This window comes from Mus caroli, unplaced genomic scaffold, assembly GCF_978045245.1.
Source record: "Mus caroli unplaced genomic scaffold, Mus_caroli_1 scaffold_13, whole genome shotgun sequence".
In the NCBI taxonomy this organism is placed as follows: Eukaryota; Metazoa; Chordata; class Mammalia; order Rodentia; family Muridae; genus Mus; species Mus caroli.
This window is the reverse complement of record NW_028227268.1, coordinates 90,826,571-90,970,749: the sequence shown is the minus strand read 5'-3', so window position 1 is coordinate 90,970,749 and position 144,179 is coordinate 90,826,571. Positions and strand designations below refer to the sequence as shown.

Genomic DNA, 144,179 nt, shown 5'->3' with positions numbered 1-144,179 from the left:
GTGGCGCACGCCTTTAATCCCAGCACTCGGGAGGCAGAGGCAGGTGGATTTCTGAGTTCAAGGCCAGCCTGGTCTACAAAGTGAGTTCCAGAACAGCCAGGACTATACAGAGAAACCCTGTCTCAAAAAAAAAAAATTAAGTTTGAAAGAGACTACCAATAGGTGATCATTCTTCAATAATGACCTGTTATTGACACAGCAAAGTCAAGAGAAAGTTCTGGAAGTAGGTGCATCAAATGGGGTGGAATGGTCACCTTTCTGATGTCTGGGAAGATGCCCAGAGTACAAACTAGAGAAAGACAGACCAGAAGTTTGAAGAGGGGACCAGTTTAACCCTTCACACTGTCACCACAGGCTGCATCCTACAGGCCGTGTCCCCAGGGCTTAGAAGTTTCCTAGAAGCCGGAGGCATTCTGGGAAAAGATCTTTTCCCTTAGCACTTGGGTGAAGAGAGGAGCAGCACACTGGTATATTTGTATATTTTATTTATATATTTTATTAGTATTTTTATCCCATGGCTGTAATTTATGAATCTGATAAACACTGGGGGGAGGGACAGGGCCTGGCTTCTGAGAGGAGGCCAGGGCAAAGAAACCATGTGACATTTTTAAAAGTATCATGTGTCTTGCATTTTAGTGACACACAAGTATATATAAAATGATTACCCTATCAGATTAGAGGAAACTGGAAGGTCACCCCAAGTCTATTCCATCCAGCCTCTCTAGAAGGTGACATCTTAGCCCCCCTGCCAGAACTTATCCAGACCTTGATAATGTTTATGGACCTACCGAATCAGAGACCCATGGTTTACCTTTTGTTTTGTTTGTGTATCTTGTGGGGGTGGGAGAAGATACACATAGGTGTGTTGGTCACATGCATGCATGTGTGTGCTTGTGTGTTTGTACTTACATATGTAGAAGCCAGAGGACAGACCTGGGTGTCGTTCCTCAGACACCACCTCTTTTTGTTTTAACATAGTCTCACTGAGCAGGCTGTCTGTCTGAGCTCCAGGGATCTTCCAGTCTCTGTTTCCCCAGTTCTGAGAGTATCACCACCTGGCGCCACCATGCCTGACTTTGGACAGGAATTCTAGGGGTTTAAATACCTGCTGTATAAAGTACATGTGTCTACAATTTGCTTTTCTTTTACCAACATAATCCCCTAGCTCAAACAAAACAGGAGACTTCTGTCACTTACAAAGGAAAGCAGTCTGAAGTAATAATTTACAAACCTTATAAGCCTGTATAAAAGAGAGACAATCAGATATTTTATTTATGGGCCGTGTGCCCAGACTGGGCAGAGTTAGGGCTATACTAGCTCATTCCCCAGCTGTAATGCCCTGTTACTGGATCTTTCTCCTGGCCACTTGGTTCTGGACCATGGCATCTTCCTCCTCCTCCTCCTCCTCCTCCTCCTCCTCCTCCTCCTCCTTCTTCTTCTTCTTCTTCTTCTTCTTCTTCTTCTTCTTCTTCTTCTCTCTCTCTCTCTCTCTCTCTCTCTCTCTCTCTCTCTCTCTCTCTCTCTCTCTCCCTGCAACCCTCTCTCTCAAACCTCCAGTCCCACCTTTCTCCCTCCCCTGCTGCCCAATCACAGGCTCTAGCCTTTTATTGACCAGTTAAACTGGGGAGAAGGCTCACATGGCATCACTTGAGTACATGAGGATCTGTTCCTCACAACTCCCCTTATCAACATCCCTGCCCCAGTTTCCCCACTAATGGCATGGAGGCATCGCCTAATTGACAAGGACGGGTGCTGGTGTGCCTAGGCAGACCTCTGCTGCTCCACCTCCAAAGCCCTCCCTGACCCTTTGTGACTCACCTGCTCCCCGCTTCCCTGTGGTCTGCTCTGCTGCCCCAGGGCTGTGAAAAAGAACTCAGTGGCTGTCTTAAAATAGCAGACCATCTCTCTCCTGTGTGCCCCTAAAGCAGCTGTGTTTGGTTTTGTCTGGAACTGTCTGGAAACTGAGACAATGGACCCAGGACACTGTCACCAATCCTTAGATGGAGCAAGCTGTCAATCAACTCTCAGACTAGGAGCTCATGCAGGAAACAGGTGATCTGCACCAGACATTCCTTCACAGGCACCGGTTAGAAGCCTAAGCTGGGGACGGCCAGTCCTCCCCTATCCACACTGCCCTGCCCTGTGGGAAAGGGCACTCGTCCTTAACTCTGCCAAGCTCTGCTTCCCATATGTGACAACACCAGGCAATCTCAAGCAAGCACTTCCCATCCATGAGACCAGTTAACCACAAAGCACCTTTCTTCACTTTCTTGGTGCGCATTCTGTCACTACAGAGTTCCTGAGTCTGGGAGATGGATGAGCAGTAGACTTGAATCGGCTCACAGTGCTGGAGGGTGGGAGGGTTGAAGGCCTCTGCTGAGAGCCTCGGGCCATACCGCAACATTGTGGAGGACCTAGAATATAAAAAAAGCAGTAAGCTCAGCTCCCCCTTATTAGAAAGCCAGTGATGCCACCTTGGGGCCCACTCTCAGCTGTTTATGACTACCGGGCAGGAGGTCTCTGGGACGCCCTCTGCAGGTCACTATAAGTAGGTGCAAGGCTTTTCCAGTATCGTCACCACCTCCAGCATCACCTTGCCTTTGCACAACCAAATACTTGTTAAATATCTATTTGTAGGACCGCACTCAGACCTGTGGGATGTAGGAGACGGTTTTGCTCTTGATGTCACCCGTGTAATTGCTGGAGGTCAGTTCAGACACAGTGGCACTCTGGTGGGACTAGAAGGCACCTCACTGCCCTTGGGTAGCTTCTTGAGTGCCAGGGGAGATTCTTACACCACATAAGGACAAAGATGTGGCAAAGCTGAACTGGAGCCGTGAGCAGTCCTGGATCTGATGGGAGAGCCATGGTGAATGTGGGCTGAACGATTCCATGGGCTGGAGTCCTGGACTACATAAACAGAAAAGTGGCTGAGTGCAAGCTCTCTCTGCTCCCAGGATGTCTACGATGTGACAACCTCTGCTTCTGTCACCGTACCTTCCCACCATGACGGACTGTAGCCCTTAGAATTGTGAGCCACAGTAAACCCTTCCTTAAATTGGTTGTGCCCAGTCGTTACAGCAGCCGGGAAAGTGACTAATATTGAAAATTGGTACCTGGAATGGGATGGGGAGTGGGTATGAGAAACCCGACCAAGTGGTTCTTAAATCTTTTAGACTGGTTTGTGGGAGGCATATGGAAGAGCTTAGAATTTAGTCCTGGCTGCCCTGGAACTCACTCTGTAGACCAGGCTGACCTCGAACTCAGAAATTCTCCTGCCTCTGCCTCCCAAGTGCTGAGATTAAAGGCATGTGCCACCATGCCCGGCTTCTAAAAATTAATTTTTTATTATTTTATTGCACTGGTGTTTTCCTGCTTATATTTATCTATGTGAGGATGTTGGAACCTCTGGAGCTTGAGTTACAGACAATTGTGAGCTGCCATGTGCTGCTTGGAGTTGAACCCAGGTCCTCTGGAAAAACAGGCAATGCTCTTAAATCATGGAGCCATCTCTCTAGCACCCACTGTGACGTTTCTAATTGTTTTCGTGTGACATTTTTCATGGTGATTTTAAAATCTCTGCAAACAAGTTTCTGGGGAAAAAAAGTACTCTAATTTCCTTGTGTCGTAGATGAAGCTGGCAAAAACTCAAGAGATGTTAGATCGCTGCTCTGTAAGATTACACTGTCTGCTTGGCCTTCAGGTTTCAAACACAGGTCAGGGTGAATTCAGAGTCTAGATTCTCCACAACAGCAAGTCATGTCCTTACAACCCACAAGATAACGTCTAGCTGTGAAAATATCCGAAAACAAGACAGAGATTCATGGAGTCAAATGTCTGCCCCGCGACAGTGCGGGGGACTCTACTGACAGAGCGAGGAAGTTTATTCTTGTAGTTTTTTGTAGTTTGGGGAAAGAGAAAGCTTGCTGCTCTTTCCACATCCTGTCTTTCAGTATTGAGGCCAAGTGGAAAGCGTCTGGCAGTCCTCCTGCATCAGAGCACAGGAGGAACTCTGGCTGGACACGGAGTCTCTCCCTCCCCCTTCTTCCCCTCTTCCCACAGCCCCACAAAACTGTACCCTCCTAGACCCATCACTGTCCTGTCCGCTTGAGGACCCTGGAACAAGGTGGCTGTGTGGGTCGGGTGTAGAGGACACTGCAGCTACTGGAGATATAAGAAGGCGGCGAGCACCCCCGTGTGGCGGGACCCGGAACTTCGCAGCTCCAAAGAGAAGAGCGATGTAACAGGCACCCAGCATGCACTTGGCTCTTTGCCCACGAACTCTTCGAAATTTTAGTTCAGGTTCTGGGGGTCTTTTCATCTTTGATGTGTGTCCTGCTAAGATATAACTGCCACAACCGTACGGATGCTTCTCTCCATAATTTCACAGTCAAGCTACGCTCTTCCCATGTATTCAAGTTTGAGGTTTATTTGTTGTTTTTTGTTTATCTTATTTTGTATGGTATTGGGACCTTGCCATGCTGGGCCAGAGCTCTACCAAGCTACTGAGCCACACCCCAGCCCTGGCTTCCTTATGACACAACAAGCAAGTTTTGGTATCAAAATCAAAACTGTGAAACCTATAGATTCCACCTTCTTGTTTCCATTCCATCCTATGTCAGCTGTTTGATGTGTGTAGTCTATGTGTGTAGTCCACGGTGCACTCCTACCTTTTTAAAAAAGGAAACAATGTTACTTTGTAAACAATATATTTTCGAAGCTACTCTACTGGGATTGTAGGAAGCCTCCCCCTTGGGTTGGGTTGTTCTTTTGTTTTATTTATTACTAATGTATATTCATTGTACATAGTTCTGAGTTTCCTTAAGATAATCTCAAAAATGTCAGGTGCTTTAGCCAAATTCACCCTCCCTCTCAGTCTCCCACATCCCGGTCCTACCTCACTCTCTTAAAGAGTCTCCTTCTAACCTTCCCACTGGTCTCCCTCCTCTTCCCCAACTCTCCTTTCTGCTTGACATACAGTCAGTGTGTGTGTGTGTGTGTGTGTGTGTGGTGTGTGTGTGTGTGTGTGTGTGTGTGTGTGTGTGTGTGTAGATATAGGTGGTTTTCTGATAAATCTGGTCAGTGACTGGAGATGAAAGTCAGCAACATAAACTAAAAGAAAAATCACCAAAATGTATGAGAAAAATCAACAATATGGATTTTAAAACTTGGCAACATCAAAGAAATTTTCAGCAAGAAAATAGAGACTTAGAAAGAAAGAAAAACAAACAAAACATAGAAAGGTTGTAATGAAAACTCGGTAAATCAGATAAAAAGCACAGTGAAAAATGTCACAAAAGGCCACCAAGCAGGGGGAGGATATAGGGATGAGGCCACCAAGCAGGGAGAACATGGGGATGAGGACAAGGCTGACAAGAAGCTGAATTTAAATATCAATGATGAAAAGAATTAAAGAGTTTGTTCATGACATCTGAGCCCTCTGAGATGTCATCAGAGGACAAAACACGAAGGTGTGGACAAGAGGAGGACTTGAAGTAACACTGAAGGCCATTTAATGAACCATAGTCCATACTTCCCAAACACAGAGAGAGAAATAGACATGCAAGGTGAAGTGCAATTTATAACCCAGATAGACACAGGCAAAGAAGTCTCTCTCTATTACAGATTATAGCCAGGATGCTAAATGACAGAGCCAAGATGGATGGCACCCAGAAAAGCATCGGGGTGGATAACAGCTATCAGAAGACCCTCCAGGGAATCCTACCCAGGGAAGAAAAACAAACACTTCCAGGAGGTCACAGGAAATAATAAACCACATTAGAACAGTAAATAAGAAATGAGAATTTGGAAAGCATCAGACATTACAAAAATCAAAATGGTAGGATTTAATATATAATTTTCATTAAAATTTCTGAATGTTGATGGTCTCAATTCTCCAATCAAAAGATACAGATTAGAACATTGAATGTATAAAATATGGCCCATCTGTTTGCTGCCTGCAAGAAGGACTGCCCTATTGGCAGATGGTATGATTCCATATCAAAGAGACCCTGAAGACTCCACCACAAAAGCAGAGTTGAAGAGCACTCTCATCAAAATGACAGAGTATACAAAACAAACATAAAAATTAGTAGCTATAGGAGCGTCTTCTGTCATGCTGGCTTAGTGGTTCTCCCCTTCTTACATTGAGAAGGGTGCTTTAACAGCGTTAGCAACCCAGGATGACTGCTACCGTCTCTCTCACAGTTTGAAATATGTCAGTCTGTCCTCTACTGACTTAAAGTTCCTATTGAGAAACTTGCTGTTACTCTGACAGCTTCGCTGTTATATGTGTGGCAGAGTGCTTCTGGGTTCATGACCTTGACCAGCATAAAAACAATTTAGTGAGCATTTCAATGCAATTTTCCATAGACGAGTTATACTGGAACATTATGGGAAAGATTTAAAATTATTTTTGTAACAACATTGTAATCCTGACGGAACTCAGTAAATGTGGTATAGCAGCAATTACTCTCAGCAATGGGAGACCAATTTCCTTAGCCAAATGAACTATTTAACAGTAGACCGTGTGACCTTTCTTTATCATCTCCTTGCTTAACCTTTGACCATTCTATTTTATGGTGTCAACTTCTGAGAATTTCTAGGAAAATACAAAAGGGAGCACTCCAGGGAGATGGAGGGTAAGACTGTGTAAGATCCATCAGGAGGAGGAATCTCAGTTGTTCTTCACAGGCGGAAAAGTATCCGGTTAACTAAGAGCGCAGCCTACTCTCTCCGGATCCAGGCTAGATCTTTAATCATAGTAATTGGGAGGCAGAGTCAGGTGGATCTCTTTCCAGCCTGGTCTGCATAGTGAGTTCTAGAACAGACAAAGCTACACAGAAATACTTTGTCTCAAAAACCAAAACCAAAACCAACCAAACAAACAAAAAACACCTGTATAGATATACTGCTGGCCTTGCCAACTAAAAGCAAATTGCTTCTGATGGTCCATACCTGATAGGTACTGAGAAAAAGGCATTTGCCAGATCAATAGCTGCATACCATGTTCCAGGAGCTGTGTTGATCTGCTCAAGTAAGGACATCACATTTGGTAGAGCAGCTGCAATTAGAGTCACTACCTGAGTGAGTTTTCAGTAGTCACCTGTCATCCTCCACAATCCATCTGTTTTCTGCACTGGCCAGATAGTAGAGTTAAAGGGAGATGTGATGGGAACCACCACCCCTGCATCTTTCAAGTCCTTAATGGTGGCACTAATTTCTGTAATTCCTCCAGGAATATGATACTGTTTTTTTCCTCACTATTTCCCTGGCAGAGGCAACTCCAAAGGTTTCCATTCAGCCTTTCCAACCATAACAGCCCTCCCTCCACAGGCCAGAGAACCAATGTGAGAATTCTGCCAACTTCTAAGTATATCTATCCCAATTATACATTCTCGGACTGGGGAAATAGCCACGGGATGAGTGTGAGGACCCACTGGACCTACTGTGAGTCAGACTTCAGTCAAAATGTCATTAATCACTCCTTTAACAGGAGGGTCACAGTGTTTCTTGGGATCTCCTGGAATTAGTGTCAATCCAGTCTCCAATAGACCCTGGGACTCTGGTTGTTTCCCTTCCCTAGTGTGCAGTTCCCCTTGTAAAGAGGCAGAGGCCCCCCTGGGGAAGGACTGCGGAAAGACTAACAGTAAAACTCTTAGGTATTTTAATCAAGGTCCTTCCTCAGGGGAACATGGCCATCCCTTCATTCAAGAGATGTCTGGGTCTGCAAACTGGCTCACCCGGAAATTGGTTCACAGGCTGAGATTCTCTGCTGCCATGCTATGCTTTTCTCCCGTTTGCTTGAGAATGTTTCTGCTTATACGAATCAAACAAAAGTTCAGTGGGATTCTTCTCTGTTTCATGCCTGGAGACACCACGATTGGCTAGCCGGTACCAAAGGTCCATACGAGTCCTGCCACCATCAAATTCACTTTGCATGTGCTGCCTACTATGATCACTATGGCCATCTTGCCTTTGGTGACTCAGTGCTGCCAACTGGTCCCTGTTACCTCTGACATACACACATTATGGTGAACACAAACACACACAATGTGAAAAAAACACTTTAAGGTGGAGAGCAAAAATGACATCTAACAAAGACCCTTGGCCTCCACATATACATATTCACATGTGCACACAACACACACACACACAGGGGGGCGGGAACGACACACAAACATATAACGCAAACAGTTGAGAAGGAGAGTCAATGGATGAGTTAGCCTATATGTGGTCTCCTATCAGAACTCTTGTATTAGTCTGCATCCAGGTATTTTCAGATGGTCCCATCTCTGGGCAGTCTTTGGAGGGGCACAGATACAGGGTCCCACCTCTGGGCAGTACTTTGCAGTCAAGAGAACCGCAGGAGCCTCCATCTGTGTGCTCCTTCCAGACAATAGCTCCATTAGATTGCCTTCTTGCTGTCACTGTGAATGTCTCACTCACAGTTCTCCAACATCCGCCCCCCAACACACACCATCTAGAAGTTTCAGAGTAACCCTCTGATTCATGGTCTGAATTTCCATAGTGTGCACGCCAGGGAGGGACTATGCCTCCCGAGTCACCAAGTTTCAGATGGAGCAGGAATCTTCTTAAGTGGCTTTGGTACAGAGAAGAGAGAATGCCCTACTTGTGACGCCCTCCCACACTATCCTCCCAACCTCCCATACTGTCCCCCCTCCCACACTATCCACCACCCTCCCACACTGTCCCCCCACCCTCTCACACTATCCTCCCACCCTCCCATACTGTCCCCCCTCCCACACTATCCTCCCACCCTCCCACACTATCCCCCACCCTCCCACACTGTCCCACACCCTCCCACACTATCCCCCACCCTCCCACACTGTCCCACACCCTCCCACACTATCCCCCCCCCACACACACACTATCCCCCACACCCTCCCGCACTATCCCCACTGTGTGTACCTCTGCAGTACAGCCACTACACAGACATCCTCAGCCCCACCCACCCTTTGAAATGGACACATTTCAGAGTCCATGAGGTTATCCTGGCTCTTCTCATCCACATCCTACCCTAACCTTCTCTAGCTCATGGGCTCCCCTCCCCACGCTACTCATTCTCCTTATGACCCTGGTATTTCAGCCATGCCTTGTCGTCTTCCTCTCTGTCTCTCTGTCCTCTCTTTCTCTGTCTCTCTATCCTCTCTCTATATGCTCTTCCTTGCCCCTTTGCCTTCATCTTTCACTCTTGTACCCTCTCTCTCCTCTCATGGCCTGGTCCAGTCTGCTGGGCTACTTTCTCTCTGCTCTGGACTCTTCTAGGTGCCCCTGGCTACAATAAAAATGTAGTACAATGAATTTAAACTTATCCCTGACTAGCTTACAAATACATGAGACTTGGACTGTGGTTATTTTGTTTGGCTTTGACTGGGGGGGGGGGTCACCCCAATCTACTCTTCTAACTGCTGTCCTGGCCACCTTCCCAGCAGTGTACCCCAGTTCCTTGCTGTTTCTCCTGGCCAATTGCTCATGGGTCATCTCCCCTGATGGAAGCTTCCTCCTTCTCCTCCTTGTCTCTCCTATCTACACTCTCTTCTCCACCCCCAACCAGGTAACTCAAAACCCACCTACCTCTAGCTCCTCCAGTGATTGGCTGTAGCCAATAGTTTTAAATCAAAGAACAAAGCTTGCACAACACAAGCCTGTAAACATGAGAATTCAGTCATAGGCCTAGACCTTTGGGTAAAGAACTTCGCCTTACATCACAACAGACCAAACCTCGACCTAAAAACCTCCCACATAACCATTCCTTGGAGGGGTCATATCATCAGTTTGCACAGCAAGAAGGATAGCACTCACTAGTCTAGACGGGTCTAGGTCTAGACCAAGCCCTACACAGCAGACCCACGACTCTCCTCTGTTTGGCTGTCAGTTTCCCTTTGAAATTTGCTCTCCTACCATCGTTCACCTCTTAGAGAAGCTGCTTTAAACTGTCCCAGGTTGTTCCCTGTGTGTGGGTGTCACCCACTGCCCTAGTTTGCTTCTGTTGCTGTGATAGACGTTCTTACCAAAAGCAACAGGTTTGTGGCAGTGCCTTGAAGCCATGGAAGAATGCTGCGCACTGCCTTGCTCTCCATGGCTTGCTTTCTGTCTGCTTTCTTGATTGGATTACTCCAACCACCTCCTCTGGATGTTGTGAGCTTCTAATTTGCTGACGTTTTACTCTCTATCTTCTCCATATCTGCTGCTCACTGTTTATTCATCTACTTTTGCTTGTTACAGACTTAATAAACATACTGGGGCACAACCAGAAGCCTGGCTATCATTCATCACTCTCCAGCGCATACAGAACACCATTTGTGTCCAAAGCCCAGCACTGTGTTCATGTATTCACTCTACTCTGGGAATAATATAGGGCGTATATCCTGTCTGTTAGTCAGGGGAAAGCCTTGGCCTCAGTATCAGAGCAGGAGGTAGTTGTGTGGCCATGTATGCCTTTGGGGAATGAGGACCCTAGGTCACCATTGGCTATAGCCCTCTGTGGGCCCCTTGACAGTCATGAGTTACATCCCTCCTATGTCCTGGACCCTGGGCAGATGCCACACATGGAGTAGAGGACTAACAGGTGTAGCCTGCTGGTCAATCTGAATGCAATTATGAAGAGTAAGAGTGGGATAGTCATATGACAGACAGGCCGTGTGGGTGGATCCCAGCTTCCTGATCTTGTTGATCCTATCTTTCTTTATTAATTTGTCAATTTGCTGGTCATTGGTTTTGTTGTTGTTGTTGTTTGTTTGTTTGTTTTTTGTAGGTTTTTTTTGCATTAACTTTTTTTTTTTTTTTTTTTTTTGGTTTTTCGAGACAGGGTTTCTCTGTATAGCTCTGGCTGTCCTGGAACTCACTTTGTAGACCAGGCTGGCCTCGAACTCAGAAATCTGCCTGCCTCTGCCTCCCGAGTGCTGGGATTAAAGGCGCGCGCCACCACGCCCGGCTCTAACTTTTTTTTTTAAGTGCTATATGTATGTGTTACTTATCTTAATTTCTAAGGTTTTTTGGAACCTACTTTAAATGTTGCATCTGAGACTCCGTTCCACTCATGCTGCCCCCATCCTGGCTTTATGTGATTATTTCATTCCTTCACAGGTTGCAGAAGGAAATAACGGAGCTAATACAGGTGAGAAGCTCAGTCATAGTTAGCGCTCTTCGGTTGACCATTCCAGAAGCACAAGGCGTAGCCATCAACATCAGCTGACTAAGGGAGGCCGTCATAGCTGCGCTAATACTCAGCTCAGCCTCTCTATGAAGTCTTCACACCGGCGGAGCTCTCTGTGTTAGACATGCATTCGCTGCTCTGAACACATGGTTTGCGTCTAATGGAATAGCATCACCCCCTTCAGGAACACTCACAGTTCTTACCACCCAGCCCATCACCATGCCTTCCCTGGCCTCCTGCAGGTTCTGCTTTTCAGGATCCCCACCTGGACCAGAGGAATGAAAGCACCTCTGTCACCTCTCATCTCTGCAATCACGCCTGTCTGCCTCCCACACAGCCCACTGATCCGTGAATGACATTCACAGATCTGCGGAGAGCAACTCGCACATGTCATCCCAACACTTGGGAAACTGAGGCAGTAGTGCCTTGAGTTTGAAGCTACCCTGGGGCTGCACAGTGAGCTCCTGACCAGCCTGGGCTGTAGAGTGTCTTGGGAGAAAATAAAACCAAAGACATTTACCCAAGCATTCTTCCAGAAACATCTTTTGTCAGTGCAAGAATGCAAGGAGTTTCCCCACCCTGCACATTACTGATAGAGGCTTTTAACTCCTAGCCATCCATCTTCTAAGAATCATTGGATTTGCTCAGGCACTTCCTGAGCTAGCTTGCTTTTAAAAACTCAGCAACCAGTTTCTCCAATTGAATTACTCTTTTGCTTTCTTTCTCCGCAACCCATCCCCTGACCCAACTTCCTGAATGACTTCTGCTTGTTTCGGTTCTGCATCTTGGTTTTCTGTGGCTCCTGGACTGTTTAGTTCAAAAACAACAGATATTGATTTCCATTTCCGCTTAGGACTTCCCGGTCATCTCTAGTTCCCTTTAATGGCTCCTCTGTAAAGCCTCCGGCTTCCTGAACCCATTTTCTTATGATTGACTTCACAATGAGGGCCCATTGCCACTGTCAGCAGCTCAGTCAGTCTTGGCTTCAATCCCAGGCAGCTGTTCCACTCTGTTCTTTGTCAGAGCCCCCTGCTCATCTCAGAGCCCACAGGAAACTCTAAGTTTGTCCTCAGCTCATCTGAGAAGGGAAGAGGGCCCTGGGACTGGCTACACATAAGAAAAACCAAGAACCCTGGACTCTGAGACACACTGAAAGAGGTGTTGAATTAAACTGAAAAAAAAAATTTTTTTTTTTCGAGACAAGGTTTTTCTGTATAGCCCTGGCTGTCCTGGAACTCACTCTGTAGACCAGGCTGGCCTCGAACTCAGAAATCTGCCTGCCTCTGCCTCCCAAGTGCTGGGATTAAAGGCATGTGCCACCACTGCCCGGCTAAAATGAAATATTTTAAACTATTTATTATTTGTGTGTGTGCATGCACATGCACATGCACATGTGCCTTGCCAGCCCACACGTATCATGGACACTTTGTGTGTGTGTGTGTGTGTGTGTGTGTGTGTGTGTGTGTGTGTGTGTGTGTGTGTTACACAAGCCGATGCTTGCCATGGGTAACTTTCAGAAGACTGTTCTCCTACCTGGCAAGGAAAAACCGTTTTTATGTTCTGAGAAATTAATCCGGGAATCTCCACTTGAGTTAACAAATCCACCTTCAAAGAACTGAGAGCAGCTGGTCAACAAAGATCAGACCCAGCGTTCACAGTGGGGCTATTCACACTGCCCCACACCTGGAGACCAGCCAGATCCCAACGGAGCACTCACTGGGGGGTTGGCTGTACAGTGGAATGTTACAATATGCCAATCAGAACAGCTGGACTTGAAAACAGTGAAAATACCAACTGTTGATAAGGAGAGAGAAAGTTTGGGTTCCTTACCTGCTGCTGCGGATTGGAATGAGAAACAGTGTAGCAGAGTGCAGTTAAATGGTGCACAGGAATGAGAAACAGTGTTGCAGGGTGTGGTTAAAGGGAGCACACCTTGAATCTCCTGCATCTGAAAGGTGGAGGAGGTGGATCTCTATGAATTCAAGGACCAGCCTGGACTACTTAGTGAGTTCCAGACCAGCCAGTGCTACACAGTGAGACCTTGTCTTGAAATTAACAAAATAGTAACATCACCACTCCGGACAATAGTTGGGAAATTCTTACACAAGATTATTAACATCTGAGGATATTTCAATCATCCCATGTTTGTGATCACAAGTAAAGAAAATGGACATAAGGGCTGAAGAGATGGCTCAGCCATTAAAGGCTAGGCTCACAACCAAAAATATAAGAAAATGGACATAAATAAAAAATAAAATTTCATTGACTTTTAAAAATCATGTTAATTGTAAATAACACAGATGTTGTTCCTCAGACCACATCCTTCTTTTATTTGTTTTTAAATTTTAATTTTGAGACATGGTCTTTCACTGGCCTGGAATTTTCTCAGTAGTCAAAGCTGGACAGCCAGAAAGCACCAGTTGACCTGCCCATCTCTGCCTCCTCAGAGATGTGACTGTAGTGAGCATGCACCACCATGCCTAGCCTCATTCTTGAAAATAGTTGCTTACAAATCATGACATCAAGTGATGGCATGAGTAAGGCATGCGGGAAGTGAGGGATGTTTGGGCACTGGAAGATAGGACCTATGTTGAGTGTCAACTTGACAAGATCTAAATCAGTAGTTCCCACCCTTCTTAATGCTGCAACCCCTTAATACACCTCCTCATGTTGTACTAACCCCAAGCCATAAAATTATTTCATTGCTACATCAAAACTGTGATTTTTCTGCTGTTATGAATTGTAATGTAAATATCTGATATGCAGGGTATCTGATATACAACCCCAAAGGGGTCGTGACACATAAATTGAGAATCTCTGATCTAGACTCACCTTAGAAGCCAAAATCCTAAGTATTCCTTGGAAGGATGGTATAAATTAGGTTAAATCCCAGTCTTACCTGTGAAGTGATATCTAGTTTAGGTTGAGGTGGGAAGAGCTACCCTGAGTGTGGGAGGCACCACCCTGTGCCCCGGTGTCCTGGACTGAGTAAGCCACCTAAGTGCCCTCATTTATCTCTGCTTCCTGACCTCATACACTGTGAGCTCTCAGGCTTCTGTTGCCATGACTTCCCTGCTGGGACAGATGGCACCCTCAAACTGGGAACAGAAACAGACCTTCCCTCCTGTAAGTTGCTTTTGTGGGATGTTTCATTGCAGCAATGACTTTAGTAACTAACGCAGACCTATGCAAGTCCAGCAAAGAGATGCCATCAAACTTTTCTTCTAGCTGAATGTCAGATTGCAGCTGTATATATGCCTCTGAAAACTGTAAAGTAACATATTTTTCTTGGTGGAAGCGAAGTCCCAGATATACAAAGCTATTGATTATCTTCTTGGAAATCCTGAACAATGTTTTTAAATTCTTATATTAAGTTGAAAAGCTATATTAACATTTATTTCCTGTTTAGTGGGGGTGTTTACCCAATATGCCAAAATGCATAAAACTGTTTTCTTTGATTTAATTTGTATGCTTGATTTGAATGAGGTTTGGACTTCCCATAATTGTAGTCTCTTTTGGTTATATACCAATCTTCTGTAATTTCAGTCATGGTTAAGATTTGAAACATTGTGTTGATAAATCGGTTTCACCTTGAAGACACTTATTTAGCTCACACAAATAGATGTTTAGAGCCTGAAGAGGGGCTCACAGGGAAGGTAAGGATTTGAGTTAAGATCACCAACATCCTAGGGGAAAAGTAAACATGACAACATCTGTGTGTGCAATCCAAGAACTGGGAGATAGAGACAGGAGGATTCCAGGCTTCTTGTCAATCAGTGAGCTCCAGATTCAGGCTGCAGAGATGACTGAGCAGTTAAGAGAGCTTACTGTTCTGCCAGAGGACCTGGATTTGGATCCCAGCACCCACATAGTGGTTCACAATCACCTGTAACTCCAGTTCTGGGTGTGTCAGCGCCCTCTTGTGGACTCCACAAGCACTGCACTCACATTCACAGACACACAGGCACACAGGCACAGACAGGCAGACACACACACACACACACACATACACACAAATCAGTAATAAAGTAAAACTTTAAAATTAGATAGAGGGGCTGGAGAGATGGCTCAGCAATTAAGAGAGCTGGCTGCTCTTCCAAAGGACTACCACCCACATTGTAGCTTACAGCTATCTATAACCACAGTACCAGGGAATCCGACACCTTCACATAGACATACATGCAGATAAAACAGTAATGTACATAAAATATTTTTTAATTATATAGATAAGTATATAAATAGATAGATAATAGATAGATAAATAGATAAAAGATAGATGATAGAGAGATAGAATCCAATAAAAAGGCTAAGTCTGTAAGATGGTTTGGTTTTGATTTTCAAATTCTAGATGGATTTTGGTTTGATACCATAAATGACTTGATAACCATCACATGTCAGAAATCATAAAATCTTTCCAACACTGGGTCCCAACTTAGCCATCCTAATGCTGAAAAGCAAATGTGGCTGTAGTCAATGTGAACTCCTCTAAGGGATCCTGAGCTGGGTATGAGTTAACCCCTCAGGCCTGCTAAAGTTCTCGGCCTTGATGCGGTTTGCATAATGGTTGCCTTTTAAAGACATTTGTGCATGAGCTTTCTGGGAGAGCTACCCAGTGACAATTAAACAAGATTTTGGAGTGCTGATCGTGTCATCTCCTACTGATTTTACAAGTCTTTCTCCTACACTTACCATCACCAGGTCCCACCAGAAACTGTACATCTATATATGATATATAATATATAATAAATATATAAGATATGAGATATAAGATGTAATATAAGATATATATTGTTCTGGTATAGAGATCTCTTGATCTAGTTGCATTCTTATTAGAATTCATTTATTTATTTTTTTGTCTTCTATATATGAGTGTCTTGACTGCATGTAGTCTGGGTGCTGCGTTCACACTGGGTGCCCTTAGAAGTAATCAAGTCCCCTGGAACTGGAGTTACAAAAAGCCATGTGCAGTCATGAGAGTGCTAGGAATTGAACCTGGGTCATCTGAGAAAGCAAGTCCTGTTGGACACTGATCCATCTCTTCTCTGGTTGTATCTTTCCATGGCTCTAGAGAAGCCATTTCTTCAATGACATCACACCTGCCATTGATGCTTCTGGTAAAGATAGTGGGATGAGCCATATGTGCAGTGTTCATAGCTAGTGCTGCCATTCATAGCTAGAGCGTGAAATTTAAAATTAGCAATTCTTTGCACCAAACACATGTTGAGAAATACCCCAGTTTCTCCGGTTCATCTGGTTATAGAGTAATGCACATAATATTGGTAACAGTCCTGTGTTGTCTTGACTCACTGATTCTGGAAACAAGGTTCACACACACACACACACAAGTTCACACACACACACTCAGGTCCAGGCATGTGTATGCTTAATGTCCTCCCAAGCCCCTATCCTTAGGCAGATCCCTGGCTCTGTAGCTGGAAGAAGGAAGACAGCAAACAGCCCAAATGAAAACCACGGTTCCTTGAGAACAGCTTCAAGGTAAACTGCTTCCAGCAGGCAGACAGGGTGTGACATAGGGGGAGACTTGCTGGGAAGGAAGGACTTGTCAGGAGGGGGAAGAAGGGGGCAAGAAAGTTTAGTAGGGGAGGGTGTGATTAAAGTATATTATATACATATTTAAAGTGGGGCTGGAGAGTGAAGGTGACTAAGGGTCAGTGCTAGGGAAGGAGGTGACTAAGGCTCAGGGCTGGGAAAGAAACCAAATGGGGAAGTGCTGTTTACTCTCCTGAGTCCTTGCCTCCTGGCTCCACTCTACTATGCTGCTTTTAAAACAAAAAACAAAAACAAACAAAAAAAACATATATTATTTCATCATCTGGGGGACTTAAACAGATGCCTACTATCAGGGCTGTTATTTTGATTTTTCAAACCCTACTTTTAATAAGGGTTCTTAATAAATGCTTTAACTTCCTTTCTAGCCCACCTCCATCATAGGTAGTAGAAAAGAAAGGTTAGTAGGATACGGGGGAAGTGGACCTGTTTAGAGATTGTTCTTTGGAGCAAATCTCATCTGCTATGTCAGGAAATCAGTAGTTCAGTTCACAAGAATCAGCAGCAGCAGCTCGACCCACTCACAAACACTTCACAGATATGCCAGCAGTCTAGTTCAGTAGTGTCAGGATCGCAAACACAAATCGACACCAATGGCAAGACCTAGCAGAAACAGACAGGCCTCAGCCAAACCAGCATGAGTCAGCAGGAGGGATTAAGACCAGCAGGGATGCCAGGAGAAGTTCTCTTCCACGTCTCTCTCAATAACTGGAGACCAAGAAGTGTTGCACAGTTGGCTCTCCAAGCAAGCCCCACCACTGTGCGTTGAGTCCTATTTTTACTCCCTCCAAACATCACGTGTCCTCACTACGTGTTTTGCCTCAGCACATGAGTCTGTCTTAGCAAAACTCCATGTGAGTCTGTAGCAGCTGCCATCCCTCTGCCAACTGGCCCTAGTTCACAGAAGCGGCAAGAAGCCACCAGCACACCACCGGAAGTTTTCTGGCGCATTTCTCTCTATGGAATCACAACAAATGAAGCTCAGCTACTCAGTGTAAGGTGAACCAATGCATGCCTTTGGTTAACAAAGAATCCTTTATCACGCATCCTTTCACGTGCTTGCTTTAGCAAAACATGGTTTCACCTGTGTCTGCTTCAGTGAAAATGTTCCTTCACGTGTCTGCCCCAGCAAAGCGCCAATACAACTGGCTTTCCAGAGAAACCATAAGTTTCTACTTCAGGGGGCCAGACAAGAGAGGGCTGTCCCACGTGACCCCTGTGGAGGTTTAACCCTAGGGATAAAGTGGGGGATCAGGAAGAACTAAGTCTGGAGGAAAGAGAAGCCCCACTTTGGGAAGCCCCTCACTCTCTCCCTATAGCTGGGCTGTGTGGATCTAAATCCTGCCACACCCAGGGCAGAGACATAACAACCTTCAACCACCTGGGCACCAGGCTGTTACCTCTGACACCAAAGTGGACATGACCTTTGAGGAGGAAAAGCAGCTACTACATCTGAAGTGTCCCCTGCAGACCTGCAGTCAGGTGTTTTTTGTTTGTTTGGTTGGTTGGTTAGGGTTTTTTTTTTTTTTTTTTTTTTTAGGTTGTTTGTTTGCACCAAAGAGTTCTCCAGTTTCTCAATTTCACTTGGCTATAGGGTAATGTGTGTGTGTGTGTGTGCATGTGTGCGCGTGCGAGTGTGTATGTGTTCAGGTTTTGTCTTTTATTCTAATGCTAAGTGCTGGCCCCCAAGACCTGGAGTCTGCATATAGCCCCTGTGACCCACCCCAAGTTAATTCTGATTGGTGAATAAAGATGTCAACAGTCAATAGTTGGACAGGAGAGATATAGGTGGGGTTTTAGGTTTCGTGGGCTTGAGGAGAGAAGGACCATGAGGAAAATGAACATGCAGGAGGGGAGGAAGGAAAAGCCGCCATGGGCTGAGGGTCAAGAGAGAGTGGTCTTGAAGGCTGCCCGATTGGAGTTAAGAACATCCCAGATGGAACATAGTAAATGATAGGTAATAACTCGGGGTTACCAATAGGAAAGTGGATTCTATCAGCATGAAGGGTAATTATGCTGATTAAGGCTTATTATACATGTAAAGGCTATGGGTGTGTCTTTCATCTGGGAACTCATTAACCAAGATGGAGTTGAAACTCTGGGCCAGGATTTAAATAATGTTCTACTACATGTGAGCAATAGGCTCAAAGAACTAGACCCAGGTTCCATATTTCTGAGAGGCATGGGTTAGAACCAGATCAAACCCTCATGATATTTTTTTGCAAGGGTGGGTGCTGGCCAACCAGAGCATAAAGCTCAGCTTCCCCAGCTGGAATTGTTCAGTGAGATGCTCAGAGCAATCAAACATGAGGAAGAAGTTCAGCTCCACAGAGTGTAGACAGGAAAGTGATGGCTTAATGGTCCTGTGATGGGAAGGCAGCCTAAGTCCTCTGCTGGTCTGATGATTTGTGATGGGAGGGCAGCCTAAGTCCTCTGCTTGTTTTTGGCTTTGCCACGCTTCAGATTCTGGTTTGGTTGGAACAAGCATTCTGAGGAGTCAGGCCTGCTTCCCTGAGGCCCTTAGCTGAGTCAGTAGTAGGCAAGGCTGCCCGTCCACGTGGGTGAGGAGGACACTGAGGACCAAGACCTGGACATCACAGTCACCCAGCATGAACTTCAACCCAAGCTCCTTCTACATCCCTGTCTCTGTGTCATTCACTGAACTTAACACATCATTTGAGACTCTTAGTCTCAGGGTCATGGATTCGAGCCCACAGTGGGCACCAAATACCACTAGACTGTCTCTGTCTGACTCACCAGCTCTCAAATAACGACACGCAGAGTCTTACATTTGCTTATGAATGCTAGGCCTTATAGTGTAGGCTGTTTCGCAACTAGCTCGTATAACTTAATTAGCCTGTTTATTCTAATCTACCATCTGCCATGTGGCCCATTACCTCTCCTTCAGTCCTGGCACCTGTTCCTTCCTCTGTGTCTGGCTTGTGAATCCCCCATGCCTGATTCTTTCCAAGAGTATCTACCTCTGCCCAGATTTCCCACCTTTCATCTCCTGCCCTGCTATACACATTCAGCTCTCTATTAAACCAGTCAGAAGAATGTTTACAAAATACTAAGGCAGGTGATGTTTCATAAGAATAACAGTACAACGTCCGGATAGTCCTCAGCTCTCTGCTGGTACAGAAAGCAACATCTGAATGATACCAAGATAACCTTGACACCATGCATACGAAGATTACCCCAACAAGTCTCCAGCAACAGCAACAGCACAGTTGCACAGTGACCACCCAGCTCTTAGCAGGGTAACATGAGACAGACCCAGGACCACGGTTTCTTCAACAGTCCCTTTCCTTCCTCAGGATATCCACCCACACTTCCAGAGCTGGGCTGTCTCGGGGTCAGGCTGTCTGCTGCCAGAACTCTTGGGCCAGAGCCCAACTCCACCTCCTAGTCTCTCTTCCCTATGATACTGCTCCTACGTGGGGATCTCCTGAATCTTCAGTGCTTGCTTGCTCAGCCACCATCCATCCTCTTCCTCTTTCCAACAGCAGATCCTCAGGAGGCGAACCTATTGAACGGCAGTCTTAAAGAGCTGCGGCCAAGGTTCCAGATTACTGAGGGTCATGACTTGGCCATCTGGCTCAGAGACACATGCTGGGGTTCAGTGTCACCCTGGCCACCTACAACATGGCTTGTCCACTTTTATTTTGTCTCTAATGGTGACTCTCTATGGGTGAGACATGTCCTCTGTTTGTCACTTGTTACTAATTGACTGCCTTCCCTGTTAGAATATGAAAGAAAAAATCCCTACTTGTTGTGCTTGTTTCTCTCTCCCAAGCATCCTGTTCAGTGCTTGACAGGTATTAAGTTCTCAAGTATTATGTTGTCAAGTGAATGATGAATAAATGGCTCAAATGAATGAATGAATGGGCTCCCAGAGCCACCTGCACTTTTAAACCATGCTCTTCTGCAGTGTAGCTGAGTAGACAGGGCTGAACCATAGCATGCATAGCCCATGGAGCAACCACAGGGTTAGGTTGTCCTGGGAATGTCTAGAGTGGGAGGCACTGAGGAACAATTACCAAACAGTAACAGTTGCTCCTTGGGGGACTGTTTCATGGACCACCTGGAGAGGTGGCCATCTTGTCTGCAGGAGAGCCACTCAATGGCAGGGTGATGCTCACCATTAAACAGTTACATTTTGCTGCAGTGTCTCCCACTTCTGTAAAGGAGACACTGGTCACCAGGTTTAGCCTCTCAGTGGCCTTTGGAGTATGTGTTCATTGAACTGAAATGTAACTCAAAATGCTTTTTGCTAACAATACGATCTTTACCTGTCCACATCTGTATCTATCCACTCATTTGGTAAATTATCTACCAATCAGCTGCCATGGCTGACCACTCTGAGAAAACCCCTGTTCTCCACAGGAAAGGCAGTGCCCATTTATTCAAAGTTCTTTTCTATGGCCTGTGGGACTGGGCTGAACTGGGGATAATAGCAAGGGGGATGCCTGACCATCTTCATGTAGGTACATTTTGCTGGAGAGTCATATATGAAGAGATGGCGGCAATGCCAAGAGCTCTGAAGAAAATGCGTGTGGGAGGTGACGGAGGCTGCATTAGGAAAGTCTGCAGAAGGAGAAGACTAAAGCTTTAAAGACAGGAAAAGCATTTCCGAGCAGTGAACAGCATGTATAAAGGGATCCATTTCATGAAACAGAGAGAAGCCAGAGCGGGTGTAGGAAGGTGTGACAGAGGAGGGGACTAGATGAGGTCAGCAGATCTCTGAAACCAGATTCTGCTAATCCCTAAACGGCTGCTCTAAGAATCTTGGTGACTTTATCCTACGTGCAGCAGGAAATCACTGGGACATTTAAGCAATGGGAGAATGGGGGTGAGGAATGCAATCTGATTTTCATTGGCTAAACACGCTCCTGACTGAGAATAGAGAACAGGCTCTGAAACCACTGGTCAGTGGAGGGAGGGAGATAACGATATCAGGAAGACTCCCACGCCTGTCCTCAAAGGGAGCTTTGTTTCTTTTCAGAGGCAGCCAGAGATGTTTGAGTTCACATCTCAGCAAAGCATGCTCCTGTGTTGTGACCCTAGGCACCATCTCTTAGCTCCTGTTTTCTCACTGAAAGGAGAAAATTAATGCGCTGAAGATGTGCTGGGCTCACTGTGGCTTGGATAGGTCTGTGAACTGGAAGCATGACTCCCACAAGGCGGTGTCCATAAGAGAGTGAGTCGCGCGGAAGGGCGCCACCTGCAGGAGAGATTAATGTAGTGCTCCAACCTGGTTCTCTCCAGGGCAACTTATCCTATACAAAAGCATGATGCTCATCCCAAGTCTTTCTGGATGCCCATCTCATCAACAATCTGTTCTGCGTACTTCCACTATTGTAATGCTGCTCATCACAATGTCCCCACCAGACGTCACAGGGGGCCCCCTGACCTTGGACCTTTCACTTTCCAAACTGTGAACCAAACCAACCTCATTTCTTTATACCGCACCTAGCCTCTAACTTCCTGTTGTATATGGACCAGTATAGGGATGTTAGAAACACAGTTGACTACAGAATTTATATTGTTATAGATGACAGCTAGCTGGTGCACAGTAACAGTTACGTCTCTTTATAAAGCAGGGGGAAGGTGGACAACGTGAGATGGGAAGACAAGAAAGCAACACAGAGGGGGTTAGTCATGGCATCCTTGGACACCAATCACACTGAAGAACATCTGTGGGTAGGGGCATCCCGGGAAGACTTCTGGGCATGAGAAGATTGTAAACAGCGCTCCCTTTAAGGAAATAAAACTTGGCCACAGGAAAGATGGAGATGATGGAAGAGAAGCTTCAGGGTCTCTCCCTGTTGCTCAGACCACATAGCCTCCTGTCATCCCAGGAGGCTCTCCCTGCATGGGGATTCTACTTAAGCCAGCTTCCTCTAGGCATGGTTTGCTTGTACGAGGACCACAAGCCTTCATGGGTGTTGTTCTTGCGATGAGCATCCCTACGAACACAAGCATACAGACAGCACCTCAGAGAGATCCTCTCTGAACCCTCTCCATCCAACCGTGTCCTAGAAAAGACCTCAGTTCCCTCCCCGAAGCTGCTGATGAAAAGGCAACAAAAAACAGGCTTCAGCCTCCCTGGCCTGTTTGTCTTCAGTCTAGGGACTGGGAGAAGTGCAGCCTGCCAGCTTTACAGACATCAGAATCTCGGAAGGACCAGGAGCTCATTCAAGCTTGAAGAGATTCCCCTCCAGAACGTGCTCCTTCCTGTACGATCCTGCCGTGTGGAACACAGCACTCCATCAGCTCCAGCAGGGCTGTTCTGTGCTCTGCAGCACTTGAGTTTGCAAAATGCCTTCTGGACCAGGGATCTGGAATAGTGCTAGCTAAAGCTGGAGTCTAAGCTCTATCCCTGGCTTCTGCAGACCTAAATCAAAGGCAATACTTTACTCCCAAATGCCTCTGTGAGACAGAAAAGCAGAGAAGTCCACCTAGAGGCTGGTTTGTCGCTAGCAAGGACACATTGGTCAAGCATCCAGTCTTGCCTATCACAGAAGCATCTCTCAGAAACGCTCTGCGAGTCTGTGCATGGAGCTGGAAATTTTTAAACAAGTAAAGTCAATCTGGCTCCTAGGAAGCTTTGAGCCTGGTGTGTGTGTGTGTGTGTGTGTGTGTGTGTGTAATATGTGAATGCATGGGAATGTGCACACACCCATGTAGAGGCAGTCTGCATCCCTCAGGTCTGAGTCTAGTCCTATAAACAGACACTTAGTAGATGATGGTGATGATGATGATGATGATGGAGATGATGGAGATAACCATGGTGCTGATAAGCAGTTCACTACCACACCAGCCTGCAGAGGGCACCCTCAGTGCATGCTTACACCAGCCTGCAGGGAGCACCATGGAGACTGTGTGCCAATCAGCAAACCACAGATGGCTATGAAATAGGGCAACTGTCTAGGTATAGCCTTTCCCTAAAGAAGATCTTTCTCCTTTTCTGTTAAGATATATTGTGTGTGTGTGTGAATGGAGGTGCCTACAGTGGACAGAAGAGGGTGCCAGATCCTCTGGAGCTGGAGTTTCAGTTATGAGCCATCCCTGATGACTACAGGGAACCAGACTCGTGTTGTCTGCAAGAGAAACAAGAGGGAAGAAAGAAGGAAAGAAAGAAAGAAAGAGAGAGAGAGAGAGAGAGAGGGAGGGAGGGGAGGGGAGGGGAGGGGAGGGGAGGGGAGGGGAGGGGAGGGGAGGGGAGGGGAGGGGAGGGGAGGGGAGGGGAGGGGAGGGAGAGAACATTTTTAAGAAGAAAACTGAGGAGTTGGCTGCACAGTAAGAACAGGTTTATTTCAGAGAAAACCTGAGAAGGCCTTTTTGATGGTACGTATATGCTCAGCCCAGGTAGTGGCTCTATTAGAAGGTGTGGAGTAGATGTGGCCTTGTTGGAGTAGGTGTGTCACTCTGGGTGTGGGCTATAAGACACTCCTCCTAGCTGCTTAGAAGCCAGTATTCTTCTAGCAGCCTTCAGATGAAGATGTAGAACTCTCAGCTCCTCCTGCACCATGCCTGCCTGATTGCTGCCATGCTCCCACCGTGATGATAATACACTGAACTTCTGAACCTGTAAGCCAGCCCCAATTAAATGTCCTTTATAAGAGTTGCCTTGGTCATGGTGTCTGTTCACAACAGTAAAACCCTAAGACAGACCCCATAAGAGAAGGTGGGATAATAAACCTCTCTCACAGGCTAAGTATTATGCCAGAACGGGAAGGGTCCGAAGTCCAGTTGGCCAGTGGTGTTAAGGGTTAAACTGGGATGTGCAGGAATGGTGTTAAGGGTGCTGGCTTGGTAAACTGAAAGCTTAAGTTTGGGAGGGTGTTGCCTCCCAGAGCTTCTTGTTGGCTCAACGTTCATTGGTTTCTGTGCATATGTACACTAGTGCAGGCGTGTCACAACCCGTGTATGGAGGGCAGAGGACAGCTTCAGAGAATTCTCTCCTTCCACCACAGGATTTCCAGAGATCAAACGCAGGTCATCAGTCTTGGCATTAAACATCTTTACCCTCTGAGCTTCCTCGCCGACCTTTCCTTCCCTTTTATTTTTGTATGTTGTTCTAAGTAGTTTTCTGTTTCTATGATAAAACACCATGACCAAATCCAAACTGGAGTGGAAGGGATTTGTTTCATCTTCCAACTCACAGGTTAACCATCACTGAGAGAAGTCAGGCAGACTAAAGCAGAGCCATGAAGGAACACTGGTTACTGGCTAGCTCCCTTGGCTTGCCTTTCTTATGTAACCAAGGCCCATCTGCCTAGGGAATGGCACTGCCCACAGTGGGCTGGGTCCTCTTTATCCATTAGCTGTTAAGAAACTGTGCTACAGCCATGTGCACAGGCCAATCTGATGGAGGTAATTCTTTGGTTGAGATCCTCTCTTCCTAGGTGTCTAGGTTTTGAGTCAACTTTAATCTTGGTGTTGCCCAAACTCCATCCATGTTTTTTCTTACTCTGAACCTCTTTTAGCTTCTGATCACATGTTCAGGATCTCATTCCCGACAAGTCACCTCTCTCTTTTGGTGCTGGGGAGATGGCTGAGGGGTAGAGCACTTATTGAGCAAGCATAAAAACCTAAGTTTGGATCTCTAATCATCATATATAAAACTGAGTGCAGTGGCTCATATCTGTCAGCTTTCCACTGAGGTAGGGGACATGAGACAGACAGGTCCTAGTGGCTTGCTAGTCTGCCAGTTTAGCAAGTATGTGAGCTTCAGATTCAGTGAGAGAACCGGTTTCAAAAAATAATGGAGAGAGGAACAGAAGAACCTCTGGACTCCAATGTTCACACAGGCAAGAGCACTCTCACACATTTAGACATACAGGGAGACACCACACATGTCATAGTTAGAGTGTGTCAACTTGACTCAAAAGTCTGGAGTTAGACTCTCTGCAAATGCCATGTCATCTCAGCAACATCATCACAGGGAAATACCTGTCTGTTTACACCTCCTCAACCTCCCCTTTGGCAAACAGGAAGGACGGCTTGTAACTCCCAGGGCTATGAGACCCTAGTAAGACAAGGCCCTAGAAAGTAAAGTGCCAGGCCAGCCCCAAGCTCACAGACAGACCTCAACAAATACTGTTAGGCTGAGAGCTGAGCTGGAGCAAGTTTAGGACTAAGCGGGATTTCCCTCCCACTTGATTCACAACAGCAAGAGAAAAGCACTAACCCCCTTGTAAAATTCAGCAGAGTTTAAACAGCAGAGGTTTTTTTTTTTTTCCTGTCATTAATCATTGGGGAAATGCAAATAAAAGCTACAGTGAGTCACTCCTGACACCATTGAGATGGTGTGGTCAAGAACAATAGAAGAAGCAGAAAGTAAGGGGCCAGGGGGAGTGTTTGGAAAAAGCTGGGCCTCTTGTGCACTGCTGATAGACAGGAGAGATGGCTGAGTGGTTAAGAGCATTGACTGCTCTTCCAGAGGTCCTAAGTTCAATTCCCAGCAACCACATGGTGACTCATGACCATCTGTAATGGGATCTAATGCTTGCTTCTAGCACACAGGTGTACATGAGATAGAGCCTTCCTATAGCCACCAGGAAGACAGGAGTGAGGCGCCACAAAAGAATGAGCAAATCCAGGTAGAATTACCATGCAATCCAGAACATACTCTAAAGAACTACTGAGTAAGGACTTTGAACAGACATCTGTATGTCAACATTCCCAGCAGCCTTAGTCACAATAGCCCAAGGGTGGCAACAGCCAAAGTGACCACAGATATACGAATAAAGAAAAGGAAGAGCTAGGAAACACACAATGAAGAAGTATTCAGCCACAAAAAGGAAGGAGGTCCTGAAGCAGGGAGCAAGGACGCAGATGCACCTTGTGGGTGCGAACTAAAATGAGGCGGACACCCAAGGACAAAAGCTGCAAGGCTGAACTGTTGTGAGCGACCCAGAGTGATCCGACTCACACTCAGAAATCAGCCAGCAAGGGTGGGGGGTGGAGGATGGGGGCAAGGATGAGGGGACAGGGGAGATGATGGCATTACTACAGCTACAGGCAGAGCTGGGGAACTGGGAAGGGGGAGGAGCTGGCTGATTCAGGTACATCCAACGTCTACAGCCTGTGCTTCTGCTTTGTGCAGGAGATGAGAGAAACCAACGGGTGCTTTGGGTGGCAGCTCTGCTGGGGAAGCACCTTAGCATCTGGTGCACTGGAGGGAATTACTGGGCCAGGGAGGGTCCTGGTTCCAAATGGATGCCGCTCTCCACACTCTCCGCGTGGGTCAGCGAGAACAGCTTAATCAATAGCGCCAAGAAGATAGTCCTGTGCCTGGGGCAGCACAAAACCATCTTTGGTACAAAAGTGACTTTGGTAAAGATAGTCCTCCTCCTGCCATGGCCTGGTACCAGTCAAGTAACCCAAACACAGGTGTTCTATTAGTGAAGCCCATCCAGACCAGCCTTCAAGGCCAGAACAGCAGAAAGCATGGACAAAGAAGCCAAAAAGGCAATAGAGGAGTTTCCAGTGGGATTCAAAATAGTCTGTAAGGCCTGCCTGGACTGACGAGAACTCTCCCTTAAGAAATTCCTCGACTGATCTATGGGTGGGAAGGTGCCTGAAGGGGAACCCCTGCTTCGTGGCTGAGAAACCACTACCTGCAGTCTGAACTTCCTATCCATGGTGTTATGTGTGTCCATCCATTCATCCATTCATTCATTCAGCCAGCATCTGATAGTTACTGAGCGCCCAGCCAATGCTAGGGTGAGCTAGAGAAAAGAGATGTGGAGCCACTTGTAGCTTTGCTTTGCTTAGTGTGGGGCAACCATGGGTTGGACCCACCTGCTCCATGAATCTAGAGGCTGTCCTCAGGTCCTCTGTAAAAGGCGATTAACCATCCCCTCCTGACCCACGACTCCCAGGTGTTGTGAGATTTTAAGTGAGCATCCGTGATAATGACAGGGCACAAGGCCAGGTGTGGACTCAGTCCCCCACGGGGTCAGGGGCTTGCTACCCACCCGGCATCCCTGCCCTCTTTCACCTTCGCCGCCCTGTGCAGAGCTGCCAGGCCATTTTTGCAGTTTTTCCTCTCCCTGTCACAGACAGTAAACCCAAGAGACCTAGTGACCACCTTTCCCTGAACCCCCCAGCACTGGGGGCAAGCGATCGGATTTATAGCGACTGGCACGTCAGCGGTTCTCAGACACCGAGGGGGATGGACAACCTCCCTGAGCCCAAATCGGGAATGGAGAGCTCGAGCAGGCTGCTTGGGTGCCTGGGGTTAGAGTCGCCAGGCCCGGGCGCGGGGGGCGGAGCGCGCCGTCCCGCCGGGCGCGGGGACAAAGGCCCGCGGGCGGACGTGGCCGGGCCGGGCCGGGAGGGCCCTTTAAGCAGGGTGGGCGGGCGGCGTGGGGGCGGGCAGGGGCGGGGCGCGGAGGGCGGTGGCAGCGGCGGCGGCAAGTGCTCGGCGGCAAGGATCGCTTTGGCCCGGCCCGGCCCGCACGGCGCTGGGCGCGGAGAACGGCCATGCCGCCGCGGCGCAGTATCGTGGAGGTGAAGGTGCTGGACGTGCAGAAGCGGCGCGTGCCCAACAAGCATTATGTGAGTCGGCGTCCGCGCCACGCGGCGATCCCAGCCCCGCGCAGAACTTGTGCCCCGCGCCCTCACCGCCGTCTCCCCACGCGCCCCGGGTCCCCGCGCCCTCCCTGCTGTCTGTCTCCCCACGCGCCCCTGGTCCCTGTGCCTTCCCCGCCATCTCCCCGCTCGCCCCTTGGTCCCCGCCATCTCCTCGCGAGCTCTCGCCTTGCCTACCCGTGCAAAAGTCTGGCCCCAGCCGCTGCTGCAGACTAAGACAGAAACCAGGAGAGAAACCCACGGAGGCGTGGGTCTCAGACCACCCTCCTACCCAGAGGCGCCCAGCCTCGTAGGATTAGCGAACCAAGCCCTTCATCCTCTGTGCATGGGTCATTTGAGCGCCCCTTCCCTGTAACTTCCGCTTAACAATGTGGGAAAGTTTCCCCAGGAGTAACCCCCCTCTGTGACAGGAGAATTTTGTTTGGAGCTGCTAAGGTGTGGAGGAAATGGGTCCCTGGCATCATTTTGCAGATGGGAACGCTGAGGCTCAAAGGCTGAGGGTTCTCAAACGTGGACGATGGGCCTGGGGCCCACGGTGACCCTCAAGTGGGAAGTGGCCTCTCAGGCTGCTTGGGGACCTTGTTGGAGGTTGAGGTGGCCTTGGTTCCACCGCAGAGGTTCTGGGTAGTAGGACAGTGGATTTAGAGCAGGCCCTGGGGACTTCACTCCAGGTGTGAGGGGGGACTGGCTTCCCTGGGGCTGTGCCAGTCCTGAAGAAGTTAACCAGGAAGGAAAAAAGCAAGAGGGAGGGAAAAAAATCCTAACAAAGAAGTGAGGAACAATGACTAGAGAGGGCGTTGGCTGGAGAAAGGCTGGCCAGGGGCCTCCCTGGAAGCCCCTTTTGGATCTATTTGTTTAAGAGAGCCATTCTTACAAAGCAGACAGCTATACATGCCTTCCCTGAGTCGCCCATAAAATTCTGGAAGGAGATGGCCGGGTATCCACTGTACTCTACAAGAAAGGGTGTGCTGTGTTCCAGTGTATTGTTATTGTCTAGGCCTTCAGTAACTCAGCCCTGGGCCAGCCAGCGGGGGCTGCTTCCTGGACCTGTGGTATCTTTAAATAGAGCTAAGTTTTCCCTGCTTCAGAGCTCAGCTAAATTGTCTTGGTTTCCCCACACCCCACCCCCTTTTTCCCCCCTTAACTATTTCAAATGCTGCCAAGTCTTGGTTTCTTGTTGAAGCCTGTTGAGTTGTCTCTTGGGTATGGGACAGTTTTCAGTAACACACCAACTGGAGGAAGTCTGAAATTCTCCTCCATGCTGCCTTCCACCAGATCTGCCAAACCAGAATAGATAGAGCCACTAAGGACTGGGTGTCACCTTCCACTCCCTTGTGGTGTCACACATGTTTATTGGTGGTCTTCTCAAGTCTGTTTCAAGGATGGGGCAGCTAACAGTAAGGAGCAGAGCAGGCCTGTTGGACCAAAGACGTTGGCCCGTCAGACCACGCCCCTTTCCACATCCCACACACCCACAGAGGCCCTGGACAGAATGCTCCCAAAGCCTGGGAATCTGCTCAGACTTTTGTGACTTTGAGGGGTACCCCTGAGGTTCTAGCCAGTTGTTCGGGGCTCCCTGAGCCAGGTATGTGTAGCCCCCTAGCTTGGGCAAGCTCAGCTCTTGGACTCCCAGGCTGCTAAATATTACTTCTTTCAGTCTCTGTGTCCTTTTTTGTAAGATGTGGTGTTGATGTCTCCTCCCGGGGAAAGGGGGGGGGGCAATCACGTGACTGACATGGGGTTTCTTAACTGCAGCCCTGTGGCGTCTATGTCTCTCTGATTGAAATCATGCGAGAGCTTGTTCTTCTGTTTTCGGGCTTAGTCACCACTGTGACGAGGGGCCTTCTCCCTGCCATCCAGTCTTTGGTTCCCCAAATGGGTGTTGGAGTATAGATGAATGCAGCCAGAGCCATCCAGAGGAGCAGATAATTTGGTTCTATAGTAACATCTCCCCAAATGCAGCAGCAGCAGACTGGACTATGGAGCCTGCCCCCAAGCTCCACACACAATAAGGAGGCAGATGATGGAGGCCTGGCTGATGTTACCTTGCTTCTGGCCTCTACACAGCAGCTTCCCTTTCCTCAGTTGTAAGAACAAAAATACAGCCAGATATTGAGTGTGGCATGTCCCCTTGGGGACCATCTTAGTCTGGTTTCATTGTATAGCCTAGTACCTGAGGCTGGGTACTTTGTAAAAAGAAAATAACAGCCATCTGGGAAGCTGGAAGTCCAAGATTGGACTGTCCCATCAGTTTGGCCTCTGGGAAGGGCTTCTTGTCCACGTCAGAGTTGTAGGTGACATCATGGTGGGAGTTCATGTAGAGGGAGAGGTTATGTAAGGGGAGCCTAGAAGCCAGAAAGGTGGGGGAGGGGCCACCTTGCTCTTTTGTAGTATGAACCTTTGGGAACAATTGTCCTAGGAGAGCTACCCAAATCTCTTTTAAACCACATAACCAATGACCTAACTACCTTTCCCTAGGCTCCACCCCTTAAGTCCTGCCACTTTTCCTGGCATGACACTGGGGACCAAGCTTCCAGCACATAACTCTTGGGTGTGAACAGACCATATGCAGACCTTACCAGGGGTGACAGCATGTACTTCTGTCCCAGTCAGAGCATCACAGTGCAGTACGCACACCCGTTTGGAGTGTCCTGGCTGCTGTGTCCCCCTGATGCCATGCCTGGAAGGGAACAAGTCACAGCTTCTGAGGCTGCAGTTAGACAGTAGTGCCTGGGGCTCAGGGCTGGGTCCCCTGCTCCACCTCCATGTCTGGTTAGCAATCTCTTCACAACGGCCATCTTCTCCTGTGGACAAGGCCAGTGTTGTCACTATGCAGCCTCTGCCGTGCCTGTCCCACTCAGAGTCTGGGAATGAGAATGAGTGTGAAGGGAGTCCCTCAGAGGGATATGCCAGGGCCACCCTCCCTAACTGGAGTGTTTTCTAGAAACCTGTCAGCTCCGGGAGTCTTGTCAGGTTGCCCTCCCTACACTACAAAAGAAGAATATCCTGAAGAGGACCTGATGAGGCAGATGTCAGGGTCAAGGGCACGTTTTATTTTGTTTATAGAGGCAGGGTTTCTCTGTGTAATACTTCTAGCTGTTCTATGTAGACCAGTATGTCCTCGAACTCACAGAGATTTGCTCGCCTCTGCCTCCCCATTACTGAGATTAAAGGCATGCTCTGCCACGTCCTGGCTGTACTGACAGCTCTTTAAGGATGGTAGATTCCTGTTATGTGACACCAGTGTTGCAGAGGGACAGAGAGAATAAAGCCCATCCCTGCCCATCGACTTCTGCCTCTGTCAGGTTCTGTTTCTGTCTGTGTTTCAGATCGTTTCTGTCTTTATATTTAAAATAAATCACGGTCACAGAGCGCCCTGTGTCCCCTCCCAGTCATAACTTTCCCCAAGCCGCTACTCTACATTTGTTATTTACCATTTACACAAGCTTGTTTTGTTCTTGGAGTCAAGCTCTCACTACGGAGCCCAGGCTGACCTTGAACTCACAGAGATCTGCCTTTACTTCCAGAGTGCTGGAGTAAAGACTGCCATGCCTGGCCCCCACTTACTTTTAAAATACAGGTTCACAGGCTGGAGAGATGGCTCAGTGGTTAAGAGCCTTGCTGCTCTTGGAGAGGACTGGGATTGGATCCCCAGCACCCACACCACACTTCACAACCATCTCTAACACAGTTCCAGGGGATCTGATGCACTCTTCTGGCCTCCACAGGCACCAGGCACATGTGATGCACATACATTCAAGCAAAACATCTATACACGTAAAATTAAATATGGGTTAGTAGGATTTTTTTTTTTTAGCTGCTTTTCCCGGGTATCATTTACACATCACCACAGTGACCCATTATGACCTCAGAGGTCACTGGTGTTTGTAGTAACTGAATAAGGCTGAATAGCCATCACCCCAGTCCAGTTTTATAACCCTTCTATCACCCCGTTTGCCATCAGTATCCCCCTCCTTGACCTTTACATGTTTTACCTGATAACCCGCCCCCCTCAGTCTTGTCTTCAATGTTTTGAAACTATAAAAATCTTGCCTTGTTCATTTTAACTGCTGCATAGCATTCTGTTTGTGACTATTTCCCTCTGTCATCTGTAAAGTTCTCTCCTACTGGGGACTCAGGGATGCTCTTCCCAGTAGTTAGCCTGGTGGAAACTGTTCCCATGTATAGACTCAGAACAGGAACTATGCTGGGTCTTGGAGGATGTGTTCAGCTATGCATGTCAGCCTACGATCTGTGTCCCTGGGCTCTGTCTGCTCTCAACCAGTCTCTTTATTGTCAGCCTTTCTAGTTGATGTCAGTCTGCGTGCTTCACGGCAGTGTCCTCTGACGGTGCTTGTCAGCCCTTCCTGCTTGCTAAGGTAGTCGGTCAAGTGGCCTTTTGTGCCTTCGTTGGCCAGCTGAGATTCCTCCTCTGAATTGCCTGTGTGTCCTTTGCTGCTGGCTCAGTGTGCTTTGCCTTTCATCTTCTCTTGATGTGAAAGGTTTATCCATGTGGGATAGTAATCTTTCAGGTGGTTAGATTAGTGTCCTCAGTTACCCCTTGAGGAGACTGTAGGCTCAGAGAATTTCAGGTATGTGTGTGAGGTCACATGTGCTAGGAGACAACACATGGAAACTGAGATAGCCATGTTTGTCCAGGCGATACAGGCTGCCTTGTGATCCCACCGCGAAGCTGGGTGACCTTAAGTGGCTTACTGATGTCCTTCCCCTTCTCTGAGATGCCAGGCTCATTCTAGGCCCTTCTTAGCCCTCTGTCCATTCAGTTGGCGGATATCAAGATATCAACCCTTGCCACTTACTCCAAAGAAGCTCTAAGTGGATTGTCCTTAGAAGTGAGAGATTGGCCAGACCTCCCTCTTGAACTGACCATGTGCCAGGAGCCTGGGAGCGATGGTGCCCGCTGAGTCAGTGTGGATTGTGCCCATATCCGGTGAAGCTAGAGCTGTCCTCTGTGTTGCATGGTGGTTACTAAGCCACTGAGCTGTGTGGACTGGAGATCCATGTACATCCAGACACATCCCTCCTCCGGCACCCCTGGCAGCCCTTTAATGGAAATTCTCAGAGCAGGGCAGCCGGTGTGTATGTTAGAAACAAGCCAGCCTGAATGTGAGCTATGTGTGGCAGTCGGCCACCCTGCCCCACATTGGCTTCTAGCTTTGTGAGTGAGGTGGCTCCTTCTGAGAAAGATAGTGTGAGAATTTGTAGGTGCTAGAATTCTGCTGGAGGAAACCGCCAGCGACTAGCACATTTCTTACCGACTTATCTCTGCCTTTGTGGAGGCAAAGCCTGGCTTTGAAGCTCATCACTGCTGAGCCAGGAGGCTTGGCGGTGGCACTTCCCGTGGCATCTGAGTGACACGGGCTTAAGTCCTGACCCTCGGTTCTGAGCCTGATGTCAGTGGTGGCCGTGAAGACCCACATCGTGTGGTTTGGATCCACTGTCGCTCTAAGGATGTGCTGTGCCTGCCTTAACTCTTCTACTCTGTCCTGTGGCACCTGGGTGCCAGGCTTCAGCATGCAGAGTCACTCCAGTCTCCTCTCCTGACACTTCACCATGTCTTCACCATGCACTTCACCATGTCTGTCACACAGCAGTGTGACAGGATTTTTTTAAAAAGATATTTCTTTTTATCTATTTTCTGTTTCTGTTTTTATCTATGTGTGCAAGTCTATGTGAGCGAATGTACTGGTCCCCTTGGAGTCCAGAAGAGGACATTCTGGCCTCTGGAACTGGAATTACTGACAGTTTTGAATCTGGGTGCTGAGAACTGAACTTGGATCATCTAGAAGGGCAACAAATGCTCTTAAATACTGAACCATGTCTCCAGTCCCTGAGTAAAATGTCTGTTGATCTCTTGAGGCCAAAAGAAAAATGTAACTGCCATGCCCGTCACAGAAGCAAGCTGTGGGGGCTGGTGAGGTTGCTCAGTGGGTAAGAGCACTGACTGCTCTTTCGAAGGTCCTGAGTTCAGATCCCAGCAACCACATGGTGGCTCACAACCACCCATAATGAGATCTGATGCCCTCTTCGTGCACGTCTGAAGAACAGCTACAGTAATAATAAACATATCTTTAATAAAGAAGAAGAGGAGGAGGAGGAGGAAGCAGCAGCAAGCTGTGCCGAGGAGGTGACACGTAAGAGGGCTTCAGGATGCTCTGCTGGTGAGCTTGACAGCTGTGCTCACCATTCCAATTCCCTCACCTCTAGGAGCAGGCACCAGGCCCTCCCCTCATGGGCAGGCCTGCTCCAAGGGAAGTGTCTTAGCTGCTACTCTTACACTCTGCATCCTTCAGGAGGCAGGAGACTGCATTAGCATAGCTCCAAACGATTTCAACACTGATTGGGTGCAGACTTTGAATCTGTGGCCTCCTATGCCCTTAGTGTGTGGAGAAAGCCCACCAGGCAGGTGGGTTCAGATTTCTTCTGTGTCACGTTCCCTCTCTGTGCTCAGTGCCCTTGTCTATAAATGGGGTTGTTGTGGCTTCAGTTTGAGGAGGCCAGGATGAGGATTATAGAGGACTCAGGCTCTGGTCCAGGCCTGACAATACCGAGCCTTACTAGAAACATCCATGTATACTGTCACCATAGTTGTAGGTTAGGGGCTCCTGAATGCCCATCATTAGAGAGCAGGGTCCAGGTGATGGGCACATGCAGAATTCCAGAACGGTGATACGAGCCCGGCCTCTGCCAGGGCATCACAGTCAAGCTGGCTATAAGCATGTGCTCAGGCCTTTCTCAGCAGATTGCCAGGGAAGGGTGGAAGTGGCCATCCAAAGAGACCCAGAAATAGAGCTGATAAAATATGTTGCACTTTTTTTTTTTGCTTGCCGTGCTTTTTTCTGTTTTCCAAATGTTCTGCGGTGTACACATAGCACTGATTTTAGTGAAAATAAAAACCAGCGACTGCTCGTTTTATAAAAAGAGGCTGTGCCAAGCTGAAATTGCTCCAGCAGGGTCCCCACATCCTACTGTCGGCCTGTGAAGTCACCATGGATTTCTCTGAGAGCAAGGCCTTCTAAGATGAGATTCTGTTGGCCACAGACACCCCCTTCCATTCCTGCCACACAAGAAGGGCTCCCATGTGGCTTTGCAGCCATGAGCTGAGGAAGCAGTAGCTATGAGTGTAGCATCCTACGGGGTGGTCAGGGCTGTGCTTTCCTGGCTATGGTGTGCCTTGCCCAGGGAGTCCAGCCCTTCATGGTGTCTACAGCTAAGGAGGGTCACAGAGCCATGTAGCCCAGAGTCCTGCAGACCCTCTGGTGTGATCCCTGAGGTCACAGGGTACTGAAAAAGCCCCTCAGCCAAAGGTGTGCCCGGATCCCCGCTCCTGAGGTGTTTTATATATCTGAGGGCTCCTCACCCCAGGAGCCCACAGTAAGTGCCACAGTTACTGCACTACAGGGACCAACTGGGGACTCTGCTGTTGAGCTGTGTATCCCATTCATGATGCTTGGACTTGGCTTGCAAATTATTCACCTGTCTTAGTTAGGGTTATTATTGCTGTGATGAAACATCATGACCAAAGCAGCTTGGGGGAGGAAATGGTGTATTTGGCCCACATATCCTGAGTCACAGTTCCGCTGAGGGAAGCCAAGGCAGGAACCAAACAGGGCAAGAACCTGGAGGCAGGAACTGATACAGAGGCAATGGAAGGGTGCTGCTTACTAGCCTGATCCCATGGCTTGCTCAGCCTGCTTTCTTGTTGAACTCAGGACCACCAGCCCAAGGATGGCCCCACCCACAATGAACTGGACCCTCCCCATCAATCACTAATTAATAAAATGAATTATAGCCAGATCTTATAGAGGCATTTTCTCAATTGAAGTTCCTTCCTTTCTGATGACTTCAGCTTGTGTCAAGCTCAGTGGTTATAAACAGTACAGCATCCTTTTTCATTTGAGGAAAACTGGTGACTGATCTTTCTTCTCATGACTCAGTTGTCCTCTTTTCTTCCCTTTTACAGTCCCTGGGTCTGATGCTGTCCTTTGCTAACCATAAGATATCTCTTCTCCAAAGCTGGTGGCTTTGCCAGGATTCAAAAGCATTTGTACAGAATCCCTTGGAACACAAGATGCTGGGATGTTTGTCCTTGGAGTTTTTCTATCCTTGGAGTAGTGTCCCCAAACCCAGGCTATGGCTGCCCCCACCCCCGTCCCCTAGGACTCTGTCCCTTCCAGGCTCATGCAGGCTGAGTTTCACTAGAAGCTGTGGTCCCTCTGCACCATACTTAGGCTGCGAGGCTCTTCCCTCTCTTTTGCTGGCCTAAGCCTTCTTCACGTGTTACAGGAAGAGGGGGCTGGAGGGAGGGGATTCCACCATCAGCCCCTGCATCCCTGTCTTGGCCCATCCTGACTAAGCAAATGAAAATCCAGCATACCCAGTCCAATGTGAATTCCAATAAATACGCAGTATCTGGGGCTGTACCATGATTCATCACCTAGATGAAATTAAGTTTTACTGAAAACTGTGCTTCATACACAGTTGCCAGAAATACAGCTTTGAAAACACAGCACTCTAGAACCTTCCTACTGGGAAGTCCAGTGTGTCTTGAGAATTTATGGACACCCAGGGGCCAGGCACTCTAAAACTCAGGAACAAGGTCCAGATAAGCACAGGGGCCCCAGGAAAGAGGGCAGGCAGACAGGTCACCTTGGGCTACCTCTGAAACCTGGCCCTGGACTTCAAGGAGGCCAGCATTGAGGAGGTAATCTGAGCATCCAGCACGATGAGGGTGATGCCCAGAGAACAAGGGTAAGAGAGGGTAGGCAGAGAAGAGGGGCAGCGACTGGCCAAGCAGAAGAGCTGTGCAGGGTGGAGATGATAGGAGCCATGGAGAGGAGGAAACCAGGAGACCTGGGCTTCTGGGACCACCGATGTGGCTAGGACCAGGGCTTTGCATGGATCATGTGTACAGTGAAAGCCATTGAACAGAGAGAAGCTGATGCAAGGAGAGAAGCTGATCTTTGGGTCTCCAGCTTACATCCCCGGAGCAGGAAGAGAGTAAAGTCCATGTGGACAGAGGAGCCAAGGCTTGTTCTTCAGGGGACAGTGTGCAAGCCACTGGGATGCTGACATTTGAGCTGTGTGCTAATAACTGAGCCTGCTTTGCTTTCAGAGTTTAACAATATTTTTGTCGCCGATTATTATAATATCAGACACTAGCTGTCGTTGATCTGAGTGTTTTCTCATGTGCTCATGAGTCTCATGCCTAATGCCACTGAAGCTGTGCAACACTGTTCCAGAATTAAAACCTGACCCTCTGGGTTATTGGGTTGTAAGTGATGTGGGGGAAAAAAACCTGACCAACTTGAACCAAAGAGAAATCCACAGAACCAGATGGACCTCATTTCTCCCCATCTCTGACTGAATAGGAAGTGACATTAGCACCCCGAGAAGCATCTGTTTCCACGGCTTTAAGCAGGACTCCAATTGGCCAGATCACCTATCTGCCGGGTGGAGGTGGGATATCCTGCATAACAGTCCCACTCTTATTTCAAGTGCAGCAAAGGCCAAAGGTGCTGGGGTTGGAAGGAGGAGGCATGGACTGGGGAGCCAACACAATGTATGTGTGACATGTGGGTACTGTCCTAAGCCACTTCACACATGTGGAAACTGAGGCAGAAACTATGGGTACCAACAGCTCTCCACCCTCGCTGGAGGGAGCTGCCTTAAAGCACAGCAGGTTGGCGTATCCAGTTCTGCTTAATTAAGCAGAATCGCATGGACCTCCGCCCACAGTGCTGGCCCACCAGCCAGAACCCACGAGGTGGCGTCACTGTTTCCTCCTCTCCGGCCAAGGTGTGAATCAGCAGCTGTGGCTTTGGGCCACCCTTGGCTTCCAGTCAGTTCCACAGATGTGGCTTAATGTCTGCCCTGGGCCAGCTGTGGCTCAGGGCCAGAGAGAGAGAGAGAGCGATGAGCGGACCCAGAGCTGTCCTGAAAGAGGTCACCTCTGCGGAAGAGCATCCGTGATGCAGAGGGGGACAGGGCTGGGATCAGAGCTCTGGGCATTCGGTTCCCTGTGAGGGAGGCCAGATGGGGATGGGCGTGTGGGGATGGGTGAGCCAGTGCTATCAGTGAGGGGCCTCAGCATGGTCTTAGATCTCCGTCACCACACGTAAGATAGTCTTCCATTCTGTTACGGTGTAACTGTATTTCCAGAGAAATTCACTATATTTCTATCATATTTTAATATATCCCTGCTCTTCATTTTTGCTTAAAATCATGACCTATTGATAATTTTTTTTTAAATTATAAACATGTCTATTCACAATTTTGCTTTTTATTTTAATAAATGACATTTAACTTAGTTTATCTGCAATTGTATGTATTTTGTTGATTTTTAAAAAAAATCTTCTCAAGATGCAGTTGTACATTTTATGAGCTTGCCAAATGAGCTCCCCAAAAGGATGAGCCTCCGATGAACCTCAGCTCCCCTGGATAGAATCCTCAGAGGCTGCGAGCCAGGTGGCGTGGACTTATCCTAGTGACCCAGAGTTAGTGGCTTAGCCTCTCTGTTCCTGTTCCCTCTTCTGGGAAATAAGGGTAGGATAATGTCTGAGGTGGCTTAGTCACGCAAAGGGTTTAGGTCACTTCCTGGCATATAGAAGTGCTGAAGAAACGGTTCCCTGTTTTCTTTTTAAGGATAAACAGTTTGAGTACACAATGTGAGTGGAGAGAGTCCCGCCTGCAGCCAGTTCCTTTTATATCTTTACCAACATGACCAGCTTCCTAAGCAGGGACATGTTGTTCTTTCTTTTCTTTTCTTTTCTTTTCTTTTCTTTTCTTTTCTTTTCTTTTCTTTTCTTTTCTTTCCTTTTTTTTCTTTCTTTCTTTCTTTCTTTCTTTCTTTCTTTCTTTCTTTCTTTCTTTCTTTCTTTCTCTTTAGACAGGGTCTCACTCTGTAGCCTGGCTATCTGCCTCCCAAGTGCTGGGATTAAAGGCTTGGGGTTTTTAGCCAGCAACCCCAAGTACACAGCCAGTCTGGAAAGACCACACAGGAGTCCACGCTCTAGATAGAGAGCAAGAGTGCAGTTCACTGAAGTTGAGTCTGTGAAGACTGGCAGGTTCAGATATTCACCACTAAAATGGTTCAAAATAGCTTAAATATCTGCCATGATATACCAAGTCGCTGTGGACTAAGGAGCTTTTAAAAGTGGTTTGTTCAGAGCGTGTTTAATGAGACGGAATGATGCTAGACCTAATACATGGCTTTTAATGCAAATTAAAACATAAATTGCCCAGTTGGTTTCTGTGCCATAGTTTTGTTCACAAGCTGGAACCAACCATGGTTTGAAGATATTGAGGCAGGGGAGGGAGGGAAGGAGGGAGGAAGGGAGGGAAGGAGGGAGGGAGGGAGGGAAAGAGAGAGAATGAGAATATTGGTGGGGGAGGGATGGGGTGCCGCTGAGTGTTCTGTGTGGTTGGTGGTTGCATCTGTATTGACCTTGTATGGCAACTGTTTATACATAGTGTGCATGTCGGATTAGGTGTCTATGTCACCTAGAGATGCTCTGAAGAGGACAGGAGGATCCAGAGGGACCCCAGAGCTGCACTTTGAGGACACTGAGGGATGGCCACGTACGGTGTGATCTTTAGCAAAGCATTTTGGGCAGGAATAGGACCTGGGAGTGTGCCAAAAGTGTTGTCTCAGTGGGTGGGAATGTGATGGTTTTAAGGCCACAGACTCTGCAGTTACTAGGCAAGAGGGTGGCCAGAGGGCAGGATTTGTACTTCCATGGTGAGGAGGCTGTCTAGTGTAGAATTCTGGTGTCTTAAACACAGCCATGTTAACTGAGTAGTCTCTATAGCTCAGGTTGGCCTGAAACTCATTGCCTAGCGTCGTCTGGCCTTTAATTAATTATCCTCCTGCATCAGCCTCCCAGATGCTGGAATTAGAGGCACATGCCAACATGGCCCGCTCTGAGAAGTCACTTTTGACGGTAAAGATGGTCAGACCGTGGCTGGCTTGTTTTCTCTGAACATTGATCCTGCAGGCCATGTCTGTTCACCAGCGCTGTGATCAAGGTGATATTGTTCTCCTCTTCCTATCATTCCACACCATCTGGCCACACGTGTTTATGGGGTACACACTGACACCTGAACATGCATGCGTGTGATGACCACCAAATCAGGGTGCCACTATGCCCATCCCCTCAGACAGTCATCATTGCTGTGTGGGAATGTTCCAAATCCTTCCTTGTAACTTCTTCGAAGTATACAATGAACTGTCACCCACCAAGGTTGCCCTGTGGCATTGTAGAACATTTAGACACTTCCCTCCTGTCCAGTCTTATCTCCAGTAACCATCCTGACTCCGCCCATCCCAGCCTCTGAGAAGCAGGAACCTCAACTGAGAAAAAACCTCCATAAAGTCTGGCTGTAGACAACCCTGTGGGTCATTTTCTTAATTAGTGATTAACAGGGGAGGGCCCAGACCATTGTGGGTGGGGGCATCCCTGGGTTCTATAAAAATGCAAGCCATAGGGAGTAAGCCAGTAAGCAGCAGCACTCCTCCATGGCCTCTGCTTCAGCTCCTGCCTCCAGGTTCCTGCAGAAGTGTAAGCTGAAATAAGCCCTCTCATTCTCAAGTTGCTTTTGTCATGGTGACTCATCACAGCAATGGTGACCCTAACCAAGACACCGTGCCAGTGAAATCATGGCGTAATTGTCTGTGCCTGACGCAGTTCACACGACATGATGTCATCCGTCAAGGCTGTCATGGTCTCTAGGTTCCAGTGTGCACAGCCCCATTTTCTTACCCATTTGTGTGTCTGTCTGCTGTTTCCTGGCTGCCCTGTATAGTGCTGGTGAATGGACACCCACTGTTTCTTCGACACTCTGATCTCACTTCCGGAGACATTTCCAGGAGCAGGCTTCTGGATCATAGGGTAGTTCTATTTCTGGAGCTTGGGGGAACCTCTGTAGTATTTTCCACTATCTTACACTAATTTATATCCCCACAAGCCATACAGGAGGCTTCTTCTTCTGCATCTTGCCAGCGTTTGTTATCTCTTCATGGTCGCCGGTGAGATGGTACCTCATTGTGGTATGACTCTGCTTTTCTGTTTTGAAGGAATCCAGACCCTTCAAAAAAAGCCTCTGATGCTTCCCTAGTCAGTTCCTGTGTGACTTTGGACAAGTGGTGCTGTCGTCTCTCTGAATGCCATTTCTGTCTGCTATGAAATGGAGCAGGTCACATGTACCGCCCCATAGGGTTGCTTTCCTAGAAGAAGGGGTCATTAGTGTGGTCACCAGATCGAAGACCCCCATCACCCCTTAAGACCTAGAGCAATTGTTTCTGACCTGGATAGGGTCCCCAGGTGCCACTAGGAGAACTAGCTCCCTGTGTTCTACAGAGTACCCAAATAGCCTGTGGCCTGTGAAGGAGCCTTACTAAGGTCTTCTCTGCTAGACAACTGTTGGGTGCTGGAGACTGTGCTAGGCTCTTTATGTGTCTACCACTACTATGGGTATTGTTTCCTGTGTTACACAGGCTGAGTACCATCCCCAGGTCTGTCACAAATGATTGTGTGACTGTGGGCAAACTATTTACCCTCTCTGAGTCCAAAGCCAGTGGCATATCGTAAAGGAAGTAATTGTGTGGTGCACTTAGTGGGTGTTGTCATCAGTTCCATTGCCCTGGGCAACCCTGTCAACACGGGGCAGCCCCAACTGTCTTCAACCCCTCTCACATTGCCCAGTCACCTGGGCAGTCTTCAAGATGTCAGCAAGTCGAGTGCCTGCCCTGGAGTTGTTCCTAGAAAGCCAGCCTGCAGGTTGGTGTTTTGAGCCTGGGCTTTGACGCCAGGACCGCCGCTTGCCATTGGAAAGTTCCTATGTTGTGCGGGCCAGATGTGTGCAGAGATCTGTGAGCTGGCAGCTCAGGCCCAGCTGGAGCCACAGGGCCAGGCCAGCAGTGTTGAGTGCTTTGCCTGGCCAGTCCAGTAGCAGCTCCAGCCCTTGACTATGAATGTCCCCTGGAAACGAAGGGACATGCACCCAAGTGTGAGTAGTCCCAGGTGTGTCCATCCATGCACAAAGACCTGTGGGCTGGCTTCCTGGCTTACTAGTACTCCAACTTCTCCTCCTAGAATGGCTTTCACCACAGGGTCCAAGGGAAGGGACAGGTCAAACCTTGAGTTGTTATTACCAGGCCTGGGCACTGACTGTGGCCAAACAGAGGATAGGTACTTCTAACCCTCAGCAGGCCTGAATCTTCAATCCTAGTACTCAAGAGTAGAGGAAGGAGGGAGGATCAGGAGTTGAAAGCCAGCCTGGGCTAAAGAGATCCCCATCTCAAAACAACACAAAACAGAACAGGTAACGTTTTTTTAATCAATGTTCCTTTTGAGATAGGGTCTATCCGTATATCCTTGAGCAGCCTAAAACTGGCTACATAGACCATACTGGGCTCGAACTCACAGGGATCCACTTGACCCTGCCTCCTGAGTGCTGGGATCAAAGTGCACCACCACACCTGATTGGTCTAATGTTCTGTGACCACGGTTCTCAACCTGTGAGTTGTAACCCCTTTGGGGGTTGAATGATCCTTTCACAGGGATCACTGAAGACTATGAGAAAACACGTTGTGATTCATAACAGCAGCAAAGTTATAGTTATGAAAGTAGCAACACAATAATTCTATGGTTGGGCGTCACCAAAACATGAGGAACTGTGTTAAAGGATCGCCGAGTCAGGAAGGTTGGTCTGCGAGTTCTAATAATGGCTGCCAGTCAGGGCACCAGATAGTTGAGTTTTCCCAAAGAATGCCCAAGTCCTCTCAGACAGCACTGGGATGAAGCTGCTGTGCAGTCTCTATGTCTCGGGATGTTGTGCTTCCATTACTGCCCAGAGCAGCCATTAGAGTGAGGCTCTCCACCAGGCTCAGCCAGGGCTGCAGTCTTCTTACTGATTGCCCTTGGCAGCTGAGCTATTCATTTGACCATTTCAGGAGCCTTGTGACTGTCCAGGCACAGAGTCTGAGAAAGGCCACTGTGATCTTTGACCATGGAGCCATTTGGCCTTTTCCTCTCTCCTCTATTGAATGTCTCCACTGTTCCCAGGCCCTGGCAGGGTGGTAAGACAGACTGGACCCTGCTGCTGGAGGGTCCTGTGAGAGTGAGTTGACAGACATTCACATGGCTTGGGGGTCTCTGATGCTGTGCTGAGATGGTGGCCCTGACACCTAGGGAAACCAGAGAATTGAGGCCGACACAGGCTATCTGTTGAGGCTCCAATGGGAGGGGACTTAGTGACTAAGCAAGAGAGGGCAGAGAAATTATCCCCAGGAGAGACAGTCACATGTGCTCCCGGGGAGGAGGGCTGGTTGGCTGAGGCCCCTACCATCATGTGACATTCTCTGGTCTTCACGGCCACGTCCCCAGTCGCCACATAGCAGGTCTGTGTGTATCTGCCTTGTGACCAGATGAAGCTAAGTAGCATGTTGGGCAAAAGGCTGAACTTTCCCTTTAGAGTCCTCTCCACCTCCTGCATGCAGGTGTAACCACAGCCCTCAGCCATCAGCCCCTGCCTTACAGTCAGCTGAGCAGACAAAGAGCAGCCGGGAGGGACCTAGCCTCAAACTGGAGCATCCTAACTGGTGCAGGGCACTGTGGGCTCTTGTGTCTGGGCCCCGTGCCAGCCATTCACTTAACTGAAAAAAAAATGGAAAAGATCGAGAGAGGGGGAGAGAGAGAATGAGAGAATGGCTGCCTGCCATTTCCAGCATCTCTATGCAGGATGTCACCAAGAGTCTGGGGATTCCTGCTACTGACTTCAGGACAGGAATGCTCTGGCCTGCAGAACTGGGAGCCAGGACTTCAGAGCCAGGTGGGCTGGGGTGGAACTAATCTGCCCTCCTCACTGGTTGACCTCAAGTATGTGTGGTTTCCTCCCTACCCTGTCTCACCCCAAGGTGACCCCACTTTCCTGCCAGGTGAACTGTGAGGGCTGGGCCTGGTGGTTCATGACAGTAAACAGGCCCAGATGCAGGGCAGCTCTTCCTGCATGCACCTCAGCTTGCCTATCTCCACTTCTTCTTAGCACCCAGCCTCCCCTCTGAGCACTCAGAGTTTTCTCCTAGCACTCAGTACTTTTCTGGTAGTACTCAGTACTCCCTCCTAGCACCCAGAACTGCCCTCTAGCACCCAGCACTCCCTCCTAGCACCCAGCACTACCCTATAGTACCCAGTGTTCCCTCCTAGAATCATGAAACGTGGCAGCATTCCTATCCAGGAGTAAACTGAACGTGTTTTTATTTAAGAGAAACCCACATTTTTCGGCACTTCCTGTGGCAGTCCCACCGTGGGGTGCTGGGAAATCAAACAAACTGCATCGTGTTGCAATTTCAGAAAGAGGCCGGAGGTGCTGACCTACATAGGCCAGATGTTGGGCAGACAGCTGGAGAAAGCTGGCAGATCGGAACCAAAGGGAACCCAGGGTCTCCAGGAATCATGTTTCCTATTAGCTCAGGCCCAAATGGGGCCAGCTGCAGCTACCTCACCCCGCTAGTCCTCCATCTGCACTCCACTGGTGCTGCACCCAGGCTTCTCCCAACCCCACTCTCTTCCTCCTTGCCATCTCTCTCCCTCTCTTTTCCCCCCTCTATCCCCACCCCTCCCGTTTCCTCTCTCTCCCACCCTTTCTTTCCACCTGTCACCCCGACTCTGTTGTTCATGTTGGGCCTCTTGACAAGGGTAGCACACGGCCAGATGAAGGAGCCCAAACTGGCTCCTCCCTGGATCTCTCAACTTGGAAACACAGCCAGGGTGGGAGCTTTAAGGGGAATTCACCTCCATTTTAGAGATGTTTTTGAGACAGGATTTCTGTGTATAGCCCTGACTATCTTGAAACTTGTAGACCAGGCTGGCATCAAACTCAGAGATCCACCTATCTCTGTCTTCCATATTAAAGTGCTGGGATTAAAGGTGTGGGCTACATCTAAGCCTGGCTGGAAATGATGTTTGATGGCTGAGGTCTGTAAACTCCTTAAACACATCACTAGATGCTCCTAACAGAAAATGGGCTTATTTGGGTCACTTTAAGCTACTTTTTCACATATTATGGAGTACAGCGTGGTGTTTGTGTACATGTTTTACAGTTGAATTGGTCAGTGGGATGTCCATTGCCTTAAATGGTTATCCTTTCCATTTTCACTCATAGCCCTTCCTCTTGCTGTTTTTTGTTTTGTTTTGTTTTGTTTGTTTGTTATTGTTGTTGTTGTTGTTTGGGTTTTGGGGTTTTTTGTTTGTTTGTTTTTCAAAACAAGGTTTCTCTGTGTAGCCCTGGCTGTCCGGTGCTGAAACTCACTGTCCTGTCCTGAAACTCACTCTGTAGACCAGGCTGAAATAAGAAATCTGCCTGCTTCTGCCTCCCAAGTGCTGGAATTAAAGGCGTGCACCACCACTGCCTGGCTCACTGTTTTAAAATACATGACAACTTACTATTAAGCACAGCCATCCTACCACACAGTAGAAACCCAGACTTCCTCCTCCCGTCTTTCTGTTCTACTGACCCTGTGCTTCCTTCCCTCTGCCTGGGATGGCTGGTGGCTCCCTGGACTAACCATGGTCCATGAGCAGAAGCCATAGCCTCTCAATGATGCTCTTCATGCCCTCTGCACTGCCCCTTCCCGGGGCACCGCATTCTAGAGGGAAGACTCCAGCCCCAGCCCCTCCCAAGGGGAGCCCTGGCTTCCCCTCTCCATAGACTACGTGGCCTTGGACAGATCCTTTCAACTTTACCTAACCATAAAATAAAGGGTAGCCTAAAGCAGGGATTTCCTGTATTAAGTCTTGGAAGCCCCTACAGTCTGCCAAGAGCTCGGGCCTTGGCTGCAGGTTCCAGGATGGTTACCCATGGCACCATGGACCCACAGTGCTTAACAGTTTAGTCTGCGGGCTGCTGGCTACACCCTTCCTACATATAGAAGAGCTAAAAGCAGCATGTACTATGGAAACCACAGTAGACAGTCCAGAGGCCCACCCACTTGGCATCTGCAGGATCTTGGGGCTTCTTGAAGGCCAGTTTCACAGCTGGCTTAAGAGTTCTCTAGATTTACACTTCTCTGAGCAAGCCATTGTGTGGAAAGCCCAAAGGTTATCACAAGAGAGCTTGTAAGAAAATTCCATGTCATGGAAGTAGAAAGAGCCCACAGCTGAAGTGTAAACCTGAAGACATTGATCTCTGCATTAGTGTGAGGGCTGGGTCTGCCGACAGAGTCTGGATTGCAGCATACATTTCACTGTTCAGCTTACCCTCGTGGCAGACATTGCTAGTGAATACCAGCACCATCTCTTTGGTGTGTCTTTCTCAAGCCTCCTGTAGGGAAACTGCCTCGGTTCCACTTGGGCCTCTTCTTTAGATTTCTTTTTCAGTCACCCCAGGTCACTGCAGACCACCCACTGGCACAGAAAAGGCAGGGCTGTGCTTCTAACTTTAGAAATGCCATCCACTGCAATATGGACCACAGAATTCCAGCTGCGGAGAGAATGGCAGGGAACTCTGGGAACTCAGAGCCAACCTCATTCTCAGCTCTCCGGACACCATCAGAGTTTTTCTGTGTCTACAGATTGCCTTGCTGTATATTCTTAACCCAGCCTGGCTCCTCAAGTGCACTCACTTAGACAATTGGGCTGCTTTTAAAGGGAAACTGTAGCCGTCTACCATAAATGGAAAAACAGTTACACTTGCTAGAAATAGGACTAAGAAACGCCTGACCAGTGTGGCCTGCTCTGAGATTGCTGGTTCTTCCTGATAGGAGACCAGAAAGTGCTGGAAAAGAATCTGAGGAAGGTCAATAAGCTTCCACCTCTGGCCCTCCTGAGACCAGCATGGTGGCCTCACCCAGTCATTGCTGTCAGCCTGGAGTTTGAGCCAGGCCCAGAACCTCCTAGAAAATTCAGCAACAGATCTGCTATTGGAAGCTGCCCCTGAGCCTCCAAAGAAAAACTCCACATGTTTGCCGTTCAGTTGATGAAACTCTGAGAGCACATCACTGTGTGGGCCAAGCAGCAGCTGCCAGCCATCGGGCTGCTCTGGGGAACAGCCCGTCCATGTGCTGCAGCTAAGTGCAGGACTGTAAGCTGATGGGCAAGCATGTCTGTTCATGACCCCAGCCTCTGGGGCCCCACAGGAGATGGCTTGACTTGGGGCTCACAGCCCAGGTGTAGACTTGGCAAGGGTGGTAAGGGCAAAGAATTGAACAGCATTCAGAGAACATTTCCTACAAATCCGATCCCTGGGCTGAGATTTTATTCAGCATGTGTTTCATTTCTGGAACTTTCCATTGGCTCAGGAGGTAAGAATGACCAGCATCCTTGGCCGGTTTTGCAGAGAACACAAAGGTTCCAGAACAGATGTCACACCTGACCTCATACACTAAGTTCTGGATGCAGACTGCACAGCTGAATCTACCGAGGTCAATGCTAGAACCTGCCTTCCTGTACTTGGCATCCCTGTGGCACTGGCCTCACTTGGACACAGTGGCCTTGGGGACCAATCGAGAAGATGCTAGCCTAGGGCTCAAAGCAGAGAGTGTTTGTCAGCCTTCCCAGGAAGTGATGTCTCCCCACCCCCCCAGCCCCCTACACACACCCCACCCCCAGGCAACATGGGAGTCTCTGCCTTGTAGCCATTTAACTTGTGACTTTAAAGCACACTTTGGTTTTGAGTTGTCTCTTTTGTTTGTATTTTGTTTGTATTTGTTTGGTCAAATACTCTTGTGATGTCACATTGCTATGAAGAAGCCACGGCTGCTGGCCAATCACAGGACTGAGGGAAAGAGCTGACATCATAGAGTGGCTGAGTGTTGTGTTGGGGAGGTTAGGTGGACACAGTGCATTTTCTGCTTACGGTGTTCAACTTAGGGGATTATCAAGATACAACCGATCGTAAATTGGGGAGCATTTGTACAGCATAAAGTATCTGAGAATATGAGAAGGCATTATAAGCAGAATTCTTAGAAATCCCCCATATTCCTAGCTCAGAATAACCATTGGTGTGCGTGTTTACATGAACATACACACATTTATGTGTAGGTCTGATTCTTTTTTTTGTTTGTTTGTTTTTGTTTGTTTTTTTCGAGACAGGGTTTCTCTGTATAGTCCTGGCTGTCCTGGAACTCACTTTGTAGACCAGGCTGGCCTCGAACTCAGAAATCCGCCTGCCTCTGCCTCCCGAGTGCTGGGATTAAAGGCGTGCGCCACCACGCCCGGCTCTGATTCTTTTTTATATTTATGATTCTGTACACTTGATGACATTTATCTGTGGCCCTGATCATCACTGGAGACTGTTGGAGATATTTACAGACATGGGCTTGCCCCAGTGTCAAATTTACAGCATCCAGGAATACATGACATTCTTGGCTAGGGTTGAGCAGGGTGACATTTAGCTCTTATTTTTGCTTTTATGTCTGGAACATGTGTCCTTTCCACACCTCTTTTACATTTTGTGCTTTTTGTTGGTGGTTTTACGATTCTAAATGGACCCAGGTCTGGGGCTGAGGTACAGCCTGGGACCCTGGGGTAGAAGGCTTACTGGGCCTCATATGTGCCCATGGGTTAGAAAGCTTTGTTTAGGCTTTAAGATGGAGCTCCTGGCCACTGAGTTCAGGGTAAATGAACTGACTATCCATATAAATACAGTGTCTTTAAACATAAGCATAGACAATGAAGTTATATAGTGATCTTATGCTAAAATACTTGAAAACATGAAGGACCATCCCTAACAGTTCCTCCAAGGAGTAAACTTTATGTATTGACTAAGTCACTGTTGTGTGTGTGTACATGCATGTGTGATGCATACATGTATATACATTTTTAGGTACTGTGTATAGCCATCCGTTGGTATTCATGAGGGCTTGGTTACAGCCCCTCCACCCCCACAGGTATCAAACTCTGCAGATGCTTATGTAAAATAGCACAGGCAGTGCTGTATTTGACCAGGTGTGGGAAACACACTTCCCTATAGCAAGACAGTAAGAAAGGCGGAAGGGTAATTCTCCAAGAGAAACTGGTACTGAAGCCAAAGTGGGGGAAGGGTATCAGATGGGAGCATGGGGTGACCACAGCATGGGGGGAGCTGAGCACTCCTAATGTGCACCAGGAGCCAGACAAAGCCTATAGCTGTGGGCTGTCATGCATGATCCTCAAGAAGACTGCTGTCCCCATTGCAGAGTAAGGGTGCCATAGCCAGAGAAGCCAGCACCTCGTGAATGTCCCGTAGCCACAGAGATGGTGTGTGCCATCTTCCAACCCTGAGCCCTCAGGACCGAGCATAGGACAATCCTGTGATGAGTGTGTGACAGAGTCTGGCCTGTGCCTACAAGCACTGCATCAGATTTGCTCAGGGGTTCATGCCCACAAAGCAGGTTGGCCTGCTGCAGTCCAACACCTTCAGAGTGGGAGCAGGCGGCCAGGAGTGAGTTGTACCTGAAGAGGCTTTTCATGTGTGGGAAGCTGCTCTGTGTTGATTTTAAGAAAACAAAATATTTGGCGGTCTTTCTTAATATCTTTTATTTTTATATTAAACTTCAGTGGCCATGTCTTTAGCATCTAGCCAAACTTTGCTTGTGCATCTCCAGGGACAGGGACCTTTGATAGCGTGGTTGCTCTTTCTAGACCTCAGTTTACCCAACTAGAAGGTCAGGTCATTAGCTTAGCTGAGTTCTACAGTTTCTTTCAGCTTAAACTTCTTCAATTTCCAACCCCAACACCATTATGTGTGTGTGTGCATATGCACATGTATTTATCATGTGTCTATCATATATGTCAATCACACACACTCGGATTTATCACTACACATGGTATGCATACATCAGATGATCATACCATGCCCCATAAATGTGCAGAAGTAAAAATGATAATTAAGCTATTTTATTATAATTATACAGATTTATTATAATTATACATAGCTCTCTGTGGACCACATGGTAATTACTGGCCCAGAAAACAGGTGTCTGTAGACTTAGCTTCAAGCTGAAATAGACATGGTCAAATTGTAATTTTAGTCTCCTGACGTGAAGAATGAAGTCCCATGACTGACACTTACTGACTCCAGTTGGTCCAGCTCGGGGCACATCTGTCACCCCCTCCGGATCACCATGGATAGTGTCTCCTCTGTTTCTAAGGGGCTGAGCAAGATGGAGAAGAGGTTCCCTGGAGAAAAGTTGAGGTGCTGTGGTAATCAATGCTAACCAAAGCCAGCAGGGTAGACTGTTGTCTCCACTGAGGCACATGCCTGCCTGCCAGCAGGTACCTCAGTTTCCTCCACACTTGTTATCAGCATATTGTGGATGCTGTGATGTGTGGTCAAGGTGAAAGACATGACTTTGATTTTTTTTTTTTTGTCAGATGCTCATACAGCTTGGGAATCAGAGGTCACAGGTTCTGTTAGCCCAGTTCAAAGATGAAGAAACTGAGGCTCAAGGGAACATCTGAATTAGCCTGAGTCCTCACTGGCAGTGGCAGAAACATCAGGATGGTTCAACACTCAGAATGTAGAAGTGGTTGAGGATTCAGCCACCCTGACTTGTATGGATAAGTGGGAAGGTTTTAAGAATTGCTCTGGCAGAAGAGCCACATGGGAAGCAGACAGTGCTGAGAGTAGCAGTGGCCCAAGCTGCCCTGTCCCATCCTGACACAGTTCTGCAGGCAAGAGCTGTTATTCCCCTTCTATTGAGGCGGGAGGAAGCTACGGCTTAGAGACAGCAAGGGACTGACTGGCCCAGCTGATCCTTGGCCAAACTGAGATTGAAACACACGGGTTTTCTGGCTCAAACTCCTCAGTCTCGGAGATGAAAGATTCCCTTAGTCTGCTTTGTGTTGTTGCAATTGAATGGCACAGGTGAGTAATTGGTAAAGAATAGAGGTTTATTTCTTAGAAGCTTGGAAGTCTGAGATCAAGGGGCTAGCATCTGGCAGTGGCCTTTAGGATGCTTAACTCAGCACAAGAAGGAAGGTGAATGAGGGTGCAGGAGGATGGCTGAACTAAACTTGCTTTTCTAACAAGCCCACTGGGCATTAGGACCCACCCCTGCCTTTAACCCACTTGACACCCCTCAAAGGTTTACCTCCCTGCTCTGTCCCACAGGGATGAAATTCCTGGAACCTGGACTGGAGAGAGAGTGTTCCAACCATGTTGTCCCCTTGTGGTTAATGCTTGTCTCCTTGGTCCCTCCCTGCAGGTCTACATCATCCGAGTCACGTGGTCCAGTGGCGCCACGGAGGCCATCTACCGGCGCTACAGCAAGTTCTTTGACCTCCAGGTAGGTATCTGTGGTGGGAGAGGTTAATTGGACGTCCATACACTGTGACTTTAGAGCCTCATCTTTTCATGATCTAGACTCTAAATTGACATCCGTGACTTAAGGCATAAGTAAGGTCCTGACTGCCTTGTGCTTTGACCCATTTAACTAAATAAGAGAAGATGTATTTGTTGGCTGCCCTGAAGGGGACCAGTCTGGAGGCCACACGTGCCTCTGGAACCATGTTCAACTGCATTTTGTACAGTGAGCATGTGGTGAGCCAGGACGCTGAAGTCTGTCTGGGCACCTTGCACACACGTTTCCTCAGCCCCACCTGCTGGTTTTTACACTACTGCCCCTCACCTGGGCTTGGACCCTGTGCTCTCCTACCTGGCTCATTGGCTGGATAATTCTCTACCACCATGGTTCCCAGCTTCTGGAAGCCTTATGTGACTTTGTTCTCTGCTCAGAACAGGAGCCATCGGTTCTGCCCATCAGGAGCCATCACCCAGTGCTGTGAGCTTCTCTATACTGATGTTGTCAGCTTTTCTTTCCCTTCCAGACTGTGATGGTCATGGGTAGGGACCATGTCCTCCTTGTCCTTTCTTTCCTTATTGTTTTTATTCAAGGCCTGGGACATAGCATGTGTTCATTTAGTGACTGGTACATGACTGCATGCATGAGTATATGTATGTATGTATGTATGTATGTATGTATGTATGGATGGATGGATGGATGGATGGATGGATACATTAAAGAATGGATGGATGGATGGATGGATGGGTGGACGGATGGACGGACGGACAGACGGATGGACGGACGGACGGACGGACGGATGGATGGATGGACAGATGGATGAGTGAAAGAATGCATGAACCAATGAACAACCATGCACTGCCAGTCTCACTGTTAGCTCTGGGTAACTCAGTAGGAGCTTACAGCACTGTAGGAACCATCTCCATTAGCTAACCCTGGGCTGGAATTTTTACATCAGTGTCTCCAAAAGCAGGCAACTCCAAGGAGTCAGTGTCCTTCAGGAGATGACATGGCAAAGTTCTCTAGACAACATCTGCCACAGACACAAAGGGATGTTCCTGGCTTTCTGAATTCCCTACTGTGTGGTGAGGTCCAATGTGAGCCTCCATCCATGGTGGATGAATGGTATCTGCCCTACTAGTGACAGGACCAACTCAGATTTCCTTCATTGAGTATCCCAGGAGGAGAAGGCTCCCAGGCTTCAGGCACAACTCAGTGCAAGGTTTTCATTCTGCCATCTGACCTGACGTCTCCTTCTATGTCCCCATAAGTGGTCTTGGCTACATCCTCAGTCACACTTGATTGCAAATGGCTCTAGCAACTCTGGGCTCCCACTCTGTAGGCGAGAGTAACAGTGACTTCTGTCTTAGTTAGAGTTTTATTGCTGTGAAGAGCCACCGTGACCATAGCAACTTTTACAAAGGAAAACATTTCATTGGGGCTGGCTTACAGTTTCAGAGATTTAGTCCATTATGGTTATGGCAAGAAACACGGCAGTGTGCAGACAGGCATGGTGCAGGAGGAGCTGAAAATTCTACATCTTGAATTCTACACAGGAGACTGTGCCACACTGGGTGTAGCTTGACCATAAGAGACCTGAAAACACAGTCACACAGTGACACTCTTCCTCCAACAAGGCCACACCCTCTAATAGTGCAACTCCCTATGGGCCAAGCATTCAAATTACGAGTCTATGGGGGCCAAACCTATTCACACCACCACAACTTCTCATGTATCCTGGCAACCACTTTGCATGTCATAGGCTTAGCTCTATGCCAATCACTATGACAGACAATGAAAGGGCTTTCCTGAGTTGCTGTTCCAGTATGGCATCAAGGGCATAGCCTGGGTTGGGAGGGAGAATCTCAGGTTCTTCCAGGGTCTGGGTAATATTAACGTCAGGCTTCCCTGACTGCATAAACCCAAGCTTTTCCTGCCAGTGTGGACTGGAGAATATCCAGAGCCCGTGCCCCACTGCTGTAAAGGAGGAGGGCAGACAGCAATAGGCTCCTAACTGATTTCTCTTGTGCAGTTTAAACAGTCTCTCACACCTTAATGACACGCAGCCAGGAGTCGCTGCTTCATGTAAAGCGATTGAGATACCAGTCACTTAATTATTTAAAACCTAATGAGCTCATCTGTGATGCTTTGTGTTCAACAACAGCATGCAGCCGCATCTAGCAGTGTCACGTACACCTATAATTTTCTGCTGCTCCGCTGCAAACGAGCCGAGTATAAATAAACAGCAGGGCTATCTGTAAAATGTGCTATGGGGTGGGATGCTGAAAAGTGGGGAAGTGCATGCCTCGAGGCCAGGAGGTTGAGCTTAGCCCGCAGCCCCGCAATAAATAAGCTAACCACCATGTATAATGAGCAGATGGGGGAGAAGAAAGCATGGAGGGAAAGGTGATACAGGGCAGCGGTGATAATACAGATGACCTAGAGTTTTTGCCCATTGCTAGGCTGATGCTGTTCTAGGCAGTGGTGTCTACCTTGAGAGCTCTGCCTTGGCATGTGTTCAGGGGCTTCTTGCCAGCCTGGCACCTCCAACAAGGAACAGTGGGGCTAAGGATAAAGAACAACATGAATATCATCCCAGGGGTTATTCACATCTGCAGAGCAGAGCCCACTTGACTAGCTGGCACATGAAGAGAGGAGTGGGGTGGATGCCCAGATAGAGCAGACTGTTGCCTAGAACCCAGAGCAAACACTGCTCTGGCCTTGAAAGGACCCAGTATCCACTGGCAGTTCCTGCCCATCCGTCTTGTGGCCTCAGAACCCTCTGACCAACCTGCTTTATTTTCCCACTGACGGGTTTAGAACAGCCTCTTGGACAGCCCATTGGCCAACGCCCTAAGCATCCTCAAGTCAGCAACTTTAGTCTCTGTCAGCTCTCTTTCCCTGCTGTTAGCAACCTGAAGACTCTCGGGGGGGGGGGGAGCAGGGGGAGAATCTGGTGGTCTCCAGGATCCTGGGTCAGTCGCCACAGCAGCCTGTCAGCTGTGGTGGGAAGCAGGTGATACTGTCCCAGAGAGTGCCAGCTGGAGGATGAGATGCAAGAGAGAGGGTGAATGTGTCTAATGCCTGGCATGTTGAAGCATGTGGCCCAAGAATAAAGGCAAACCCAAGTTCAAGGCTCAGCCTTCTCTTTTCAGGCCTCACCTGGTGTTTCCTCTCTGAGCCTCCATTTCTTCTGTGCCTCTCAACCTTGGGACTTGTTATGGCTGTGAAATGAGATGTATCTGGCTCAGTGTGTTAAGGGTGAGCTGTCCCTCTCCGCTGATGTTACAACCATGGTGACCTCCTTTATGAGGTCCGGTCACAAGTCTTTTCAGCCCAAATCCTGTGCTTATTATGCCATGTTCTTACTGACCTTGCTTTTACCACAACTTAAGTCAGGTTTTCTTCCCAGCTCAGTGTAGTACTGGGGCTTCACTAGGACAGAATGGTCTGCCCCCGGTGGCCACCCCTGACATGGTGAAGCTGTTCAGAAGCCTGGCTTCATCCAGTTCTAAGGAGTCCCAGATGGCGTGGCGACAGAGTGGGAAAGCCATATGGTTCCAGGCATCTGGCTCAAGCTAGAAGCAGCCTTCTCTCCCTCATATCAACCCCAGATGGGTAGGAGAGGTTGGCTACTCAACTCAGCTGAACTGAGGACTAGGCAAGAAGACCAGCCCACGTGGGACCATGACTCCACATTAGATCATTTCATGATTTCCATGACCCAATTGGCACATGGCCTTGAATTTTTTTTTAAGTGACTTGACTCTGAGTGTGAGGGGAGAGCTCAGGCTTGGAGGAGGAGCTGGTGTAGTGTAACATAGAAGGCAGAGAGCTCAGAAGACCTGGGCCCAGCCACAATCAGCTGTATGTTCTTGGGCACAGTCCTTTAGTCTTCTTTGTCTGAGCATTCTCATTGATTGATATGGGATAATATCAGTAAAAAAACAGCCAGCATTTCTGAGGCTCTGCTCATGGGTTCAGTCCATTCATTTAATCATCAAAAGCACTTTATCTGATAACACAGGTCAAACAGCCTAGGCTCAGAGAAGTTCGCTCATTTGTCCAAGTCACACAGCTAGTCAGATTACCAGCACTCAGATTGGAGGCTGTGGGATACCAGAGCCCGTGCTCTCTGATGCTGCTTTTGCTGCCAGCTTCAAGTTAAAATGGTGTTTGTATTCAGAGGGAGCAATCCCATAGTGCTTAGGGAAGTGGACAATGGGCAGATGCTGGTTGTAGGTGTTGGGTTTCTTTTGGGAGTAATGAAAAGGTTCTAGAACTGGGTTAGTGGTCATGGTTGCTGACTGTGTAAATACACAGAAAACTGCGGAGTGGGGTACATTTTAAAGAGTGAATTTTGTGGTATGTGAGGTATAGCTCTCTCTCTCTCTCTCTCTCTCTCTCTCTCTCTCTCTCTCTCTCTCTCTCTCTCTCTCTCTCTCTCTCTCTCTCTCTCTCTCAAGTGTAAACTGTAAGAACAGCCCCGGGCTGCTGAATAGGAATGGGTTCTGGCTGGTAGAGTGACTGACAAGCCCAATTGCTTGGAATCAAGAAGGACAGACACAGTATCAGTTTCTCAGGGTTCCAGACTTTGGGATCTGACAGGTTGGATTCAATTTATTTCTCCACTTTCTGGCTCAGGGTCTAGTTTCTGTCATAATGCAGGTAGAACTCCAGCTAGGTTGGATTTTCCCAGATTGTGTTCATCAGCTGAATGGAGCTGAGAAGACAAAGGACTTTGGCTCTGGATGCAGCTGAACCTAGGGCTGCCAAGTCAAAGACTTGTCTCTTCATGTCTGGGCCCCATGGTGAGGTACATGGCAGCAGCTACTGCTCCAGCCTGTGTCTAGCTCACCAGAACCATTACTTTGGAGGAAAAAGAAAAGAATTTCCTCTGTGGCTATCTTAGTTAGAGTTTTACTGCTGTGAACAGACACCATGACCAAGGTAGAAAGGACCACATTTAATCAGGGCTGGCTTACAGGTACAGAGGTTCAGTCCATTATCATCAAGGTGGGAACATGGTAGCATCCAAGCAGGCATGGTGTTGGAAGACTAAGAGTTCCACATCTTCTTCTGATGGCAAACAGGAAAAGACAGGCCCTTCTGCACTGGGCAGAGCTTCAAAGGCCACTCCCACAGGGACACACTTACTCCAGCAAGGCCACAGTAGCACTCCCTATGGGCCAAGCGTATTCAAACCACCACATTGACTTAATCTCATCTTAGACCATAGGATGAGGTGTTCAAGGCATACAGAGACAAAAGCAGGATCAACAACCAGCTAATGTACCTGGACACCAACTGCTGGGTGTTCTAGAGGGCATCAAGGAAGCCAGAACCGTGGGTACCTCCTCTTCTTCTTAGGCAGGAAATTTAAGCAAAGGAAACAAAGTAAAAAGAGGATTATCAGGGTAGAGGCAGCACTCCACAGGCTGCTTCATAGGGAAGGACATTGTCACCAGCCAGCAAAAATATCCCCATATTCCTGACGTCTTAGAAAAGTCTGAGTCCTTTGGTTATCTCTGCCACAATGATGTAAGATCTGGCTTAGCCTGAACTAGTGCTGTAGAGTCAATCAGGATGTCATGGAGGGAGTGGACATCCAGGCAAAGGCCTGGGAATGAGTGACTGGGGTGCCCACAATGCTCACAGCAACACCCAGCAGAGCAATCTATTAATACCAACTACTCTTTGCTAGAACTTTGATGTGTCTTTCTTCAATGCCACCTCACTGAATCCTCCTTTACCAGTATGAGGTCGGTATCATGGGCATTTCACAAGTAGAAACATTCAAGTTTAGAGAGGCAGTTATGTGCCCCAAACGGCAGGGATCCAACTACTACCTCCCTAGGAGCCAGGTGTGTCTGAAAAGATGAACTTGCCCTCAACTTCCAGTTCATGGGTTCATGACCACATTTCCACCCTACAGTTTGAGTACCACTTGAGTCCTTGACAAATAAGCCTCAGACATGGGTCCACCTCACACTGTGTTCTGCAGCTGTCATACTCTAAATCCCCAGGTTCAGTATGTCCCCCTGGAGGAGGGTCACAGCTGTCACTAGAGCTACCCAGAGACACCCTATCTCACAAAAACAAAACAAAACAAAACAAACAGTTCTGATACTGGCTATCATATGATTGACTTGAACACTGTGCTCTGAGCAGAGTAAGGCCAGAGAGAAAGAGATAAATGTTTCACTCTACTTGCACACGGTGCCCAGAGTAATCAACTGAATTGAAAGTACATTCACCAGGGAGGGTGGATGAAGAGCCATTTGGTGCTCTGACTGAGGCAAAGCTCTGAAGATGGTGGAGGAGATGGCTGTCTGCATAGTGGATGTCCAATTAGGCCATGGAACTGTGTACCCAGATATTGTTGAAAGATTTATTGTATATGTGTAACACAGTTAAAAACATAGCAAAAACAACAAACAAACAAAAAACCAGTCTCCCATGATACTAAGTTACTCGCAAATCAGTTTCAAAGTAGCATTATTCATAGTCCCAGACAGACTGTCCCTCATTCCTAGATGGCCATGCAGGTGGATGGAAGGATGCCTCTAGTGAGGCTGTATGTCCCAAGGGGACTTATCTGAGGTTAGACAAGTGGTGTATAAACCAGTGTGAACATTTGTTAGCCAGGGGAAACATTCATTAGCCGATATGGACACACTGTTAGCTATGTGGATACTCATTAGCCAGTGTGGACACTGACTAGGCTATAAGGACACTCCTTAGCCCATGTGGATACTCACCAGCCAGTAGGGATACTTGCTAGCCAGTGTGGACATCCAGAGAGGGTCTCCGAAAGCATCAAGGGAAGGGAAGTAGCCTTGTCACTGTGCATTCTTTACAACATGCTTCCCCTTGGTAGTGTTTCAACTTTGTCTTAATATTGAGAAGGCAAAAGGAGATAGTGCTAGGCAAATCTATAAATTTCAGAGCCTCTGCAGCTAAGACTGATGAGTTGCTTTGGGAAATGTAATGTGCTATATTCCTGCGTGCACAGAATATTAAGCCTGCCTTGTCTCAAGCTGGCTTCCCATATCCACTTAACCCTGAACCCAGCTAAAGAGCAATATTAGAACATGAATGGACAAAGGTGTTGGGACTGGTCATGCCCCTGCTCTGCTGTGTGGCTTAAGGCAAGTTGATTGCCCTCTCTGCTCCCAAGTTTCCTCATCTGAGACTTGGAACTTGTAATGTTTATTTCACAGAGTTACTGTAAAGATCAGATGAAACTGGATGAGAAGACTGTTAACTGTCAACTGCTGAGCACTGTAACCATTATTACTGTTGCTATTATTATTTTATGTTACTAGTGTGACTGCTATTCATTGGAAATTCTAACTGTCCTTTGAAGAGATTCCCCTTCGGGGGGTTGCGTTCTCTCTGTTGAACCCATTGATTCTTTTCATTAAACTTCTGTGTTTTCGGTAGTTTTAGGTTCAACATAAAATGTCTTGGAGAGTCCTGAGCACTCTTGGGTACCCTGCAGTCCCCTGACTCCCCCCACTGTTAGCAGTCATTTTGTCAGTGTTTATTGAAAGCCTGCTATGTGCTGGTATAGAAGAACTCTTCAGAAATGAATCCGTCTTCTCAAGGAGGACCACAGTGGCCTTGGCAGTCAGGGAAGGACACTGGACCAAGTTTCACTGTCCCCATGCAGGATTGAGTAGGGGCCAATGATGAACAGCCACAAATAACACCACAGATAATGGAACCCAGGGTATCCCAGTGGTTATAATTAATAGTAGCTCTCTTAACTAGCATGTACAAAGCTCTTGGTTCCATCCCTAGTACTGCACATAATAATAAAGAAAATCCATGAATAAAGCCTCTTCCCAGGCTTCTGGAAGCTTGCATACCCCAGCTGCCCTTTTGAGCCCAGCCACCCTGAAGCTGTGCCCCTCCCTAGGGTATTGTGTAAACTAGCACAGAAGAAGCCAGAAACTGCAGCCTGATGTACATGCCCCCCACCCTCTCTGATCTTCATGGCATCACAGATAAGAGATCTTGCAATGACAAAGCTCCACTGAGCTTCAGGCTCTGGCCTTGCCACACTGTGGGCTGCAGGCACTGGGCTGATTCCTTTGCCTCTGGGACCTTGAGTGCTAGTGTCTACAGTAAAGGCCGGGTGGGGGCTGGGGGTGGGTGGGTCCTGCCGAGATGCAGTGCCTGACAGCCTGGAGCTATGTAGTTAGCTTCAGGATAGCCAGAACTTACATAGTGAGACTGTCTCAAAAACAACAACAGCAGCAGCAAAACAACCTACCAGATAAAAGGGTAGCCTGATCAACTAGGCCAAGAGCTGGACCATTGGCAGGGTTGCAAAGGCTCTGTGCCCTCCCTCCAGGACTGCAGATGGCAGAGAAGTCACTGTCAGGGAATATGTCCTTCACAAGAGAGAAGGAAATAGACAACAGCAAACTCAGATCCAGCTGTCAGCCCCAACCCTGAAGTGACAAATGTTGCTGGTCATTAGATGTGGCCCACTTCAAAGGATTGGGAAAGTACAATTCAAACCTGGGTTGAGAAACATGAACATATCTGCAGACAGCTTTGGTATTGCTAGGCTCTCGAGCTTAGAGCTTGTTATAGCAGCATATCCTGACCCATCCTGATTCACATGTAGCCAGCAAGCCAGAAAGGAGTCCTGAACCCAGCCTAGTTTGAGCTGTAGTACAAGTTACTACAGGGACCTAAAGCAAAGACCCTTAAAGTTACATCAGAGCATACAAGAATTGAGTGGCAGATTCGTGTGATTTTTTTTTTTGAGTACCGAACCAGAGATTTCACATTAGTTTCTTTCTTTTTCTAAAAGTAATACTTTTTACAAGTCTCACTCTGTACCCCTGGCCAGCCTGGAACTCATTATATAGACCAGACTGGCCTTGAGCTAGATTCACCTGCCCCTGGGAATAAAGGTGTGTGTCACTGTGCTCAGCTTCACTTCCTTTCTTAAGCTGTCAGAGTCACAGTCTGGTTATAGTCTGCCCCCAGCTCCGTCCTCAACCCCGTCCAGTTTTGTGGTATCTCACACACTACTTCCCAATCACCAGACTGTTTTCCAGGCTCTTTGCAAGACTGCATGTTCTCATGGTGGCATGCATACAGCATAGGACCAGGCACCAGCTAGGCCTAGCAGGTTTGGGGTTTCAGGGTGGGTCAGGAATGATGCTAAAAGCCTAGGTTTAAAGGTGAAGGGCATTTTAACACACCTGTCACTTCCCAGAATACAGAGTGACATGTTGTCTGTGAAACAGAAGTCCTTAGGCTATTGTTTACATTTTAAGTCCCATGGCTTAAACTCTAAGAGAATCAAAAATGGTGGCCTGGAGGGATGGCTCTATGGTAAGAGCACACACAACCCTTGCTTGCAGAAGAGCCATGTTTGGTTTCTATGACCATCATTGGCGAGTTACAACAGCCTGTAAATCCAGTTCCATGTACCCTGACATTTCTGGTCTCCTAGGACACCAGCGTGTATGTCGAACAGATGCATACACATGGACACATAATTTTAAATAAATCTTTTTTTAAAAAACCAAACAACTAAGAATGGTCTCTTGCAGCTTTTGAGCTTTCACAGTTTAGAAACTGTGGATATAAACAGTTGCTTTCCCCACGTAAGGTCTCAGATCCAGACCCCATCCCCGTAGCCTCAGGTTTCTAAAAAGCTTGGTGTGAACTTCTAATTCGTCAAATCACAAATTTAAGATGTCAGAGAATGTGTGTTTTGTTTTGTAAAAGGTTCTCACTTCTATTCCCTCCCATTTAGATGCAGATGTTGGACAAGTTCCCCATGGAAGGAGGACAGAAAGACCCCAAGCAGAGGATCATTCCATTTCTGCCAGGTGGGTAAGGGGTACACTCTTGGGCAGGGCAAGCCTCGTCACTTGAAGAACAGTTCCTGGTCCCCAGAAGAGCACACGAGCTCCTCCCCACATCACTGTTGGGGGAGGGGCATTGTTTCTCTCCTAGTTTACTTCTGTTGCTATGATTAACACCACTACCAAAAAACTACTTGGGGAGGAAGGTGTTTACTTCACCTTCCATTTCTCTGTCACTAACGTAGGGAAAGGTAAAAAGCAAGAGCTGAAGCTGAGACCAAGAAGGAAGCTGGCTCACTCACCATGGCTTGCTCAGCTTGCTTTCTTACATAGTCCAGGGCATCCTGCTCAGAGGTGGCACCACCCACAGTGGGCTGAGCTCTTCCACAACAATTAGTAATTAATGACATGCCCCACCACACACACACACACACACACACACACACACACACACACACACACTCCCACAGGCCAGTCTGATGGAGGCATTTTCTGACACTTCAGATCCTTCTAACCTCCTTGTGAGAGAATGCTGTCTGCTTAGAAGGGTTCCTGTAGTTTCCAGGCTGATCCACGATGATGTAAGGCATGGACTAGCCCATCATTTTCCTCCTTTCTTGGATCCCTATAAATGTAATTTTTTATTCATCTGATATAATTGTTATCTCTGAGGCTTACTACCTCAGTCTGCTAACCTAGGCCTAGTCCTGGAAGCTTCTAGCCTCTGTACAATCTAATCTATGCCTAAGATGTTTCCAGCCTCTGAGACTTACTGCTGAATAAGCTCACCCCTTCTAGTTCTTTCTGTGCTCTGGCTGGCAGGTTCAACCTTGCTGTTCTGGCTCCAACTTCTCTCCAAGCTGACTGATTTAATCTGACTTCTCTCTCTTGGTTGGTCTCTACTGAATTGTTCTGCTTGGCCTCATACTAACTTTGGCAGTATGTTTCTAATCTTCTGGCTCCTTCTCATTCTCTGGCTTACTCTGTCTTCACCTGTGTCTAGCTTGTTCTCTCTCTCTCTCTCTGCAACCTGTCTCTGTACAACTGTCCCAGTAAACTACCCCCTCCTTCCCTCTCTGCCCTGCCCTCTTCCTCTCTCTTCCCCTGGGAGTTGGACATAACCTAGTCAGTCAAATCTTTCTCTGATTAGTCTCTTTGTCTGCCCCTCAATTAGACATCACTTTGAAACATGAGTGCTTCCTTCTACAAAATAACTTTACCTCCATTGTTTGGGATTAAAGGTGTGTCATCCCAAGGGCTGAGCCATACTACAACTAGAAACAGGTTGTTTTTGTTGTTGTCGTCCAGTAAATAACACAATCTTGGGTTTCACAGTGTGACCAAATATCCTGCAACAGGTCTCTCTATTCACACCAGTGCTCGTTCAATAGGTTCTCAGGCACTATCAGCCTGGCTGGGTTGAGCAAGTGTTTTCTAGGCCCCCTCTGCTGAGAGAATCCTTAGGGGAAAAAAAAAAAACAAAGACAAAACCAAAACCAAACCAAAACAAAACAAAACAAAAAACTAAAGTTTTTAAGTCTCTCCACTGGGAAAACATCAACTACACTGGAATTTTTTCCCCAGTGGAGAGAACCCCACGTGCCAGATACAATAGCCAAAACTCAGGGCTACAAAGCACACACTTTGGAGTCATTTTTCTTCAGCCCCGTGATTTTAACCACCATCCCCAGCCTCCCCCCTCCCCTGCCCCTCTATTTCCACATCTGCTAAATAAGACAGCGACTCTGCTTCCCAAAGCTCAATTCCTGGCACAGAATAGGCTCTTAGCAAAGGCAGTAAGAAAGGAGAGTTGGGGGGCCTTCCTTTGGGGGTTCTCAGTTTTGTATTTTGGAGTCATTCTGGAATGAGCAGAATGTTTAAGTTCAGCCTAAAAAACAGCCTTTCTTCGAGAAAGAGAAAGGCAGCAGTAAGATGTAGCTTTTTTCTGGATGAAAGAAAGTCAGCTCTGGAAAACTTCCCAAGGCAGAAAACTTGAGCCCGACCCTCTCCCCGGCTCTTAAAAGCCTTTGTGGTTACGTAATACTTTTCCAGCAAGAATTCATGAAAATGCTGCTCACAAGATCTAACCCCTTTGTCTCTGTGCCCAGTTCCAGCTTAGGATTCCCAGGGGCCCCAAGACCTTCTGAACCCACCCCCCCACACACACTCAGCTATTCGCCAGGCCAACACTGTGGGCAGGAAATGGGTCTCCTCTCCTGAGGTCAATTCTTTAGCCAAACTGCCTTGTCAGCAAGACAAAGGCAAGTTTCACGTTAGCACAAAGGCGGGGGAGAGGGCCCAGCCTGTGCGGACTTTCCATCCCAGCAAGGGCTGGGGAGGCCAACTTGGCAGAGGAGGTGACCTGAAAACTAAGAATTACAGTTTGGCCTTCTTCCACTGTGGAAAACAAAAGCCACCCATTCCCACCAAAGCTGTCTCTCTCCTGAACACCCTTTCCACTCCAGTATGGAGGTAGCCCACCATCCTTTCTTCCTCACCCTCCCATCCGCCCCAGACTCACCAAACCCACAGGTACCACCAACAAGAAGGAACCACTGTGAGCATTGGCCAGGCTGCCTGGAGACTGGCCTGAGCATAACCTGGCTCAGACATGGTTGACTGGCCCCAGAGAGCTCACATAGGAGAAAGAATTAGCATGTCCTTATCTAGACTGTCACACACATGCTCATGCTTTGGGGGGCACACAGTAATTACTCCTTTGTAACGAAGACAACAAAACAAAGCCTATTCTCCCCATTCACAGGCTCCAGAGGTGATTGGCTCCTAGGCACTAGGTGTAGAAGGGATTGGCTGTAACTACCTAATGAGCCTCACTAGGCTCAAAGTCCCTGCCTCAGTATCCCCAAAGTCCCTACAAACCCAGGGAGGAGTTTCACACTACTGAGCTCCTTCTGGGTGAAGCTTTGGCATTGGTTTCTGGCTCCCTTTGCTTTCTATTGCTTTGATAAAACTCCACCACCAAACACAAGTAGGAGAATAAAGGGTTTGTTTGGCTTGTATGTCCATGTCACAGTCTACTACTGAGGGAAGTCAAGGCAGAGCCATGAGGAGTGATGCTCTTTGGCTTGCCCCTGGATCATTCAGCCACCTGTGACACTACCCACAGTTGATTGGACCCTCCCAAATCAATCCTTAACCAAGACAATACTCTATAGGTTTGTCTACAGGCCTGTCTTATGGAGACATTTTCTTTTCTTTTCTTTTCTTTTCTTTTCTTTTCTTTTCTTTTCTTTTCTTTTCTTTTCCTTTCCTTTCTCTTCTCTTCTCTTCTTTCTTTTTCTTTTTCTTTTTCTTTTTCTTTTTTGTAAAAGATACAAGAAGCTGTGTTTGGTGGGTAAGCATCAGATTTCTTACTGCACCTAGAACAGCCAGGGATGGAAATGTTTTCTCTAGACACTTAGCCAATTTAAAACTTTCTTAAATATGAAATATATTCACTCACCCTTACCAAGCCCAAGCTCACCAAGCCTACCTTCATCAGGACCACCCTTACCATACCAACCCTTCCCACCACTTTATCACATCCAACCTCACCATGCCTACCTATCCTTACCACACCCACCTTTACTAGCACCACCACCACCCTTACCACATCCAACCTCACCATGCCTACCCTTACCACACCCACCCTTACCATGCCCACCCTTACTACCACCATCATCCTCTTGTGTACCACCACTACTGAGACCAACATCACATTCTTATTTATAGATCCCACTTTTTAAAAAAGTATAAAATGTAACTATTCATACAAAATAACTGAATTTCTTATCATCAGTAGAAATGACATAATGACATAGCAATAATCCTGAGAATTACAGAGTTATAACTTTGATAAACTTAATGATAAACTTCCTGATACATAGCAGGAACTTAAATATCGGCTGGGTGGAAATCTGTTGATTTTCTTAAAAGACAAATTTTTATTAGATATTTTCTTTATTTACATTTCAAATGCTATCCCAAAAGTCCCCTATACCCTACCTCTGCCCTGCTCCCCAACCCACCCACTCCCACTTCCTGGCCCCGGCATTCCCCTGTACTGGGGCATATAATCTTTGCAAGACCAAGGGCCTCTCCACCCAATGATGGCTAACTAGGTCATCCTCTGCTACATATGCAGCTAGAGACACAAGCTCTGGGGGTACTGGTTACTTCATATTATTGTTCCTCCTATAGGGTTACAGCTCATTGGGTACTTTCTCTAGCTCCACCGTTGGGGGCCCTGTGTTCCATCCAATGGAGACATTTTCTTATGTGAGGTTTCCTTTTAGATAACTCTAGCTTGTATCAATGTGACCAAACAACAACAACAACAATAACAATTGTAGTAAATTAACCAAAACAGACTCTGGTTGTGTGGTGGCTTTGAGACAAGTCTGTTCCTTGCAGTGCAGGTTGGCAATAGCCTCATTCTAGTTGTAAATCCTTTGAGCCCACTTATTACCTTTACAGTGAGAGGCCTGTACACTGCTCTCCTCCCTGATGTACAGAAGGGAACTGCCACCAAGTGGGAGCGCATCAGTTCTGGGGTTGGGAGTGGGGGAGTCTTCTCCTACTTTGAGAAATGGATGAAGAGCAGAAAGCATTTGCTACCTAGGGCTGCTCCGTAGGCTCATATTTATTCTTAGTCATGAAGGTTCAGAGATTTTCAAACAGCCTTATTGCAGAGGCCTGCAAGAATGGGAAGTGTGGCCATTTGACTGTCACAGTGGCTAGGGCTGGAGAGGCCACCAGCTTGAAATGGATTTGAATTGGAGATGCTCAGCACCTTGCAGGGTTGGGGACAGTCCTCCCCTGGGAAGGATGCCACACCCAGATTCTCAGCAGTATTGCTCCATGTTGAGGCAAATAGGAGAACCTGTTGTCTCCGACCCTTCCAGGTTCCCATTGAAGAAAATAGGTTCTCACACTGTCCCCCTTTTCTTTGGGAGGATGTTTTTATGTCTCTGAAAGCAATAAATACGGGAAAGCTTAGAGAAATAAAAAAAAAAAAGACCTGTGTTCTGTTTCTCAGAAGACAACACTCTTCAAACCCTTTGATGCACTACCTGCTAGATCTTTCTTTTCAGCAAGCACGGGTAGATCAGAGAGGCCCAGAATCATTAGACAAATAGCACAAAAGTTTAGCAGACCCTTAGACAGGAGCAAGGAGACTTGAACAAGGGGAGGGAGGGAGGCTGTGTTTCTCCTCAGAGATGCCCAGGAGCCTGTGGGTCTTGGGCTGCCCAGGCTGAGCTTGGAGGCACTCTTCCTGCAGGGCTCTTCTGTGGGATTTCACATAGATGCAGAACCTAGAAAAGGGACCTCATGGGAGGAACACATAAAAGTGTGGTCACCAGAGCCTGATGGAAAGTGTTGCAAGAGGATGGGGATGGATAGCAGCAGGCGAGGGAATGGCTGTCAACCCTACAGCATGGTATGGCACTGTGTCTGGCCGCTGCTAACTGGCTATTTCAGAATAACCGGAAGAGAGGTGTCTTAGGGTTTTACTGCTGTGAACAGACACCATGACCAAGGCAACTCTTATAAGGACAACATTTAATTGGGGCTGGCTTACAGGTTCAGAGGTTCAGTCCATCATCATCAAGGTATGAACATAGCAGCATCCAGGCAGGCATGGTGCAGGAGGAGCTGAGAGTTCTACATCTTCATCTGAAAGCTGCTAGCTGAATACTGGCTTCCAGGCAGCTAGGATGAAGATCTTAAAGACCACACCCACAGTGACACATCTACCCCAACGGGGCCACACCTTCTAACAGTGCCACTCCCTGGGCCAGGCATATACAAACTATCACAAGAGGCTTATGCCTATTTATGCATATTCTCAGCAGGAATGAGAAATGCTGGAAGTCATGCCAGTCATCCCACTCATCGGCATTAATTGCACATATTATAGTTACACAGTGCAGGCCATAAGTATGTATAGTGACTGTGCTAGCTTAACCTACTCCTGGACTGGCTGGAGTGTAATTCCATTACAGAGCATGTGCTTAGCATTAACAAGGCTCTGAGTTCAATCCTCATAAAACTTAAAAAAACAAAAACAAAAACAAAAACTCTTCTCCATTAGGCTCATTCTCCCCAGCTATCTCGCTAGAGCAGTGGGGCTTTGAGAGGTTTAGCCTGGGTGTGGCTACCCACATACACAGGTACAGCCTGGAATACTGAGGGCAGCCAGGAACTTTGGTACTAATCAGGTCCACCCTCAGACAGCACTGTGAGTGGTGGTCAAGTGGGCCACTGCTATATTGAGTGTGTTCTCATCTCCTGCAGGCAAAATCCTCTTCCGCCGCAGCCACATCCGGGACGTAGCCGTCAAACGCCTGATACCAATTGATGAATATTGTAAGGTAAGCTGAGATGCCAACACCATCTCTCTTGTGGGTGTTCTGTTTTATTTTCCTTTCTGAGTGCCAAATGTTCACTCAAGGGTAGGAGACAAAACAGAACAAAACATACCCTCCTCCCCCACCCCCATTCGACTGTGGAATCAACCTGAATCCACTTTCAGTGGCTGTGTGGTGTTGCCCTGGGTGTGAATGGTCCAGTTAGCATTCAGTCCCTGTTATTGCTGGAGCAGCTGGCCTCTCTCCCCTTGAATGTTCCAACAGAGGAAGGCCTGCCTGTTCTTGCAGTTGGATGGGATCGGTTGGGAAGGAAGCATGCTGTCACTTCTGTTATTGTCTCTTATTAATTGAGTGTAGTAAGACTACAGGATGCAGGTGCCACATGCAGTCACCAGTTGTCTCTGTATCCAGAGGTGAAATTAAGAACTTCCACTTGTGCTGGGGAGATGACCTGATCAGTAAAGAGCTTGCTGTACAAACATGAAGGCCTGGCTTTGGCCCAGCACCTATGTAAAATACTGAACACTAAGTGCCTGTGATCCTAGAGTCTAGGAGTAGACACAGGAAGGTCTTGGCAGCCCACTGCCTGGCCAGTCCAGATTCTGTAAGAGATCCTGTCTCAAAGCACAGTTGAGAAAGGCACCCAATACCAACTGCTGGCTTTTATCTGTGTCCATACTCATGTGCACCTTGCATATACCACCAAGATAGAGACACACATGCACAGAGAGACAGAGATAGAAAGACAGACACAGAGAGAAGAGTTCTACTCATACCAGCTCCAAAAGAGAGTAAAACTCTTAAAAATGTACTTAACTAAAAGTGCAGGATTTATACACTGACCCACAAAGCATGGTCAAGAGAAGTTCAGAGAGCTCTGAATAGGGCCGGATGAGGCCGTGATTGCCTTCATTCAGATACTCTGGGGCAGACGCACAACTCTGTGAGTTTGAGGTGAACTCCATCTACTCAATGAGTTCTAGGTAGCCAGGGTTACATATAAGGTGAAACCCTATCTCAAAAACTAACTAACTAACTAACTAAACTCTAAATAACTAGGCGTTGCAAAAACAGCATTTTTCTAAAACAGGAAAAAAATTCTTTCTATCTGGATTTAATCCTATAGAAATCCAGTAGGTTTCTTAGAGGTGCTGATAAGATCAACCATGTGTGTGTGTGTGTGTGTGTGTGTGTGTGTGTGTGTGTGTGTGTGTGTCTGTGTCTGTGTCTGTGTCTGTGTGTCTGTCTGGTTCTGTGTCTGTGTCTGTGTCTGTGTCTATGTGTGTAAATTCAAAGGACCTTGAAAGATAAGTCACACTGATCATTTCCTGGAGCCCACAAGGCTCCTTACTCCCTATGGTGATTCAGACTCCGTGGTACTATCCTGGGATCTCTGCACAGGTCAGTGGACAGGAGCCAGGGATCTCTGCACAGGTCAGTGGACAGGAACCAGGGATCTCTGCACAGGTCTATGAACAGGAGCCAGGAATCTCTGCACAGGTCCACGAACAGGAGCCAGGGATCTCTGCACAGGTCCATGGACAGGAGCCAGGGATCTCTGCACAGGTCCATGGACAGGAGCCAGGGATCTCTGCACAGGTCCGTGGACAGGAGCCAGGAGTAAATGCTTTCACAAGCCAGGCTAACTGATACTCAGGGAGGTGCCGAACAGTCCAGTGAGGAAAGTTGGGTTTTGGTTTTTGATCTTTGGTTTTGTTTTGTTGTTTTTTTTTTTAAATAAACAGGTAGGACAGCTAGCTACTGCCTAGTTCATCAGGGCCACAAATTGTCACAGATTTGGTGATTTCCACAGCAGGACTTTTGTTTTCTGTCACTTCAGAAAGCTAAAATGCAAGCCGCAGGGTCTCAGGCCTTGTCTGTGGCTTTCTGCTAGCTGTCTGTGAGTGTACAAGACATGTTGTCTGTATGTGTCCGTACCCTAGTCCAAAGGATGCCGTTTATGTTGGTCAAGGCTCACTCCTGGTGATTTTGTTTAATCTTCAATTACTTCTGCAAAGACCCTTCTCAGCTACATATGCCCTGAGGGGTTAGAGCTGAACCATGCTCTCCTTTCATCTCAGACACAGCCCCCGGTATCTGTACACATGCAAAAATACAATGGACTAGAGCCCTTATTTCACACTTTGTACGAAAATCAACTCTAAAGGGGTCACAAGAGCTGCAGAAATGGCTCGGTGAGGAACATGATTTCGTCTGGACCTGAGTTTGGATCCTCAGCACCCATACATAAGGCCAGATGTGACAGACAACATCTGTAATCCCTGTGCAGGGGACCTCAGAGGCTCAGTGACCATGGAGTTTATCTGACTTGCTGATCTCTAGAGTCACTAAAACATCTCAGAAAATAAGGTAAATGGTGACAGTGTAGGCGTCTCACTTCCACAATGCGCGCACATCCGCACACACACAAAACTGGGCCCTAAATGAAAGAGACAAAACTGGAAAGCTTTCAAAAGAATATGTGGAGGAAACTTTCATGACCCTAGTTTAAGCTATGAATTTTTTACTGTGATACCAAAAGTAACAGTCCTTAAAAATATTTGGTCAAGATCTACTTAAAAACCTCTCTGCTAAAAAAACAACAACAAACAAAACCACTAGGAAATGGAAAAGATCGGTCACAGAGATAGGTCACAGATGGGGCGAAATATTTGTAAATAACATTTTAAAGGACTTTCTAAGAATACATGAAGAACTTGTGCCAGGTGGTGGAATACCCCTTTAGTCCCAGCACTCAGGAGGCAGAGGCAGGTGAGTTCGGGGCCAGCCTGGTATACAGAGTGAGTTCCAGAACAGCCAGAACTACATAGTGAAACCTTGTCCTGAAAAAAAACAAAAACAAAAACAAAAACAAAAAAAAAACAAAAAAACAAACAAGAAGAAGACTATCAACAACAACCTATACAACTCCAGATTAAAAGACTTTAAGACAAGGGAAAAACTCCAATAGCACTCTCATCCAAGAGGAGACCAAGTTTATAATAAGCATGTGAGCAAGGCATGGTGGTGCACACTTTAATCCCAACACTCAGGAGATAGAGACAGGAGGAACTCTGTAATTTCAAGGCCAGCCTGGTCTACAAATGAGTTCAAGGCCAGCCAGGATTACACAATGAGAGCTTTTTTTTTTTTTCAAAAAGTAAAATAAATTTCTAAAATAAACATGTGAAGCAATGCTTATCATTGTGAGCCACTGGGGTCATGCAGACAGGGACTGAAGAATGACATTAATCATGGGACAGTTGTGCTACATGGTAGTGAGGATCTGGCAAATAATGGGGCAGTTTCTGGGAGGCCGAGACACAAAGATCACAAAATTCCAGTCCAGCCTGGGTACATAACAAAAACCTGTTTCAACACACCCGGTGAAGATCATCACCCAGCCAGCCCTGGGGCTGTACATAAGATAAAACTTACGTCCGCACAGAGGCTTGTCTGCTAACCTTCCTAGCAACAGGAAGTCGTAATAGCCAAATGTAAGGGGCACTCTGTAACTTGATGATATCGAGTGGTTAAATTTGGGTAAATTCTACGACCCAGCTGAATCACAGAGACACGATGCTAAGTGAAAGAAACCAGATGCAGGAGATGACTGACCTGTGAAATGTGCAGACAGAGAGTTTACGAGCACAGAGCACAGATGAGCCGTCTCCTGGGCCCCGGGAGGATGGGCGGGAAGAGGGACTGAAAATTGGATGTTTGGATGATGGAAAAGTTCTAAAACTGAATTGTGGGGATGAGGATAGAACTCTATAATTTACTAAATACTGAACTGGGTACTTGCATGTAAATTATACTGTAATCTGAAATTTTTTATACAAAAAGGGGCAGTGTTGGGACAGATGACTCCTCTTGGTCAGGAGGCATCTAGGAAGGGCTGAAAATCACTCTTGGTGGAGTAGTTTGCTCCTGGTCAGACATGACCTCCTTGCATCCCTCCAGTGACTCTGTAAGGTGGATTTCCATACTCCCACTGTGTGGATGAGGAAACGAAGCCCCACATCAGAACTGTCCAGACCTGGGCTACGCATAACAACCACATCAGAGGGCTTGCAAGTTGAGCCCAGACTCAACACCCTGTGTACCATCTACTGCCTCTATAGAAATAAAAATGCAAGGGTTGCAGCGATCGGGCCTGCGCTGTGTCACAGTGCTGTGGTCTGAATATGGGTTGAGACTGTCTCTCAAGAGGATTTTTATGTTGGTTGTTTGACCTTCGGTGCAGCAGTGTTCAGTTTGCAGAACTGTTCAGACCTGGGCTTAATGCTGGCCTCAAGTGAATTAGTTTTCCTGAGAACTTGCTGATATGAAAACCAAGACTATTGGATACTCTTGGTCTCGTCTGTATTTCTTCACCATGTTGTGACAGAGTCATGAGCTCTAGCCAGCCCCACAGTTGTGAGCCAAACAGACCTTTATCTCATACAGGCCTCAGCCTCAGTTTGCTTTGGTCTAGCAACAGACAATAGATTAACATAGGCAGACAAACTCTTCCCTCCTACAATCTGCAGAAGGGGGCGGGGACAGGAACAAGCTCTTTGCTATACCTTCCGACTCCCAGAGGAGAGTTCTATGTCTCCCATGTCCCTTTTTAAAAACTAAAAAGCCTGAAATTGGCATTCCAAAGGCAGGTCCTGCTGGCAAGACCATTAGGTTGTTAGGGTCACCTTGCCCCACTGGACAATTCCTGCCTGTATATTCCTCTGCCCACGTCATCCTGCCCTGTTTTCTCCTCAGCACATCCAATTCTCTCCAGGTCCAGCTGCATTCATGTCGAGGGATTCCTCAACCTCTGGACATTTATTCTGAAAAGGAGATTTTTAGAACTTGGAGCTGTGAGAGACACCAGCTGCCTGCAGCTGCCTGCAATGTAGGATGTCAGAGATTATGAATTAACCACAAGGAAGAAACTGCTTAGGTTATACATGCATAAGCGATTCCTAACATTTAGACATCTGTTCAGAACATTGTGAATGGACTTAAGGCAATGGGATCCATCATACTGACTTTAATTTTAGTAGAAAGTGGTAATCCCCAACAGGTAGAAATAGCCAACGACTATTGGTACCCAAACCTGACTGCCAGGTGTGTAGTAAGAAGCAAGAAAGGGCTCTGCCAGACCTAGAGTAAAATTACCAATCGGTACCACACAGAAAAGCTACTAACAGCCCTGAAGTAGACCCACTCGTGCATGTTGGGCAGGTTGACACTGACAGAAGTAACCTTGCAGATCATCTGGATGACTGGATTCCTGGTCTTCATATGAGGAGGAGGTATGGGAGGTGGGTAACCTCAGCCTCACAGCACAGTGGGATCATTTCCAGGAACTTAAAAGTCATCACTATGAGAGGCAGTGTATAGAGATTTTAGAAAATAAAAACTTCCTGTCTCTAGGAATAGAGGGACTATTAAAGACACAAAAGATACTGACCACAAAGATGTGTTTATTTGGCCACATTACATCTAAGAACTTCTGTTTATAGAAAGACACAACGAGACACACGTGACTCCTGGGCTGCCACCAAGACGAGTGTCTATTGTCACACAGCCTTGTAAACAGCTACTCAGCTTGCTGTGGGGCTGCTAGGACACCAGCTGTCTTTTTGGCAGCCCTTGGCATGAGCACTGCCCGAGATGCAACATCTTCTGAGGGAAGCCCAGCTAAGCCTAGCCATAAAGCTCTCCAGGAGAGGCCCAGCCCATGGGTCCACTGTGAAGGATGTGAGAGAGACACGGTCTCACCAGCTTCTGTTCACACAGGGGCCAGAGCATCAGACTATCTCTAGAGCAGACTTCTCCAGCAGAGAAAAAAAGAATCATTCCTAATAGCCGCCATGCTGGTGATTACAGACTGTGTGGATTGCTCCAAGACAGGGATGACTGATACCTTGAAGTCCTCTTTTGAAATGAACTATGTATGTTTTGAGTTTTGATACAGGAAGGTTTTGGTTGGTTGGTTGACTTGGTTTGGTGTTTTGTTTTGTTTTTCTTAGACAGGGTCTTACTATGTGGCTCCGGCTGTCCTGGAACTCACAATGTAGATGAGGCTGGCCTCGAACTCACACATCTGCCTGCCTCTGCTTCCCAAATACTGGAATTAAAAGTGTTCACCACTTACAACCCAATTAAGCTCAGGGTCTCATGGATGCTAAACAAATGCTCTGTCACTGAGCTATACCTTCAGTCCAGGACACCTGAGTATAGCCTGACCCAGCTCATTTCCTGCTGCTGTAACAGAACATCCGAGACTGCATATTTAATAAAGAAGAGAGGTTTCTTTCGGCTCATGGTTCTGGAAGAGTATGGTGCGCAGCAAGGACTTCTTACACATTCCAACTCGTGGTAGGGGAAAAAAACGAGCAAAATGTGGCTCAAAGGCTTGATTTATACCGTGTACTGTCCCTCCTCCCTTCCCCAGCAAATCCTTGCTCACTGGAGAGAGCATTAGTTTATCTTGAGAGTTCTGCTGAGGAGCCTTTTACCATCACAGACTAGATAGATGTAAGCTGCCTGCTTGCCACAGACAGACAGACACAGTTCAGCTGTCTGCAGATGTCTTCGCAGATGCCGCAGGGCACAGCTCAGCTGGCATCCCTTCAGCAATTCCCTAATGTTGTTTAGCTGCAAAAGCTACAGGACTTCAGAGGAAAGATCCCTAGGCAGGAGAATGTAGCTCTGCTCCCTGACAAAGGTCAGTACTGGTGCCAGTTACAGAGTAGATGCTTCGTGACAAATCAAAATGATTGACAAGGGGCTGGTGAGATGGCTCAGCGGTTAGGAGCACTGGCTGCTCTACTAGAGGACCTGAGTTTGATTCCCAGTGTCTACATGATAGCTCACAACTGTCTGTGATTCCAGTCACAGGGTATCCAATGCCCTCTTCTGGGTATCATGGGTGCGTCACACAAATGGTGCACAGACATACATGCAGGCAAACATTCATATACATAAAATAAAAATGAATAATATCTCAAAAACATTATCAACATGCCATATGTCAGCATCTCTCATGCTGATGGGTATGAGTAGACAGTGAGTATGGAGGGGCTTCCAGGACCATTGCCCACCTCACACTGTATCTTTCCACTTTAAGCTTGTGGAGGTAGCTCATCCAGGCTGAGGTGAAGCTCAACGGCAGGACACTAACCCTGGGACTCATCCCCAGCACAACTGCACCCTAAAAATGTAGATCCAGCAGCCCACCTGTCCATAGATGGATGAAGGGAATATACATGGGTGACCCCCTGAATGGGTGAACAAGATACCAGCCAGACACGGTCATGCCTAAAGGAGAAACTTAAAGGGACAGAGGAGAATGGTGGAGGATGCAAGATGCAAGGTGCAAGATGTTAGCAGGGACAGTTTCTGTTCTGCAAGGTGGAATGAGCTCTGGTTTGGAGGTAGAGAATAGGAGTGTGTTCAAGTCTTAGCTATGCACGTGAAGAAAGTTAATGGCCAATTTGGTATTAGTATGTATTTCACCTCAATTCTTAACTTCAGAGGGAGAAATGATGTAGGGGTCAAAATCCCCTCAGAGCCGTAGGTTCAGTTCCACCCTGGAGTCCCCTGTGCATCTCCATGATGTGCATCTGAGCCCGGATGGATCACATGTGCTTCGATGCAGGAGTGGATTCAGGCTTGGTTTTCAGAGATGTTAGGCAGAAAATACATAGGACATCTTATTACTCAGGCTACACCAGGCCAGAGGTGCAAGAGAGGCACCAGGGAGCACAGCCTAGGAGGCGCAGAGTCTTGTTGCGCTATGGAGGCTTCTGTAGGGGCTGCATAAATCCCTCATATGCATGGTTGCACCCCCACCTCTGTGTCTAAGTGACATGGACCTGAACAGGCTCTATCAGTCACAGGCTGTCCAATGCCCTCTTCTGGAGGAGCCTCTTGCATCTCCATCTTCCCCATCCAGCGCTAAGAGAGGAGGAAGGGTTAAGTATTTGTTGAAAACCACAGTGTTCACTCAGTGCAGTGCCATCTCTCGGATGAGCAGGATGTGCCTTGTTCTTTTCCAGTCCGGCACTAGGCAGAGAAGATACCTGTTAGCTACTTGTATGAATACGTGGTAGGTCAGCACGCAGAACAAACGCCTGTACCCTTCTTTACCCTCACCTGGCTTCTTGCAGCTTGCAGGTAAGCACAGCAGGGCTCGGTCGTGACCCAGCTGAGCCACTTTTCCAGATGGCTAGGAACTGGCCAGTGGAAGGCTGGCATGCTAACCCTGGAGACTTCCATCCACCCCATATCCAAATTGTTGGGCTTTACAGCCTCAGCTTGGGAAATTCAGACTCTCGTTGGACACACTCCAGATGTTCTCCAGTGGTGTGGTAGAGCCGGCAGACAGCAGAATATGGTTGATAAAGATGAAATGAATGGAATTCACGCTGTTAGTGAAAACATCACTTTCCAAACGAGCATGTACAGTATGAGCTGATTGTGTACATATGAATATATAATGTTTACACGATGCCAGCAGAATGTATTATCTCCATACATCTGGGAGAATGTGTGTGTGTGTGTGTGTGTGTGTGTGTATGTGTGTGTGTGTGTGTGTTCTCCAAGTCAAAGGCATCAGCATCACCAGGAAGCTTGTCAAAAATCCCTGATTTCAGGCCCCACCATAGGCCTGCTAAAGCTCCGGTGAGCCCCAACCTATGTGTTAGGAATCAATCCCGCTGTGCAGTCCTGGTGCCTGCCTGAGTTTGAGAACCACTGGTGACAGCATTCTGGATACCCTCTCCTTCCTCGGACTCACCCCGTCTCTGCTTTAGGCCCTGATCCAGCTGCCCCCCTACATCTCTCAGTGTGATGAGGTTCTGCAGTTTTTTGAGACAAGACCTGAGGACCTGAATCCTCCCAAAGAGTAAGTCAGTCTGTGGACTTCCCCAGGTGACACTTCCTCCCTCATTCCCTCCCGCCATCCTTCTAGACCCATGGGGACCCAGAGTCAGCAGACTGCAAACTAAGTCAGAGTTCATTGCCTCAGCCCTGCAAGGCCTCACTGCCTGTGGCTTCATAGCCACTGTAAGTGGGTCAAAGTCCTATTTAGCAGGCAATGGAACCTGACTAAGCGTCCCTAATCCGAAGTTGTTTTACATGACCACCATGCTTATCAAAGAGTGTGATAGCAGGGTAGACTGAGAATCTTTCCTATGGTCTCCACTCCCCAAACGCATAGAAACCTTGGTCCAAGGATCCAGAACACTTATTAGATAAAGGCAGAACTGAAGAGGGGGCGTCTTTCTTAGAAGAAGCCTGGGTTCCTGGAGTGGGCTTAGATTCATTCTCTCCCTGAGGATGCTGTGGGGTGGAGCCTGTCATCGTCCTAATGGAATCTCAGCCCAATACATAACAAGGACTGACCAGCTCTTTCTCACCCCTGTCTCCTACACAGGGAGCACATTGGGAAGAAGAAATCAGGTAAGCATTGATCCCATTTCCTTCCTTTCATTCCTGCCATGTGCCCAGGGTCGGGTTCCAAGCTAGGGACACAGCAGTAGACAGAGGGATAGATGGACAGATGGATGGTGACTGGATGGGTGGGTGGATAGACAGACAGAGGGATGGATGAGCAATGGATGAATAGTTGCATATGGAGATGATCATCAGAATGAGTGGATGAGTCGGCGATTGATTGATGAGGCCTATTTCACCTTTTGCCAAAACCACTACAAAGTGATAAGACGAGAGTACCTTTGTGGTGTGAGAAGACAGACATCTTCCTAACCATGCTGCAGAGGGTTCTGGGTCTCCATGCCACTTTGTACAAAGTAATGTGGACACTCAGAGCCTTCTGCAGTGCTGTAAGGGTGAGAGTGGGGGGCAGGGGTAAGATAACGATCCTGAGTCATGGGGACTGAGGGTGAGCTCTCCAAAGAGCAAAGGGAATACAGACTGAGAAGACACTGTGCACTGGGGCTCGGGGGTGGACTCGGCAGATCTGAGCCTGGTCCTCTGACAGCCTCTACCAGCCTGCTGCCTGGGCAGGTTGATGCCTGTCACTCAAACCCTGCTGGGCTCCTTCCATACAGGAAGCTTGCTTCTGCCTGCCTTTCTATTCTTGGGATGATGCGCTCTTCTGGCAGAGGTGGTTGTGGAAAAGGCAAGGCATGTTCTAAAGACGACGGTCACTAGTCCATCTCTTCTTACTACCCATGCTCCTTCTGGCCCCACAGCCAATGTGGGTTTCAGAGCTTCCGGGGCCCTGGCCTCTAATCTCTTTGAACTCTAGGACATTTTAGGGCTTCATGCATGGGGAGGGTCACAGGCAGAGATTCCCAAAACGAAAACTAAGTTTCTTCATGTGTGACATCCAGGCCTGGGTGTGGCTCAGTGGTAAAGCATTCACCTAACAAGTACAAGGCTCTGGCTTCCATTTATGTGCATAGTCACACATGTGCACATATACAAACACACACACACACACCACATATACACACACATACGCATAACACACATGTGCACATATACAAACACACACACACACCACACATATACACACATACACATAACACACATCCACACACATATACATATACCATACACATATACCACATACATACACATACCACACATACATATATATACACATACACACCACACACACATACCACACACATATACACAGGCACACACATACCTCATACTCACCATGCATGAGATGTGCTTTATAGAATTGTCAAAGGGTCTATAATAGTATATGTAAAACCCTTCAATAGTGCTATCTAGCTGATGCTGTTCAATTATCCCTCCTATGACTCAAGCCTGTAGATGTCCCCGTTAGCACTCTGTCCACACTTCAGGCCTGTGCTCTCCCTCTTCTCCTGGGAGCAGGCCTAGGTCAGTTTAGTCTGATCATGGCGGAAACTGAGAACAGAAACCATACCTCATCCCTCTTTCCTCCACCCCAGCCTGCTTTGCTTTGCTCTCTGACTACATCTGGCTCTCCTTTGGGGTTTAGTGGTCACTGGCCACACTGTGGCATCCTGCTAAAGCTGCAACTGGTTCTCAGCCAGGATAATGACACATTTCTTTTCTTAGCAAAGATTAGTGAGCAGCTGCGGCTCTAGGCTGGTCATGGAGTTTCTGGCTTTGCTTATGAGACTCCCCTGAAAGGAGCTGGGGAGAAGGAGAAGGGAGAGAGAAGAGACAGCTCTGGTTGGTGAAAATAAGAGTGTCCAGTTGGAACAGGCTTGATGAGGGACCTGTCTGGGAAAGAGAACAGAGGCTCTAATTTGTGGTGACCGTGGTTGATATCACTCACCTGCCGTGATGGGGCCAGGTTTATTTATAGTCCCACTGGCTGGAACGCGGCGCCTTCCTTTATTCAGAGTCAGAACCCTCCATAGGCTCCTTGTTTATCTGACTGGTGGACACTGCCTTGATTTTAGAGCCGGTTTTCTTGACTGAATTTAAGAGAGATTTAAATTAAAAACAGACCTTACCCCTGCATTTTCAATACCAAACCTTAGATGGGAGAAGGCTTGTCTGTCCCCAGCACTGCCCAGTCACAGCCAGCTGGCTCCTGCAGACTTGGCTTATGTGGTCCCAAATCCTGCTCATCCCACAGGGGGGGAAAAAAATCACACCACAATTAAGAAGGTTGTCTGAAGGCTTGCAAGAACATTTCTTCTTGATTTTTGCTTATTTTCAGAATCTTCCAACAAGCCTGGCAATTTAGTGAGCTTATGGAAGGAAAAGTCTCACTTTGGCTTTAGTCAACATTTTAAAAATTCAAGACATATCATCAGAAAGAGAAAACACCTAACTCAAGTTTCTCTGGTACAGAAGGCAACTGTGTGGCTTAAGAATGCTTTTTAGCATAAATGACAGAATAACTCTTCTACTGTTCATTCCTGTGGGCCATGTAACATAGCCTAGAGGATTTGGGGGAGGAGGGGGTTGTTCATTTGTTTGTTTTTGTGGTTTTTTTCGAAAGAGGCTTTGTCTGTGTAGCCCTGGCTCTCCTGGAACTCACTCTGTAGACCAGGGTGGCCTCAAACTCAGAGATATGCCTGCTTCTGCCTCTCAAGTGTTGGGATTAAAGGCATGAGCCACTAATGCCCAACTAGGAATCTTTTGGATGCCTCTGTGGCAACATTTAGAACCTATTTGCCTTGAGAGAGATGTTCCTGGTACCATGCATAATGGGGCTTAGGTGCAATTTCACACCCCACCGATAGCGTCTCTATGTCGCACCTAATGGTCTGGAGCCTCATTATTATTTGTTCTTTAGATTTATTTATTTATTTTATGTATGTGAGTACACTGTTGCTCTCTTCAAGCAAACCAGAGGAGGGCATTGGATCCCATTACAGATGGTTGTGAGCCACCATGTGGTTTCTGGGATTCGAACTCAGGATCCCTGGAAGAGCACTCAGTGCTCTTAACCGCTGAGCCATCTCTCCAGCCCCCTAAAGCCTCATTTAAGCCTCCTGTCTAATCACCTGAAACCATACATTTTGTCACCAGTGTTGATAAGTGGGATATTCTGAGTAAAATGTGCACAACTTGCCCTGGAAGCAACACTTGGAAGCAGTTCCCTGCTCTTACCTTGGAAGCATGCCTCAGTAAAGGGACTATAGCCTGAAGCCCCAAACCCGAGCCCTGAGCCCTGTGCTCTGCTGAGCTCCGGTCATGTAACCAAAGGCCAGCACGCTGCCCTCTGCTTCGTATCTCATGGTTTCCGATTCTGCCACTCGGTATTTACTGTGTGTGTGATTGGCAGTGCTAAGTCCCCAGGGACCTAGACAGGAAGTCATTAAATCCAAGTTTTAAGATATTCCATTTGGGTATTTATTGAGCTCCATTGGGTTCCATTCGTGGTCTAGAACATGAATTGACAAACTTTTTTCTAAAGGGCCAAATAATATATAGATAATTTACACATTACAGGTCATATGCAGTCTGTCACCAACAATAATATTATAGTATTCATCTCTCTTTCTCCTCTTCCTCTTTCTCCTTTTCTTCCTCCTTACCCACAAACACTTTAAAAATACTTCAGAGTAGATGGGAGCACCTGACGCCCTTGTAGAGGACCCAGGGTGAGTTCCCAGGACCCACACGGTGGCTCAGAACTGTCTGTAGCTCCAGTTCCAGGGATCAGATGCCCTCTTCTGACCTGCAAGCATCAGGCAGGCACTTGATTCACACACATATAGGCAAATAATCATACACATTAATTAATTAATTTTTTTAGAAGCCTGCAAAGCAGAGGATTCCTGCTAGAACACAGACACCTAAACCACAGCAGGAAAACATACACGGGGAGACAGGGAAATGCATGGAGTTGTTTTTTTTTTTTTTAAGTAACATGGAGAGCCCAAAGGGATGGCTCAGTGGTTAAGAGCACTTGTGCTCTTGCTGAAGGACCAAGCTCAGTTTCCAGCACCCACACCAGGCTGCCCACAACTGCATGTAACTTTAGCGCTGGGCAGTCCTCTGACTTCCTTGGAAGTCAGCCAGTGTGTGCACATACCCACACATTTACACATAACTCAAATTGATCTTAAAATATATAGTTTTAATTAAAAAGCAAACCAGAAAGGAACAAAAGTTGCAGAGGCAATGCCAGGCTGTCAGAGGGGTCACCGCAGGTGCCCTTTAGGAAAGTATCCAGAGATGCCAACGGCTAGTGAAGACTGTCTCTCACAAAGAGAACAGCATGTGCTTCAAGCTCTGAGAAATAGAGAGCGTTAAGGCTGCTGGCTCAACATGGCTAGGTAAGGCATACAAATGTGAGATAGATTTGGCTGCTGGTGACAGAAACTTCTAAAGGATTATAGCTGAAACAATTCAATAGTGTTTATTAGTTCAAACACAAAAGATAGCCGAGCTTGGCAGAGCATTTGATGGTAAAAAGATCAGGGGCCTACCTTACAGCTTTGCCATACGGGGCCAGTGTTCTCAAGGTTACCTTCTGGTCCAAGATGGCTGCTGGAGCACCAGCCATCACATTCGCATTTAGGTCAGGAGAAATGAACAGATGAAGCAGGGCAAGCCTCTTTCCATAAGCAGTTGTATATACCTCTGCTTAGGCCCACAAACATTCTAAATCTCATACTATTCCCAAGTGGAAAGGTGTTTTCCCAAATGTTCAATGTAGCCAGCCTCAGATCAGCAGTCTTGTTAGCGTAGAATAATAAGAACAGGAGATAAGTTTGCCTTCTGCCCTCTGGAGTGGGGTGTGGGGATGTGTTCTCACTGGTTACCAGGCAGATCAAGCAGAGCTTTGCAGGCACTGGGCATTTCTTATGTGAGGTGAGAGCCACAATAGCAGAGCATTGCCTGTGGAGGATGATCGAACCAAGTGATTGTCTACCTGAAGACTCGTGAACAATATGGTGGACTTAGGCTGGCATCGAAGACCAATCAGGAAATCAAGGCAAGGTGGCTCCCATTAGCATGAGGGTTTTCTGGCCCTCAAGTAGGCTCGACTCCGTGTGGACTCTGGTTTGTGCTGTTGAACATAAAAGAATCCTTATTTGCAGTGGCTAAGAACTCCAGAGAGCCAGCACCTTAGACCTGTTGACCCCTTGCATTATCGGGTCCTACAGTAGCAGAACTTGTCAGGTTAACCTGGTGGGAGGTTCTCTCCAGTAGGGTCAGACCACCCTTGTCTCAGATCCCAGCCTATGTAGCTGTCTGGCTTTGGTGGACTGTTGAACTGTGAGAACGTAGTTAAAGACAGAGAGCTAGAAATAGTGATAATAGCCTCTGAGAAATATAAAGGAAGGACACATCGTGACTAGATTCTGTGGTGAACCTAGAAACTGCTAAGGAAAGAAAGCCAGATGACCTCAGACATTACCTTCTTCCCTATCTATCTATGGTCCACCATCCATTTCCACGCCTGGGTGGGGAGCCCGTCGACACTTCACTTACTGTCTTCAAAGGTTTGCAATGGTTTGCAGCCCATGGGGGTGGGAGACATTCTTTTCCAGGCTCTCTCCCATCCAGCCTTCTTTGCCACCTACATCCTGCATCTCTCCTCTCCCTTCCTCCTGCCCAGTGGAGACTCAGGTGCAGGTGGTTAGGGTATGCCCTGCTCATATGCCTTCTTAGAAGGGTCAATGACCAGAACCTGCTCACAGAGCCAAGAAGCAGGCACACACACACAAACACACACACACACACACACACACACACACACACGCCACGCTGCCTCCTTCTCTTTGACGTCTCTGAACGGAGATGTTCCTTTTAAGTCTTCTGTGGAGTGTCTTTGTGAGCATGTCCATCTGTCTTAGTGGGTAGCAGGGCTTCACAGCTCCAGGGTGTGACGCACACACTGCTCACCAGGGAAGCAGCCTGCCTGGAAACTCTTCCCACACTTTCCCCTCCTGGGACCACTGCCCAGCTCCAATGCCACGATTTCCTCTTGCCTAACGACTTCACACCCTCAGTCTGGGTGCTCTCCCCCTTACCAGCCTCTGCCTCCCTCCACATGACAGCCAGAGACACTTGTCCAGCTGTACATCCTGCCATTCCCTGCCTTAATTCAAGATTTAAAAATCCAAACTTACCAAGTCCTCGGCCTCAGACCAATGCTTTCCTTGGGGACTTCTCTCACTACCGTGCCTACCACCTGGCAGAAATCTGCCTCCCAACCTCGTTCTACTCCTGAAGGCTCCCAGGCCTTCGCTATCATGGAAGAGACCACCTACCCCAATCCTCCTTGACTCCCAGGACACCTTTCCTCATGAGTCTCTGCTTTCTGCTTAGGAAGTCTTGCTGACCACTCATTTAGTACAATGTTGCCTTTTCTGTCCATTCTCTGGCATCCTGGGTATCCATGCGAATATAATTTGATCTCTTGTTTGTATGTATGTATGTATACACATATCTCTCATGTGTTTATCTCCCCTATTTCCTTGAGTTATTTGAAGCTGGAAGGAATCCATTTCATCTATTTTTGTGTCAACAAAAGTATGTAGAGCATCACGGTTGACCTATGAGTTCGTAGGTGGGCTTAGGATAAAGTTGGATGGGTGAGACAGGCTGGGTGGTGACCTCAAGCTAATTTAAACTTCTGGGCATATGCCTCATCTTACTTACTTGGAACCTCTTGGTACACCCTCCCCCCCACCCCAGTGCTCTTGGTAAACATTAGTGCCTGAGTAAGAAAATGAATAAGAGGATAGAAGAATAAAGAGTTGGGGCATGAGACAAATCCTGTAACAAAAACTGTTGGGGCTAATGGGATGTTTGGTGGCATTTGCTGTCCTCAGGGAATGACCCGACCTCAGTGGACCCTATGGTCCTGGAGCAGTATGTGGTAGTGGCAGACTATCAGAAGCAGGAGAGCTCAGAGATCAGCCTCAGTGTGGGCCAAGTAGTGGACATCATTGAGAAGAATGAGTCAGGTAAGGACCTGGACCACCTTTCCCGTACCCTGAACCGTCATTCCCAGAGCCACTGAGGGCTCATGGCCACTGTCTCAGGAGCCTGCTGGATCGGGTGTTGCCATTGTTTGAGGCCTGCTCCCATAAACAAGTCCTGGTTTTCAAATACTTATGGACAGAGTCAAGCGCTCCTTTGAGACTTTTCTGTGTTAATTTTCCTTGGGAATCCCCAAGAAAGCTGCAGATCTGAGAGAGGAGCCCCATAGAGACTGAGTATCAAAAGCAAATTAGAAGAAACTCTTCAGAGAAGACGGGCATCTGCCTGTCTCTCAACCCACCTGTCATCCTAGGGCCACTGGCCACATCCACCCACGGTGAGATGATTAAGACAGGGAACCTGGATGCCACCAGGACTCTACACAGCACATTAGTTTTGTCATCTACAGGACACAGAAGACTGTCAGGGAACTCTCAAAAGAGTAAATGATAGGAAGGGCACCTAAACCTGAATGTGGCATACAACATGTGCTCCGGAAAATACAGGTTTCCATCCCTGCTGCTGAGCAACCATCACACCATGAAGGGAAAGCACGGGGTGAGCAGCCCCTCTCTCCAAGGGTTCCCAGTAGCTCATCATGTTGTTAGGGGTCTTCATGCTTTCAGGACCATTGTCAAGGATACAGTAGAGGATACCGGTGAAGGGATGGATGCACAGGCAGGTTGTGGGAGATTCACTGGGCTTCCAAGGTCTGTGATCACCCAATGGCCAGTTAAGTCCACATAGCTGTGGGAGGACAGTGCTTCCAGTATCCTTCAAGTTATATTACTATTATTCATGTGAATCATGAGATCAGCATTAGCCAAGCAGATGCTAACTGTGCAATCTAGGGATAGTCCCTGCTTCCAAGAATACCGGAAGACAGTGTTTCCGGCATCCTCCAGGTCAGGTCACCATTAGTCAGGAGGCTGGTGGTAGCCAACAAACCTCCATAATTATGCAATCTAAAAGCCATTAGCTTTGATGACCTGGAAGGAAGGATTACTCTGATGTCATCTCAGTGTCCTGTGCTCTGACTCTTTCAAGGTGACTTCTGTGACAGTAAAAGATGTGATGGTTTTTTTTCCCACGGCAGGCAGCACTCCCTTATGGAGTGGAAATTGTCTGTCAGGGCAATTCTGTTCTGACACTGCACACCTAGTGGTGTGTTGGGTCCCCTAGGCTGTCTCTCAGGCCATCCCTCAATGCCTTAGCCAGGTGCAAACCAGCTGTTCTGCCTGCCCTTCCTACAGCTAGCTGTCAAGCATGGTCTGCAGGCCCCTCTCTGGAACTATTAAGTTGCTCACATGACCAAGGAAAACAGGCTTTCAGGGTCCTCATCAAGGATGCAGTAAAGGATACAGGTGAAGGGATGGATGCACAGGCAGGTTGTAGGAGAGGCACTGTGCTTCCACAGTCTCTGTGGATACTGCCCTGCAGGAATTTCTGTGCTCAGCAAGCTCTCCAGACCCCTGGAGTTCTCAGCAATTTCATTGCAGAGGCACAATTGACAGCTGTGTTGACCTGTGACTAAATAAAAGGGGTCAGATCAAATGCTAATAGGCAGTGAGGAAGCCAGCCAGGCCTGCTTAGCCAGGCTCTTTTTTTTTTTTTTTTTTTTTTTTTTTGGCCTCTGAGTTTGTTTCAGAGTATGGGGTAGGAACCCTTCCAAAATGGAATTTTATAATCTATTATCAAAGTGGGTCAGATAATTTAATTTCTTTATAGCCAGGGGGTCCGAGGTGGAAAAGATTAGAACCTATTTTTAGCTTCCATGACTTCCCTTGGGAGAGGGAAATCCTCGCTTCCATGCCTGCCTTGAGTAGAAAAGGCAAATGCAAGGGGCAGGCAGGAGAAGGACACAGAGGAACTGCATCCCAGTCTCCTGAGGCCTAAAGTGCCCCAGCTGTATTCCAGATACTTAAGTCACAAGAGCTATGGGACTAGTGACCCATGATGACAACTGGAAAATATATGTCCCTGTGCTGTCACCGAATGAACAAGACTCCAAATGACTCACTATTTGCCCCCAGGTCTCTACAGAGCTAGATTTCTGCTGTTCTTAAGTCTGTATTGTTTTCCAGTTCTCAGGAGCAGTGTATACAAGCTATATGGCAAAGAGATAGCATGGGCATGAAGGAAGAAGTGCCCATTCCCTGGGCCACCAGGGTGGGGTGCTAGAAAGGATGTGAGGCAGGAAGATGTATTGGGCAGATAATGCTCCAGTCCCTTATATAAACAGCTAGGGTGTTTGCTTCTGACCTGTCCACAGCCTCCACACACTTTACATCCTCTTGAGGTGACATTAAGCTTTGGGTAATGCAGGTACCATGTGAATAGTTATTTTATTGTTTGTTTAAATCAGCATGGGTCGTGACCCCTTTGGGGTCACATATCATATATCCTGCTTATCAGGTATTTACATTACAATACACAACAGTAGCAAAATTACAGTTATGTAGCAATGAAATAATCGTATAGGGGGGTGGGTTTCACCATAACACAGGAACTGTATTAAAGGTCACAGCATTAGGAAGGTTGAGGACCACTGGTTTTAGAGAATATTATTTAGAGAGTAAGGGTCTGTGCATTCAGTACCCATAGAGGAGTTTTTAGGGTCTTTAAAAATTATTATTATTATTTCATGGTTGGAAAACACGAGTGTAGAAACCACAGATACTGAGGGAATAGAACATGAGCATCTCTAGGTAGCAACCATTGGGCCCACACCAGCCCATCCTCAGAGACACCTCTGGAACAGTCCTCACATGCCAAAGGACAGCTGGATTATTGCATTCTCGCTTTGCCTCACTGACAGCACCCTGAACTCTTCTTGCTTGCAGGTTGGTGGTTCGTCAGCACTGCTGAAGAGCAGGGCTGGGTCCCTGCAACCTGCCTGGAAGGCCAGGATGGCGTGCAAGATGAGTTTTCCCTCCAGCCTGAGGAAGGTAGGGGGAGCTTCCTCCTCACCCCTTCTTGGCAGCCTCTGCTCAAGGACTGATAGCCCACTAGTTCAGGATCTAGAGCCTGTGAGCAGGGTGGAATTAGAGCTATAAGGCAAGCCTGTACTTCCCCCATGGGCTTGTAGGAGCTACCCTTGGTGAGCCTTGCCAAAACTGGGCCCTCACCCCTTTATGAGACCCTCCCCGCCCCCTGAGCCTGATTGCTGACACCCCACTGCTCTCTAACATTGCTGTGGTGCTATACTAACTAACTGTCTATACTCACTTGCAAAACTTTCAACCCCATGTGTTTCAACACCATGTGACTTTTTCTGCTGGTTTAAGTGTCCCCTTCTGTCTCCCACACACTTCCTTTTCCTGGGGACATTTTTGTGGTAGATGTTCTTTGGAGTGATGCCTGACACTCCAGCAATGCCCAAGGCCGAAGACTTCCTCTCCCCTGCGGGAGCTTCCTAAAGCAGAGGCCCTCAGTGCCTCTTATAGCAGAGTGTCTAGGAGTCACACAAACCTGAGTGTGAATCTTACCTCTGTTACATGCAGTGGAATTTTGGGCCGGAGTCACCTCTTAAAGCCCCCTCCTTCTCTGCTGAGTTCCCATCCTGCCTGGGGGTGAGTGTTGCTGGATTTCAGTGGATGGCTCTGAGGTAGCACAGAGGCAAATCAAGTATGTTGGGAAAGAAGGTAAAGGAGGGGTCTAGACACCCTAAATGTGTACATCCAAAGATTACCGTGGCTTTGCATTTAGTTGGATTGCAGTGACACTCTGCAGTGTGTGTGTGTGTGCTCTGCTTCAGCGTCCCTCCAGGAACTGGGGGCAAAGCTAGATTAAAGGGAGGGGCTACAAGGCAGACAGCCTGTTCCCCTTCCAGTCTGTGATGGCTCGCCTGAGAAGGAGCTAGTGTTTCACAGATGTGGAGCCACACTCAGGGAGGCTGAGATTTTCCCACACAGGCAAGAGCACATTTTCCCGCAGGTTTAGCATTTTTCTTTTCCGCTCCCGTGACCGTGTCTCAGTATAACATTCTCAGAATAGAATGACTGCTGAATACCTCTTCGGTCACACTGAAGCTCATTCCCCAGGCATCTGTCCTCTCTAGGATGGCTGGGGCTGGAGGTATACTCAGGTAGATCCCTCCCAGGAGAACACTGCTAGGTGCTGTCAGGCTTACAAGCCCTGGAGTATGCTCCCATTAACTCTGCCTTCTGCCATCCTTCTACATGCTTCCTGACCAGTGTCCTGGAGATACTGCTCTCTGCCCCGGTCTGTGGGTCGCCGCCGGACTCTGGGGGACTTGTATGCCATCAGCTGGCGTCAAGGTGCCTACCCTGGGAGCTTTCTCTGCATTTACTGCTTGGAGCCAAGTCCCTGCATCTGCATGAGCTCCCTGCTCTGGGACTGCCCATGCCTGCTGCATGTTAAAAAAAAAAAAAAAAAACATGGTCTTGTCAATCTTGTGTGTACAAGCATGCAGGATGGGGAGGAGTGGGCCTGGGGTATCTGATGGCCTTGGAGCTTGGAGGTGTCCCAGTTTACAAAGATGCCTAGATTTTCTATGATGGTGACTGTGCAGCCCTGTTACTTTTACCAGACTTGAGTCACAGGAGAATAAAGCCAGGGTGATGGTGAGTTCCTCACACCTGTAACCCTAGCACCTGAAGGCTGGGACAGAAGGATCATGAGTTTGAGGACAGCTTGCGCTATGTAATGAGACTCAGTCTTTAAAAAAAAAAAAAAAAAAAAAAAAAAAAAAAGGAAAAATACTGACTCATACCACTGAAAAGCTAGAACTAGCTCCAAGAAAGATTGGATGCACCCTTGACACCTCTGCTCTATTCTGTTCCATTCACACAGTTCGATTCCTTGAGACACTGGTCCTAGGTACCTATCAGGGACAGTCACCAAAACAATCAGCTGCTGCTGCTGTTGTTGTTTCTTCCTCTTCCTCTTCCTCTTCCTCCTCCTCTTCCTCCTCCTCCTCCTTCTTCTTCTCCTCTTTTTTTGTTTGCTTGTTTTGTTTTTTTTTTTTTTTCAAGACAGGGTTTCTCTGTGTAACCCTGGCTGTCCTGGAACTCGCTTTGTAGACCATGCTGGCCTCGAACTCAGAAATCCTCCTGCCTCTGCCTCCTGAGTGCTGGGATTAAAGGCGTGCGCCACTACCACCTGACCAGCTTCTTCTTCAGCACAGGCACTAGGACTATCCCCTCTCACTGCCAAGAGTTCTCCCACTGTGTGTCATCCCGAAACCAGTCACAGCAGCCAGGCTTTGAAATAACTGTGACTAGACCAGGGTCACATGCCATAGGGGTGGCTGAGCCCCCAGCAGAACAGGCTGTGTTTGCACAGCCCTGAGCTCAGGCTAGTGTCTCTCTGCAGCTCTAGCATCCCAGAGCTTGAGAACCCTCCCAGTTGGAGCCCAAGGAGACCCAGGGCTCATGGGTTTGGATGCATTCAGGACCCAGGTAGCCCCTTCCCACCTGGACCACACAAAACTACTGTGCTAGGCTGGCAGAATCCTTCATTCCTTCATCCTATCCCAGCCTGGTGCCTGCTGATTCAGCACAAGAGGAAATAGCTGACCATGCTGAATATAGAATGTATGCCAGAAGTCAGCACAGCCCCTTCAGAGCTGGTCAGCAGGCCATTTCAATAAATAAATAAACGCCTGTGGGCTTCAACCTCCTCTGCAGCAGCTGACTAGCAACGGATGCCTCAAGGGTTTTCCCAAGAACTGTGAGCGCTAAGTAATAGCTGGCTCAGCCACTCACCTATGGACTGAAATGTCACCTAAGAACGGCCCTCTCATCTCCTTTCTGGGCTCCTCTGGGTCATGTGTCCATGTTTCTCTGTGACACTGGAGATGGCAGTTGCTCCCTTCCTCTCCTGAGCACTGTGTCCAGGGGCTGCAAATGAGCAGGATCTCGGGGCTGCTGTAATAACACAGTGGGAGAAAGCTCTGAGGCAGGACTGTGGGCTATAAGGATGGAGCTGTGGCTTGTGAGGAGAGTGGTGTGGGAAGCAGCCCAGCCATGCAGGCTGTAAGCATGGTTGGATCAGGGCTGCAACCCAACCAATAAAAAGCCACTGTCTAGGTGATGAGAAGTACTCTCTGTCCCTTCCTAGGTGGCAATTTTAGCTTCATCTCTGAACTCATAGTCTCAGCTAGCAAGAACCAGGAGGTACCCAGGGGGCTTAACTCACTGTGTGAGCAAGGTGCACTCCTTAGGGTGGGATTTCAGAATATGCCTCTTTCCTAAACAGAGGCTCATTCATAAAACAATTGCCAGCTTTTCCAGGCACATTCCAGTGCTGGAGATAAAGATATGACTGAGATAGACCAATCCCTGTCTTCATGGATGGAGATCATACTCCTTCAGAGGAAAGACTTGAAACAATAATAAAGGTCATGTTAGTTAGAAGGTAATTCCTGGAATGGGGGTGGGAGGTTAACCTGAGCAAGGGAGATGAAGATGCTGTGTGTCAGAACGTTGCATGAAGTCATGGGCCCTGACTTTGAGACACAGATTGTCTGAATACGAGGGTGATTCTTTGATGCTGAGGGGGTCAGAGGGACTGGGGCCTCTAAGAGCTCCATGGGAGCCTGAGGAGCCCAGAAATCTCAGAGAGAATTTCCCTCTGTGTGATTCCAGTTCACAGCCAGCATCCTGGCTCCTCCTGTCTATTCCTCACCCCATCACCCTTTGTCCCTGCAGAGGAGAAATATACGGTCATCTACCCGTACACAGCTCGTGACCAGGATGAAATGAACCTAGAGCGAGGGGCTGTGGTGGAGGTCGTCCAGAAGAACCTGGAGGGCTGGTGGAAGATCAGGTACCTCCCTGTGGCTGGGTGGAGCTTCTAGGTCTCTCGTGAGCTCCAGCTTCACAGAGTCTGTGAGCAGCTACAGACAGGTGTCATTTTTACCTCAGCCATGAGTACACCTTGGTACAGTTTGGCCTCCCTCCCTGCCCATATCTTTCCTGTAAAGTCCAAACAGACAAGACCTTTGAGTTCCCCAAGCCTCAGAGAAGAGAGGGCTGTTGTATGTTTTACAGCATAGTGTGGGCATACAGCAGGCCACTCTGTCAAGTCTGTGTAAGCATACTGTGGTGTTGGCAGAAGCCACCCAATAAAGCCTTTCTCAGAACTCACCCCATCAGTAAATGACATGTGACTGTCATAGTACCATAATACAGACGGTCACCCTGGAACCTCACAGCGCTGGAGTTCAGGGGGGTCTCAACCTGGCTCAGACTTTGAGGCAGTTGTCAGACGAGTGTAAGGGTCTCCTGAGGCTGGGAAGTATGGGAGCCCATGCCCTCCTCACCCCAGAGCTCCTCACCCCAGAAGACGCTCATCCTCCATTTTGTGCTGCCTGTGCTGTGGCTTTGTGTCCCAATGATGGCCAGAGGAGGTGGATTGTGCTGCATTCAACTAGCTTTTTCCACTTAAAGCAAGACTTATTCTCTCTTAGAGGGCTTTGAGTTTGACAAATGCTTGATTGTATAGATTTCTATCTCCTTGTAAATTTGCCTCCAGTTACAAGTGACCTGTTTTTTACTGAAACCTAGGCCATTTTGTTTTTAAAGTAGCTCTTTCTCTTTTCTTTTCCTTCCTTCCTTCTCCCCTCCTTCCTTTTTGAAAGGGGGTTGCTATACTTAGAGTGCCTGTCCTGGAACTCACTCTATAGACCAAGATAGCCTGAATCTCAGAGGTCTACCTGCCTCTGCCTCCTGAGGGCTGGAATCAAAGGTGTGCATAACTTCTTTAAGTGGTGCTTAATGAGATTTGGCTCTGCCGTGTATCATGACTAGTTTGCTGGGTTTATTCCTCTTTCCCCAAAGGTATGGGGACCTGTTTGGAGAGGAACTAGTACTAGTAGCTTTTGGTGGGGTTGGCTGATCTCCATAGTGTAAATACCTGTCTTGTGGCCACTTTCAAGTCACCAATGAGATGCCACTAAATGCGGAGCTCAGAAGATGCAGTGGGCTCTCGTGAGCCAATGTGCACTTGCTCCAGCACATCTCTGGTCCAAACAGGCCTCTCTAGTTATTGTTTTGAAACCCGAGCTTTGTCATGTGAGAATTAAATGATTGTTGCCTTTTAAGGGATAGTGAGCTGGTGTGTCAGAGTCGCTGTCATTCTTCAGTGCAGAGGTACACCATTCATGTCTCAGTGTCTTTGTGTCAGCCGGCCCAGAGCCCTTTCCTGTCAGTGTGAGGCTTTGCACCAGGAGCAGGAGCTGCCTGGAAAGGGCCAAGAAGAACAAGTTAAGAGATCTGAGTCCATTTCTGCCACAGACTCACTTGTAAACCCGAGTGAGGTATTTAACACCAATGGGTCCCAGGCTTCTTATCTTTAAAACGGATCCCAATTCCAAATGAAAATCCCTTACCTGAAATGCATGAGACCAGAAGTCTTTAGGATCTGGGACGTTTTCATCGTTGGGGAATGTTGCCTATGTGTAATGTGATGTCTTGGATTTGAGGAGGGCCATTGGTAAACCCAAGATTCACTGTGTTGCATATATGGTGTATACACACAGTTGGAAGATGAGTTTATGCGAGTCTAATGCAGCTGCATTTTGACTGTGATCCTTCACATGAAGTCAAGTGTGGAATTTTCCATTTGTGGTGTCACATTGATGCCCAAGAAGCTTCGCTGGGAGATGGGGGCCATCTTGCCAATGTTGGCTGGGTTCAAACACATAAGAGCTGTAAAGTGCTTAGGACAGGACTAATAGAATAGGTGCCCACAGTGCTGGCTGTCACTGTAATGACCATCACCATCACGGTGGTACCTCAAGAAGACAGCTCTGATGCAGAGCTTTATTGCCGTTCGCCCGTGATCCGATATGCCCATTGGCAACTTGTCCCCTTGGCCTTTCATTTCTTCATCGAATTCACCAATACCCAGTTGCTCGAACCTAAGGGCTTGTGTTCTAACTAGGAGACAGGAAATCCACAGCCGGATGCACTTTGCAGATGCAGGTGCGGGGATCACAGAGTGTGCAGAAGCCAGGGGGCCGTCATGGAGATTGGGCCTCATTTGAGACTCAATGACATTAAGTAAAACCTGGGAAGAGGAGCAGGTGCCACCAGGAGGGAGAGAGAGGTGCTTGTTAGAGACCTACCAAGAGCAGTGCTGTGGGGAGGTGACTAGCAATGGTGCGTTTGGAGACTTCAAGTAGAAGGGGGTGTATGGGACATGGTGGTTGTTGGGAGAGGCAAATGGAGATCAGGTGGGGAGGGCCTGGAAGGCCAAGCTGAAGGCTTAGGCATCATCAGAGGGCAATGAGTTGCATGGAGCCTTTGACCCACAACAGTTTGAATCCACTGTCCACCATCCTGGACCACATGTATAGAATCATGGCTTCATTCCCACCCCTTCAACCCCCAAAAGCCCCACAGACCAACCTGACTAGACTCCTTCCCCTTCCTCCCAGGTTCCAGGGCAAAGAGGGCTGGGCCCCTGCTTCCTACCTAAAGAAGAACAGTGGGGAGCCCTTGCCCCCAAAGCTGGGCCCCAGCTCACCTGCTCACTCGGGTGCCCTCGACCTGGATGGTGTTTCCCGGCATCAGAATGCTATGGGCAGGGAGAAGGAGCTGCTGAACAACCAGAGGGATGGCCGGTTTGAAGGTCGCCTCGTGCCCGATGGTGACGTTAAGCAGAGTGAGTGTCGCCCTACCCTGGCTCAGACAGCTGAGGTCTATCTGAGCTTAGGCACCTCCCTTCTGGCATCCCTGCCATCTGATGATATCCTGAAGAGAACATAAAAGCTTGGGGACTTTGGGTAACTCACGGAGACCACTGGACCAGCAGATCTCAGAATCTGAACAGTTCCTTCCTTAGATTACTCCAGTGAGTCATGACGATCGTCTCCTGATTAGCTCACTGCCTCCTCCTTTGAGGGACTGCTTTTTGTTTTACAGATAAATAAATCAGAGAAATAAGACCAAGGCTATTCACCTGGTAACAATGGGCCTAAGGGAGAAAAGCTGACCCCATATTGGGTTTGCTTCACCCATTTTGCTTTTTCAGAGCTTCCCTATTTATATTTTGCTAATTGTATCCTCCCCACACTGAGAGCCGGGCTACCCAAAGCTGTCTGCCTTGTACCTGGAACTGTGTCTCCAACATCCTGTGCTGGTCCTGAGGGCAGCGAGAATCTGTGGAGAAAGGACTCCACACCTCCCAGAGATGAGGGCTGAGCTTCATGCTGTCTGCAGGAGCCTAAGTGCTGAGAGCTTCACAACTGCTATAGGCCATGGCAGGGGTTCTGGCCAATCCCAAGTTCTATGATTCTGGTCTCTCATGGTCAAGACCACAGCCCACTAATAGTAGGGGACCAAATGAAAACCTGAAGTAACATGACTTTGTAGGACATTCATATGTTAAATCAAAGTCTCCTCCCACAACACACACATGTACACACACACACACACACACACACACACATTCACACCTTGATTAACAATGGCTCATTTGATCCAGAGACTCATTTCCATTCAACATAACAGAGCAAGTTTGTGTCTACAGCTAAGATGATACTTCCATGCAGTCAAGAATCTTGGTTTCCAACATCTGTTTTATGTTGCCCTCATCATCCAGTGTGGGCCATTACTGTCCAGCCAGTGAAAGGCAGGGAGGGGTGACATAGCACAAATGCTCCACCTTCCCTCATGTTCCACTGGACTTATTGAGTGGTAACACTAAGCTGCACAGAAGTCTAGAAACAGTAGTTCTTACAGGGGTGCTAAATGTCTTAGCTAAGACTCAGGTATTTTCTAACATAATAGAAGATGAGGCAATAGGTATTTTATGTTACTTCTACTGCCAGGGAGAGGTAGGTATCCATTAGGCTGTTCCACAGAAAAGGACCTATGGCTCAGAGTCTAACAGTAATTGTGTCTCGTGCTGGGAGCTTGAGTCTGGGCCCAGCCCTGTATAGCTCTGAGTCCATCCATGTTTTATGCCCTGAGTGAACAGCCTCCCATTACTTGGTGCCAATCATCTATTGGAATATAGAAAAGGTCCAGGGGAGGCCATGCTGATGGAGGGTCCCCAGACAAGCATGAGGAAGGCATAGCCCGGCTGTTCTCACATGTGGCTTCTGGACAGAGAAGGGAGGGGTGAGACCCCACCTGGTTCCCACCGCTGGGAATCTGTCTGTGGAGCTCTGAGTATGAATAAACTGGAGTCTTATTTTCCCCCATAGGATCACCAAAGATGAGGCAAAGACCCCCTCCTCGCCGGGACATGACCATTGTAAGTACACACTTGCCCTAGAGCCTCATCTCCTTAGCCTGGGGCTTGTCTGGGACACCCACTAGACCTCTCATTTCCAGTATTTTTCAAGCAGTTCTTGACAACAACACAACCTATGTATAGCAGGTCCAAGGTTAGACAAGGCACAGGTTTATCTGCAGTGACGTTGTTATTCTGATCCATTTTTCACTCTAAACGTGCATTTACTTATTTATGTATACACAGAGTCTCACGATATAGCCCAGGTTAGTCTGAAGCTCTCTATGTAGACCAGGCCAGCCTACAACTCGCAGAGACTCGCCTGCCTCTGCCTCTGAGATGCTGGAATAAATGAGTTTCGACACCATGCCCTACTTCTAGGTACCTTTTTAACCAATGTAGGCTGAGCATCCTTATTCCAAAAATCCAAAATCCTTCAAAATCTTGACCCTCTGAGCACCAACAGGATACCAAAAGTGGAAAGACAATTCCATACCTGACCTCACGTGACGGATCACAGTCAAAACACAGGTACACTAAATATATTGTAAAATGCTCTACCCTGGCTAAATACACATGAAGCATAAATGTATTTTGTGTTTGAACTCGGATCCTGTCCCCAAGATGGCTCACTGTGTATTCAAATATTCAAACTGTAAACCAATGGTGATCACAAGCAGTTTGGAAAGGAATTGCTTTGGAAATATCTGCCATTGCTTGGGTATCTGTCCAGCACCATAAATACACCAGGTGTGTCACTCAGTAGCATATTTTATAGTCATAGCAGATATACCAAGCCAGTAGTCTTAGGATTCCCGTTCTACAGGAGATGAAGCAGAAGCTTGGCATGGCCCTTCATCAGCATTCCAGCCCACCTGGGTCAAATTCAAAGACCTGAGGTCTTCCCATAGCCTCGCTGCCTCTTATATTCAGACCTTTGTGTTTTCCCAAGTTCTCACCATGTGCCCAGATGTTGTGTGTAACTGTAAAGTTGAGGGGCCAGGGGAACCTCAAGTAGGAGGTGTGACAGTCAAGCCCTCCTTGTTTTGCCCCTCAGAAGCTAATTAAGCTTCCTTGATGTTGTGTACCTACCCCTCCTGACTCATTCAGCCCTGTATGTAATCCTGACAGCCTCGAGGCCTCAACCTGCCGAAGCCCCCCATCCCACCCCAGGTGGAGGAAGAGTACTACACCATCGCTGAGTTCCAGACCACCATCCCAGATGGCATCAGCTTCCAGGCCGGCCTAAAAGTGGAGGTGAGCGTCTGCTGCTCTTCTTCCTTCCCGGCATTGGCTTCTCTCATCTCACCTCCTGCTATGGGGGAGGGGAGGAGAGGTTAAAGGCTTTATTAAGCTATTGACTATATATACATGCATAAACATATCCCAAACTCTTTGCCACTTTGTGTGTACGAGTCACTGTTTTCTTTTCCTTGGAGTTGTGTAACCATTGCCACACTCCAGTCCCAAAGCCCTTAGCAGAAACCCTGTCCCATCAGCGAACACTGGTCTCCCTTTTCACATCAACCCACCCTGGACTTTCTGACTAGAAGTGGAATTATACAGTATATGGCTGTCTTGGTTTGGGTTTTATTGCTGTGAAGAGACAGGATGGCCAAAGTAATTCCTCTAAAGGAAAACATTTCATTAGGGCTGGCTTAACTGTTTCAGAGGTTCAGTCTGTTATCATCATGGAGGGAGCATGGCAGCCTGCAGACAGACAAGGTGCGAGAGAAGGAGCTGCGGGTTCGGCAGCCTGATCTGCAGGTAGCCAGGCAGAGGCTCCTTCTGCCAGACTTGAGCATGCATATATATATGTATGTATATATATATATATATATATATATATATATATATATATGTATATGTATATGTATATATATGTATATATATATATATACACACACACATATACATGTATGTATATATACATATACATACATATATATATATGAGAGAGAGAGACCTCAAAGCCTACCCCCAGTGACACTCCCCCTCTGGGGGGGGCAAACCTATTGAAACCACCACAATGGCTGTGTGTGGCTGGCTTATATTTCCTTTTCTTTTTTAAAATTTTATTTATTTTTATGTGTATGGGTGTTTTGCCAGCATGTATGTCTATATACCGTGTGCCTAATGTCTGTGGAGGCCAGAGAAGGGCATCAGATCCCTGGGGACTGGAATCTCAGATAGTTGAGGGTTGCTATGTGGGTGCTGGAATTGAACCTGCTTCCTCTGGCCAGACAGCCAGTGCTCTTAACTGCTGAGTCACTCCTCCAAGCCCCTCTCTTACTTTTTAAGAAGATGTGTTTATTGTATGTGTGCACATGAGACTCATTGCTTGCAGAGGACAATGGACAATTTTTGCACAAGTCTCTCCTTGTTTTGAGGCAGGCTCTTCTGGTTATTTCTGCTGCCGTACTGCCTATGCGAGCTTCTGACCAATACTCCTTTCTCCAGCTCCCGTTTTGCCATAGGAGTTTTGAGACTGGGCTTATAGCCACCAGGGGTCCAAGAATTAAACTTGGGGCATTAGTGTTACAAAAAGATTCTTACCCACGGAACCATCCCTTGGTCATATGTTCCTCTTTCTGCCGCCACCTGCTTCCCCTCTCCTGTCCTGCCCCTCCCATACTCTGTCTGCATACTCAGATCCCTAGGTAACCAAGGTAAGTCCTTTCTATCTCATGTGTATCTTTTATCTTCACAAACATAGGCATGAAAGACGTTTCCCATGTTCTTGAGAAAGCCTGCAGATAACGGGAGAGCAGCAAAGAGCAGGAACTGAGATCTAGCAAAGATGCCTCCTGACAGAACAGGTGGTCTGACCCCTGACACCCCTACTTCTGCTCTGTCATGAGTAAGCTTTGGCCAGAGCTTCTTATCCCTACTTCAGGAGGCAGAGATTAAACCTGCACATCTCTGACATGCCTATAATCCAGTCACTCCGTGTTCCCAGGATCATATCTGTGGTTTTGATAAGCATTTAAGAAAAATTAGCAGGGCAGTAGTGGCATACACCTTTGATCTCAGCACTCAGGAGGCAGAGGCAGGTGGATCTCTGAGTTCAAGGCTAGCCTAGTCTAGAGAACAAGTCCCAGGACAGCCAAGGCTATATAGAAAAAACCCTCTAAGTTGGGGAGGGCAGGGAGATTACATCTCTGTAGAACATGTAGAAACTTTTTGGCTTGTCATTTTTCCCCAAAACAATACAATATAATTTCAACTTACCTGCTTTTCTACCTACCTATAGAATATATGTATATATATATTATAAAATATATATGTATATTCTATATATAGGCAGAATATGTATTCTGCCTACAGTACATATGTATTACATATACATACACATATGTGTGGATATTGATATATTATACTGTATATTTTGTATCATATATATGTGTATATATGTATATGTATGTATACATATATGTGTGTGTATGTGGAGAGAGAGAGAGAGAGAAATCTAAGATAAATAGTTTATCCTTTCGGCATCCTGTTCAGTCTCATAGCTCATTAACTTGTTCCTCAGCTGTTCAGTATGTTCCCAATTTTCATTCAATGGTGGTGATGTTCATTGCTGTGCATTCTCAACTCCTCCTCACAGCTGCCTGTTCTGGCCTCACCCGGTCTTTAGTGGTCTTCTCTAGGGATGGAGGTTTGACTCACTCACAGTCCTGTTACCGGCATTAACTATCTTTTTCTCGGTCATCAGTTCTTTGCGTTGTTACTGATATGTATTGCACTTATTCCATGGAATCAGAACCTGTTTTGGCTGCAGGGGCCAGAGCTCAGAAATAGATTAGCTGCTTAGCATCTGTGAGACCCTGCATCCCACTGTCAAACACTATAGAATGAAGGAGAAGACAAGACATCTGCGAGTCAGTCTGTGGAAATACGTGCAAGAGATTATTGGCTTCTAGAGACTTCTGAGCCAGCCACAGAGCAGCATCCAGTCTCTGTGACCACAGCCTGCATCTTCACCATTGCAACCTACAGTCTCCCATACAAGAACAGGAGCAAGGACAGAGGCTAGCCAGGCTGACTGTTAGTGTCTTCCTAGTTACTCCCCAGTCACGTGCTTGTTTCTTCCCACACCTCCCTCAGTGCCACACCCAATGTCTCTTACCCTTTGTAGATTTCTATGTCCTCTGAGAAATTGTGAGGAGTCGCCTGAGGATCCATCCCTTCTGCCTGCTTCCCTTTGAGCTGGGCTGCAAATCCACAGCTTTTCCTTACATGTGCTGCATAAAGACAATTGTCTATTCCATCTTGAAACCAGAAGCTCACACTGTAGGCTATGATGGGCTGTTCCTCAGAGAGCTGAAAAAGCACTGTGTGGTTTTAAGACATAGCTTATATGGGCTGGAGGACAGCTCTGTGGCAGCGCATAGGTCAGGTGTGCACACACAGACTGGATTTCATTCAAGAAAGGAAGATAGAGATTCTTTGACAGTATATATCCTACAGTTTCTGCTAACGCACAGGGCTGAACAGTAAGCCCTGCCACACAGGCTCAGATGTGGCTCAGATGCGGCTCAGATGCTACCAGGGATCCTTGGGGTTTCAGCAGTGCATCGGAGACACTGGCACCTGATGCAACTGCATGCAGTGGGGAGATGTCATGGCGTTTCCTTTTCTGACCCTTCTCTATTCTTGCTGAAGCGGGTCCAGTGACAAATTCATATCCATCTCTCTTCTCGACCTCACCCTGTCAATGTAGTACTAGGTGTCCTGGAACTCACGGTGTAAACCAGGCTGGCCTAGCTCACAATGCTTGCTTCTGCTTCCCACGAACTGGGCTGATGTAACACATAAAGAGTGCACTTGCATGCTTTCACGAAGATGGCCCCCTTTTGCTTGTTTGAACATTAGCAAATCTTGCTGCTGTTACCACCATTAAAGTGGTGGAGCTACGAGCTAGCACCCAGAACTTTGGGTTCCTAAGTTGAGTCTCCAGATGCTGAGACTGTGGCTGCTCTTCTTGCTGTCAAGCCTCGGTCCTTATGGCTCCTGTGGCAGTTTCTCGGGCCAGGCACTGCTCTTCCTGAGGGGCAAGGGCTGGCAGTACTCAGAGCCCAGCTGCCTGCCCTCCCCCACTCACCCTCCTCAGAACCCTTTGCCCAGCCCTCTGCTCTCCTGAGGTTCTGCTCTGCATCTGTAGAATAGGATGGCTGTCCCTGGATCACAGGGAGGTAGTGAGCATTAGCTTTCCTGTGTACAGAACCTGCCTGGCAATTGTAGGTGTTAGTTTCTAGGACTGCCGTATCCCATAATACTCAGATGGGCTGGATTAAACACAGTGATTTACCTTCTTATTGCTGCTGGAGCTGAGGTCAAGGTGCCTGGTGGGTATCTCCTGTGGCTTCTTTTCTTGGCCTACAAATAGCTATCCTCTTGTTATGCCCTCACACGCATAATTCCTGCTCTCTATTTACAAATCTCAGGCCTGCTTTCATGACCCATTTACACCCAGTTACCTCTTTAAAGACCCGATCCAGATGCAAGGACATCTGGAGTACTGAAGGTGAACGCTTCAGGTAGGGACTTGAGAGCACACTTCAGCCTGTCTTGCACAGTTTATGTAACTTTTCATCTCCAATAATTCACTTGGGTGATATTGGACCCAAAGGACATAGGAGACATCCTATCTTAAATAGCATCATCAATTTCAGTTCAAGAACACCACCATTCAGTTCAGTGGATACAGGCACCAGGAAGAGATGCAGATAAGAGATGAGACTCATCTTATTCCACCAGGCTCAGTTGCCCTGAATGTAAGCATGGCACGTCATTGACCTGAAGGCTTTCCTGTGTTTAAAGATTCCTATTTTTCATATGGCACAGATGCTATAAACACCAGACACTAAGCACTTTTCCTGTCCCCCTTCTAGGTGATTGAGAAGAGCCTAAGTGGTTGGTGGTACATTCAGATGGAAGATAAGGAGGGGTGGGCCCCAGCGACCTTCATTGACAAGTATAAGAAGACCAGCAGTGCCTCGAGGCCCAACTTTCTGGCCCCCTTGCCCCACGAGATGACCCAGCTCCGGCTTGGGGATGCAGCTGCAACAGAGAACAATACGGGTCCAGAAGCCGTGGGGCCCTCCAGACCCCTGCCTGAGGCACCACACGGTGCTGTGGAGTCTGGGATGCTCTGGTCCAAAGACTGGAAAGGAGGAAAGGAGGCCCCAAGAAAGGCATCTTCAGACTTGTCTGCGTCAACAGGATATGAGGAGATCTCGGACCCCACACAGGAGGAGAAGCCCAGCCTCCCTCCACGCAAAGAGTCCATCATCAAGTCTGAAGAGGAGTTGCTGGAGAGGGAAAGACAGAAGATGGAGCCGCTCCGGGGCTCCTCCCCAAAACCCCCTGGCATGATATTGCCAATGATTCCAGCAAAGCATGCCCCGCTGGCCCGGGACAGCAGGAAACCAGAGCCCAAACCTGACAAAAGCAAGTTCCCACTGAGAAATGACATGGGGTTAGAGTGTGGCCACAAGGTGCTGGCCAAGGAAGTGAAAAAGCCAAACCTCCGGCCCATCTCCAGGTCTAAAGCTGAGCTGTCCGAGGAGAAGGTGGACCCCACCTCCCAGAATCTGTTCATGAAGTCTAGACCTCAGGTTAGACCCAAACCAACCCCTTCCCCCAAGACAGAGCCAGCTCAGAGTGAAGACCACGTGGATATCTACAACCTCAGGAGCAAGCTCAGACCTGCCAAGTCTCAAGAGAAAGCCTTATTGGATGGAGAAAGCCACCATGCTGCTGGGAGCCATGACACAGCCCTCAGCAGAAGCTTCCTTCCCGGGGAGGGACCTGGCCGTGGCCAGGACAGGTCTGGCAGACAGGATGGGCTGAGTCCAAAGGAGACACCCTGCAGAGCCCCTCCCCGGCCAGCCAAGACCACAGACCCTGGGCCCAAGAATGTGCCTGTGCCTGTGTCTGTCCAAGAAGCAACCCAGCAGCAAAGACCTGTGGTCCCACCTCGAAGACCCCCACCCCCCAAGAAAACCTCCTCGTCACCACTGTCGTGCAGGCCCCTTCCAGAGGTCAGAGGGGCACAGCGTGAAGAAAGCAGAGTCGCTCCTGCTGCAGGCCGGGCCCTCCTTGTCCCTCCGAAAGCCAAACCCTTCCTCTCTAACTCCTCAGTGGGCCAAGATGACATACGAGGCAAAGGTGGGCTGGGGCCACGCGTCACTGGCAAGGTGGGAGAAACCAGAGAGAAGGCAGCTTCCTTCCTCAATGCCGATGGCCCAAAGGACTCACTTTACGTGGCTGTGGCCAACTTTGAAGGAGATGAAGACACTAGCAGCTTCCAGGAAGGGACAGTGTTTGAAGTCCGGGAGAAGAACAGCAGTGGCTGGTGGTTTTGCCAGGTCCTCAGTGGGGCTCCTTCCTGGGAAGGCTGGATTCCTTCCAACTACCTCCGGAAGAAACCCTAGCTTCCCCGCCCTGCCGGGAGACCCAGCAGTCCCTGCTAGCCTTCCCCACGTATTTAATACGCATCTTAATTTATCAGTCTCCACATCATTTCGAGGAAGGTGGCCATTGGGGTGCTGTGATATCCTGTAGCCTGGGGTCTGATTCTCCTGTTGTGGCATCTCCAGAAGTCTCAAAAGCCACAGCCTTTGCCAGGTAGAAACCACATTACCATCCTTGTCTGCAGTAGAACCCATCCACATGGGCAACATCTTGTTATCCAGAAGCAGGATAGTGACACAGACCCCCAGAACTGACACCAGCCACCTGGAAGACTTCCAGACCACCCTCCATGCTCAATTGTGGCATAAGAGGGACAGCCCCACAGCCTGTGACAACTCGCTCTAACTTCTCCATGTTACCAGAAGCCCAGTCATGGCTTTGTTCACCGTTCTCAGAATACCTGGTGCCAGGAAGAACTGAGTCCCGAAAGAATCAGCTTCCGGGGTTTCTGCTTCTAAGTCCTGAGCAGATACAGCTGCCCTCAAGTGGTCTAGAGATTCACTCAGTTATCCTGCCTTGGACCGTGATCAGTCCTAAAGGAGCACGCTTCACTTCACTGCTAAAGCCTCTGGTCCATTCAGGGCTTTTAAATTCCAATTCCCACCCACCTCCCTCAGTCCCTGGAACAAGAGTCTCCACGTTTGTTTAAGTAAGGGGCCAGCCCTTCACAAGGCACATGGTCCATGAGTGCTTCTTTGCCTAGTAGGTGCCAAACTGCCCTTGGCCTTCTGCCTTCAGGTTCTGTCAACCAGCCTCTCTCCCCTGTCTATTGCACCCATTTTCTAGTTGAGGAAAGTGAGGCTCTACAGGCCCCAGGATATGCTAGGTAGGAAGTGGCTGGAGGAGGCTTGAGTCCAGGTCTGCCTGACCCCAGTATCCATGCTCTTCTCCCTGCAAGAACAACCAGAAAGGGAAGAGATGGAGGTTGACTGAGTATCAGGGTAGGTGGCCTGGGGTCTTCCTTATGTTATGAGCAAAGGGATGGTAGTGACTGCCCTGGACTCACAGCTGTTTCTGCAGGACAGGGTGTACCCTGGATCCTTAGTAGCAGGTACAGAGCGTATAGCCTGATACCCTGTGTGTGGAAGAGAAATAAAGGAAACCGAGGCACTGTCCCTCGGTGGCTAAGGACGAGCAGCTGGGTCTGTGCCAAACTAGAACAGTACCCAAGGGCCTGTAGTCTCCTGCCCCAGCAGCAGCTGCTGCTCCGCGAAGAACAGTTTGCTTTTTAGCGTGCTCTTTCCCTGGGAGAAGCCCAGGGTAGCCCTTCCCTATTTTGACCAATAGACAGCTAAGGCCTGGAGAGGTCCACTTAGTTATTGCAGAGCTAAAATCAGGACCCAGATTTCTAGCTCCCAGCCCAGACCAACTTGTACCTATGAATGGGCTTCCTGTGAAAGAGGGGTAGGATTGGGAGGGCGGAGCTCCATCCCATCCCACAGTCCCTACAGAAGAGGGGACAGCCCTGTCCGGTTCTACACTTCCCCAGGGTTCATTTTTAATGTGGTTTGGAAACCACGATGCCCCCTTTCCCAAGATGCTTGCATCTTACTTGCAGTGCCAAAGATTTTGTGCAAGGGGATCCTTTCTGCACCCCACCCCTGCCCAGCCCTCTCTGCTTTCCTCTGACCCACCTGGCGCTGTCACTCTCTTCCTCTGTTCAGCCTGCAGTCCCCCACGACCCCCACCCCCACCCCCAGCACTGGGCCTGGGTAGGAGGCATCTGAAGGATGATCCTGCTTAGTCTGTGCCCTGGGCCTCAGGGGAAAGCGGCAGTTAGGGAGAGGGGAAGCTGAGAATCTTCAGCTCTGGAGCAGCATTTGAGAGCCTCATGCCCACACCCACGCTGTGCAGGAAGCCTCATCGCTTTCTATTTGTTGGTGGTTTTTGAGTTTCGACACCTTTGCTTGACCAGCTTTCTGAAGCTGTTTTACAGGCCTTTGGTTGTTGCTGTTGCTGTTTTGTTTTGTTTTTCCTGCTTGCACTTGGCTCTCTGTAACCTTCTCAAGTATTTTACAAGTCCCTTCTATGCCGCAGATGCTGGGTAGACCAGGGAGCGGGGTGGGGGGCATCACCCTGCACTGAAGAACTGAGCTTTGCCCACTAGCTCCAGTGAAGTCATCTGCCTTCTACCCTCCTCTCTGTGGTCAGCTGAGGCAGAGCAGACAGGCCTTCCTGTGGGCAATGAGAGAATTTGCCTTTTGTCCTATCCTTGTGCTGCCGTGAACTGTATGTGTGCCGGGTTCCCTTTCTGTTCACTGTCTTTTTGTTGGGTCACACACACAGCCTGAAGGTCTCTGTGGCAAGCTCCATCGGCCATAGTGCTTCATCAGTACCCTGGGCAACTGGAAGCGAATGGGTCTGCAGAGCCAAGTCACTCACCCACTTTCCCTTGCCTGGGACTTAGCTTTTCAACATCCAGGACTGTGGTCACTCCTCTCGGGGTGGAGCATATATGCCAGACTCCCCCTCAGCCCCTATCCCTTCCTACTTCCAAGGCCAGGGTAGCAATGTCTGGGCCAATCACAGATCAGATCACCAACACAAACTTGTGCCCCTCCCCTGCAACTAACATTCACATCGACTCTGTTGATGTGATGGCAGGGACCACCTCAATACATAATGGGAAAGTTAAGGTATGGAGAGTGAAGTCATATCCTGCCTTGTTAAGGTACACAGGCCACCAGCAAAGAAATGTTACAGTACTTGCTGGCAATCCAGTGACCCAGTCTCTGATTTTAGGTGTCTCTCCCACAATCCCCTGACCAAACATTGGTCATTGGCCAGATGGCCCCTCTTGGATGGACCCTTCTCTCTGGCTCCATGGTTGCATTGTTTCTGCCTGAGAGTAAGTATAGTACCCTGGCCTCTGGGAACCTGGGCTTGAAAACAGCCGTTGCTAGATGGAGACTTTGCTTATATTTTCTGGCCAGAGTCACTCTTGGCCATTTATGTTAATACCATGGCCCCAGGCTGAGGCCAGGGGCAGTCTGTGCTCCAGCTACTTCGGAGTCCTGCCAGGAAATGGCAAGAGCCATGCTAGGCGCTCACAGTTGGGTGTTTTGTTTTGTTTTGTTTTGTTTTGTTTTGTTTTGTTTTGTTTTGTTTTGTTTTGTTTTTTGAGCCTCTGCCACCAGACCACCCCATAGAGTTGATTTCTATGGCACAGTTCTTGACCTTAAACTGTTTCTGAACCCACTGGGGACTTGGGGAGTGGATGGAAAGTGGGGACACATGTACTTCACTAAAGAACAGGTGCCAAATCCCCCCTCCCCCCAAGAACTTAGGACAGTCTAGTGTTTATCGCCAAATTCTGGCCCTTAGTGAGAGGAAGAAATTGACCATCTAAGAAGAGTGGTGTGGAGTTGTGGTGCAGCCAGAAAGCAATGGCCCAAATGTGTGGGCCCCAGGCTCCATCCCCAGCATCACAGATAAACAAGAACCTTAATGGCTTAGCTCCTGTCTTTCCATTGAGCCCAGGACTCTTCAGTGTCGACATAGTCCATACCCTGGGAAGCCTTGCCATTTCTTTGAACAGTGTGGCCATCTCGGCCCCTTCGGTGGCTGTCTAAACTTTCCTTCAGGGTTTTTCCTGTATACTACAGCCTATCCTACCACAGACCAAAGATTCCCTGAAGTCAAAGGGGTGTGGACTGAATGGGTAGAAAATTAATTTGTATCAAGGCCCAAGGGTTTGCCTTTGCCTGGAAGAATTGCTCCTAACTTGCTAAGGTTCTAGCAGCAGGACTGACCTGACCCCAAGCAGAGCTGTACAGTTAAGACAATGGTTCGTACTCCTCACCTGCTGAACAACCGTCCCACAGACCAGACCTCCCTGCTCTGGGGAGTGATGCTTGGTCCCCGGTGCTATCTAGTTGAGGTACCAAGTCCCTCAAATGTTCCATCTTCTTCCCTGTCTCTGTACTCCTTCCCCAAGTAAGCCCTCTTAGCTCCCATCAGAATGAGGGCTTAGCTTCTGTCCTTCAAAAGACCAGACCCGGTGCCATCGCCAGTGGCCTTCCCTCTCACCTCTGCTTTTAAGAGCAAAGGTGCCCTGCCAGGCTTATTACAGCAATAAACAATTCTAATGCAATGGAGGTGTCCGATTATGCCTGCAATGCCTTTGTGCCCTGTAATTACTAGTAGCACCTCTCTTACATACCAGGGAGTGTGATAAACTGTGGTTACCTTAGCCATACATGGTTCCTCTTTCGGGGCCACTGAGGTTGCTTCTAACATCCCTCCAGAAACAGTGGGCTCTAGACAGCGTGGCCGACTGTATTCATGGGCCCACAGCTGGTGCTGGGAACCCCTGGGTTCTCAGCCCTTCTCACAACCCCTAGGCCAACTGACAGGTCCTGGTGGTGGCTTTTATCTCCCGTGAGTGTTTAATGTGAGGGGGCAGGGGGTGAACACCTAGCTGTAGCATGTAGAGACTGTATACCATTAGTCTTTTCTTTTTTAAAATAATAAAATGCTTGACTGGTTTCAAGCTTCGTTGTAAAGATGTAGTGTTTGTGGATTTCATCTGGCTGAAAGAGATACATGCCCTGGTGTCTGGACTTCATGTGTTGGTGTCTGGACTTGTGCTCTTTGTGTCTGAAGAAGAGAAATAAACAGAATCTGTTCAAGCATTGCCTAGAAACAGGAGGGACTCTTTCCTGAGCCTCGGCAAAAGACTGAAAGTCTATTATATATGCTGGATGGGGCAGGCAAACCCACAAAGGAAAGCCACATTGTATTTGGGGGGGGGGGTCTTGATTCTACCGAAAGAGTAGAAATGTCACATGTCCAGGATGTCTTGCTCTCACTGACACTGTCTTCTGGTGAACAAGAGTGCAGGAAAGTAGGGGGGAAAGGCAGCCATAGTTGGGCTACAGGACTGCCCAGGTTCTCTGTTCACAAGAGACATTTATTAGTTTCTCAAAGGTAGAACCAAGGCAGTCTTGGGTCCTCCCAAACCCACTGTTGTTTGCCACCCTCCAGCTTTAGTATTTATGGGCCTCCCATTTTATCACTTTTCATAACACTGTACCAAAGTGTGTGTCACCAACGTGACATGACAAGGGGTTCTGTGGTCCAATCTATTTGGTTATTCTTGCATGCGGAGCCTTCCATGTCCCCTGGGCACATGAAAGCACTAGCAATGGAAGATAAATGTGCATCAAATGCTTGATGAAATTTAACCCATTATTTCCAAAATGTATTTGATGAGAGCCCTGCTATTCATCGAGACATTTTAGAATGCCAAACAGCACATACTCTGCCGCAGGGCCTAAGCACTAATCATTAGCAATGTCACTGTACCCCGTTGCTCCTGTGCCCCTGTCTGAAGCCTCTGGCCTTCACGTTCATGTCCTACCTGGCAGAGAAACCTGGATGGGTGGGAGGGCTTCTATTTAGAGAGAACATCAGATTTGCTGATTTTTCTCCAAACCCTCAAAATGCTCACCTGGAGAACTCGGTAGAAGTCCCTCAGCGAAGGTTCTAGAAGCCTGAAAGCACTTACCTTGGATTAGTGACCTAATGATCCCGGAGCACTGAAGGCTGGATGCATGGACTTCCGACCTTCCTATCCCCTGCGTTTACTGCGGCACATTACACTTAAGATTTACCATCTTGGCTGCTTCTGGTGTAGCTTCCGTGGCATTGTGCACATTGTAACCCAGCCATCGCCAACTGTCCACAAAGCTTTTCCAGGCAACTGATGTCCCATGCACACTAAACACGATTCTCCATTCTTCCCACCCCATTCCCCAGCCCCCACTCTACCTTCTCTCTGTGTACACTGACTCACTAGGTACTGCACATAACTGAAGTCATCTAGTTGTACTTTTGTGACTGGCTTATTTCACTTAACAGTGCCCTCATGGTCGATCTACATACCAGAATCCCATCCCTTTTAAGGCTAAATAATAACCCTTTATGCATTAGCGTACACTTTCTTTAGCCATTTTTCAGTGAGTGTGCGGGTGGCTTCTATCTTTTGGCCACTGTGAATAACGCTGCTATGGACACAAGTGGGAAGCCAGGTGCATGACTCAGACCTGTCATCCCAGCATGTGGGAGGCTGAGGCAGGCAGACTGCCAAGAGTTCTAGGCTAGTCTGCAGTACATAGTTCCAGGCTAGCCTGGGCTACAGAATAAAGCTCAAACACAGGGGAGCTGGAGAGTTGGCTCAGCAGTCAAGACTATATAGTGCTCTTACAGAGGATAAAACTTCAGTTCCTGGGCTGGTGAGATGGCTCAGCAGGTAAGAGCACTGACTGCTCTTCCGAAGGTCCTGAGTTCAAATCCCAGTAACCACATGGTGGCAAACAACCACCCGTAATGAGAGCTGATGCCCTCTTCTGGTGCATCTGAAGTCAGCTACTGTGTACTTCTGTATAATAATAAATAAGTCATTAGGCCAGGGCTAGCAGGGACTGAACGAGCAGAGTTTACCAGAGGGAGTGAGGCCGAATTCCCAACAACCACATGAAGGCTCACAACCATCTGTACAGCTACAGTGTACTCACATACATAAAATAAATAATAAATGTTTAAAAACCCTCAGTTCCTACACTTGATCTTAGCCAAAAGGCCGAGAAGTGATAACCCCTCAGTTTCTAATGTCCATATTGGACAGCTCATAACTCCAGAGGGTCTCACTCCCCTGGCACCCATGTACTAAAACCTGCACACACACACACACACACACACACACAAATAAATAAATAAATTTTATGCTGGGTAGTGGGGGTGCACATCTTTAATCCCAGCACTCAGGAGGCAGATACAGGTGGGTCTTTGAGTTTGAGGCCAGCCTGGTCCAGAACAGGCAGAGCTACACAGAGAAATTCTGTCTCAAAAACAAACAAACAAACAAACAAATTTTATTTATTTAGGCAGAGGCAGGTGGACTTATGAGTTTGAACCCAGCCTGGTCTGCAGAGCGAGTTTCAGAACAGCCAGGGCTACACACAGAAACCCTGTGTAGAAAAACCAAAACAGTTAATAATAACAATTAACAACAACAATTGCAATAAATCTATGAAACAAAGGCTGGTAAGGCAGCTCAACAGGGAAACAAGCTTGGTACATAAGCTTGATGAGGCAACCTCATAAATTCAATCCCTGGAACCCACAGGGAGTGGACGGAGAGAACCAGTTCCACAAAGTTGTATTCTGGCATTCAAATGGGCACCGTGGCACACATGCCTGAAGGCACACACAATGATAACAATAGTGTTTAAGTGGCTTTTAGCCCAGAAACTTAGAATACCCAAGATACAACTTGCAAAATACATGAAACTCAAGAAGAAGGAAGAGCAAAGTGTGGACAATTTGCTCCTTCTTAGAATTGGGAACAAAACACCCATGGAAGGAGTTACAGAGACAAAGTTTGGAGCTGAGACGAAAGGATGGACCATCCAGACACTGCCCCACCCGGGGGTTCATCCCATAATCAGCCACCAAACCCAGACACTATTGCATACGCCAGCAAGATTTTGCTGAAGGGACCCTGATATAGCTGTCTCTTGTGAGGCTATGCAGGGGTCTAGCAAACACAGAAGTGGATGCTCACAGTCAGCTATTGGATGGATCACAGGGCTCCCAATGAAGGAGCTAGAGAAAGTACCCAAGGAGCTGAAGGGGTCTACAACCCTATAGGTGGAACAACAATATGAACTAACCAGTACCTCCAGAGCTCATGTCTCTAGCTGCATTTTTAGCAGAAGATGGCCTAGTTGGCCATCATTGGGAAGAGAAGCCCCTTGGTATTGCAAACTTTCTATGCCCCAGTACAGGGGAATGCCAGGGCCAAGAAGTGGGAGTGGGTGGGTAGGAGAGTGGGGGATGGGGGAGGGTATAGGGGACTTTCGGGATAGCATTTGAAATATAAATGAAGTAAATACCTAATAAAAAATTGGAGGAAAAAAAAGATGCTTGTTTACAAAAATTTAAGTATATTGTTATATATTTCTTATGAAAAGAGATTACATAGAAATTTACAGAAATAAATAAGCAATTCTGAGGGTAAAAAAAAAAGTATATAAATACCTGTAGAAGTCTTTGATTTCATTTAAAACCATTGGGTCACATGGTGATTGCATGTGTGTATGTGATTTATACTGCTGGGTACAATTGTTCAGAGGCCAGAAGATGACATCAGGTATCTTCCTCCACCCTCTTCATCTTTTTTTTTTTAAAGATTTATTTATTATTATATCTAAATACACTGTAGCTGTCTTCAGATGCACCAGAAGAGGGCGTCAGATCTCATTACGGATGGTTGTGAGCCACCATGTGGTTGCTGGGATTTGAACTCAGGACCTTCGGAAGAGCAGTCGGGTGCTCTTACCCACTGAGCCATCTCACCAGCCCCACCCTCTTCATCTTCTGTGATCAGACAGTGCCTCTCGTTGATGCTGGAACTCATCCACTTTGGCTAAGTCGGAGTCAGTGAGCCTCTGGGATCTGTCTCTTTCCATCCCACGGTTCCAGGATTATTGGCACTAAAGGCCATGCATGATTTCTCTGCAGAGCCTGGAGGTTTGAACTCAGATCTTCTCACTTTCACAGAGGGCATTTCTTCACACTCAGCTATAACCCCCACCCCTATGTTGAAGCATTTGAGGGACCACCATAATGGTTCTATAGCTCCTCGTTGTTAGTTTCTGGTCACATTCTTGAATAAAAATGGTTGTTCAAATTTAGGTGAGTTTGTACCCACCTAAAGATAGCAAACTTCTTATACACCCCTAGTATTTAGACTTACACTATTTTAATTATGGTACCAATATATAATATGTAATAGTACCAATATGTAATATGTATATAAGGGAAACAGGTGCAAGCGTCCTCCTTGCGGCTATAATAGAAATCAAAGATGAGCGCCTTGGAGCTGGAACGATGACCCAGCAGTTGAGAGCACTGGCTGCTCCTCTAGAGGACTTGAATTTGATTCCCAGCATCCAGATAGCCACTAAGAATCTCTGTAAGTCCAGTTCAAGGGGCTCCAATGCCATCTCCTGACCTCTCAGGGCACTAGACACACATATGGTGCACAGACATATATGTAGACAAAATACCCATACACATACATGAATACATATTTTTTAAACTATGACTACCTTTAGAAACCACTCACAGCTACCAAGATTGTACCTAAGCAACACTAACAGCATCAATATTGCTACTCATCTCCAACATTTGTGTATTATAAACATGTTCATATATTTACATATATAAGTGTGTGTATATTATGCCCCCCAGCTTTGCTGCAGTTATCTCTCTGCACACGGACATATGGAGCCTTAGTGGGGGCAGGTGCTTGGAGTCTTTCTAGATATGCTGTCCTGTGAGACTCACCTTACTCTAATGGCAATACTGGAGAAGCTTTGGTCAGGCAGAATCCATTTTACCCTCATTGGGCACAAATATATCACGTTGGTATGAAGTCACACTTGCATCTTTTCTCCTCAGCCTGGGAAATTGGAAGTACCAGTCTGAGGCCCCCATTCTCTTGATCAGAGCACTTGGTTACTGGAGCCAACATGCATGTCCTTTAGCATTTCCACGTCCATCTTTATCTTAATGGCATCAAAATGAAAACCAGAAAGTCAATACTTCGATGTATAGCTCACTGCTAAGTTGCTTACCTGGCACAAGCGTGGGCCTAAGTACCATCCCTGATGCTGTAAAAAGAGAAAGGAAAGAATGCCAACATTCTCATTGGGAAGTTTTGTTTTTGTTTGTTTTTTAAAGGCATGCATGACTACTACTCCGGGCTCCACATTAGCTTTTTAAAATTTATTTATTTTCATTTCATGTGCATTTGTGTTTTGCCTGCGTGTGTGTCTGTGTGAGGGTGTCAGATACCCTGAAAATGGAGTCACAGACAGCTTTTGAGCTGCCATGTGGTGCTGGGAATTGAACTCAGGTCCTCTGGAAGAGCAGCCAGTGCTCTTAATCTCTGAGCATCTCTCCAGCCCCTGGGAAGTTTTTTTTTCTTTTTCCTGACTCTGCTTTACCATCCAAGCCTGGAATAAACAGACTTCCCAGCTGGAGACTTTCTGAGGAACTTCCCTCCTTTCTGGGGTGCCCTCTCTACAGGGCAGAGGAAAAGACAAAAGCTTGTGCAAGCTCTGGGTGATGCAGAAGTTCCACACAAGATTCACTTTGGACTAGAACTGGCACCCCAGTGACACATGGCAATAGGGGGGCAGGACAGCCAGACACAAGGCTCCTGTAGTTTCCTTCTTGCCCCTAAATAGACAGTCAGAAACAGAATGGGCAGTAGGAAGCTGGTCAATTTAATCAATAAGTTATTTCATGTATTTCCATATGAAAACAAAGAAGAGTGTATCGTGCAACAGAATACAAGGTGACCTATATCTTAAGATAAAACTTCAGAGATAAAGACTTCAGAGAAATATTGGCTTCGGTGGACTGCTTGGGGCCAAGCCCCAGCACTAGGCTCAGAAGAGAAAGTGAGACAGGAAAGAGGACCAAGTGATCTGTCAATAGACCACATCTATGGGCAGACGTGCTTTCCAGGTGTGTGCCACTGGCTGGGTGCACTGCCAGTTCACACTAGATTCTACCTAGCATGCTCAGGAAGAAAGTGGCCCTCACAAGGGCCCTGGCCTTCCTGGCTGGCAAAGGAAAGGTGTCTTAGTTAGGATTTTACTGCTGTGAACAGATACCATGACCAAGACAACTCTTATAGGGACAACATTTAATTGGGGCTGGCTTACAGGTTCAGAGGTTCAATCCATTATTATCAAGGAAGGACCATGGCAGCATCCAGGCAGGCATGATGCAGGAGGAGCTGAGAGTTCTACATCTTCATCTGAAGGCCACTAGAAGAAGACTGATACACTGGGTAGAACTTTAAAGCCCACCCCACAGTGACAACCTTCCTCCAAGGCCACACCCACTCCAACAAGGCCACACCCACTCCAACAAGGCCACACCTCCAAATAATGCAACATCCTGAGCCAAGCATATTCAAACCACCAAAAAGGGTTTGTTTATAAAAGCAAATTCTTCCCCCCAAATTGGAGCTTTTCAAAACTCTTTCAACCAAGGACTGAGGAGATGATGTAGTCATTTAAATGCCTGCTATACCACCATGAGTTAAGCTCAGAGCTCCAGCACACACCTTCTTCAGATGGACATGTTGGCGTGTGCCTGTAATCCCAGCACCCAGGAGGCAGAGGCAGAGTTGCTGCAAGTTTGAAGTTAGCCTTATGTACATACTGAGTTCCAGGCTAGGCAGAGCTACAGCAGGCAGGAGATACTACCTCAAAACAGAGACACTTCAGCTCTTCCCCACAGCAGGAGGTGAGGCCTGCATCTTATTAAGTGTTGTCTGTATTTAAAACCCTTGGCAGGGTTTTAGTTAAGAAATGCATGTTTTAGGAGGAAGAGTCACTGAGAAATTCTCCATTCCCAGGACATATTTCAACGATTCAAAACCAGGACAGGAATATAAAAGACAATCAGAGACTAGTACCTATTTCCTCTTTCTCTCCCTCCTTCCTTCCTTCCTTCCTTCCTTCCTTCCTTCCTTCCTTCCTTCCTTCCTTCCTTCCTTCCTTCCTCTCTCCCTCCCTCCTTCCCTTCCCTCTCTTCTCCTGTCCTCTCCCTCCCCCTCTCCCCCTCCCCTTCTCCTTCTCTTTCCCTTCCCTCCCCTCTCTCTTCCTCTAGTTCTCTTTCTCTTCTGAGACAGGGTCTCACTGGGTAGCTCTGGCTGGTCTGGAACTTATGTGTAGACAAGGCTAGCCTTGAGTTTGAGAGACCTGCCTGCCTCTGCCTGCCCAGTTCTGGAATTAAAGGTTTGATACCCACTCAAGTCTTCTTGATCACTTTTTATTTTTTGAGACAAAGTTTCTCAGCAAACCTGAGAAAACAAATTTGAAAACAAACCCAGTGAGCAAGGCCAGCTGGCCCGTGAGCTTCAGGGACCTACCTGTCTCCAACCTCCTAGGTTTTAAGACTTTTGACTTGGGTCTGGAGATCTGACCTCCAGTCCTTGCTTTTGTGTGTCAGGCACTGTATTGGTGTTACCACCTCCCCCACCCCATTCCCCATCTAGAGTTCTCCTTCTCACACCTGAACACATGGAAGGTGTGGGTACCAGACCACAGGCTCACATGGCTGCTGTGTGCCTCACTCATCAGTTCTGTCATCAGCTAAAGCATCATCCTATGAGGCTGAGGACAGCAAAACGCTGTGGAGACAGCAAAGTGCTTTGCTGACAGGGAGACCAGTATAGAAGCCTTCTTCTAAGAACAGTCTCTGTCTGCCCATGGGGGAGGCCTGGTGTCCATGAGAGGCAGAGCTTACCCCTCCCCTCCAACAGGGAGTCAGTAACATCTGCAGAGAACATGCTCTTGGCTGGGCATTTCCCTTGTACACACATCATCTAGGAATGCGGGGCCCCTTGAGCAGGCCCCTCCTTTATGGCCCAGACTCAAGGCAAACAGATTTCCTGGAGCAGGGCTGCCTCGAAAAGAAGGGCCTGGGCTTGGAGCCTGTGTGGCCAACCCTGAAAGTTCTATTTGTGCCTGAGAGTGCAGAACACCCATCTTCTTTCTGGAATCTACTCTAAATCATGTGTGTTGCTGGGAAACTGGAAAAGAAGGATGTATTTATAGTGTGACCAGGAAGACCCCTTATGAAGGGCAGGCAACTATGTAGAAGGTTATAGGACAGCTGCAAAAAAAAAAAAATAAACCCTAAAATCCAATAACGGAGGGGCACAAAGCAGGAAAAAGCAATCTGTTTGTACAATACTGGAAAGGCCAAAGCCCTGTGTGTGGCAGCATCGTTATTAAAACTTGACCTGGCCAGGCAGTGGTGGCGCACGCCTTTAATCCCAGCACTTGGGAGGCAGAGGCAGGAGGATTTCTAAGTTCAAGGCCAGCCTGGTCTACAGAGTGAGTTCCAGGACTGCCAGGGCTATACAGAGAAACCCTGTCTCGAAAACAAAACAAAACAAAACAAAACAAAACAAAACAAAACTTGACCTGAGTGGTCCTGTAACCATCACTGCTGTCGCCATGTCCCGCCTGTACCAGCCATTTTTCAATATTATATTATAAATAGATTAACTAAGGCATTACATGTGTCGCCTTAACAGTAAGCTTTATCTCTGTGACAATAATCATAAAGCTTTGTATAGTTTGAAGGAAAAAAAAAAAGTAAGTTCAGAGAAAATGAACTGGCATCATGTTCCAGCTAGGCTTAGTCTCATGGTGAGGAGCCTGACTCCGAGGCCTGCTCATTCTCTGTCAGGAGACAGGGAAGTCAGCACACTCTAAGAGGCATTAAAGACAACACTAAATGCAGGTTGCACAAAGAACAAAAGAGCGGCAAGATCACTGGAAAGTCCCATGTGCACACAACTCAGCACCAAGCATGCACCTGACCTGCCCACGTGAACCTGCCCACACTTGAAAATATGTTGGATTTCCATGCTTCGCTCAGGTCTCAAGAGCAACAGCAATGCAACCAGAAGACAGATGTGGTAAGGAATCAGGCCGAGGGAAGCGGCTCTCTGGAAGTCAGATGTGTAGCAGGGGACAACATATATATTTCAGACTCTCCAAGTGACAGGCAAACAGGACAGACACACCTAAGTCACCTTTCCTGGGTTGAGAGATAAGTATTCAGTGAAGTTTATGGTTAAAATGATTTTGATTGTAGTTAAAATTATCTGATTACCTTTTCAAAAATCCCACCTGAAATTAAAATAAGGTTTTTTTTCAATTCACTGTGTCAAAGGAAACAAAACAAGAATTCTCTATAGAGTCTGTAGCTTTAGCATGTGTCACACTGCATTGTAATCTGTTGTTTATGTGACTGTCACCTCCACCAAACTGAGCAGGGACCCTCTAGGCAAACATCTTCTGCCACTCCTCCTCTCCATTTCCAGAGTCTCTGGGAGAGAGCTGGCTTCTCAACTCCCCCACCCCTGCCGTTTGCTGCGTGAACAGGCCCAGATGGGACAGAGTGGAAGAAGGTGAAAAAAGAGTCAAGAAAAACCCTAGACTGCTTCTGATTTGTTTTCTTGGTGTGACACAGAAGCTAAACAGGTTTAGAGATCTGAGATTTTTGCCAGCAGAACACAGGCAGTGACAATACCTGTGGCATAGAGTTCGTGTCAAGATTACACTTGGGATGATTTACACAGCTCTGGGATACAGTTGACAGTAGGTGCCACCACTATCTTTACTGTATGACAGATTGCAAATGACTTAGCTTGTTCAATACAATTAATAAAATTAGCTTGTACAGAAGTAGCCTGCAAGGACATATATGACCTATATATATGATGAGTATCTTAGAACTCAGAATCACTTTGAAGTTTAGATTGAAATATTTGCATATTGCAAAATGAGATATGCTAGGGAGGAGACTGAGCCAAATATGAAATTGATTCATGGCTCATCTACACATAGCCTGATGACAATATTATTTTAATTTTTTAAAACTTTGAGATTTTTTTGGGGGGGGGTTAGTTATTTATTTTATTTGTGTGTGTGGTGTGTGTATTGTGTATGTGAGAGAGAGAGAGAGAGAGAGAGAGAGAGAGAGAGAGAGAGGTGCACGTGTGTTGCAAGGCATCTGCCCTTGAGGAGGATGCTGGGTTATCCTGTTCTACCTTCGAGTGTCTTATTCCTTTGAGATAGGGTGTATCTCAGCTTCACTCCTGCTGCTGTGATAAAATACCTTGGCAAAGCATCATTTGGCTCATGGTTCAGGTACAGCCCATTTCTACCAGGAATTCAAGATGGCAGAAACTTAAAGTAGCTGGTCATCCACAGTGCATCCATAGTCAAGAACAGTAAATTAATATATGTATGGTGCTCAGCTCCTTACGCAGCCCAGGAAACCCTAGTGTTATAGTTCCATTCTGTTGCTGTAAACAAACAAACAATAAACACTCTAAGAAAAACTTAAGGAGGAAAGCGTTTATTTGGCTTACACTTCCAGGCCACAGTGTCCATTGCTAAGGAAAGTCAGGGCAGGAACTCGTGGAGAAACACTGCTTCCTGGCTAGCTCTCTGACTCACTCACAGGCTCATGATTAGGAAGCTTTGTTACACAACCCATGATCACCTGCCTAGGCATGGTGCCTCCCACAGTAGGCTGAGCCCACTTGTATCAACGAATACTCAAGACAATCCCCCACAGGCCAATCAGATCTTGGCAGTTCCTCAGAGACTTTCATAGAAACTCTAGGTTGTATGGAGTTGACAAAGGTAACAAGAACACCCAAGCCCAGAGTATGGTATAGCTCACAGTATGGTATAGCCCACGGGGGGGGGGGGGCTGAACCTTCCCACATCAATTAATGTGATTAAGATAATCTCTCACAGACATTCTCAGAGATCATTCTCCCAGACGACCTTAGATTGTATTGAGTCAACAATTGAAATTTAACTGTCCCCTAGTTTTTCTCACTGAACCTGGAGCTAGGCCAACAGCTGGAAGACCCCAGTGATCATCACACTTCCCCACCCTCAGCCCTGCCCTTCACATCCAGTTTTTTAAGCAGGTGCTGGGAACTTGAACTCAGGGTCTCATGCTTGTCCAGCAAATGCTCTTATCCACTAAGCCATCTCCCCAGCTGCGATCCTGTGGAGTCTCTCAGTTGTGGCATCATTCAACGCTCAACAAGTTTATGACTTTCGAGTAGTTCAGGTTTCAGCCTTCACATGAGGATCGTCAAAGAGTTCCACCTGTACTTGTACACATGTGCACACATACAATGAGTGAGCTGTTGTTTGTATAGAGTGGACATTGGTTGAGTTTGGCTATTTTTTTCCTTTCTTCACGTAGCATCACCCCCATTTGCCTTTGAGGAATCACTTTCCCTTCAGTAATTTAGATGGGACCAGCTTCATTCATTGGTGGGCATGAGCACGTGGCCTAGATCTAGCCAATAAGTGTATCCTGCTCTACAGAACTCAAGCCATGCTGGTGGGACTGGATCCCAGGACCTTTGCTGCAGGGTTTGATGGTGATGGTGAAGACTTGTTAGACTTGCTATTGTCTTCTTTTTGTTTTTGTTTTTAAAGATTTATTTATTTATATTATGTGTGAGTATACTGTAGTTGTCTTCAGACACTCCAGAGAAGGGTGTCAGATCCCATTACATATGGTTGTGAGCCACCATGTGGTTGCTGGGAATTGAACTAAGGAAGAGCAGTCAGTGCTCTTAACCGCTGAGCTATCTCTCCAGCCTGCATCTGGGATTTTTGCTTCCAGGTCTACCAAGCAGGCAGGATTTAGTCTACATGCTGTTACACTGTCATTTCAGGGATGGAGTTCTCCTGACAAAAGAAAAGTAGACCCAAACGGTAGTCTTGGAGTGACACTGTCTAAAACTCTGGTCCCGCTGTGCCTGACAGTCAGTCAATGAACCCCTGATAGGTTGCTTTTTATTTTGTCTGTTTGAGTTTCAGTCACTTCTCACCAAAGAACTACAATGAACACAGAGATTTACGTTATCTTCAATCTTGTCCTTTTCAACTGGACCCATTTGGAGATTACTTGTTGTACCAATTCAGTTCAACACTTGAGCAATTAGGGTGTTGTGAGGATGTGTGGAGGAGACTGGGACCACAAGATGAACAGGACAGTCTTTGTCCTCGTTGATAAGGCCTGCTCCTTTTAATATAACTGTAGCCATTTTATATTTAGTCTTCATTTTGCTCATAAGGTGAAATTAAGTTCAGGTTCTCAGACTCTGCGTCCCAGAAGTAATTATTTGTAACTGACACTGAAAATTTCTCCTAAAAGTTCACAATGCTATGGATGTATTACTCATGCTCTGTTATCTCAGTACACTGGAAACCCCCTAACCACCACCTCACTTACCTCACTTAGGACCAATCAGCTTAAAGGTCAGCTGATAATACTTTGTCTAGCTAGCCGAAATGTAATACTGCTCCCTCCCCACCGTCTTCTGAGCTTGATTTTCCTATAAAAAATTTGCCCTATGTGCAAACCAGTGTCACAGTCTTGCTTCTGGGTCTTCCCTGTGACCCTGATTGATCAGCCTGAATTAATCATTCACTAAACCTCTATCCTAACTGAGATTAGTGTCCAAGTGGTCAGTGTGCAGCTATTCCAGATCCCAACATTTTGGGGGCTCATCTGGGATAGCCATCTACCCTTGAGGCTCCCATCAGATATTATTTATTTATTTATTTATTTATTTATTTATTTATTTATTTATTTATTTTGAGACAGGGCTTCTCTGTATAGCCCTGGCTGTCCTGGAACTCACTTGATAGCCATCTACCCTTGAGGCTCCCATCAGATATTATTTATTTATTTATTTATTTATTTATTTATTTATTTATTTATTTTGAGACAGGGCTTCTCTGTATAGCCCTGGCTGTCCTGGAACTCACTTTGTAGACCAGGCTGGCCTCGAACTCAGAAATCCACCTGCCTCTGCCTCCCAAGTGCTGGGATTAAAGGCATGCGCCACCATGCCCGGCTTCCCATTAGATATTATTGAACACTAGAAAAGCCAGCCAGGACCTTCGTGAAGGAAGTACATAACTCTTTGCTGTTTGGGTTTTGTTTCTGGTGTGGTCCAGACCTCCAGGGCTCATAGAAGAGAAGATGGACACAACACTACTCTTCAAACCTGGGGACAGAGGCCGCTCTGGTTTCCCCCTGGGTGAAGGGGGACAGATTGCAATCCACCCCTTTGGACTTGGTGGAGACTATCATCTGGGAGTTCCACTACCCATTGTTGTGCTCATTTTTAAAACCGGTTCTGTCAGTGTCTGTTTTTTGCTTTCAGTCTGTTTGTTGGCACTGTTCTCTCTGTAACCTTAAGTTCTATTATGGTGCAATTCTTTTTCCCTTGACATCTATCTTGAAGCAATTTTGTGTCATTTCCAAGACTTCCAGAGAGCCACCAACCTGTCTGGCAACCAAGCTTTCCTGGTAAACTCAGGGCCCTTTGTGAACTCGAGTGACATCTGAGAGGTCTTTTAAGATCCCTGATCTCCTTCTGATCCAGACCATCGTTCTCTGTCATCTGGGTCACCCTGACCAGGCCCCTTGTGTCATTGTCTGGTGGTATCTGTTAGCAGACCCTCCCCATTGGTTGAAGAGTCAAGCCCCTCCATCACCACAAACATGGTGGAGAAGGCAGTCATCATCGAGCACCCTCACTCTTTCTCCATCAAATGTGCCACTTGTCACCCACTTCCCATTCTCTGTCAACTTGAGGACAACATGCCACCCCTTATCAGATGCCCCAGTACCTGAGGCTCCGGTCACACCCTCAGCACTACGTCTGTCTTCCTTCTCCTCCTCTTCCCGCCCCCCCTTCCTCCTTCTCCTTTTCTTCCTCCTCCTCCTCTTCAACCTCCTCATCTGCCAAAACTAGTCCACCCCATATTCTATAGGTACCCTCTTTGCCTCCTCGACAGAGGCTTTCCCTTTATGTGCCATTGACCCCCCCGCCCTATGCACAAACAACCAGGAGGAAGAAATGTCCTTCTGGGCCTATCAACCTTTCTCCACTAGTGATATCTGCAACTGGATGGAAACCCCAGGGTCCAATTTCTCTCCTGGAGACTATTCTTCATACCCACCAGCCCACCCAGGATGATATCCAACAAGTCCTATAGACTTTCTTCACTCTTGGGACCACATTGGGTGGGAGACCCATAAACTTGTTCCTGGGGACAACAAGGGACCAATCCTTACACCCATTAGCAGTCATTTCTCCCCTCTCAGGAAACATTGGCAACCACCCATCTGCTTTTTTTTTGACCGTTTACAATTGACTTTTTTGAACATTTATTTGCTCATCAATGGAGTCATTTGGGAAGTGGTCTTAGGTGTGTATAGTGGTGTATATCTGTAGTGCCAGCGGGCTGAAGGAAGCAGGAAGATCACAAGTTCAAGACCAGATGAACCACAAAGCAAGACCCATCTCAAAAAGGTTAACTTTTGTGACTCACTTCACTCACACTGTGTGGTACCTCAAGGCTCATTCGGGTTGTGGCGTGTACAGCTGGTGTTGCTGGCCAGACCATGTTTGGTTGCCTCTCATTGTTGAAGGGAGTTTGGGTGGTTTCCACCTCTTGGATATTCTGAGTATAGCTGCTATGAATATTCATGCATAAGTTATTGTGTAGATCCACATTTTTCAGTTGTCTTGGATCTATACATAGGGATGGAATAGCTGGTTCATGCAGCAGCTATAAATATAACTTTTTGAGGCATTACCAAACTCTTGTGCAAAGAAACTGTACCCACTTTCGCTAATGTCAGTGATGAGGGGGGAATGCCAACTTCACCAGATCCTTACTGACAGTTGTATTATTCATTTATCTTTTTAATTTTAGCTGTCATGATGCATTTGAAGTAGTATCTCATTGTGGTTTTGATTTACATTTTTCTTTTCAGAAAAGATTTATTTATATTTGTAGATGAGTGTTTTGCCACTATGTATGTCTGTGCATCACATACACAGCTGTGGTCTCAGAGGCCAGAAGGTGTCTGATCTCCTGGAACTGGAAAACATATGGTGTGAGCTGCCAAGTAGGTGCTGGGAATGGAACCAGGGTCCTCTGAAAGAGCAGCCAGTGCTCTTAGCCACTGAGTCATCTCTCTCCAGCCCCTGATTTGCATTTTTCTAACAACTAATGATGTTGAATAATATTCAAATGTTTTGGGGACATTCATACACCTTCTTTGAAGAAGTATTTATTAATTAAATTCAATACTTACAATCAATATTTGAGAAGGGAAAGTGGGAGGAAAAGGAGAAGTTCACCTACATAGGGAACTTGAGGCTAGCCTTGGCTACATGGGATCCTGCCTTAAAAGCGGAATGAAATTCCTCAATATTTCAATTGGGTTGTCTTTTTGTAGAAATTCTTGATACATTATGGGTATCAAACCTTCATTGGTTATACAATTTGCAATTTTCTCCTATTGGGTTGCCACTTACAATCTTTTGTATATGTGTGTGTGATGTATGTACTCAGTATGGATATGTGCCTGCTGGCTCCAATGTACATGTGTGCTTATGTGTGTGCAGACCAGAGATCAACACTGGGTGTCTTTTTTTTGTTTGTTTCTTTGTTTGGTTTGGTTTGGTTGAAACGGGATTTCTCTGTATAGCCCTGGTTGGCCTGGAACTTGCTCTGTCTGCCTCCTGAGTGCTGGGATTAAAGGTGTGCACCACCACTGCCTGGCTTTTACCTTAATTGCTCTCTACCTTAATTTTTGAGACAAGGTCTCTTACTGATGCTGAAGCTCAGTGGCTAAACTCCTTTTTGCCTTCCCAGTGTTGGGATTCCAGAGATGGGGCTTTTGTGCAGGTGCCAGGTCCTCATGCTGTCTCAGGGAGCACATTACCAGCTGAGCCTCCTTTCCAGCCCCTCTTCCCCATATGAGACAGAGTCTCTCTGCTTTGAAGCCCAGGCTGTCCTGGAACTCCATATGTGTGTGCTACCATGCCAATGCTCTGTTGTTCCTTTTGGATGATGCCAACTGGTTTGTTTATTTAATCCTATTCCTTTTCAAACTCTTGGCACTTGGGGTTGAACCTCTGTTCTTCTTGCTTTTTATGTAGCATCTAAGAAAGCAACCCCCAGCCCCAGGTCATAAGACCCTTTGTTTCTTCTAAGACACCTATTGCATTAGCTTTTGGTTTTAGATCTTTAATTCCTTTGGATTCATTTTTATCTATGATGTGATACAGGCACTCAACTTCATTCTTTTGCATAAGGAAATCCAATTACCCTGTTATTTGTGGAGAAGGCTATTCATTCCCCTGCTGAATTGTCTTGGTTCCCTTGTGGATGCTCAATTGACCACAAACAACAGGGCTTTCTTCCTCCCATTCGACTCTTAGTGCGGTTTTAATTAACTTGTATTTCTTTCTTTTTGAGTTATATGTTTAAAGTTTAGTTTTGTTGTGTATGTGAGTTGTCTGTCTGTTGCTTTTGCCAAATTTTTAACAGGAAGTCTTTGGATCCCCTTTCCCTCTGATTTTGGAGGCTTTCAAATATTCAAAGAATCCATCCTTTTTCTATGACTCATAAAGAAAGCAGTTCCTCCCTGTTGGTCACTTGTCTTCTGATTTGGATTATAATGAGGTTCAGTCAGGTGAGAAGCCTTATTTTATTATTCAAGTGAATCAATGACTTTTTCTACACCTGGCTCTGTGGTATATTTTAATAGCCTTTCCCTGTACCCAAGTTGTAGAGTAATTCAGCCATGCTTTCAGATAGTCCTTGCCAGGCATTTAATCTTATATTTTATGTTGTGACTCTAACAGTGATCCAATCGGGACTTATCTTTGTTTGTGGAGTTGGGAATGAATAATAGAATTTTTTTTTGCAAATGGTTTTCCACTCACTCCAATATTATTAAATTTTTTACCTTTCGCATGTTCTTCGGTTGAGCAACCACACTCCAGTGCGTGATCCCACATCCGATACTATGTGGACAGCACAAATGGGAATCAGTGGCCTATAAAAAGATTAAAAGAGGACACAAGGGGCTGGAGAGATGGCTCAGAGGTTAAGAGCACTGACTGCTCTTCCAAAGGTCCTGAGTTCAAATCCCAGCAACCACATGGTGCCTTACAACCATCTGTAATGAGATCTGACGCCCTCTTCTGAAGTGTCTGAAAACAGCAACAGTGTACCCATACATAAAAAAAAAAAAAAAAAAAAATCTTTAAAAAAAAAAAAAAAGAGGACACAAGGATGGGAAGGGTCCCAGTAGATGTTTTCTCTGGGAAGAGTTAGGGAGAGGAGTGGGGTATGATTATAATCAAAATACATTGTATGCATAGATGAAAAAATCTCAAAAATTTATATTTTAAGATACCATCTTTAGGCTAAGCTCAGTGGTAGAATATGTGCCTAGCATGTTCAAGACACTGGATTTAATAATCCCATTGGGAGAAAATAACTTCTGAACCAAATATGAAGCAAGCTTTATTAAAGACTGGCCAAAACCATTGGCACTGGCCAGGTCCATCCCCAGGACTCCAGAGAATGGCACAAGGTACATTAATCAGAGGGTTATAAAGGTAAACCCACAAATCTACAAACTTCCTGCTTTTGTTCAATCCGGGGCAAGCATACATCCTGATGTATTTCCTGTCTATATATCTGCTGCCTATGTGTGATAAAGCACATATCCCGTGTAACTGGTGCAATCATGCTTGTTTACAGAGTCGAAAATACATGCCTTGTTATCTTATATGAACAACAGCCTCCAGCATCCAGGAAGTTGTCTTTGGGCAAGTGGGGCTTCCAGGTTAGAGGCATTTTTGTTGTATAGATGTCTTAAGCACAGTAGTTTAACCTTAAAACATATGCACGCAGCATCAGAGTTCCAGCTGGGCCTGGTAGCTCACACCTGTAATTCCAGCACTTGGAAGACTGAGGAGGGAAACTAACTGGAAGTCTGAGGACAGCCTGGGCTACCAAGTGAGACCAAAAGATAAAGCAAAATGCAGAGCTCCATCTTGATCATGTACAGGGCAGTACCAATCTAACCATCTCATTTTAAAACGTTTGGTAGTTTTGTTTGGATTGAGTTAACTTTATCTGCTAATCTGGCGAGAAAGAAGAATCATCTACTTAGAGAACAAAGAGCATCTTCTCTTTCGAGCAATTGCTTCTGTCTCTTTGAACATTTTCCTCATATACATATCCCTGGGTTTTATTATCATAAATTGTTTTCCTATGTTGCTAGGAATTTCTTGTATTAAATTTACTTGCTGATTGTGTGCACTGGACACAAGACAAGTCTTTTGCTGCTGGTTTGTATTTGATTCTCTCTCTCTCTCTCTCTCTCTCTTTCTTTTTTCTTTCTTTTGGTTTTTCGAGACAGGGTTTCTCTGTATAACCCTGGCTGTCCTGGAACTCACTTTGTAGACCAGTCTGGTCTCGAACTCAGAGATCCGCCTGCCTCTGCCTCCCAAGTGCTGGGATTAAAGGCGAGCACCACCATGCCCGGCTTGCTTTGATTCTCTGAAGTTTATCAGGTACAGTACATTGTCGAGGAGAGGTAACAATATATATGCTTTCCCAATTGCTTTTACATTTTTTTTCCTTGAAACAGGGTCTCATGTATCCTAGTCCGTCTTTGAATTCCAGCATTTCTTGTCTCTACTTCCTCAACGCTGAGATTATAGGATACACTACTAAGGCTGTTTTTTAATTTCCTAATTTTTTTTATTTTATATTTTTCTTTTATTTGTTTTTGTTTTTCAAGACAAGGTCTCACTATGTAGATGAGGCTGGTATTGAACTCACAGAGATCAGTCTGCCTCTGTCTGATCGAATGTTGGGATGTATGTGCCAACCACTATGTCTGGCTAAATTTTGTTTTTCAATTAGCTTGAAAAGTAGTAAGCCTGGGTGGTGGTGCATGTCTTTAATCTCAGCACTGGGAGGCAAAGGCAGGCAGATCTCTGTGAGTTCCAGGCCAGGCTGGTCTACAAAGTGAATTCTAGGACATCCAGTGCTATAGAAAGAAATCTGTCTCAAGCCAGGCATGGTGGCACACGCCTTTAATCCCAGCACTCGGGAGGCAGAGGCAGGTGGATTTCTGAGTTCCAGAACAGCCTGGTCTATAGAGTGAGTTCCAGGACAGCCAGGACTATACAGAGAAACCCTGTCTCAAAAACAAGCAAACAAACAAACAAACAAACAAACAAACAAAAAAGAAAGAAAGAAAGAAAGAAAGGAAGGAAGGAAGGAAGGAAGGAAGGAAGGAAGGAAGAAAGAGAGAGAGAGAGAAAGAAAGAAAGAAAGAAAGAAAGAAAGAAAGAAAGAAAGAAAGAAAGAAAGAAAGAAACCTGTCTCAGAAAACAACAACAAAAAGTAGTACCCATCTCATTTCCTAATGGGTTTCTATACTAACCCTGATCCTCTCCTCTGTTTCTGTTCCTCTGTGTGTGTGTGTGTGTGTGCGTGCAATACAATTTTCTCAATTCTCATGCCAAGTTTAACTTTCTAAAAAAAAAATTACTTTATTTTACGTGTATGGATGGTTTGCCTAGATGCATGTTTGTGTACCACGGGCATACCTGGTGCCCACAGAGGTAGAAGGTGTTAGATTCCCTGGAACTGGAATTACAGTTGTGAGTTACCATGAGGGCTCTGGGACCCAAACTTGCTCCACTGGAAGAGCAGCAGTGGTCTTCACCTCTGAGCCATCTCTCCAGTCCCTAGCTTAACTATTCTTGTTTAATTGTGTTAATTTATATCTCTAGCATGATGCTAAAATAGTAATGGAGTTGAGTGTATCCTTGCTTTAATCCTAGTGTGTCATGTTTTTTGTTAAGACTCTGTTTTGGAGACTGTAATTTATGTTAAGGATTTGTCTTTCCACTTGTCTCCTTTTTTTGGGGGGGGGGAGTGTTTGTTTTGAGACAGGGTTTCTTTGTGTAGCCCTGGCTATCCTGGAACTCACTCTGTAGACCAGGCTGGCCTTGAACTCAGAAATCTGCCTGCCTCTGCTTCCCAAGTGCTGGGATTAAAGGCGTGCACCACCACTGCCCGGTTCCATTTGTCTCCTTAAAGAGATTTTTTTGTTTGTTTGTTTGCATGGATATTTAATTTCTGTCAAGGCTAGTGATAACCAAGATTTTTCTTCTTTGATGTATAAATATATAGATGTCTACTAGACCACTCTCAAGTGCCTACTAGAGCCCTACAACTTAGTTATAATCTATCATTTTCTTGATGTGGTTTCTGGGTGTAATAATATTTTATTTCTGGTAAAATAACATTTTATTTTATTTGGGGTTTAAAGATGATATTATAAATGGTACTGGCCTAGAATGCTATCTTATTTTCTATACCATTTTGATCAGCTTGAGATGTTAAGTGTTTACCAGGTTCATAAAAATAATTTGGTGCAAGACAGTCAGATCTACATAGTTAGAACCTGTCTGGGGGAAAGAGGGGGATTTGGAAATGCCCTCGTTTGCTCTGTCCTAGGACCCTTTATGTAAATGTTCTTCACAGTGTACAAACCCCTCTGCTTTGCTCTCCCTCCTGTTTGACTTTCTGACTTTCAGTGACTGGTCACAGCTCTCCTGTGAGTGTGGCACTGAGGTGTGTGACACAGGAGTCTCTCAGTACTGATACTGTCCATTTGATACATGGAATGAAACATCAGTCTTTTGAAATGGATTCAAATTTCCATCTCTGGTGAGGTCAAGCTTTGTCAACTACATTTTCCTAAGACACTCATCTCATTATATCTTTTTCTTTCCAGGGTTTTTCTTTATTTCAGCAGGTTTTCACAAGTGTTGTACAGGCTGACAGTATTAGGGAATGAGACCTATGGGGAGGTAATCTGCTCAGAGGGCTAAGGCTTCCTGGATGGCACTAGTGACCTTACAAAAAAGACCCATGGCCTGATGTGACGGCACACGCCCATAACCACTGTAACTGGGAGGCAGAAACAAGAGGATCTGACAGCTTGGTCTATAGAGCATGTTCAAGGTGTCATCTGAGAACCAGAAATTGGTCCTACTCTACTCTGAATCCATAAAGGCTAGGAGTCTGTAAATTCCCCGGGTTTGAGGATTTTGTTACAGAATCCAAATGGGCCAAGACAGAGTTGGTGTGTACAGTGACGTCAACTTTCTGGCTTCCTCAGCAGTAACAGCATCTTCCCTGGTCATTTCCTATTCCATGTATTTGTGCTTTATTCCTTCCCACCCACATATGCTTTTAAAATCGAATTATCTGGTAGACTGTCTATTTTGTGATATTGAAAGAACCACAGTTTGCTTTATTTGAGCTGCTGGGTTCCCCCACCCCCATCGGTTCTTTACTTTCTCTTTTTCCCTTGTTGTTTTGTTTGTACTTCCACTTTCTTTGTATCTTATGAATTCAACTAATTAAAATTTAATTCACTTTAATTTTTATTGCTGCATCTTCTAGGGCCATAAATTATACTTGGGTGTTGAAATGTTCTTGGGCTAGCTCATGGATTTCAATACACAACAATGCTGTGGTTTCTGCACTTCTCTATACCCAGGAAATTGTGAGGAGTGAAGCTTTAAATTTTTTCTGGTTGAAAAATATACCAGCAGGGCTGGCCAGCCAGAAGAAAGATACCCAAGTGCCCACCTATGTCCCACTAGGTGGGTAAATGTGTGATATAGAGATGGGGAAGATGGCATATGAGATGGAGAAACAGGAGGGAGAGCAAAGCAGAGGGGTTTGTACACTGTGAAGAACATTTACCTCATTTATGAACTGCTGGGGCGTGTGAAGTGCTGGTCCTGCAGACCCAAAGCTGTAGGACCTTCATGGCACAGGGTATCCCAGGGGAGTCCTGATGAGAATCCAGTATCGATAGTGCAGCAGAAAGCCAGAGGCCTCAAACCAGACCTATGACCCATTTCAAGGAAAGATGTGTGGACAAAAGGGTAAAACTGTGTGACACACCGTCACACACTTCAGCTTCCACCACAAGATTTTGTTGTTGTTGTTGTTGTTGTTTTTCTTTTTATTCTATCTTATTTTCTTTTGGGGGAGAGGTTGCAAGGGCAGATACAAAAAGACAGGGGGATGAGTGGGACTGGGGTCCATGATGTGAAACTCACAAAGAATCAATAAAAAGTTAAAAAGAAACAAAGGAAGATCAACTATCAAATTGTTCTATCTCCTGTCTGAATTCACTCTTGATTGTCTGCTCTGTGGAAACAGACATGTTTAGCTTCGACAGTAGAGGGCACTATAGAGACACTGCAGGAGGCTGTCCCCTTTCTAGGTGCCTGGGCCTCTGCAGCAAGGGTGGCTTCTCTTGCTGCCAGGTTCCTAGATGTGGACAGCCCCTCCAGAGCCTGCCTCATGGCTGAGAGAGCTTCTCTGCTGAGCACCTGACAGGGCGGCTTCAGGGCTAGCTCAGCAGCAAGGGCAGCTGCTAGGAGCTTAACCTATCAAATTAGAGGCTGCTCCATATCCACAAGGCAGCTCTCCAGCCACTCCCGAGGGTGAATTTCCATAACTTCTACTAGTGCAGCACACTAGGAACCTCTCTGCTCATCCCCAGCCATGTTCTCTCCAAGATCTGGCTCTCCTTACGGGGGCCTCCTTCTCAAACTGGTTCAGACCTACACAATGACAACAAACCTTTCTTTTGTTCTTTCTTTCTCTCTTTTGCTCCCTCCTTTTTTCCTTCCTCCCTTTTTCCTTTTCTCCTCCTCCCTTTTCTCCTTCTCCTTTCTTTCTTTCCTTTCCTCTCTTTCTTCTTTTTTTTTTTCCAAGAAAGGGTTTCTCCCTGGCTGTCCTGGAACTTGCTCTTGAACTTACTCTTGTAGACCAGGTTAGCCTACAACTCAGAGATCTTACTGCCTCTGCCTTCCGAGCACTGGGATTAAAGGAGTGCACCACCATGCCTGACTCACAGTAACTGTCTTATTCTCTGCCATTCCTCTGTTATATGGAGGTCCTGTTTGTCTTCCATAAAGTCAAAATATTGCAGAAGAAGACAGGAAAGAGCTGGGCCAGAACAAATGGAGATTCAGTATTATGTTTTATGAGTAGAGGAAAGACGTTTGACCACAGCTTGGGTGTGGGAAACAACGGGGATGGAAAAATGGCCTGTAATATGTGCATTTGGGACTTAGAGGAATGAAGGGATGGTGAAGAGAGAAAGGTCTCAAGCAAAGCACAGTCTGGTATGGAGGGTGAGGACTAAATTTTGTTCTAGACAGAAAGTCCATCTGTGGACCATACTCCATTAGGAAATGTCTGCTGTGTGGGTTAAAGGCAGTGGTTCCTGGGATCCACTCCAGACCAAGTGAATCAGAACCTCTGGGAAAGAAAGACTATCCCAAGCTGCCCACCAGGGTGACTCCTTTCCAGTGCTTGCCACCATGGTACCTCATTCTCGGTCCCTTCTTCTCTGGTCCCTGTGCACTGTTGCTGGTTCTCCCTGGAAATGGCTGAGTAAAGACGTCAGTGGGGACCGCAACGCAGATGCCCCAAATACATAATGCAAAGATGACTAGAGTAAGTGAGATCTGCCACACTGCAACATACATGACCAAAATGCAAAGATTAACTGGCATTTCTATATATCTGCCATGAATGATCTGTAGAAGATGACAGATCTATCTACAGCAGCATGGCAAAGGAAATTTAGAAATAAATGTGACAAAACCCAAGGTGTGGCACTGAAACCACAGCTATGGGAAGGAATTTAAGGCACAAATGAGGGGGAAATAGCCACATTCAAACCGGCATAGTGCTGTCAAAATGGCAGTACTCGGGCACTCACCATTCACAGACTCAACACATTTCCCATCAAAATCCCAGCTGCTTTTTCCAGAAATGGGCAAGCTGATCCTAAAATTCATACAGAAATCCAAGGCACCCAGAATAAACAAAACAAGCTTAGAAAAGAACAAGCCGTGTGCAATGATAGCAAATATAAGTAGTTCCAGCTCCTCTGGAAGCTGGGGGCTGGGGTGGCCTGGGGGTGGGGCCAGGGGTGGGGCTATGATGATTTGTGCCCGGGAATCTGAGGTTAGCTTGAGAAACATGAGACTGAAAGACCCACATCTCAAACAAAAGAGAGAGAGAGAGAGAGAGAGAGAGAGAGAGAGAGAGAGAAAAGAGGAACAAATCTAAAACTTACTGTAGAGCTACAGTAACAAAGTCCACCGAACTTGAATAATCATGGCATAAAGATCAATGACTTAAAACCTAGAACCTAGAGCTCAGGGCTAGTTGTGGGCTACAAGGGTAGATAGTGTCCAAAACAGCAACAATTGAGAGGCCAGGAAAAAAAAAAATACCCTTCTAACACATATGGCTATGGATTAAATTTGTTTGTTTGTTTGTTTGTTTGTTTTTCGAGACAGGGTTTTTCTGTGTAGCCCTGGCTGTCCTGGAACTCATTCTGTAGACCAGGCTGGCCTCGAACTCAGAAATCCTCCTATCTCTGCCTCCCAAGTGCTAGGGTTAAAGGCATATGCCACCACTGCCCAGTTGGATATAATTTTAAATTTTTTATTACTTTGAAAAATCGTAGGGGAAGTGTATATTGTATATTGTTTCTGAAAGTTATTACAGGTTATTAGGTGGGTGTGTGCTGTGCACATTGCTTGTGTGTTCACATGAAGGACAGAGGTTGACATTGGGTGTCTTTCCTCCATTGCTAATAACCTTCTTTTTCTTTTTTTTTTTTTTTGGTCTGGGCATCAAGATTGGCCCCGACTGGCACTCACATGAGCCCCCTCCCACCCCCAAAACTCAGTGGACAACCCTTAAGAAATGACATCCAAGGTTGTTTTCTAGCCTCCACAGACATTCACATACACATGAATAAACACACACACACAGTTGGGCATAATGGTTCATGCCATTAATCCCAGCACTCAGCAGACAAGAGGAAGGCAGATCTCTGTGAGTGTGAGGTCAAAGCTATATAGCGAGACCATCTCAAAGAAAAGGGAAAGGGAGAGTATATATAGCAATAATTTATCTACAGATAATCATTGAGATATAAATGTATATACATACATATATAATCATAGAGATATAAATGTATGAACATGTTTCTTAAGTGTTAGATTGGGCCGAGCAATGAATTTAGATAGGTGAGGATAGATATGGAGTAAACAGAGGAGTTAATACGGTGCCCCTACAGAACTTGGAGTATTACTTGTTGGCCCTGTTTTGCCGGCAAGAAGAAACCTGGGCTCTACAAAAAGTTAAAGTCATACAGGGAATACAAGATGGAAGCCAGATTCCAACCCAGGAAGTTAATAGCAGATCTGGGGCTGAGTTACAGCTACATGACTCTGCTCCTGGGAACATGTGTCTCTGTTCTAAGATGCAGGCAGGATGGCGAGCAAGCACTGCTAAGAATCTTTCCACTAGATTGCTCTCTCTTGCTGGCGCCAGTGTACTGCTCAGCAGAAAGCCCTTAGCATTTGGGTGCCTACCATCTGTTTAATAGACATCGTACAAGTCTTGGTTGCTGCAATTTCTGGAGTGAAATTCAGGACAAAGCAATCTCTTTGCAAATTCTCAGACAGCCTCTCTCCTTCAGGGAAGAGATAAAGTGACTAGTATCTGACAACGTGAGCATTCAGCTGGGAAGGATCAGATAGACGGCTCTGTGACACGGCTGTTACCAAGCCCTTATGGAAAAGCAAGCTCTGAAAATCCATAACAACATCTAACTGTATACCGCTTACTGTTTTTAGAGCTCAGGCCTACAGTGAGGGTAAAGCTAACCCTTCAGCATTAAGTCCAAAATAGTGGACTTCTATTTCAGAGACATTTCTGTGTTTTCATATAAATTCAGAGCTTTGTTTGTTTAACCCAAATTTTTGCCTGCCTAGCAAATGAATACCAGGCCGAAAATTTTAATTTGGACTGTTTCTGAAAGCTAGACTCCCAGATGTGAAATAACCCCACTCAAATGGTAGGAACATTTTTAAAGCTGTTGATTGGCACTGCCAAACCTTTGCAAAAAGATTGAACCAATTTACACTCCCACCAGCAGTGCATGAGAATACATTTAAATGCAAATCCTAAGAAGCAGACTGTCTCTTTCTTAGGTATTTCACTTAAAAAAAAATTTTTTTTTTAATGCTAAGCAAAAGCTGACCCAGGGTTTTATAAAAGGAAAGTCTGGCATAAAAGTGGAACAGCTTAGGCAAAAAAAAAAAAAAAAAAAAAAATGCTTTCAAAGACCCAAGCACCCAAGCAGGCCGATAAAAATGTTAAGGCGCCACAGCAAGGAGCACAACTCCAAAGGGGCCATTAACAGTTTGGCTTAGGTTGGGATGGTAACCGCCAAGAATGTTGGGCGTGGTCAATGTACCAAATTCTAGTTTATAAAATGCAGAGTATTAATACTTCACTTTGTTCTAAAGACGACTTAAGATGTCTAATGCCAGGATCTAGAGTGGTAGTATTGTCGGTAAAACGAAGCCTGTGGGAACGATGCACACACCCGTGCCCCTTTGCTCCCCGCACGGGACAGCAGGCCTGCACAATCAGAGAACACCTCTACCAAGCGGGCGCAGTGATGGCAGGGGCTGCGGACCTGGGGGTAAGGGAAACCCAGACTCGGTGGCCAGCTCGATGCTTTCCACAAATTCAAGGGGTGCAGGGACTTGCGGTCAGGCAAACCCCTCTAAGCACGCCCAGCCCGTCCACGACCCGAGTCTCCTACGACTCCTCGGTACTCTCTCCCACCGGCCACACCAGAAGGAGCCCCACCTCGTCCTCAAGAAAGGACGAGCTGGCCACTTCGTCCTTACTTGAGTCCTCCCCCTTCTTTCCGGCCCACCTCCGCTTGCCCCCTACTCTGCTAGCCTCGGGCGCTCGTCTCCTCTCGGTTCTGCTCGGTATTCTCCGCCTCCTCGGTGCATGCAGCCAATCAGAGCGCGGCCCCGCCCCTCGAGGCCGTTCCAGCGGGCCGGCGGAGTGCAAGCGGAGCCCGGCTGAGGGTGGCGCCGCGGGCGGGGGCGATGGGGCCTGGCTGCCGGGTGGCGGCGGCCGCAGTGGTGGGGCTTGCCTAGACGCGGAGGCGCGGGGAGGCGAGGGGCGAGCGGGCGCTGCGGCCCGCCCGGGATGGGCCAAGCCGAGCCTGGCGGGGCCGAGCGGGAGCCGAGGAAGGCACGCGGGCCGGGCCTGCGGGCCAGGCGGCCGGGGGGCTGAGGTAGAAGTGGGCGCGGAGGAAGGGGCTGGGCGAGGCGGTGGGAGGAGCGGCGAGGGGGCGGAGGCTGAGCGGCGAGAGAGCGGCGCCTGGCCCGAGGCGGCGACGCGGGAGCAGGCTGAGGCGGCGGCCGGGACGAGCGCCCTGAGGTGGCGGCCGCGGCCCCATGGGCGGGTGCGTGGGCGCCCAGCACGACTCTTCGGGCAGCCTCAACGAGAACTCGGACGGCACGGGAGGTAGGTGGCGCCAGGGGGCAGCCGCGGCCCCCCATTGTTCGCGGCGGCGGCCACCTGTCCCGACCCCGCGCCCCTTTGTCGTTTCTGCTCTGCGTCGGCCCCGCCACGCGCTTCGGGCCCCACGCGGGACCGCGGGCCTAGGCCTGGCTTGGGGGGTACTCTAGCCGGGAGGACAACTCGGCGGCCGGATTGCGGCTCGTGGGGCCGGGGAGGGGGACAGCCGGGAGTGCCCCCGACGGGCCCCTCCGTACCCCCAGCCCTTCCCGCGTCGGCAGAGTTGGCGGGGCTCAGCTTTCCAGAGTTTCGGATGACAGCTGCCCCGGTTGGTTCCAGTTTCTGGAGCTGCGTTGGGGAAGTCTCTAAGTGGCCATGGGCAGTGTTTTATGGAGAGGGGGGAGACAATCGGCCCGAGGAAAACGTGGCTCTCTGCTGCTGCCAGGGGCGTTAGCCCAATGTGCCGTCGGGACGCACTCGTCAAATTCCGATGTGTCTTACGTAAAAGGAAAACGTGCAGGATAGAAAGTACCCCAGTATAAGATTAGTTCTTTCAGTAAAAGTTTTCCAACGCGACTCGCACTTCTGGGTTATCGTAACCGTGATGAGAGGTCTCTTAATTCCATTCTTAGTCGTTGTAGAGGGATAGGAGTAGTAAGATTGACTCTGCTTTTATTGACCTTAAAAGTGCGGAGCCCATCCAGTATATAGAGAGTGTAGAAGTTCGAACCTTGTAGAAAAGAGCCACCAACCAGGGATAACATGATTTGATTCGAACCTTGTATTGGGTGCCTTCAAATCGGGTGCATATTTTAAAGTTGTTTAGTTGCTTGAGGATAGGCACATCTTTTCACACCTTGAGACCTTGACTCCTAGGCACCCAACTTTTGTACAAGACATTTCCCTTTTTACGTGATGTTTTAGCCATCCCACTTCACTAAAATCTCTGTCACTAAATGTTGGGCAAGTTATTTGAGAACTCAGTGAAAAACTGTCTTGAAAAAGTAGCCCATGGAAATGCTCCTTTGTAGTGGATTTCACGTCACAGCTTATTTACTTGGTGAGGTCCTTTCCACAACAAAGCCCAAGTGTAGAAGGCGTGATAACACTGAGCTGAGGGCAGATCAGTGATCAGATGGTACCAGTTAAGCACTGCTAGTACTTACTAGCATTCAGTTTAACTTTGACATATGTTAAAGTTATAATATTCCTTTAAGACTGAGCCTTTTGGCAGTGCAACTTAGGATCCAATCACAGTATTAGCATGAGCTTTTAGAAGCATGAAATCCTAGCTTTAGATAATTACTACCAGTAGCCTACAGTTAGATAGCTCTCATATCTGTTTCTTTCAACATTTAAGTTTTCTGGACCATAATCTGCTGTTTTTCTAAAGAGAAGTTTTAAAAGAGGGAGTACCCCGTCTTTTTCTTCTGGGGAAAGGACACGGGATAGCCCTGATGTAGCTGGCAGAAGACGGGTCTGTAGGGGATAAAAGAATTCTTTCTGGAATTTAATTTTGGAAGCCTTTGTTCTCCATTACTGTCATGAGAGGTAAGAGCTAACAGGAGCCAGCAACTCTGAAGGCTGGAGCTAGATGATCTTAAGTTCCAGACCAGACCTGGCTGCATAGCAAAACTGTGTTACCAAAAAAACAACAAAAAGTTACTGTAATATGTGTTTCAGTTTTACATGTTAACAGTTCTTTTTTTGTTGTTTGAAAGGGAATGACTTTTTTCCTAAGGGTGTTGGCAAAGATCTTAGCTTTTCAAACATCAGCAGTTTTAATCTAGTTATATTGATTTTTATCAACATGGAGTATAATGCAGCCTTCAGATGTGTTTCATGATGGTTAACATTCATAGTGCTATGTGAGCACCACCATTTTAGAATGACCCTAGCCTTTCCAAGTCAGCTGGCTCATAATAGATATAATCTAAAATACTTGGATATTGTATTTTCCTTTTCCTTCTGGATCCAAGTATTTTTTTTTCTAAGATTTATTTATTATTATATCTAAGTACACTGTAGTTGTCTTCAGATGAACCAGAAGAGGGTGTCAGATCTCATTACGGATGGTTGTGAGCCACCATGTGGTTGCTGGGATTTGAACTCAGGACCTTTGGAGGAGTAGTCGGTGTTCTTAACCACTGAGCCATCTCTCCAGCCCCCTGGATCCAAGTATTTTTAATGTGAGTATAAAAATATTCAAAAAGTCATCTTATGTGAAGGAATTTGGAGAATTCTTACAGAACATTATAATACTATGGTGATGGCTTAATTTTCACACTAAGACTTGTGTTACTGTTTGAGGTTTTTTTTTGTTTTGTTTTGTTTTGTTTTTGGGTTTTTGAGACAGGGTTTCTCTGTGTAGCCCTGGCTGTCCTGGAACTCACTTTGTAGACCAGGCTGACCTCGAACTCAGAAATCCACCTGCCTCTGCCTCCCGAGTGCTGGGATTAAAGGCATACACCACACTGTTTGAATTTTTTATGCTATCTAGAGTTCTTCTGGTCTACCTTATCTAGAATTGAGGTTTGGGTTTTAAGCTGCATAGGCTTTTCTTTTTTTAATGCCTAATTTGAAACAAGACAGGTCTTATAGATTCAAGATTAGCTAATGTACTCCCCACACTTTCATTTCCTTGAGTCTTCCATGGTTGAGGCATTTTTAAATAGTGTATTCTCTATGGTTCTCTTTTTAATAACATTGTGAAGCTGGACTTGGTACTTAAGACCTGTAGACAAGGGGTAAGGGTATGTGTGTATTGCACATATACATGGAGGATGTAAAGACAATTTTTGGTTCTCTTCTTCTACCATGTTAGTCCCAGGGATTGAACTCTGGAGCCTTTATTCTGGTCCCTTTATGATTTTAAAAATAAATATTTAAGGAGAGCATCAATACAATTAATTGGAAACAAGCCAGTGTGCTTATTTTTAAAGTTTATCTCTTTAGTGAGCTCTTTAGTGACACCCAAGAGAACCTGTTCTGGTATCTGCAGGTTCCTAGGTTCTCAGGAAGCTAGGCAAATGCTGGACATGTGTTGCCTTAATCACTACTTCAGAATGTCTTTGCATCGTTATGGAGTTCTTTCATATACCCATTTATAGCAGCCTTACAGACACCTACTCAGTGAGTAACAGTGTCTTTGGAATTATAAAATCTACTGTATTTATCTGGTATTTATTATGTAACGAGTCCTGTGCTAAGGGATTAATAGATGCATTGAGTCTACAATTCTTTGAGGTGAATATCAGTCAACCCTATATTGTAGGTGAAGATTGAAGCCTGAAGAAACTAAATAATGTCCTCCATGTCATATAGAATGCTTAGAATAGCAGTGAAAGTTTTTTATTCAGGACTGAAATTAAAAAGAGCTTTCCTCCTTTTCTTGTTTTAAGAAACTACCATAAAAAGTATTAACCTTTTTTGTTGTTTGTTTTTGTTACAAGGTCTGTCTGTGTAGCCCTGGCTCTCCTGACTCTGTAGACCAGACTGGCCTCAAACTCAGAGATCCACCTGCCTCTGCCTCCTGGGTGCTAGATGCAGTGTGCCACCACACGTCGATAACTGTTTTGAATGCAGTTCAATGTTCTATACCTGTCATCACCATCCACATCCACATTGCTTTTCTTCAGAGGCTATGTCTCTCTCTTCTCAGCCTCTGATAACCATTAATGATGTTTACCTGTTCAGAATGTTTCATATAAATGGAATCTCATAGTAGTCTTTCCTTTGTGGTTTATTTCACCTAACATAATCTTTTCTGGGCTCATCTAATAGCAGGTGTCAGTATTTAATCTTTTTTTATGATTGAATAATATCCTGTTGTAAGTGTGTACATGTTTCCCTTACCTAGCTGCCTGTTGCTTTATATTTGAGTTGTTTCTACATTTTGGTGCAAATAATAAATTTGTGAACTTCAGTTGCATAAACATATATTTTCATTTTTAAAAAAAAAATACCTCGTAGTAGAACTGTTGGGGAATTATGACAATTCTAGTTATCTTTTTCAGGACCTGCCAGACTTTTTTATAGAGCCCATACTTGTCTTGCATTCCTACCTGAAATCTCTCTGCAATTTCTCTCCCTCCTCACCAGCACTTGTTATTTTCCATTTTTCAGGACATCGCAACTCTAGAGGTTTTGAAATGCCATGTCCTTCAGGTTTGGTTTGAATTCCCTGATGAGTTCTGCTATTTGGTATCTTTTTTATGTACTTGATAGCCATGCATATACTTTTGGGGAAAGTGTCTACCCAAAGACCTTTGGCTCTGATGCTGGGATCCTTATGTCAAATACATCCCTGCAAATGTTTTTCCCATACTGTGGATGATCTTTTCATTTTCTGGATAGTTTTTATTTGTTTTGTTTTTTGGGTTTTTTTGTGCAATTGTCTATAATTTTAATAAAGTCCAATTAATTTTCTTTTATGGCTAATGCTTCCACTTTGAGTTCTAAATCTACTTATATATCTATCCCTGGATGAATCTGTAAGCAGTAGTTCAAATTCATTAGTCCATTAAGGCACACCCTCTCTTCTCAGTTAGAAATAGAAAACTCTCAGGCTTGCTTCCTTTAATCTGGGGAAGATTATTAGCAATGTGGTCTTTTCCATAAACTCACTTAAGCATTTCTTTCCTCAGTGCATACAGGGGCCATGCACATGCTAGGCTCTATCACTGAGCTACGCTCCTCAAGCACAGGATCTCGCTTTATAGCCCAGGCTTGCCTTGAATGGAAGATCCTCCTGCCTTAGCACAAATGTTGAGCTGAGAAAGTAGTATGCCACTCTTGGCTCTACTTAGCTTCTTTTAATAATATTATTTTAAAATAATTATTTAAAAAGCATTTTTTTTTTTTTTTTTTTTTTTTGGTTTTTTGAGACAGGGTTTCTCTGTATAGCCCTGGCTGTCCTGGAACTCACTTTGTAGACCAGGCTGGCCTCGAACTCAGAAATCCACCTGCCTCTGGATTTCTGGATACCAAAAAAATAAAAAAATAAAAAGCATTTATATTGATGTGTTTGAATGCTTTGTCTGCATATATACATATGTATATAGATATGCATTGCAAGTGTGCCTGGTTCTGGCAAAGGCTAGAAAAGGGCTAAATCCTTGGAACTGGAGTTAACAGGCGGATGCAAACTGCCATGTAGCTTGACTACCGTCTCTCCAGCTCCACTTAAGTTTCTTGAACAAGAGATGATGGTTGTATTTTTTGAGGTTAACAAAAGCATTGGTCCTAAAAGAGGAATCTTGATCCTTTTCTTGACTATTTCAAAAGCCCTCTTTAGGAAAGCATAATATGCACACATGATATAACTGCAGTACAGTATAGACAGATATTGTAATGTCCTGGAACCACACATGCTGTGGGAATAACAAGGAAACAGTAATCTTAGCAGTATGGGAAGAGAAGCTATAGAAGTGACCAGAAGCTGGGTGTGGTAGCATACGCCTATAATCCCAGCACCTGAGGGAGTGGAGGCAGGAGGATTAGGAGTTCAAGGATTATCATCATCTGTATATCTAGGTTGAGCCCATCCTAGGCTACATGAGACCCTTTCTCAAAAAACAACAAAATACTCAGAATAAAGAACAAACTAGTTTTCAAAACATGCTTTAGGTTGGGTGTGGTGTGTACACCTTTAATCCCACTACTTGGGAGGCAGAGGCAGGCAGACCTCTGATTTTGAGGACAGCCAGAGCTGCTAGTCAGTCGGTCGGTCGGTCAGTCAGTCTCTCTCTCCCCCCCCCCCCCCTGCACTTGCATTTGTTCATTTTGCATCTGCACCTGTGAAGGTGCCTGTAGAGGCCAAAGGTGTTGGATCCCTCTGGATTTAGGATTACAGATGTTTCTGAGTCACCTGATATGGGTGACTTGAGTCCTCTGGAAGAGCAGTATGTGCTCCTAACCACTGAGCCATCTCTCTGGCACCTTATGTTTTGCTTCTAAATTTAAAACCCAGGTGTGGTAACCACACATGCTGTCATGGCACTTGGGAGGTAGAGGCAGGAGGATCAAAATTTCAAAGTCATTTTTTTTTTTATTCATGTATTTATTCTGCAGTCAAGTAAAGGAGAATTCCTGTTTTTTGTTTTGTTTTGTTTTTTTCTTTTTTTTTTTTTTTTTTTTGGTTTTTCGAGACAGGGTTTCTCTGGGTAGTCCTGGCTGTCCTGGAACTCACTCTGTAGACCAGGCTGGCCTCGAACTCAGAAATCCGCCTGCCTCTGCCTCCCAAGTGCTGGGATTAAAGGCGTGCGCCACCACGCCCGGCTGTTTTGTTTTTTTCAAAGTCATTTTTAACTATATAGTAAATCCAAGATGAGCTTGGGTTTCAGTGAGAATTTGCCTAAAAAGAGGAATTGGGGTCCTAGAGAAATGGCTCAAGAGTTAAGAGCACTGGCACCTCTTCCAGAAGACCCTGGTTCAATTCTCAGTACCTACATGGCAGCTCACACCTGTCTATAACTCCAGTTCCCAGGCTTCTGACACCCTCACACATAAATGCAAGTAGAACACCAGTGAACATAAAAATAAATTATATATTTAAGAATCAAAATGAAACAAAAGAAAGGACATGTTGATACACTGGAAGAGAGAACATCCCAAATGGAGGAATAGGTGGGAGTCAAGGCTGAAAGGAATTTAGTTAGTTTTTTTGAGACAGGTTTTCTCTGTATAATCCTGGCAGTCCTGGAATGTACTCTAGATGAGGCTCACCTCAAACTCAGAGATCCACCTATCTCTGCCTCTCAAGTGCTTGGATTAAAGGTGTGAACCACGATGGCGCAGTTTATTCCTAAACTGAAAATGCTAGAGTTTAATAGAAACTCTAGCATACTGGGAGTTATGGGTAGGTGTGTATTCCTGACTTTGATTGCCTTTTTTCTTTTGTACAGATCCCTTCTTTATGGAAGGAATTTTAGTTGAATCTTGGTTTTCCTGCTGCAATACAAAGCTTTCACAGCTAGTTGTGACAGCACTTTACTCCACAGTAGTATTTAATGAGAATGATTATTGAGCGCTAATCACTAGTAATAAACTTTTACATAAATAAATTGTCTATTTCTCTTAGCTTTAGGCAAAGTGAAATTTTTTTTTTAAGATTTATTTATTTTATGTATGTGAGTACACTGTAGCTGTCTTCAGGACAGGGGATGGGATCCCCTGTTGTGAGCCACCATGTGGTTGCTGGGAATTGAACTCAGGACCTCTGGAAAAGCAGTCAGTGCTCTTAACCACTGAGCCATCCCTCTAGCCTGGCAAAGTGAATTCTTGCTGAAGAAAAAGGTTGGGTTGATTTAGATTAAGGAATACAATCAAATTAGTTGGAGATGATGAGTTTAGTGATTCATTTTTCTTACCACAGACTGTGTGGTTTATCTTCATTAGGTCAGTGCCACATCTGATCTTCTTCCTGACCCCTCACTATCCTTGCCATATTTCTGCCTATTGGACAGTATTAGGCTACCACCAAATCCTCATGATTGACTGACAGTTCAGGAACAGTAGGTTGATAATTTCTAATGCATTTGTACTTAAAGATGCATGGTGTTGGTCAGGAGCAGTCTGTGTGTTAATCTTGCATTAGTTACTTGACTTGCAGTTGGCAAGACTCATGTTATTTATGTATTTATTTATTTATTTATTTATTTATTTTTTGGTTTTTCGAGACAGGGTTTCTCTGTGTAGCCCTGGCTGTCCTGGAACTCACTTTGTAGACCAGGCTGGCCTCGAACTCAGAAATCCGCCTGCCTCTGCCTCCCGAGTGCTGGGATTAAAGGCGTGCGCCACCACGCCCGGCTTATTTATGTATTTATTATCGTGTGAGTGAGTGATGTATGCAGAGGCCAGAGGACAACTGTAGCGTCAGCTCTCTCCTATCCATGTGGGTTCTGTGAAATGAACTCAGGTCATTAGGCTCGTATTATCAGATGGTAAAAGTGCCTTTCCCACTAAGCTAATCTTGCTAGCCCAAGGTTTTTGTTTTGTTTTTTTAAAATATATTGACATTGAGCAGAGGGTGTTAAATATTGCTAGGTATAGTTTGAGTGTTGTAATATAAAATACCATATTTTTGCATGTGTACAGTACAGTAACATTTTTAAATTTCCACGTAGCTCCCCTGTCAGATACTTTTGCATTGGCATGACCTAACTTGAAGGAGAAAGGCTTCATGGCTGCTCCATTGCTTTGGACTTGCAGTGAGAGGGAGCATCTTCACTAGTGAGAGAGTGAAGGAAGACGTTTACCTCCCTGCAGATTGGAAGCAGAGAGAGAAGGAGAATGGGCGAGATGGCCTGCCTTTTTTTCTCTTGGCCCCATCTCCTGAAGTTTCCACCCCCTCCCAAAATAGCCTGACCAGCTGGGACCAAGCCTTTACAGAAGCTTATAGAGGACATTTCACATTCAAACCATAGCAGCTGCTTTCAGAAATGGGATTTCTGTTAAGCTAGACATCTCAGGAAACTGAAGTATTTAACTATATGAGTTTGGCTTGATGTGGAATATTACTGATAAATACTTCCTTAAGACTTGGCTGAGGTATATTTTTGTTTTGTAGTGCTGGAGATTTAAACCAGGGCCTTCTGCATATGAGGTAAGCATTTTCCAGCTGAAGTATAGCCTTAGCCTATGACTGAAAGATGGACTGATTTGGGACTTTTCTAATTGAGTGTTTACCATCCCAGGAAAACGGTTAGATAATTATGCATTTATTGTAGACTGGACTTAAGATCTACTCAGGCATACAGTTTTGATTGGCTCGTATAGCATCCATGCTTTTGGGCTATGTAGTTTACTTAGTCGTGACTATACCCTTCACTTAGGGCAGACATTTTATTTCCTAGGGAAGTTAAAATGCTTCTTTCAAAAGCTTATTTCAGACAGGCTCATTGTACACTAACCGGGATAGTATGTAACTCTACAGGCATATGCCACCATTCCTGGATTTTCCTGAAACGAATAAAAATAGCAGGCCTCCATTATTTTGACTCTGTGTACTTGAAGCTATCTGTGTAACCAGAGCTACAAGGCCAACTCTGAGATAATCAAATAGCTTATGGTTACTGGAGGAGGCATACATTTAAATAATTAAGGTTTTAAAAATCTCCACAGCAGTGAGAATGTTAGGAAAATTCAAAGAATAGCAAGGAGCAGGGTCAGAAAGCTTCAAAACAGAAGTGGTATGAAAGTTTGCTTATTCCCCCTCCCCTTGCCGGTACTCACCCCTCACCTCTTTTGGTAGGATAGCCCTGGGGTCAAAAG

The 144,179-nt window shown here is 46.8% G+C and overlaps 2 protein-coding genes and 1 pseudogene across 3 annotated transcripts in view; 2 read left to right on the top strand and 1 right to left on the bottom strand.

The window, feature by feature from the left end:
• Positions 1 to 28,174: 28,174 nt before the first annotated feature.
• Sh3pxd2b (SH3 and PX domains 2B) lies at positions 28,175 to 107,576 on the top strand. Of its 2 annotated transcripts, XM_029484044.2 has the most exons (14): positions 28,175 to 28,318; positions 51,558 to 51,638; positions 61,441 to 61,516; positions 67,790 to 67,866; positions 76,665 to 76,756; positions 77,288 to 77,313; positions 84,126 to 84,260; positions 87,120 to 87,224; positions 88,473 to 88,556; positions 90,951 to 91,068; positions 93,683 to 93,909; positions 95,456 to 95,505; positions 96,616 to 96,741; positions 101,382 to 107,576. In XM_029484044.2, exons 1-14 carry the CDS (start codon positions 28,244 to 28,246, stop codon positions 102,924 to 102,926), a joined length of 2,817 nt encoding a protein of 938 aa, XP_029339904.1. In that variant the 5' UTR covers positions 28,175 to 28,243; the 3' UTR covers positions 102,927 to 107,576. The 2 variants fall into 2 exon arrangements, with proteins under 2 accessions (XP_029339904.1, XP_021033058.1); XM_021177399.3 differs by lacking the exon at positions 88,473 to 88,556 and having other exon boundaries at positions 101,382 to 107,575.
• Positions 107,577 to 109,471: 1,895 nt separating this feature from the next.
• Positions 109,472 to 109,561, bottom strand: LOC115032737 (U2 spliceosomal RNA; annotated as a pseudogene).
• Positions 109,562 to 134,632: 25,071 nt separating this feature from the next.
• Ubtd2 (ubiquitin domain containing 2) overlaps positions 134,633 to 144,179 on the top strand; it is a 65,139-nt gene continuing 55,592 nt past the window's right edge. The window contains exon 1 of the mRNA XM_021177798.2: positions 134,633 to 134,912. Coding sequence (XP_021033457.1) covers positions 134,843 to 134,912 — 70 coding nt within the window. The 5' untranslated portion in view covers positions 134,633 to 134,842. The remainder of the gene's footprint in view (positions 134,913 to 144,179) is intronic.

Bases quoted from the DNA above. Each gene is read 5' to 3' on its own strand.
- Sh3pxd2b (XM_029484044.2), top strand. From the start codon at position 28,244: ATGCCGCCGCGGCGCAGTATCGTGGAGGTGAAGGTGCTGGACGTGCAG. The intron at 61,517-67,789 runs GTGGGTAAGGGG...CATCTCCTGCAG, and splicing joins GATCATTCCATTTCTGCCAG to GCAAAATCCTCTTCCGCCGC. The intron at 87,225-88,472 runs GTAGGGGGAGCT...CTTCCTGACCAG, and splicing joins TTCCCTCCAGCCTGAGGAAG to TGTCCTGGAGATACTGCTCT.